This window comes from Coregonus lavaretus (assembly GCF_964263955.1).
Source record: "Coregonus lavaretus genome assembly, chromosome: 13".
Lineage (NCBI taxonomy): Eukaryota > Metazoa > Chordata > Actinopteri > Salmoniformes > Salmonidae > Coregonus > Coregonus lavaretus.
In genome coordinates, this window is record NC_140000.1 from 37311580 (window position 1) to 37455758 (window position 144179).

Here is a 144179-nt window from a genome sequence, read left to right on the forward strand (position 1 = left end):
AATGAGGGAAATAAGTATTTGACCCCTCTGCAAAACATGACTTAGTACTTGGTGGCAAAACCCTTGTTGGCAATCACAGAGGTCAGACGTTTCTTGTAGTTGGCCACCGGGTTTTCACACATCTCAGTAGGGATTTTGTCCCACTCCTCTTTGCAGATCTTCTCCAACTCATTAAGGTTTCGAGGCTGTCGTTTGGCAACTCTAATCTTCAGCTCCCTCCACAGATTTTCTATGGGATTAAGGTCTGGAGACTGGCTAGGCCACTCCAGGACCTTAATGTGCTTCTTCTTGAGCCACTCCTTTGTTGCCTTGGCCGTGTGTTTTGGGTCATTGTCATGCTGGAATACCCATCCACGACCCATTTTCAATGCCCTGGCTGAGGGAAGGATGTTCTCACCCAAGATTTGACGGTACATGGCCCCATCCATTGTCCCTTTGATGTGGTGAAGTTGTCCTGTCCCCTTAGCAGAAAAACACCCCCAAAGCATAATGTTTCCACCTCCATGTTTGACGGTGGGGATGGTGTTCTTGGGGTCACAGGCAGCATTCCTCCTCCTCCAAACATGGCGAGTTGAGTTGATGCCAAAGAGCTCCATTTTGGTCTCATCTGACCACAACACTTTCACCCAGTTCTCCTCTGAATCATTCAGATGTTCATTGGCAAACTTCAGATGGGCCTGTATATGTGCTTTCTTGAGCAGGGGGACCTTGCGGGCACTGCAGGATTTCAGTCCTTCACGGCATAGTGTGTTACCAATTGTTTTCTTGGTGACTATGGTCCCAGCTGCCTTGAGATCATTGACAAGATCCTCCCGTGTAGTTCTGGGCTCACCGTTCTGATGATCATTGCAACTCCACGAGGTGAGATCTTGCATGGAGCCCCAGGCCGAGGGAGATTGACAGTTCTTTTGTGTTTCTTCCATTTGCGAATAATCACACCAACTGTTGTCACCTTCTCACCAAGCTGCTTGGCGATGGTCTTGTAGCCCATTCCAGCCTTGTGTAGGTCTACAATCTTGTCCCTGACATCCTTGGAGAGCTCTTTGGTCTTGGCCATGGTGGAGAGTTTGGAATCTGATTGATTGATTGCTTCTGTGGACAGGTGTCTTTTATACATGTAACAAACTGAGATTAGGAGCACTCCCTTTAAGAGTGTGCTCCTAATCTCAGCTCGTTACCTGTATAAAAGACACCTGGGAGCCAGAAATCTTTCTGATTGAGAGGGGGTCAAATACTTATTTCCCTCATTAAAATGCAAATCAATTTATAACATTTTTGACATGCGTTTTTCTGGATTTTTTTGTTGTTATTCTGTCTCTCACTGTTTCAATAAACCTACCATTACAATTATAGACTGATCATTTCTTTGTCAGTGGGCAAATGTACAAAATCAGCAGGGGATCAAATACTTTTTTCCCTCACTGTATATGTAAAGACAAGATTAAATCAAGAATAGTCTGATGGGTGATAATATTAGCCTATCACTTGTGAATTATATATTTGCCGCCGGGAAATTCGAGGCATTATCAAGTGAGAGACTGATGAAGTGAGTACAGCCTGTGCAAAAAACTAAGCAGAGCTCATGCCCTTCATGCTACTTTTTTCAAATCATCATCATCATGCAGCCTTTGAATGTATTAAAAATCTAAACATATAGCCTAACGTTTGTATCCCAACTAAAGTGGCCAAATAACTTCTTAAAATTAAGCACATTAATCTGCTTTACAACTGGTGTAGAGCCTAGCTGGCATTCATAAGCAGCGCGTGGGTTTCAAGTGTCACGGTTTCGGCCGAGGCTGCCTCTCTCCCTTGTTCGGGCAGGCTTCGGCGTTCGTCGTCTCCGGAATTCTAGCTGCCACCGTTCTATGTTCTGTGTTTCCTGTTTGATTAGTTTTGTCTGTTAGCCACACCTGTTTTGTGTTAGGTCTCATTATGCACCCTATTTAGTTCCCTGTTTGTGTGTATAGTGTTGTGTGTAATTGTCGCTTGTCAGATGGTTGCGTAGCTGTGTTATTTTTCCAGTACGCCAGGATTAGTAGTGTCCTCCTCTGTTTAGGAGAGTTTTGCGCACTGTGTTTTCGTGCGATCGTGTGTTGACGCCTGTGCGCGTCTGTTTGGCATCCTGCCGTTTGTGGATTATTTTGCATAGTAAAGTCTTGTTGGACTGTACCTCTGCTTCTGCGCCTGATTCCCCACCACACCATCACTACATCGTTGACAGAATTACACACCTTAAACATGGAATCAGCGGGAGCCGAAGCAGCGCCGACGAGACTGGAGGTCCAGGTTCGGGAGCAACAGGAACAGATCCTCCAGATGGGAACCGCCCTGCAGGAGGTAATCACCACGCTCCGAGGCTGGGGCGCACCTCCAACACCTTCCTCACCGCCAGCCCAGCCAGCACCATCGGCCAGCCTGCCCATTCCAGCGCCTGAACACCGAGGGATCCGACTCGCTCTCCCGAGGGCCTACGACGGAACCGCGGCTGGGTGTCAGGGATTCCTCCTCCAGGTGGAGTTGTACCTGGCCACCGTACACCCGGCACCCTCGGGGCATGAGAGCGTGTCTGCCCTGATATCCTGCCTGTCCGGGAAGGCGTTGGAATGGGCCAACGCGGAGTGGAGGAAGATCGACGCCGCGAGTATCACCTACGACGAGTTCTCCCGCCGCTTTAGGGCGGTGTTCGACCATCCCCCGGAGGGGAGAGCGGCGGGGGAGCGTCTGGTCTTCCTCCGGCAGGGGAGGAGGAGTGCTCAGGAATTCGCGCTTGAATTCCGTACTCTAGCGGCTGATGCAGGGTGGAATGAGCGGGCCCTCGTCGATATATATCGATGTAGCCTAAGAGAGGACGTCCGTAGGGAGCTGGCCTGTAGGGACACCAGTCTCTCTTTCGACCAGCTGGTCGACATGTCAATCAGGTTAGATAACCTATTGGCCACCCGCGGACGTCCTGAGGGGGGTCCGTCCATTTCACCCTCCAGCGCATCCGAGCCGTGTCCTATGGAGCTCGGGGGCACTGGCGCTAGAGATAGGAGGAGTCGGCAGGTGAGGGGGTCCATCCACTGCACCAACTGTGGTCGGGGAGGACACACCGCGGCTAGGTGCTGGGGATGGCCTCCTCGGGGAGATGACGACAGGTCCCGCACTGGGGATTCCCTCCAGGTGAGTAGGCGCCCCACTCACCCAGAGCTCACTGTTGCCCATTTTTGTAGGCCTGTGCGTTTTCCGCAGGTGGCACCTCATTCCCAGTATAAGGCGCTGGTAGATTCAGGCGCGGCTGGGAATTTTATTGATAAGAAGTTTTGTTTAGAGTTAGGGTTTCCCCTTCTCCCTGTTGATGTTCCTTTTCCCGTTCACGCCCTAGATAGTCGTCCGTTGGGTACGGGCTTAATCAGGGAGGTCACGGCACCACTTAGGATGTGTGCGCAGGGGAGTCATCAGGAGATAATTCAACTGTTTCTGATTGACTCTCCTGCGTATCCGGTGGTGCTGGGCATGCCCTGGTTAAGTACCCATAACCCCGTTATTTCGTGGCAGGAGAGGGCTCTGATGGAGTGGTCTGCTCAGTGTGTGGGTAGATGTTTGGGCGTTTCCATAGGGGCTACCTCGGTGGAGAGTCCAAACCAGGTGCCCGCATTGCACATTCCACCTGAGTATGGGGATTTGGCTATTGCGTTTAGTAAGGCGAGGGCGACGCGGTTGCCACCCCATAGGCAGGGGGATTGTGCGATAGACCTTCAGGCAGGAGCTGCGCTCCCACGGAGTCATGTGTATCCTCTGTCTCAGGAGGAGAAGAAAGCTATGGAGGTTTACATAGACGAATCACTGAGACAAGGATACATACGGCCGTCCACTTCCCCCGCGTCCTCGAGTTTCTTTTTCGTGAAGAAAAAGGATGGGGGTTTGCGTCCGTGCATCGATTACCGTGGTCTCAATCAGATTACGGTGAAGTATAGTTATCCACTCCCGCTGATTGCGACCATGACTGAGTCGTTGCATGGGGCGCGTTTCTTCACGAAATTAGATCTCAGGAGCGCGTACAACTTGGTGCGCATCAGGAAGGATGATGAATGGAAAACAGCCTTTAGTACCACCTCGGGCCATTACGAGTATCTAGTCATGCCATACGGGTTGATGAATGCTCCGTCAGTTTTCCAATCATTCGTGGATGAGATCTTCAGGGACATGCAGGGACAGGGAGTCGTGGTGTACATAGATGACATTCTCGTGTACTCACCTACCCGTGTCGAGCATGTGGCCCTGGTGCGCAGGGTGTTGCGGAGGCTGGTGGAGCACGACCTGTATGTGAAGGCAGAGAAGTGTCTGTTTTTCCAGGAGTCGATTTCCTTTTTGGGGTATCAGTTGTCTGCGTCAGGGGTGAAGATGGAGGTAGACCGAGTGTCAGCCGTGCGTAATTGGCAAACACCAACCACTGTGAAAGAGGTGCAGCAGTTTTTGGGGTTTGCGAATTACTACCGGAGGTTTATCCGGGGTTTTGGGCAAGTGGCAGCTCCCATCACGTCTCTCTTAAAGGGGGGCCCGGTGCGTCTGCAGTGGTCAGTCGAGGCGGACAGGGCGTTTGAGAAGCTGAAGGACCTGTTCACCTCGGCTCCGGTGCTGGCGCATCCGGATCCCTCTTTACCATTTCAGGTAGAGGTGGACGCGTCTGAGGCCGGTATTGGCGCCGTGCTTTCACAACGGTCAGGCGCGCCACCTAAACTCCGCCCCTGTGCCTTCTATTCCAAGAAGCTCAGCCCGGCGGAGCGAAATTATGACGTAGGGGACAGGGAGCTGTTAGCTGTGGTACAGGCCCTTAAGGTGTGGAGGCACTGGCTTGAGGGGGCTCAACACCCTTTCCTCATTTTGACGGACCACCGTAACCTGGAGTACATCCGGGCAGCGAGGAGGCTGAACCCTCGACAGGCTAGATGGAGTATGTTTTTGACCCGTTTCTCTTTTAAGATCACCTACATCCCTGGGTCACAAAACGGTAAGGCAGATGCGCTGTCTCGGCGGTATGACGGGGAGGAGAGGTCCGTGGAGCCCACTCCCATACTGCCGGAGTCGTGTCTAGTGGCACCGGTGGTGTGGGAGCTCGATTCTGAGCTCGAGCGGGCATTACGCATCGACCCTAGTCCACCACAATGCCCGGAGGGTCGGAAGTATGTTCCGCTCGAGTGTCGGGATCGATTGATCTATTGGGCTCACACGTCACCCTCCTCTGGACATCCGGGTATCGGCCGGACAGTGCACTGTCTTAGTGCCAAATATTGGTGGCCCACGTTGGCCAGGGATGTGAGGGTTTATGTTTCCTCCTGCTCGGTGTGCGCCCAGTGTAAGGCGCCTAGACATCTGCCTAGGGGTAAGTTACTGCCCCTGCCCGTTCCACAACGACCATGGTCCCACCTCTCGGTGGATTTTATAACTGACCTTCCCCTCTCTCAAGGGAATACTACACTCCTGGTCGTTGTGGACCGGTTCTCTAAGGCCTGTCGTTTGCTCCCCATGCCGGGTCTTCCTACTGCCCTACAGACCGCCGAAGCACTATTCACTCATGTGTTCCGGCACTACGGGGTGCCCGAGGACATTGTGGCTGACCGGGGTCCCCAATTCACCTCCAGAGTCTGGAGAGCTTTTATGGAGCGGTTGGGGGTCTCGGTGAGCCTCACCTCGGGTTACCACCCGGAGAGTAATGGGCAGGTGGAACGCGTAAACCAGGATGTGGGCAGGTTTCTCAGAACATACTGCCGGGACCGGCCGGAGGAGTGGGCGAGATATGTGCCCTGGGCCGAGATGGCACAGAACTCTCTCCGCCACTCCTCCACCCAACTAACCCCTTTTCAGTGTGTTTTAGGGTACCAGCCGGTTCTGGCACCATGGCATGAGAGCCAGATCGAGGCCCCCGCTGTGGATGAGTGGGTGCGGCGCTCGGAGGAGACGTGGAACGCTGCACACGTCCATCTGCAGCGTGCCATACGTCGACAGAAGACGAGCGCCGACCTACACCGCAGTGAGGGGCCTGTGTACGCACCTGGAGATCGAGTCTGGCTCTCTGCCAGAAACCTGCCCCTCCGCCTGCCCTGTCGGAAACTGGGTCGGCGGTTTGTGGGGCCATTTAAAGTCCTGAGAAGGTTGAACGAGGTATGTTATAGATTACAGTTACCAGTTGAGTATAAGTGTATTAACCCCTCGTTCCATGTGTCCCTTCTCAGGCCGGTGGTAGCAGGCCCACTCCAAGAACATGAGATCTTGGAGACCCCCCCGCCCCCGTTGGACATCGAGGGGGCACCGGCGTACACCGTGAGATCCATCTTGGATTCTAGACGTCGGAGAGGGGGTCTTCAGTATCTAGTGGAGTGGGAGGGGTACGGTCCGGAGGAGCGGTGCTGGGTGCCGAGGAGAGACATCTTGGACCCGTCGCTCCTGACGGAATTCCATCGGGGGTATCCGACGCGCCCTGCGCCGCGGCCTCCGGGTCGTCCCCAAGGCCGGAGTCGGCGCGCGTCTGGAGCCGCGCGTCAAGGGGGGGGTACTGTCACGGTTTCGGCCGAGGCTGCCTCTCTCCCTTGTTCGGGCAGGCTTCGGCGTTCGTCGTCTCCGGAATTCTAGCTGCCACCGTTCTATGTTCTGTGTTTCCTGTTTGATTAGTTTTGTCTGTTAGCCACACCTGTTTTGTGTTAGGTCTCATTATGCACCCTATTTAGTTCCCTGTTTGTGTGTATAGTGTTGTGTGTAATTGTCGCTTGTCAGATGGTTGCGTAGCTGTGTTATTTTTCCAGTACGCCAGGATTAGTAGTGTCCTCCTCTGTTTAGGAGAGTTTTGCGCACTGTGTTTTCGTGCGATCGTGTGTTGACGCCTGTGCGCGTCTGTTTGGCATCCTGCCGTTTGTGGATTATTTTGCATAGTAAAGTCTTGTTGGACTGTACCTCTGCTTCTGCGCCTGATTCCCCACCACACCATCACTACATCGTTGACATCAAGTTTGGGGAAGATAATTTTCACCATAAAAATGCACCTTTATAATAAAAGCTTTACATGCATATTCGCATTTGCAGTCACTTTTGAGAATGGTGTTTTCCTGCTAATGGAACATTCACGCTTATAGCCTACTGGTGTGTGCATTGATGCGCTTATAATGTGAAGAAATAGCCTAATAGTTTATCAACATTTTAAGCTAAACGTTCTGATCTGTTGCGTCAGCCTCATTACTTAAAAAATATTTTTTGATGCGAGTGGTTGTATTAATTTGGGATCTATCGCATCCCACAACTGTCCCAGACTATGTTTTGGAATATTTCTTTCTCGCACAGAATAGGTCAGCTTTTGTATTATGGGGGATAGTAGATTGACATAGGCTAGTGCTTTTGCTGTTCGTTAGGCCTACTCATCTTGTTGGCTAACGAAAAGTAAATGTGGGCAGTTCTTCCAATATCTTCAATATGCGCCTCGGTATTGGATAAGGACTCGCGCAGTTGCGTCCCCGATGTGTCTGTCTTCACTTGTAGCCTGTGAGAAAGACGTGACTGAGAGCCATGTGAGTAAGAGGTGCTTTGGAGCCCACAGCCGTGAGAAGGGAATTATAATTATTATCAAGTGCTATCAAATTGTGAATGAAGTATGTACAGCCTGCGCAAGAAACAAAGCAGAGCTCATGCCTTTCATGATACTTTTTTCTAATCATCATTAGTCTCATCATGCAGCCTTAGAATGTATAAAAAATCTAAACATATAGCCCAACGTTTGTATCACAACTAAAGTTACATAAATAACTCTAAATTAAGCATATAGGAGTACCTGTTTCTTTGTTAACCGCTCAACACAGAATAGCCGCATGTGTGCACTCCCTCAAATCCTTTGGAGAAAATATCCTTTCTATTTTATTCAGCTATGTTCAATTGTATTCTTCATACTATAAAATAATAGAAAATAATGCCACGGAATTCTAAGCAAATCTTGTCTGCTAAATTAACTAGTGTAGCTCACAGCATAGCCAGATCAGGGCCTAACATAAGGACAACTCAGAGTATGCTATTCTGTTCTTCTGAAACAGACTACATTTTCTTCATATCATGTTTCTTTAGACCTGTCTAAAATAAATAATGGATTTATTGTGATGGATTTATTAGACTTTTTTAAATGTAGATGTTCCAAAGGTCTGCATCAGTGGCTTGTAGGCTATGCGTAGAAGCCAGGAGATGCTAAATGTGCTTATGTTAATTAACTGTCAATTACCGTGAGACTGGCAGTTATTTGCTTTACAATCACTGGCTGACAAAATTTCATGACCACCACAGCCCTACACAAGACAGATTGATGGATGATGCAGTGGTAAGATGCCAGGTTTAGGGTGGTCCTCTTTCAAACGTGCAACCAGTCCCCTCCTCCTTCCTATTATGGCTGGAGCTCCATCTGTGGTGATGGAGACCACGGACTTCAGATCTATCCCCCTTTTTGTCAGCATCCCTTTGATGGTCTCATGGATATCCTCTTCCCGCGTGTGTGCTTCTAGATTTGTTAAGCCCAATAGCTCCTCACAGAATTCCTTCTTTGTTTCATTATACAATCTGACAAACACTAGAAGCTATGCATTATCAGTGTTGATTCATCCACAGCTAATGAAATGCATGGTGCATTCTGAATGGCCTCATCAAGTTGTGAAGTCAAATCTTCAGCTAATATTTCAGTTTTCACTGCTGTTGGATATTTTCCCTGATCTCATATTTTTGTTTACCTTCAAGCAAGGTGTCAGCAGCGTCACACATGCTTCTTTTACCATCTCAGCGTCTGACTTTTTTTTGGGGGTGTTTAACCAAAACCCAGGCTATCGTCAGTGCACTATCCATTGCACGTTGTTGTGCTGTCAGATAATTGACAAAAACTTTGGTGGTTAATCTTGTTTGTTCTCACGTCCTTGTCTTGATTGAAATTACTATGTTTGGCGTCATAACGGTGCTTAACATTGGCACTTTTCACGAGGGCTACTGACTCACTGCATATCAGGCACATTGGTTTTGTGCTGGTTGTGGGAAGAATTACTTTTCCGTCTACTCGTCTTTGAATATATGGTTTTCGGCATAACATTATACATTTTTTGAACAAGCCAGTTTAAGAAAGACACTGGTAACTAAGCTCCTATCTGCGGTCAAATCTTTCTGTTTCTTTCTGCCTACCTGTCCGGCGGTTCCGCAGAGGATATTTGCATTGATGTGATTGGGTAAGACATGGCCTCTTGTATTTGCATATAACCGTGCAATTGGATTAGATGGGGCACTAGTAGAGGTGGGCGTTGCTTCGAGAGAGAGAAAGAGAGGTTGCTGAGTTAGAGACCCTTCTCTGGGTCCGGACCCGGACCGCAGTTCGCCAGTTGAGTTTGGCTGTAATAGGAGGATGATGTCTTGCAATATACAGGGCTGGGCTGTAACACTCATACTTCCCTTTTATAGAAGTGGTATTCCTTATTCCACATGACCTATTAGTGGTTAATAATACATGTCCATGCAAAGTACACCCTGCTGCCTGCCTGTACAGTACTTACAGTACTTTATGGGTTATCATTGAATCATTTGGCATCTTGCTGCAGTTTCCAAAACAGTCCCTGATTTGACCTTCACAGACATCAGTGTTACATAATGGGATTATTAAACATGGATAACATTCAAATAAATATTTTCCAACGCCATGGAGAGCAATCTCTCTTCATTTGTGCCGTGCAAGAGACATATGCTCTTCATTATCTTGTTAGCTACTGCTGATATCATACTAATCAGCATACTAAATACGGTGGTCCGTTTAACATTTGCATTAGGCTATACAGGAACGCTATGCCAGTTTGTAATGATGATTCAGAATGTGTTGAATTGGCTTGGGTAAAGTAAGGGCACTTCAGGCCAGAACAACAATCAGCTGATTATTTAGCATATTGTTTCTTGTGTAAACATCACTGAAACATGGAAACTAAAACAAATACTGCTCTTCTAACAGAAATAAGCCCACAAGCCATATCTCACTGACTCACTCCAATAGATGAACAGAAAGAAAGACACAAACATGGAAAGACAGACATCCGGAAGACAGACAGAGAGAAACAGACAGAAACAGATAGGCATTAGGCACATATGCATACTGTACTGTACAGCGGACGGACAGGCAGGGAGGCAGGCAAGCAGACAGACAGCCAGACAGTGGTCCTCCTACCTGATTTACCCACTCCTGCTCTTCCGAAAACGGCCAGCTTTACCTCCGGGCTCTTTGCCATGGCAGCAGGTAGCGACCGGAACCAGAACGGAACAATCACAGAGCTGATAGATCACACAGCGGGTTCTGGGATCAGCGACCCATCCTCAGTTCCAGACACGGGAGCTGGGATGTCTGGGAAAGCAAACCATCAAATACGGGATTATGGCTTTAATATGAAACAGCTTGTCACAAATCAACTTAGATGTATTTCCTGCTGCTATCTGAAGCTATGTGAAATGACAGGCAAGAAGCCTTTGATATAAGATTTCCAAGGCAGTGAGTCGTAAAAATGGAAAAGGCACGCAATTCGAGGTCGTCCGGTTTATGTGGGATGAGGTCTCTGGATCTGAGAAAAGCATTTTGTCTAATGCATTAAATACATGTATAATGGGTGTAAGTGTTGTGTTCTCTGTAGTTTTCTTTGTAATGAGAACCCAGGTGTCATTTATTTTGAGGCTGTCAAATGGCTCTCAATTGTGTGCTAATTAAAAGACCCTCAATGCGCTGGAAGCCATTTTGGCTCAGGGGAACAGGTGGCTGCAGGTCTTTCTGGTTATCCTCATTCTGACAGGCAGTTCATCATTCTGATATTGTCTTATTATATGAAGGAGCTCCATATCACTAGGTAGGGAGAGGCAAAGTGAATATCGCTGTGAATGTGTCAGGGTGCTGTGGCTCCTGTTTATCAACAGCTTAGCCTTGACACACACACACAGGCTCACACCTACTGAAGTGATAGATGAGGCCCATCTGCAGAATCATTACCGTGGGCAACAGCATCACCGCTGATATGAGTCACATACTCCTTTTTTTGCATGGCAGGCTGTTAGCAGGTGCATTAGTATCTGAGCTGGTGTGTGTGTGTGTGTGTGTGTGTGTGTGTGTGTGTGTGTGTGTGTGTGTGTGAATGAGTGAGTGAGAGAGAGAGAGAGAGAGCGCATATGTGGGAGGGCAGTCTTCTGAATTATTCATTCAGAAATAAAGCAAATGATTCTGTGCTCTAAATAACAGTCAATTCTGCACTAATCTGTTTAGCTAGAAACCAGCCGAGCTGTGCTGCTGCTGGCGCTGAAGATAACTCTAAACATCACGCATAGTACATTGCTTCACCTTTTTATGATGAATGACGGGAAACGATTGCACATTTTCTCTTCAACTAGAGAAATAAACACTGTTTAATTAACACATAGTGCAAATGTATGTCTAAGTCCTGGGCTGGCAGCTCCAATTATGTTCTAGCGCTATTTTTTTTCCTCATTTAGAAAATGGGTGCTGCTCAGTTCACCATATATACATTTTATATTTTAGTCATTTAGCAGACGCTCTTATCCAGAGTGACTTACAGTTAGTGAATGCATACATGTTTTTTATTTTTTATTTTTTATTATTATTTTTCATACTAGCCCCCCGTGGGAAACGAACCCACATCCCTGCCGGCCAAACCCTCCCCTACCTTGGACGACGCTGGACCAATTGTGCACCGCCCATGGGTCTCCCGGTCGCGGCCGACAGAGCCTGGACTCGAACCAGGATCTTCAGTGGCACAGCTAGCACTGCGATGCAGTGCCTTAGACCACTGCGCCACTCGGGATACTGAGTGAAATTGGCTGCGTTCCAAATGGCACCCTATTCCATATGTAGCGCACCACTTTTGACTAGAGCGTATGGGCCCTGTACACTATATAGGGAATAGAGTGCCATTTGAGACACAGCCATTGTTTATTTGACACCAGGTTGGCTGAGGTCACGAAGTGCAGTGAATCACTTCCCATTAGCCAATCACAATCTTTCTCAGACCCTGGCACTGGTGCCATCGACAGCCATCCCTCAATACCACTCACTCCCTCACTGTCTTGTTGTGTACAGTCACACAGTACTCTCCTAGCCTTCACTCTCAAATTGAGCCCTTATATGGTATGATTGTGCATTGTCTGTGCCCTGTCCTAGCCTCCCAGAGGGGTTCGAGTGGCAAACGAGTGTCTCAGGAATCCATCACTTAACTCCCTCGCTCTGCTAACGTCAGTGTCACTTCCCTGGCCATTTATTGGCTCAACTACATGTATCACAGGTTCCCCCACGGCCCACACTCGATCTGTAATCCAATAACATCTCCTAAAGGGGAGGCCAGATGAATAGCCTCAATAAGGCCTGTGATGGATTGGGTTAAGTGGCTGCTAAGTGGTCAGGGGGGAACGAGGCCGGGGCAGACTTGGTGACAAATTGAACACATCTGGAGTTTTAAAAGAATAACGAATCCTGCCTTGGGCGATAGTGTGATCTGAGCATACTGAATGGGTGTGTGTGAGAGAAAGAGAGGGGTGGGAAGATATGGGCGATAGTTTTACAATGCAGGCAATGCACCTATGTTCTACACTACTTTAAGATCCATCGCTTAAGAAAACACCATCAAAGCCTGTTAAACGCGAGGGCGAGGAAAATTAAACGTGCTGGCATTTCATCTGAGGGCTGTACACTCGAGACCTTATCTAAACATTCCAAATTAGCAAATGTATTTTTCTTTCCACGTCAAAGCCAGAGCTCTGTGCCCATGCCCAGTCCCCAGTGCCATTTATGTAATTTAACGTTGAGTCAGCAGTGAATGTGGGTGGTGTCGTAGTTACTTCAGTAGACAGATTACAGGCTGCATGCTTCCAAACCCTGGGTGGAGACCTGAGTGAGTGCTTTGAGCATAGTGCACCACACGCTAAAGAAAGACCTCCAAAAACCACAGCTTTTCCAAAAGGGACACTAAAAACCCGTCTGATGTGTGCACTTTTTATAAATGCACTGTTTATCAGAGTCAATGTGGCAAATGACATTAGCAAAGAGATGTAATTCAATGTTCACTTTTCCATTTCTGTTGAAGAAGCTGTTGAAAAGGCTAAACCCTAATTGTGTGTATTTCAGTAGGCTGCACCCTGCCTGGACAATATAATAAAATAACATTCCAATCTTTCCAGACGGTAAACTGAAGAGCACATCATAGGCTACACATTGAAAGATCACACTGAAAATGCCATTATTTCATTCTGTCAAATTGAGCTTATGGTATAAAGCAGTGGCTGGCTCTTGGAAGTCCCCTCACCAATCCTGTGCGAACCCTACTCTGAGGGTGTGTGTGTGTGCTCTGAGAAGATCAGACCTGTTACACAACACTCCACACAGCCAGCTCAAGTCTTAAATGACATGAATGCAAAATGAGCAGCAATGTGATAATTCTCACTGCTTGGCTTGCACAGGCGGTGGGGGTATCTGACATATTAGTCCATCTTGTACATTAAACCCACAGTATGTAACATTTCTAGTTGTTTCAATTAATGATCTACCAATTGTTTTGGAAGAATATGACTTATAAATACCTTATTGGGCTTACTACAACTGTCTTGCCTTATCATAACCACACAAAAAAACTAAGTTTACTCCATTGTTTATGTTTTTATAGTATAAACAAACAATGTATAGCTTCAAGTAATGTTGCTCTAATTAAATGTCTTTCCTTGAGCATTTTAATAGGCCTACAGATATAATAGAAATTCATTTCTATTTGCAAATATAATGGCATGCATTTGTTTCATTGTTTATGTTTTTGGACCTTTCTTTAGTACATAGATGTTTTATTGTCACATACACCGGATAGGTGCAGTGAAATGTGTTTTACAGGTTCTGCCATAGTAGTACGATGCCCCTAGATCAAATTATGGTTAAGTGCCTTGCCAAAAGGCACAGCGACAGATTTTCATTTTTGTCGGCAGGGGTATTCGAACCAGCGACCTTTCAGTTGGTTACTAGTACAACACTCTAACCACTAGGCTGCCGCATGTGACAGTGTGCTTTAATAATTTGTTCCTATCAATATAAACCATAGAAAATATATCATTGTTGGTGGCAAGAGGTAGGTAGGAGATGTGACACATCATTAGTCTACAGTTGACATTGACACGCTATTGACGTGGAACCAACGCGTATGTGGAAATAGAAAGGGAGACTGCATAATTACTTTAGAAAAATAATGAGAAATAGATATGAAATCAAATAAACTAAGCTGACTTACTCTAAGTCGTTTTTACCGTTTTAGCACTAATTGAATGTTGCCCCTATGAACAACCAGGTGACTTCAGTTAGGTTAGTTTTGGAGACCAACGACATTCCATACAGAAACAAGAAATCTCCATCTCATAATAAAAACTCGACTCACCAAACGACTGGCCAATGTAAAACTATCCTTGTTCTGAAAACAGCTGCGATGGAGGAACAAAAGTTCATCAATGTTTCTACAGCTTGTGACAAGGAGAGGCGATGTCTTGACTCGAATCCAACAGATTCGGACCCAGCGTTCCGAAGAGTCTTAGGAGCGCAAGGTGAACACATCTACTTGTCCTCTGATCAAAGCAAACTGAACTGTGGTCAATCACACGCACTGTCAAGGTATCTCCAAACGAGGGTCAGCTGCAAGACACGGAGAGGAGCTGCTGAACTTGAGTTTTTGGTAGCACATTGGCGCGCTGCATACCGTTGCATCTGTTGCAGATGGAAGCGGAGGCCCTCTACCGTCAGTAAAATGAAATAAAACACACCGTATGCTACAGTCAAAGGTGAACAAATATGTAATTAGGTTACAATGTTATTTGAATAATCAATTGATCTATCGTGGTATTGTATTGAAAGTAATGATTGATTACTAATTCAATGGATTTGAACATTTAAAATGTCATAGGCTATACATTGGTATGAGAGGAAATGTCCATCGACCTTTCCTACGATTTCTTTTCAGAATCCTTAGTTAGTTACTTTTGCTAAAATTATTTAGCATAAAGAGTTGATAAAGGCTTTGTAAATAAGGTGGCCTTCATTCCATTTGAGATCTGTTGTGCAGTTTGTGAGAAAAAGAGGGCTATTTGATCTTTTTTTCACATTCCCTGATACACAGTGAGTTAGTTTGGATGAGAGGAACCTTTTCTCCAAAGTCCACCAGACTGACAATACAGAGAGCAACCCTGTTGGTCAGAATTCCAGCTTTATATTGAGATAACTGTGGAACCATATGAGCAGGGCCATGCACAGACCTTTGGAGGGGCAGGTGCTCAAAGTGCCCCCCCCCCCCCCCAAAAAAAGAAAACATAATTGACTTAAATGTTTTACATTCATAGCTAATTATCTAATTCTCATGTAGCCAACAATTAACATATTATTAGCCTTTATTTTCTGCAAAATACTCATCCCACTGAAAGCAAGCAAAGGGGGGTGGGCTATCATCTGATCATAGCAACAACAACAAAAACTTGACTTCAATTTCTTACATTCATAGCTAATTCAGCCAGGTCACCTGTGATACAAGTCAGTATTGAACGTCCATCCATGTCTAAGGACGTCGGGAAATGATGTGGAAACCGGCCACTAGGGGCAACAGTGAGCGCTGTTACCTTCAAGTAGGTTTCGGTTTTGCTAGGGCATTGTGGACAGGGATGGGATGGGCGTAAGCATCTTCGAATCCAGCCATAGAAAGTTGTTTTTGACATTTTTGTTTTAAGCCTATCCCAAACCTTAACCCTTAGCCATTCGGAGTTATGCCTAACCTTAAGAATTCGGAGTTAATGCCTAAACTTAACCCTTACAAAATTTGAGTTAATGACTAAACTTAACCTTAAACACTTCGAAATGTAACATTTGGAACAACTTCGAAATTGTACTTTTGAGAAACATTGACATTCTGACGTGAGACTGTGAGAGCTTGTTGAGCTAGTTAGCTGTGCTGTTGAAACAATATAACTGTAACTAGTCTTTACCTGTGATTGGAGTTTATTTTGCTGCTGACATATGCCTCTTATTGTGTGTTTTTTTTATAATGTGTTTGTCATTCATACGGTCTTGTCTCTGTAATTTATTAATGATACTGAGTGATAGAACAATTTACCAAGTTGGGATCAATGAGTAAGTACTACCTACTCTCAGACCTACTACCAAACAGTCAAAAGAACGTCTGCCTGCTGGACAAGTGCAGTGCACGCACTCGTGTGGGGGCAGAGAAGTGAGGATGACAAAAAAAAAAGTATGTAAATTACCTAGTTTGATGGGCAATTCTTTAAATAAGGCTATCAAAATCAAAATAAAGACAGTCGCGCTATATGTAAGCTCCCAGGAATGTCTTGGGTAAAACACCAATGTTTCATCATCACTGTAGCTTCTTCAGCGTAATGTCATGAATGCTTGAAACAGGTTATGTAGGCCAAGCTGAGGAATGCTATCTATGTTTGTCCAACTGCAGTCCTTCAGCGGGGTGCTAAAATCCATTATTTTAAGAAAAACTTTTAGCGAATACAACCAACTTTTTCCTCAACTGCAGTCCTTCCGCGGGATTCTGAAATTCATACTTTTAATAAAAACTTTGTGAATACAACCACCAACTTTTTCCTCAACTGCAGTTGAATAGGCCTATATTAGGCTATTATTTTCATAATCATATTGCAACATGATCAGATGCTTTACATAGTAATTCATTTTGATGTTAATACTATTTCAATTCATTTCATATATATACACAGCACATGACCAAATGTATTTGGACACCTGCCGTCGAACATCTCATTCCAAAATCATGGGCATTGATATGGAGTTGGTCCCCCCTTTGCTGCTATAACAGCCTCCACTCTTCTGGGAAGGCTTTCCACTAGATGTTGGAACATTACTGCAGGGACTTGCTTCCATTCAGCCACAAGAGCATTAGTGAGGTCGGGCAATGAGGTTGGCCGATTAGGCCTGGCACGCAGTCTGCGTTCGAATTCATCCCAAAGGTGTTAGATGGCGTTGAGGTCAGGGCTCTGTGCAGGCCAGTCAAGTTCTTCCACACCGATCTCAATAAACCATTTCTATATGGACCTCGCTTTGTGCATAGGGGCATTGTCATACTGAAACAGGAAATGGCCTTCCCCAAACTGTTGCCACAAAGTTGGAAGCACAGAATTGTCTAGAATGTCATTGTATGCTGTAGCGTTAATATTTCCCTTCACTGGATCTAAGGGGCCTAGCCCGAACCATGAAAGACTGCCCCAGACTATTATTCCTCCTCCACCAAATTTTACAGTAAGCACTATGATTTGGGGCAAGAAGCTTTCTCCTGGCATCCGCCAAACCCAGATTCGTTCATCGAACTGCCAGATGGTGAAGCGTGAGTCATCACTCCAGAGAACGTGTTTCCACTGCTCCAGAGTCGAATGGCGGCGAGCTTTACACCACTCCAGCCGACGCTTGCCATTACGCATGGTGATCTTAGGCTTGTGTGCGGCTGCTCGGCCATGGAAACCCATTTCATGAAGCTCCCGACGAACATTTATTGTGCTGAATCTGCTTCCAGAGGCAGTTTGGAACTCATTATTGAGTGTTGCAACGATAACAGCACTTACAGTTGACCGACGCAACTCTAGCAGGGCAGAAATTTGACGAACTGACTTGTTGGAAAGGTGGCATCCTATGACGGTGCCACGTTGAAAGTCACTGAGCTCTTCAGTAAGGCCATTCTACTGCCAATGTTTGTCTATGGAGATTGCACGGCTGTGTGCTCGATTTAATACACCTGTCAGCAACGAGTGTGTCAGAAATAGCCGAATCCACTAATTTGAAGGGGTGTTTCCTTTTCATTTCATCTTTGTTACATATTAATATTTTGGTTCAAACGTAATGCATAATAAGCATCATCAACAAAGGGAACATCTTAAGTGCAAGCTGATAAGCTGTGGAAAGGATATGTTCATTTAGCATACTTGTTCATAAAAATGGCTGGAGGTCAAAGGAAAAATTCAGACCACTGGGGGGGTCATTGTTTTTAGATAGGAGATCCTCTATTTTTATAGCCTAGAATTCTACAACAAAAAAGAAAATAGACTATATTCAATCTGTATTGCTGAAATTCAGCGTTACAGCGTGAGTGACATTCAATGTTCCGCGTTCATGGTAAACGCTATGTTGGCTCAATCGGAAACTACCTTTACATTTCTATCGCACAATCTGTAAACGCTTCAGTGATACAGATTGAATAAAGCCCTAAAAGTTAAGTAAAAATGTAATAATAAAACAACGGCACAAATCTGAAAGGACACTTTTCTGATAGGGCAAAAGGCCAGGTGCTCAGGCACCCAGACCTCTATCTGTGCACATGCCTGCATATGCAAGGCATGGACTTATAGACCTGCAACCTCATAGCTGTCAAAAAGTAATAAAGTAACTGCATTGTTGGTTAAGGGCTTGTAAGTAAGCATTTCACTGTAAGGTCTACTACACCTGTTGTATTCGGCGCATGCTAAATGGCATTTATTATGTTATATATACACTGAACAAAAATATAAACGCAACATGTAAAGTGTAGGTCCCATATTTCATGAGCTGAAATAAAAGATCACAGACATTTTCCGTACGCACATAAAGCTTATTTCTCTAAAGTTTTGTGCACAAATTTGTTTGCATCCCTGTTAATGAGCATTTCTTCTTTGGCAAGATAATCCATCCACCTGACAGGTGTGGCATATCAAGAAGCTGATTAAACAGCATGATCATTACAGAGGTGCACCTTGTGCTGGGGACAATAAATGGCCACTTATAATATACAGTTTTGTCACACAACACAATGCCATAGATGGCTCAAGTTTTGAGGGAGCACGCAATTGGCATGCTGACTGCAGAAATGTCCACCAGAGCTGTTGCCAGATAATTGAATGTTCATTTCTCCAATGTCGTTTTACAGAATTTGGCAGTACGTCCAACCGGCCTCACAACCGCAGACAACGTGTATGGCGTCGTGTGGGTGAGCGGTTTGCTGATATCAACGTTGTGAACAGAGTGCCCCATGAAGGCGGTGGGGTTATGGTATGGGCAGGCATAAGCTACAGACAATGAACACAATAGCATTTTATCGATGGTAATTTGAATGCAGACATGTACTGCTGAATCCTCCTCCTCCTCCCCCTCCCTCCTCCCTCTCTGTGGATGACTTCGTCAACCATTTTGAAAAGAAGGTTGACGACATCCGATCCTCATTTATTAAGTCAAATGACACCGCTGGTCCTGCTCACACTGCCCTACCCTATGCTTTGACTTCTTTCTCCCCTCTCTCTCCAGATGAAATCTTGCGACTTGTGACGGCCGGCCGCCCAACAACCTGCCCGCTTGACCTTATCTCCTCCTCTCTTCTCCAGACCATTTCCGGAGACCTTCTCCCTTACCTCACCTCACTCATCAACTCATCCTTGACCACTGGCTATGTCCCTTCCGTCTTCAAGAGAGCGAGAGTTGCACCCCTTCTCAAAAAACCTACACTCGATCCCGCCGATGTCAACAACTACAAACAAGTATCCCTTCTTTCTTTTCTCTCCAAAACTCTTGAGCGTGCCGTCTTTAGCCAACTCTCTTGCTATCTCTCTCAGAATGACCTCCTTGATCCAAACCAGTCAGGTTTCAAGACTGGTCATTCAACTGAGACTGCTCTTCTCTGTGTCACGGAGGCTCTCTGCACTGCTAAAGCTAACTCTCTCTCCTCTGCTCTCATCCTTCTAGACCTATCTGCTGCCTTCGATACTGTGAACCATCAGATCCTCCTCTCCACCCCCTCCGAGTTGGGCATCCCCGGCACGGCTTACTCTTGGATTGCGTCCTACCTCACAGGTCGCTCCTACCAGGTGGCGTGGCGAGAATCTGTCTCCGCACCACGCGCTCTCACCACTGGTGTCCCCCAGGGCTCAGTTCTAGGCCCTCTCCTATTCTCTCTATACACCAAGTCACTTGGCTCTGTCATATCCTCACATGGTCTCTCCTATCATTGCTACGCAGACGACACACAATTCATTGTCTCCTTTCCCCCTTCTGATAACCAGGTGGCGAATCGCATCTCTGCATGTCTGGGAGACATATCAGTGTGGATGACGGATCACCACCTCAAGCTGAACCTCGGCAAGACGGAGCTGCTCTTTCTCCCGGGGAAGGACTGCCCGGTCCATGATCTTGCATTCACGGTTGACAACTCCGTTGTGTCCTCCTCCCAGAGTGCAAAGATCCTTGGCGTGACCCTGGACAACACCCTGTCGTTCTCTGCTAACATCAAAGCGATGACCCGATCCTGTAGGTTCATGCTCTACAACATTCGCAGAGTACGACCCTACCTTACACAGGAAGCGGCACAGGTCCTAATCCAGGCACTTGTCATCTCCCATCTGGATTACTGCAACTCGCTGTTGGCTGGGCTCCCTGCCTGTGCCATTAAACCCCTACAACTCATCCAGAACGCTGCAGCCCGTCTGGTGTTCAATCTTCCCAAGTTCTCACGTCACCCTGCTCCTCCGCACACTCCACTGGCTTCCAGTTGAAGCCCGCATCTGCTACAATACCATGGTGCTTGCCTACGGTGCTGAGGGGAACGGCACCTCCGTACCTTCAGGCTCTGATCAGTCCCTACACCCAACTCTAGCCTGCTGGCCCCCCTACCTCTGCGGAAGTACAGTTCCCGCTCAGCCCAGTCAAAACTGTTCGCTGCTCTGGCACCCCAATGGTGGAACAAGCTCTCTCACGACGCCAGGACAGCGGAGTCACTCACCACCTTCCGGAGACACTTGAAACCCCACCTCTTTAAGGAATACCTGGGATAGGATAAAAGTAATCCTTCTACCCCCCGCAAAATTTTTTTTTTTTTAAATAATAAGAAATAAATAATATATATATATATATTGTAAAGTGGTTGTCCCACTGGCTATCATAAGGTGAATGCACCAATTTGTAAGTCGCTCTGGATAAGAGCGTCTGCTAAATGACAAACATTTAAAATGAAAATGATACCTTGACGAGATCCTGAGGCCCATTGTCGAAAGGATCTGTACACAATTCTGGAAGCTGAAATTTCCCAGTTCTTCCATAGACAGCATACATTTACATTGTAGTCATTTAGCAGACGCTCTTATCCAGAGCGACTTACAGATTTTTTTTGTGAGTGCATACATTTCTCATACTGGCCCCCCATGGAAATCGAACCCACAACCCTAGCGTTGCAAGCGCCATGCTCTACCAACTGAGCTACAGGAGGCATACTCACCAGGCATGTCACCCATTGAGCATGTTTGGGATGCTCTGGATTGACGTGTATGACTGTGTTCCAGTTTCTGCCAATATCCAGCAACTTCACACAGCCATTGAAGAGGAGTGTGACAACATTCCACATGCCACAATCAACAGCCTGATCAACTCTATGCGAAGGAGATGTGTCGCGCTGCACGAGGCAAATGGTCACACCAGATACTGACTGCTTTCTGATCCACTCCCCTATAATTTTTTTAAGGTATCTGTGACCAACAGATACTGTATTCCCAGTCATGTGGAATCCATAGATTAGGGGCTAATACATTTATTTCAATTGAATGATTTCCCTACATGAACAGTAACTCAATAAAATCTTTGAAATTGTTGCATGTTGCTTAATTTTTTTTGTTCAGTCTACATCCATTTTTAACTTAATGATATGTACCCATCGATTCTTGAAGAATATAATCAAATCAAATGTTATTTGCCACATGCGCCGAATACAACAGGTGTAGACATTTACATTACATTTTTGTCATTTAGCAGACGCTCTTATCCAGAGCGACTTACAGTTAGTGAATACATATTTTTATTCTTTTTTTTGTCTTTTTTTATTTATTTTTATGTTTTTATTTATTTGTTATACTGGCCCCCCATGGGAATCGAACCCACAACCCTGGCGTTGCAAACGCCATGCTCTATCAACTGAGCTACATCCCTGCCGGCCATTCCCTCCCCTACCCTGGACGACGCTCGGCCAATTGTGCGCCGCCCATGAGTCTCCCGGTCGCGGCCGGCTGCGACAGAGCCTGGATTCGAACCAGGATCTCTAGTGGCACAGTTAGCACTGCGATGCAGTGCCTTAGACCACTGCGCCACTCAGGAGCTAACCTGATAGTTTGCTAGACCTAGCAGCAGTGTAAAAGGGGGGAGGGGCAATGCAAATAGTCTGGGTAGCCATTTGATTAGATGTTCAGGAGTCTTATGGCTTGGGGGTAGAAGCTGTTAAGAAGCATTTTGGACCTAGACTTGGCGCTCCGGTACCGCTTGCCGTGCGGTAGCAGAGAGAACTGTCTATGACTAGCATGGCTGGAGTCTTTGACAATTTTTAGGGCCTTCCTCTGACACTGCCTGGTATAGAGTTCCTGGATGGCAGAAAGCTTGGCCCCAGTGATGTACTGGGCCGTACGCACTACCCTCTGTAGTGCCTTGCGGTCAGAGGCCCAGCAGTTGCCATGCCAGGCGGTGATGCTCTCGATGGTGCAGCTGTATAACTTTTTGAGGATCTGAGGACCCATGCCAAATCTTCAGTCTACTGAGGGGGAATAGGCTTTGTCGTGGCCTCTTCACAACTGTCTTGGTGTGTTTGAACCATGATAGTTTGTTGGTGATGTGGACACCAAGGAACTTGAAGCTCTCAACCTGTTCCACTACAGCCCCGTCGATGAGAATGGGGGCGTGCCCAGTCCTCTTTTTTTTCCACCTGTAGTCCACAATCATCTCCTTTGTCTTGATCACGTTGAGGGAGAGGTTGTTATCCTGGCACCACACGGCCAGGTCTCATCGTTGTCGGTGATCAGGCCTACCACTGTTGTGTCGTCGGCAAACTTAATGATGGTGTTGGAGTCGTGCCTGGCCATGCAGTCATGGGTGAACAGGGAGTACAGGAGGGGACTGGGCACGCACCACTGAGGGGCCCCCGTGTTGAGGATCAGCGTGGCAGATATGTTGTTACCTACCCTTACCACCTGGGGGTGGCCTGTCAGGAAGTCCAGGATCCAGTTGCAGAGGGAGGTGTTTAGTCCCAGGGTCCTTAGCTTAGTGATGAGCTTTGAGGGCACTATGGTGTTGAACGCTGAGCTGTAGTCAATGAATAGCATTCTCGCGTAGGTGTACCTCTTGTCCAGGTGGGAAAGGGCAGTGTGGAGTGCAATAGAGATCGCATCTGTGGATCTGTTGGGGCGGTATGCACATTTCTGGGATAATGGTGTTGCGGCCTTGTGAATGTTGACCTGCTTAAAAGTCTTACTCACATCGGCTATGGAGAGCGTGCTCACATAGTCATCCAGGACAGCTGATGCTCTCATGCATGCTTCAGTGTTGCTTGCCTCGAAGCGAGCATAAAAGTCACTTAGCTCGTCTGGTAGGCTCGTGTCACTGGCCAGCTCGTGGCTGTGCTTCCCTTTGTAGTATGTAATAGTTTGCAAGCCCTGCCACATCCGACAAGCGTCAGAGCCGGTGTAGTCCGATTCAATCTTAGTCCTGTATTGACACTTTGCCTGTTTGATGGTTCGTCGGAGGGCATAGCGGGATTTCTCATAAGCGTCCGGGTTAGAGTCCCGCTCCTTGAAAGCGGCAGCTCTACCCTTTAGCTCAGTGTGGATGTTGCCTGTAATCCATGGCTTCTGGATGGGGTATGTACGTACGGTCACTGTGGGGTCGACATCATCGACACACTTATTGATGAAGCCAGTGACTGATGTGGTGTACTCCTCAATGCTATCTGAAGAATCCCGGAACATATTCCAGTCTGTGCTAGGAAAACAGTCCTGTAGCTTAGCATCTGTGTCATCTGACCACTTCCTTATTAACCGAGTCACTGGTGCTTCCTGCTTTAGTTTTTGCTTATAAGCAGGAATCAGGAGAATAGAATTATGGTCAGATTTGCCAAATGGAGGCCCAGGGATAGCTTTGTACGTGTCTCTGTGTGTGGAGTAAAGGTGGTCTAGAGTTTTTTTCCCTCTGGTTGCACATTTAACATGCTGGTAGAAATAAGGTAGAACGGATTTAAGTTTCCCTGCATTAAAGTCCCTGGCCCATAGGAGCGCTGCCTCTGAATGAGCGTTTTCCTGTTTGCTTATGGCCTTATACAGCTCATTGAGTGCAATCTTAGTGCCAGTTTGTGGTGGTAAATAGACAGCTATGAAAAATATACAAGAAAACTCTCGGTAAATAGTGTGGTCTTTCGTGCACCAGCTGTTGTTTACAAATATACACAGACCGCCCCCCCCCCCTGTTTTACCGGAGTCAGCTATTCTATCCTGCCGATGTTGCGCATATCCCACCAGCTGTACGTTATCCATGTCGTCGTTCAGCCACGACTCAGTGAAACATACAATATTACAGTTTTTAATGTCCCTTGGTAGGATATCCTTGATCTTAGGTCGTCCATTTAAATTTTCCAATGATTGTACGTTGGCTAATAGGATTGATGGAAGAGGCAGATTACTTGCTCGTCGTCGGATCCTTACAAGGCACCCCGACCTACGTCCATGATATCTCCGTCTCTTTCTCATGTGAATGACAGGGATTTGGGCCTTGTCGGGTGTCATCTCCTCCGGCGCCATTCTTCCCTATAAATGCTTCATGAGCTTAGTTGAAAGGGCAATTCCGCCACTTTTCAACCTTATATTCATCATCTCTAGCACCAAACCAGTGTCTACATACTGTATATGTAAATGGCGTGCTTCTATTATCTGTGTTTAACAAGATAAGGTCCTAAAAAAATGCTTCTCTGTGACATCACTGGGTAGGATTAAAAGTAAAAAATGGATTTTCAAAGTCGAGTTTCTAGCCCAAGGGAGGGTATTTTTGTGCTCCCCATGTCACCGCAAATCTCACTATTTGAAAATCACTGTTTTTAAAATGTGAAAACTACTGAACTTTATTTTTTCAACAAAACTTAGAAATGCACTGTTTCACATATGTTAACACTGGTATTGCGCTGGAAATAATGAAAATTAAGTTGAAAAGTGGTGGAGTTGCCCTTTAACTGTCCTGTCGTACCCCATAAGAACCCAAAATATAAGCTTGCTTTACTCCAATGTAAACACTGTATAGCCTCAAAACTATACATTTGATATCATGGATGGTCCTCACATCCATAGCTCTGTAAATAAATGTGAAAGTGATTCAATGTATCCAATTGGGGAGAAAATGGTCTGGGCTGCCCCTGGCCGGCCCCTAGAGAGCCCTCCCGATAACATCAACGAGATGCTATTCGGGCTCGGGAGAGGAAGAAGAAGAATGCAGGACCTGTACGTTTTGAGCTCTGAGGTCACAGCCTCCTACGCAAAGGACCTGACTACAGAGATCTGAGAGATGAAGAAGAGCCTGCTTGATACTCCGAGGTACATGGGAAGAAGCTCACTCCAGAGACCCTCCTGAAGATTGAGACCCCGGGCGCACAGGCAAAGACATGCCGGTGAAGAAACCTGAGATCTATGAGCAGGTGACATACAGTTGGGCGACCGCTGTCCAGCCCACCTATTGCTGCGGATGCCACTGTTATGTCGCACAGCCCTTGTACTACTGCAACACCTGAATGAGCTACCCCCAGTATGGCTATGTGTACTGGAGAGGAGGTGGAGATCGTCGACGAATACTTCATCTTACTTAGCAACTGATGATTTCCCCTTTAGGAGCTGCCTATAGGAGTGCAGTCAGGTCTCATCATTATAGTTCAACATTTTTGATTCAGTGGCCAGATCATTGGATTCACCAATAATCAATTTTTTTGTACAATTTAAACTTTAATAGATGAATTCAGTCCTTTAGAGAAGTAAAGGCCACATTTGGTAACAATCCAAAAAGAAACAGTTACCTACAAAAAGAAACCTGCATCATCAATAATATAAATAGAATATAGCAATGTTTTTTTCATTATAACATGTTGGTTCCATCCCATCTCCTCCAAGCTGAGCCCACAGCTGCTGTGTTCATCCACATCCTGGTACTGAACCATCACTAACACTGTCAGGAGAACCATTCCAGGTATAGATCTTACAGTCTCTGCATACAGCACTGCAGCATAGAACATTACAAGAGCATAGCTGAAGAGACAGGGGGGCCAGCGATCTTTGGCAAATAACAGTTATGCATCTATCTAGTTTATGTATATCTATATAAACTGTTCATAAATTTCCAAGTTCAACAGTACTAGCCTATGGTTCCATAAGAGCCACATAGTAGGCCTATATGCATTAGTGTAGATAATGCATGCGTTATAGTATATTTATATGGGTTACTTAAGCAGTCATATTCCTACAACCCAGACTTAACAAAGCTAACCAGATAGCACTGCCCATAACATGATACAATTGAAGATAAACCAACTTTCACAGTCTAACAAATCATACAGGAGCTTGTATAAACGTCAAGTTTTAGAAAAACCTGAAATCTTTCATAAAAGCCACTCATATTTCAATAAGAAAATGCCTAATTATGAAACATTGTGTAGAATTATAATAGTGGAAGATCAGCATCTGGTAAAAGGAGAGGAAAGCAAAAGAAAAATCCCTGAATTAAAGGTAAAGTGCCCAGAAGCTTCAGGAGATATTCAACTGGTCTGATAGAAGCTCTGTAGATAGATTTTAACTGGTCTGATTCAAAGCCCTGATGCTGAGATGTGCAGACCTATAACTAGCTAACACAGGGCCAGTGGTATCTGTCAACGTAACACTGTGCTTTGAAATTTAGCAGGGTTTGCAAATAAAATAATGGCTTTAGGATATAAAACGTAATAGAGTATTTTACCATATCTAATTCCATTAACCCAGTGTTTAAACGTAAATTAAGTTCTGGGTGTGTAACCACTTATAATAAACTCTAGCTATAAATGTTCCCTTAATTTTTATGAGGCCTCTAGGAGCTTGCACCAGGCAAAGCCTAAAATAAATCTAAACATTTTATAATATCTTCAGTTATAGAACAGGAAAACAGAAAGCAACAGCACATCATATCACCAACAGGCTTTCGATCAACAGTTTGATGCAGGTGAAGACCGAGAGGACACAGTTACAGCATTTATCCATAAGGTGGGGCTATATAACCACACCACTACTCTTCTATGGAGATACACATGGCAACTAATGCAGTACCATCAGAAAAACGTCATTTGTACTGGCAGATAAACAACAAGGCTTTTAAACATGCCAATTCAACATATATTCTTGCATTTGGTCAGTGTGTTTTGATACTGTGCCGAGGGTTGATGGCCGAAAATGGACTCACTAGTTGCTCTGTCCATTCAATTGATTGTCCATCTATCCCAAAGTACAGTCTCTGTTCAAATGACCTCTCCTGTAACCCCCAGAAGATGGATACAACCCTGGTAGAGATGTAAATACAGTACTGAGAGAGACGTACAGGGAGGGGGAGGCAAAATGTGAGAACTTCTCAGAACAACAGGTTCTAGCCACTCTCTCCAAGTCTAGGAGACTGAACACATTGCCATGTGACTTCACCTCTACAATAACAGACTAGTCTCTTTGGTCTGTTAGCACATCCATTTCCGCATGTCCCATGCAGAGAGCATGACACATGCAGCTTTGCTTCAGGGTTCACACACTGGTGCAATGTAAGGCTGATTTAAAGCATTTATTCTACAAGCCCTACAGCAGATTAGGACAAATGTAGCCATGTTAAATGAATACCAGAGGAACAGGAACAATATAGCCATTGTCCTTTGCTGCTATTCCTAACCATGTTATCATGTTTTTATTTTTATTTTTTATACACAGTCTAAGTTTCTTTTCTACTTCCTCAAACCATTAGTCAACTTCCGAAAATCTTTCCATTCTCACAGCATTAACCCCTTCTACTCTGATATGACTGGTCTCTGTCCAGAGGTCAGAGGTGGGCGGTCAGCTCAAACTCCACTAACTGTCAGTCTGGTCACAAGTTGTCACACTTTCATCCTGACCTCTACACCCCAAACAGCTTGTGACTTTCAGACTCTTCAAACTGCACCAAATAGGCGTCACCTTTCAAGACCATCACAACCTTCAGTTTAAATACACCACTCATATTCTGGTCTGTATCATTTGTCTTTTCTAGTTTCTATTTCATCTTGTCCATCTCTCAGTTACCTTGAATACTGTGTTATTTCCATGATAAACCAGTCTAGCCTATATTTTGTTGATGTGTTTTCTGTGCATTAACCCCTGTGAGAGAAATCAGTGAGCACACGACTCTGTCCCTATTCCCACTGGGGGTTGGATTGTTGCCACGCTTCCATAGAATACAATAAAAACCACTTCAGCAAAAAAACAGAACAAAGCTTCACCCACATAAATTAAAACGACAATACACAATATGTACAAACCATTGCATCCGCCAATTAAATAAAAAGTCAAAATAAATTGATTCAAATATTTTGGGGTTTGAATGATTCACATGTTCAAAAAGGCCATTCTAAAATAATAAAAAATGGAACTAACTACAGAGATCGCATTAACAGAAAGATCGAAAGAGAGAACAGAAGAGTGGATATGGCACACAGGGTGTAGGCCTACTCAGTAAAGACATGGAGCTAGTCTCTTGAGTGCTCCTCAATGCTTAGTGAAGTCCAGGTTGAGTGCAGTGGAACCACAGCTGCCCTCTAGTGTCCATCCAGTGTATTGCACATGGGGTCCACTGATAATTTGGAGTATTTTCCAGCTGTCTGTCTCTCTCCAGTTTCTGAATCAGGTTGGACCAGTTTTCCCCTCAGTGACCCTCAGACTGGCTTCTGGCTCCCAGCCCCCATTGTCCTCTCTCCTTCAGGGACAGTAGTAGCATTACCCCGGCCCCCCTGCTGCTCTCATGGCCTCCTGCAGTTTGAGTCTGTAGTTGTCGTAACGACGCGTCACGGAACACACCCGATCAGTCTCCTCCTTCTCCAGCATCCTCAGGAAGTTACTCAACTCTGGGATGGAGAACGCATCCCACTGGAAGAGGAAAGAGAGGTATGGTTAATACAGAGTGTGTGAATGTGTGTGTTTAGTGTGTGGGAGTTCAGTGTGCGTCTTACCATGACCTCGCCAGTCTGCTGTTCTCTCAGGACGAAGCCGAATGTGTCGGTGTTGGGACCTGCTAGCAGACGCAGGAACAACGGATGCTCTCCCTCTGACAGCTTACACACGTACACTACAGGAGGAAACACGCACACCAGCTAGAACATTAGTATCATAAAATGCTGTGGTTATAATGCATGATCATAGGGCATTCTACAAAAGGGTTCAGTGTTGAGTCAGGGGGAAGATGTGCTGTAAAACACAAATGAGAGCTTGGGAAACTGGGGATAGGCCAAAGTGGTGTGTGTGTGCATGGAAAACAACCCTGGATAAAAGTGTTGGCTCCATGCCATGGGGTAGGCACACACAAAAACGCACACACATACGGGTAAATAACCACAGCAGCCCTGTCAGATCAGAGAGAGAAGTCTTTCATGCGAGTCAGTCAGCAGGCAGCCCTAAACCCTCCCGCATGTTCCTTATCCAGAGACACCAGCACATACCACCACATGGTCTCAGCCTGTCCCTCTACAGTAGAGGTTCCTGCTAGGCCTAACCAGCCTATAGGTTCCCCTATTAAACACAGCTGGTGAAAGAGACTAGCTCTACACAGCTATGTACCAGACGTCATTTAGCCGTCCATCTCAGCAGGACTGGGAGAGATCCGCATTCCATGCCACACCAGATTCTGACATCACCATGGTATTTCTTGCTGCAGGCAGGGGCTTTTAAGTTTCCACCACCATCGGAATGGGTCACAAGTTACATAGACATGCATACACTTACCCTTCCTCATATATCACACAGTAACCACAGATCTAGGGTCAGATTTATGACACTACAAATCCTAACAATTACGAACTGAGTCCGTGCCATACACAGCCCTGCACATACGCCCCCAGTCCTTCGCCTACTCCACCCAGGGGGTGCATCTGTTTGAGGAGGGTTTTTATCAGCTAGTGGAACTAAACTGTGTTTTTTTTTAATTGGACACAGTATAGACTGTCTAGACAAACCATCTCATTAACAGGCTCAGCCCTCCCCTCTTCATTTACCGAGGGGAAAACACCGCAAACACACACTACAACGTCTGAGAGTCACACTCTCCTAGAGGTCGGTGATAGCGTGTGTGCATTTCCCCTGACATAATGAAGAGCTGTCAGATTACACAACATTGTGAGAAGAGATTAGACAGACCTTGACAGACTGCACACAGCACCGCTACTCGGCTGGAAGTCTGACCTATTCACAATCATAAACCATAATCTACCTGCACTCCTATTCCCGACTACTCTATCCCTGCCCCTCTAACCCTGCCCCCACCCAGTCTTCAGTAAGAGGGGCTAATCTCCTGCTCTGTGGTATAGGGACTGATCCAGCTTTGCGCGTCTGCTGGGGTCTGACTCAGAGCCGGGTTAAGGTCCAGGCTGAGCCTCACCAGCGAGCTGCCCTCTCAATCTCATCTAGCAGAGCCCTAACATAGGAAGAACTGTAGTAACAGTAGTGGGGGGGAACAGAAGACCAAGACACAGGCTGCTACTGTAAACTGTCCTGAAACCTGTTGGGGCCTTCTCTCCACAGGCTGGCTGGTTGGTGGGAGAACAGTTGCTGCTGGACACGCTGTGTGTGTGTGTGTTCCGCCCTGGCGGGGTATTCCTGACACAGGGGTGAAACGCAATGTGTGTGGGGACAGCCCTGTGGCATTCAGCAACATGAGAGCGAGGCATCTAGAAATACACACCCTGACCCTACAGATACCCACACACACTCGAAAACTATCATGAATACACCGCACAAACAAATTATGTTCAGACACCAGCCCAGTTCTGGCATGTATGCTATCCAGCCAGCTAACACAGTCTGGAATCTATGGCATGACAAGCCAACTACAGTGTCTCCTCTAGTTAGAAAGACAGACCGCAAACACACGAGACACACTTACCTTGCTCCTCCCTGCGGCAGCGTTTGTACAGGGCATATTTAGCAGGATTGTCAGCTACGGTGAACTTGGTCAACAGGGCCTGGATCACCTGATAAAAACAATGTTAACGATAAAGATCAGCATCAGCGTTTATATATAATTATAGTGCATTTGGAAAGTATTCAGATCCCTTGAATTTTTCCACATTTTGTTAAGTTACAGCCTTATTCTAACATGGATTAAATTGTTTTTTTCACCCTCATCAAGCTACACACAATACCCCATAATAAACAAAGCAAAAACAGGTTTTTGCAAATGTATTAAATATTAAAAACTGAAATATCACATTTACATTAGTATTCAGACCCTTTACTCAGTACTTTGAAGCACCTTTGGCAGCGATTACAGCCTCGAGTCTTCTTGGGTAGGACGCTACAAGCTTGGCACACCTGTATTTGGGGAGTTTCTTCCATTCAAAGTTCTGTCAGGTTGGATTGCAGCACAGCTATTTTCAGGTCTCTCCAGAGATGATCGATCGGGTTCAAGTCCGGGCTCTGGCTGGGCCACTCAAGGACATTCAGAGACTTGTCCCAAAGCCACTCCTGCGTTGTCTTGGCTGTGTGCTTAGGGTCGTTGCCCTGTTGGAAGGTGAACCTTCGCCCCAGTCTGAGGTTGAGCGCTCTGGAGCAGGTTTTCATCAAGGATCGCTCTGTACTTTGCTCCGCTCATCTTTCCCCTCGATCCTGACTAGTTTCCCAGTCCCTGCTGATGAAAAACATCCCCACAGCATGATGCTGCCACCATGTTTCACCGTAGGGATGGTGCCAGGTTTCCTCCAGACGTGACGCTTGGCATTCAGGCCAAAGACTTCAATCTTGGTTTCATCAGGCTAGAGAATCTTGTTTCTCATGGTCTGAAAGTCTTTAGGTGCCCTTTGGCAAACTCCAAGAGGGCTGTCATGTGCCTTTTACTGAGGAGTGGCTTCCGTCTAAGGCATTGCATCGCAGTGCTAGCTGTGCCACTAGAGATCCTGGTTCGAATCCAGGCTCTGTCGTAGCCGGCCGCGACCGGGAGACCCATGGGGCGGCGCACAATTGGCCCAGCATCGTCCAGGGTAGGGGAGGGAATGGCCGGCAGGGATGTAGCTCAATTGGTAGAGCATGGGGTTTGCAACGCCAGGGTTGTGGGTTCGATTCCCACGGGGGGCCAGTATGAAAAAATTAAAATAAATATAACGTATGCACTCACTAACTAAGTCGCTCTGGATAAGAGCGTCTGCTAAATGACTAAAATGTAAATGTAATTGTTGGAGTGCTGCAGAGATGGTTATCCTTCTGGGAGGTTCTCCCATCTCCACAGAGGAACTCTAGAGCTCTGTCAGAGTGACCATTGGGTTCTTGGTCACCTCCCTGACGAAGGCCCTTCTCCCCCGATTGCTCAGTTTGGCCGGGCGGCCAGCTCTAGGAAGAGTCTTGGTGGTTCCAAACTTCTTCCATTTAAGAATGATGGAGGCCACTGTGTTCTTGGGGACCTTCAATGCTGCAGACATTTTTTGGTACCCTTCCCCAGATCTGTGCCTCGACACAATCCTGTCTCGGAGCTCTACGGACAATTCCTTTGACCTCATGGCTTGGTTTTTGCTCTGACATGCACTGTCAACTGTGGGACCTTACATTGACAAGTGTGTGCCTTTCCAAATCATGTCCAATCAATTGAAATTACCACAGGTGGACTCCAATCAAGTTGAAGAAACATCTCAAGGATGATCAATGGAAACGGGATGCACCGGAGCAAATTTTAGAGTCTCATAGCAAAGGGTCTGAATACTTATGTAAATAAGGTATTTCTGTTTTTTAGTTTCCATAAATTTTTCAAAAATCTATAAAAACCTGTTTTCACTGTCATTAATGGGTATAATATTTAATTAATTTTAGAATAAGACTAACATAACAAAATGTGGAAAAAGTCAAGGTGTCTGAATACTTTCCGAAGGCACTGTATAGCGATTTTCTACAAATCACTGCACGCAGGTTGTACGTAACTGTGTGAGACCCACCTGTCGTACGGTGTTGTTCGAGCTGATGTGAAGAGTGTTAGTCACCCCCCGGGGGATGTAGAAAACCTCCTCTCCTCCCCCACCTCCTCGGCCCTCTCGTACTGTGATGGGTCTCATCAGCTCCAACTGCACCTTGATGAACCCTGTATACACACCACTTGGGTTCTACAGGGAGAGAGAGACAGGTCAGGATACGGCAGGGCAACACAGAACATGTACACAAGCACGCATGTTCGCACACCACACACAGTAAGCTCGGTCATGTCTGTGTGAGAGATGAGCAGATGATGGGGTGGGGGGGTTAACAGTTACCAGATGGAGCCCTGATTTGTGGGCCCATTTCTATGCTCATTACTTCACATGCCACCCCCCTGGGCACAGGGGACAGCACCGTGTGTGTGAGAGAGAGAGTGTTTAGAAGGGTAAAAGAGAGAAGAGAGAGAGGGTCATTAAAGGTGATGAGAGCTGAAACTCCTCAATCAGCTGAATGCCACGACGCACCCGCACTGTTACGTAGTTATGTTTCTATAGAGAAAGAGAACAAAGAGTGACTTGTGGTTGCGATAGATGGACAGATTGGGGACACAAAGAGAGGAGAGAGAAGAAAATGGGTGTGGGAGCAAACAAAGACATTCTAAAGAAGACAGAAGACAGCAGTACAGTCATTATGCCTGCCTGACTGCATGTTTTAGATGACAGACTGTCAGGTCAGATAGCATGGATTATATGGACATCAATGTGAATCGAAGAACATTGGTTCGAACTTTGACCCCTCCCCAGAAGGAAATAAGTATGTTACAGTTATTAATCTGGTACACATCTCTCAGGCAGGCTAGTCTGGTGAACATGTGGTGTGCCACCATCATGCCCACAGCCTGGTGAGCACTGAGCAGTCAGTTAGACAGAGTCGGTCTTCTTCTACACAACAGCGGAGGTCAGGACAACAAAAGAGCTTCTGTTCAATCATCATCCTCATCATTAGTAAACAGACGGAGAGATGTGGCGGAAGCATGCAGCGAGCAAATGTGAGTGTGTGTCACGTCTCTGTTGTGGATCAGGAGGGGCTAGAGAACACACACAAAACATGAGCGCTGAATGAGCCTTTACAGTTCAGCTCAGCTCTGAAGGCTGGCAGACCCACGCACACACTCGTGCCAGAGATAACCATCAGAGCCTGACAGTCATACAAGTTAGTTTAGGGATAAGGGGTTGAAGTGGGTAGCTAGGTCACAAGGGATGATAAACTGTGAGGTAGCCTAGTGTCTGATGGAGGAGTTGGGTTAAGGGTTAGTGGACGGGGTCAGGGGTTAGAGGTCACTTACCAGGGTCATTTTGAGGTGGTCCTTGGAGGAGGAGTTGTACAGCTCGACCTTCTGTCTGATCTCCTCTCTGCTGAGATGAGTCCGTAACTCCCTTTCCTGCTCCACATCCTGATAGACAGAAACAGAGACAAACAGAGTTAAGTGGTGTTATTACATGTGCTATGGCCTGAAGAGATTGGTAAGATCAGCTGATACAGATACAAAGAGCATACACACACGCACAGGCCTCCAGCCCTGGGCCTGCCACACAGTGTTTTCCTGACCTTCATTTGGAGGCCCTAGGTTTACATTTTAGTCATTTAGCAGATGCTCTTATCCAGAGTGACTTACAGTTAGTGAGTGCATACATTTTCATACTGGCCCCCCGTGGGAAATGAACCCACAACCCTGGCATTGCAAGCGCCATGCTCTACCAACTGAGCTACAGGGGATATCCCCTAGATCAGGGATATTTAACTGCCGGCCTGCAGGCCAGATCCGGCCCGTTTATTAATTTATACTGGCCCTTTGATCAAATCTTAACATTAATCAAATATCTGCAAAAATAATCTACGCCAATATCGGACTTCAGTGCCAAAATGACAAGCGACAAGGTGGTTGTCTATAGTGTGGTTTCTAGCGGCTTTTAGAGCCTGTGTCGCATGTAGATAATTTTTTCTTCATATGAAGTTGGCTCTAGCATTTGAACGGTTTAAGCTACAAAATATTATGACCCCATTTCTGAAAGCTACGACTAAGTAACACCTACGTGCCTTCTATTTCCCTCTCTGATACTCACAAGGACTCGTTAAAAAGGGACTGACAAAAAACGTGCCTAATGACTGAGGGAAATTCATTCAAAGCATACTTCCTTCAGACTGGAATTTGGCATTACCTGATTTGACATACTGTATCTTTGTGTTATTTATTGAGATGCGTCATTTTCAGATGATTTTAATAATAATAATAATAATAATAATAAAACGATCTAATTACTTTTAGAACCTTTTAATATTTGTTTAAATAAAACAAAATAATAGTGCGCGAGTGTCACAAATGTTTTGGTTGTACCTCGACTAACGTTTGTTGAGCGCCCGCCACATCTTTCCTAATTACTTCTGGCAACATTTCATTTTAAGGAAAGTGCTTTATTGGTGGTTGCTTTTTAATACAATTCTTCCGAAGAATAAATCGGAATTAACCTTTTTAAAATCTGGGCCCCCGTAACAATAGATACTGAACAAAAACCCAACATGTAAAGTGTTGGTCCCATGTTTTATGAGCTGAAATAAAAGATCCCAGAAATGTTCCATACGTACAAAAAGCTTATTTCTCTCAATTGTTTTGCACAAATTTGTTTACATCCCTGTTAGTGAGCATTTCTCCTTTGCCAAGATAATCCATCCACCTGACAAGTGTGGCATATCAAGAAGCTGATTAAACAGCATGATCATTACACAGGTGCACCTTGTGCTGGGGACATTAAAAGACAACTCTAAAATGTGCAGTTTTGTCACACAACACAATGCCACAGATGTCTCAATTTTGAGGGAGCGTGCAATTGGCATGCTGACTGCAGGAATGTCCACCAGAGCTGTTGCCAGATAATTTAATGTTAATTTCTCTGCCAACATTGTTTTAGAGAATTTGGCAGTACGTCCAACCGGCCTCACAACTGCAGACAAGATGTAACCACGCCAGCTCAGGACCTCCTCATCCGGCTTCTTCACCTGCGGGATCATCTGAGACCAGCCACCCGGAGAGCTGATGAGTATTTCTGTCTGTATTAAAGCCTCTTTGTGGGGAAAAACTCATTCTGATTGGCTGGGCCTGGCTCCCAAGTGTGTGGGCCTATGCCCTCCCAGGCCCACCCATGGCTGCGCCCCTGACCAGTCATGTGAAATCCATAGATTAGGGCCTCATTAATGCATTTCAATTGACTGATTTCCTTATATGAACTGTAACTCAGTAAAATCTTAGAAATATTTGCATGTTGCGTTTATATTGTTGCTCAGTAATTGAATTGCCCTGCCCTAGATGTTGATTTTGGCAAATAATCTAGGGGAAACACTGCCATCACACGCATACGACCGTCATACATCTCACACACATACCCGGTGTCTCATTGGGTCTGGGTCTCCCCCTCAAGGCAAGGGTCCACCACAGCACGGACACACACAGACCACTCATCCCACCATAGGACAGAAGTGTGTCAGGCCCAACCCAGGGAGAGAGGAGGTCATAGTTATGTAATGAATGTGCTCCTCAGATCCAGAGAGATGAGTCATACTGCTGAAGGCTGTGACCTTCACACACACACACAAAGTTTAAACTCCTGGAAAGCAGAAGGATTTGATTTTAGTCATATTTCTAAATGGACATGAATGCAGCTTCCTCTCCATATCACTCTGGATCATGCAGTCATAGCAGACACACGTCATCCTCAGTGTGTGTGTGCCTGAGTCCAAAGTCCAGACAGCGCTGTGTGTTCTTACATGGGCATAGTGCTGCTCTGCTCTCTAAGGCTCCTAGCTACTAAAAACAAACCTAAACCTCACTCGGTATCCTGGCAAGACCTAGCAGGCACTGGACACCTTATAAGGCCACACTGTGTGTGAGTGCACGAGAGACCAGGGTGCCAACGTGTACACACCGAAGAGTCCGCCTTAGGCAATAACATTGATAGTGGAGTGGTATGGTTCTAATAGCCTAGTATTTACCTCAGGGAGACCGGGCTGACTGGGGCTATATTCCTGACCTACTAGTAGTGTTCTCTTTAATGTCAACATCAAGGTAGTAAAAGGCATGCTATGAATGCTCTTCTGGAGGTGCTTCTGATTTACTTTTTTATTGCCTACCACAGAGGAAAACAGGCTCATAAAGTAACAGTACAGAGCTCCTTATTGTTACAGTTAGTAATGGATGTGGTCTAATGCTAGGGTTTAGACTCCTGCTGCAGCCAGCTGTCTTCACTGACTGGGGACTGGGCTGGGTTGAGCTGTAGTAGGATGGGCCTGTGAGGAGAACTGTAGGTCAAGTCCACTTAGCTCATGGTGTGACCCAGTAGGTTCATGAGACTATGGGTTGCAGTGTATGAGCCCAAACAGGTGACATTGACCTGTTGCTTGGTCCAGCCCAGTGACTCACTACAGGATTACAGGAATACTAGGTCAACCGCACTGTTAGCATTCAAGTAGGCTATCATGTCTGTGTAGTGCTAACAGAGGCCTTGATATGCATAGGAGAAAGTGGCTCTGCACTGATAACTAAAGGCCTTTGCAGACAGTACGTCAGATTCAGTCTTTTCATGTAAACAGGATTATTAGGGAAATCATTATTCTTGCACAGCATGCAAACGTTTAAATCAAACTATTATATTATTCGGACTATTCCCAATAATCGTATCATTGTGTGCATAATAAATCAGTGCTGGTTGTGTTCCTATTGATCAGTCACCGAGATCGGCTCTTAACACCAGCCACACACTACACGATAAAGGCCAAAAAAATCTGATACTGTCAGAACTTTGTCGGAGCCTACAACCGCACGTAGCGGTACTTAAAATCGTCAGACGTAGACCCTGTCACACTGAACGAGCCAAGACGATTGACAATCGTTTACGACCTACGACTTTGCCCACGACTTCGCAATAGTCAGGGACGGCAAAATCATGGCATAAGATGGCTAAAATCGTACGTCTGTGGGGGGCTTAAGCCTAAAAGTCCACCATGTATTTATACACACACTGTAGCCACGACAGATAGCCTTCTAGAGCTAGTCATCCCTGAAGTACTTTACTGGGTCGTACAGGTCACAGCTGATTAAGGTGGCTCACAGTAAGACCCAGGGGATTATGGGTAGCCACAGAGAAAGAGGTTGGTGAACACTTGCTAGCTACTACTGTGGTAAAAAAATGTATTCTCACCCTCTCCAACCAGCTCCATAGGATTACCTCGGTTTCAAACAGAGCCTCAGAGGTCATGACTACATCAGATGGCTCAGCACCGAACCGGTTCATGAATGCGGTCTTGAACAAACTAACATCATTATCATTACTTTGGGTTACGAGGCAGAGTATGTAAATGGTAGTGTATTTGAGTCCATATAGACAGATCAGGATGGGGCAGACAGGAGAGGGTTAAGAGGAGCACCAGTGATCCGGAGCGTGACAGGCAAAAGGCAAAACAAACAAACGTTCCGATGAGGTAATGGCTAAAAACAACCATATTGCTCTCCCTCCCTCCCTCCCACACAGTGTTTGTTATAGCCACGGGCCACTACACTGCAGCCGGCGAGGAGGAGAGCAGAAAGACAGCAGAACAGACTTTAGGACTGTCCCCGAGAGTTCAACCTGTCGCTCTTTATGTCTCCGCCCTACACTCTTCACTGTAGTTACTGCAGCATCAAGGTTAATGAATGCCAGTTGGCTAGACTCTTTCCTGAGGCAGGCAGGGTTAGCTGGGGTGGCAGAGGTATAAGAGCAGGACTGATAAAGAGGAGAGTTGTTTTTTTTAGGGTGAAGAGTCAGGTGGCGAGCAATGTGGGATAGCTGTGGGCCAGCGTGCGGTAAAGTGGCCCTGGGATTGAGTGCTTAGAGTAAGCCTTAGTAAATGACGTAAATGTAAATGTAGAGTTACAATGAGTTCAGTGCTGGGTTAAGTAGAGGTGTGGCTTAATGTGTGAAGTAATGTGTGTGAAGTAGAGGTGTGGTGTAATGTGTTTGGTGTGTTCAAAGAATAGGCTAAGCTTTGTGTCATCAGACTGTTGTTTTCTCCAGCGCTTTTCTCAGTCAGTCAGTCAAACCTGATTACACACACACACACCTGATGTTATCCATTTACAGATGGACAGATCCAGACAGCCATGCTTCTCAAGCAAAAAATAAAACAAGCTAAGAAAAGCTGGAAATAGACTAAACACCCCTGACTTAACCTACATCTGGATGTGTGGGCGTGGATATTGTTCTACATTTAAAAAAATCAGTATGGGAAGAGCAGTTTGACTATGTGTTACGGTAGTTTGTGAATCCATGACCACAGTCTCATTCAGTGCCATAGTGATGTAGCAACTACCCCCCCCACCCTCTGTGTGTGACTTCCTCTTCAGCTTAGAGGGGAAGTTCACAGCAGCCACACCTTTCCTCTGCATAATGGACATCGACATTCTTCAACTAATGCAGGTTCTGTAGACATAAACCAAGCACTGCAGACACCGCATCCAGTGCAAACCCACTTGGAGAGCTCCTATACCACCACTACACCACAGCCAATTCCCTGACACCACACTAAAAACAGCACAGTATTCATTTTGACCTGGAGGGATTCCAGCAGCTATTTACTGTACTGAGTATGACCTAGTACTGCATGCACAAACACACAGAATAGCATAGGAAAGACTAAACCACTCCATTGACTGCAGCAGGAGAGTGTGATCCATCCCTTAGTGTCCCACTGGGTAGAACAGAGGTGAATTCCTGCTCAGTGGGCTCAGAGTCAGAGGGTGAGAGCGAGAGGGTGACAGGGTCCATCCTGCCTCCTGTGGTGTCGATGGACTCGCATAACTGAAAGTGGCTTTACTGAGGACGAGTAAAGAGGTCAGGAATGAAACACTGCTGTACACACATAAAACTAAAATACTGAGCTGAACACAAACTCTGGGCTGAACAAAAAGAATGAAGAGGAATGGAAACCACCCCAGCAGAACTGCTGACTCTTCCCACAGACCCCTGGGCTGCTGGCCTGGAACACACACACTGCTGATAGAGATCTCCACAGACCCCCTATCTAGCTGAGGTATGAAAACACTGCAGAGATTGGAAAATATTAATCTTGGGGAGTTGGGATCTGCATGTTTCTCCTAGTCTGTGCTCCCTGTGTAGTCTACTGCTCCACACCAAGTCTGAAACAACATATGAGAGAGAGAGGGGTCCGAGGTAGAAGAAGGGTGGCTAAGAAAAAAAAAAGTGATCGTCACATGTCGGGATTTTTTGGGGACGATATGTCGTATAATATCGTTTTGACGATATCGCAATATTATTTTGTGCTAGTTGGCTGTACCTGCAAACTCCAGTATTTTTCCTTCATAGATTGTTCTCCATCTTCTTTTTAAATAGGGAGCCAATTTGTTTTAAGCACTTTTATTTCCATGACTGATCAAAACTCGTTATCATGGCTCTCGCTTGTCCCTCTGCAGCAGACACATGGTGAGCAATATGTTTGGAACAGTGAATCGCAATAAAAATCACAGTATTGAATCGGAATACATATCGTATCACCACCTAAGTATCGTGATAATATCGTATCGTGAGGTCCCTGGCAATTCCAAGCCCTAGTCAGAGTACAGGGAATTAACGATGACTGAGGGACAGACACTAGGCTCGTGTTTTTTTGTGGGCCGTTTCCTGGTGATCTCCCTCTCACGGTTTCTCTCTAGTCTGCATGCATCCATGTGCTCCACAAATCAAAGTCAGGTCCTCCCTGTCAAACTGAGGAGTATTACCATATCCTCCAAATCACACAGTCTAGGACTGTTCCCGAATAAATAAAAAATATTGGTAGACCAAGAGTCGTCTGTTCTTTCGACCAATCGACTGGTAGAAATGTTAAAACGTGTATTTTTCCATATATAGACACTAGGGCTGACCCCATTTAGTCGACTGGTCGATTGTTTGGTCGATAGGCTGTTGGTCGACCGAGATTTCTTTAGTGCACAAGACACCTGTCTGATTCGCTCGTCTCAGTGAACTAATCCATTGTGGAGGCCACGGGATGGCACAGTCCATCACTCTAAGACATGTGATACTGAAGTTGTATGTGGTTATATTATGTAAAAATAATATTTTATAACGCGCACTTTATCCCGGGTTGGGTATGGTAGCGGTCTGTGGTTCTGAAACATAATCCTTAGTGCGCCATTCAATTGGCACCTTTCCCTATGTTGCTAAGTGCATAATAGCAAAATTAACCAGCATATTGGGATTGAGAACAATGCAGTGGAGGCAGCGGAGATGAGGAAACAGCCCTTGCCTTAAGCCCTATTCGGACGGGATTAGTTTTACTGGGGGTGGTCAGGTAATGTAATTATGTGCACAAGCACAAAACACCAGGTCTATAATTTTAGTCTCGTCCGAATCTGCCATGTCAGTAATTTGTACACGGCAGGAGAGTAAACAATTCCAGCCAGAATACCCTACTGTTTTTTGGCTAACTCCAAGGTCCTCTGACAATACTAGTCCCGTGCGAATCGACATCCCTGTGTTTTGAGAGAAATGTCTGAGTTTGACAGATGTTGCTCGCGGTTTGAGCAAGAAAACAATAACTGATTTGATAAATTGAACAAAGTGCTGCGCATAGCCTTATATGAAGGGCCTACATGTATCAACTTCCACAGTGAATGTTTTTGTTCGTGTGATTTGAATATTGCCAAATGGATCAGTAAAAAATATTGTGCCTATTTAATGTTCCCTTGCTGTTAATAGATCGCAAAGCAGCATATAACTGACCAAAACATTTGGAAATGATAAGTTCACTTTCGTATCCAAAGCCTTAAAAACGCATCTCAAGTGCAAGTGCACTGTTTAGCTGACATCTGAAGGCTGGGGGGAATTTAGGACGTCTAATGCGGATCGTTAAAATATCCTAATGATTATGATCACACTTGCTCAATTCAAATATTATGGCGACACTATACCAATGATGGTATCGTTTAGAAACTTGGGAACCAAGCTGGAGTTATCAGTGTAGTCCTGTTATCGCCTGGACCTACAGGGTTCCGTCATAACTGTCAATTAATTGGAAAAAATTAAAAGAATTACGGGGGCAGTTTGGGGAAAAAAAACTAATCCCGTCCGAATCATCCTCTGGAATAACGGACATTCTGGGGTAATAATTACATAACCGACGTTCTCTAGTAATACTAGTCCCGTGCGAATAGGGCTTAGCCTAATTGTTTAAGAAAATTGAGGAGAGAGCAAACCAACTTAATTACGTCTATAATCAATCGCCTAACTGTTAAATATGCCTGGCTTTATAAATCATCCATATACACTACCGGTCAAAAGTTTTAGAACACCTTCTCATTCAAGAGTTTTTCTTTATTTTTTACTATTTTCCACATTGTAGCATAATAGTGAAGACATCAAAACTATGAAATAACACCTATGGAATCATGTAGTAACCAAAAAAGTTTTAAACGAATCAAAATATATTTTCTATTTGAGATTCTTCAAATAGCCACCCTTTGCCTTGATGACAGCTTTGCACTCTCTTGGCATTCTCTCAACCAGCTTCACCTGGAATGCATTTCCAACAGCCTTGAAGGAGTTCCCACATATGCTGAGCACTTGTTGGTTGCTTTTCCTTCACTCTGCGGTCCGGCTCATCCCAAACCATCTCAATTTGGTTGAGGTCGGGGGATTGTGGAGGCCAGGTCATCTGATGCAGCACTCCATCACTCTCCTTCTTGGTAAAATAGCCCTTACACAGCCTGGAGGTGTGTTGGGTCATTGTCCTGCTGAAAAACAAATGATAGTCCCCACTAAGCCCAAACCAGATGGGATGGCGTATCGCTGCAGAATGCTGTGGTAGCCATGCTGGTTAAGTGTGCCTTGAATTCTAAATAAATAACAGACAGTGTAACCAGCAAAGCACCCCCACACCATAACACCTCCATGCTTTACGGCGGGAAATACACATGCGGAGATTATCAGTTCACCCACACCGCTTCTCACAAAGACACGGTGGCTGGAACCAAAAATCTCCAATATGGACTCCAAACCAAAGGACATATTTCCACCGGTCTAATGTCCAATGCTCGTGTTTCTTGGCCCGAGCAAGTCTCTTCTTCTTATTGGTGTCCTTTAGTAGTGGTTTCTTTGCAGCAATTCGACCATGAAGTCCTGATTCACACAGTCTCCTCTGAACAGTTCATGTTACTTGAACTCTGTGAAGCATTTATTTGGGCTGCAATTTCTGAGGCTGGTAACTCTAATGAACTTATCCTCTGCAGCAGAGGTAACTCTGGGTCTTCCTTTCCTGTGGCGGTCCTCAGGAGACCCAGTTTCATCATAGCGCTTGATGTTTTTTAAGACTGCACTTGAAGAAACTTTCAAAGTTCTTGACATTTTCCATATTGACTGACCTTCATGTCTTAAAGTAATGATGGACTGTCGTTTCTCTTTGCTTATTTGAGCTGTTCTTGCCATAATATGTACTTGGTCTTTTACCAAATAGGGCTATCTTCTGTTTACCCCCCTACCTTGTCACAACACAACTGTTTGGCTGAAATGCATTAAGGAAAGAAATTCCACAAATTAACTTTTAAGAAGGCACACCTGTTAATTGAAATGCATTCCAGGTGACTACCTCATGAAGCTGCTTGAGAGAATGCCAAGAGTGTGCAAAGCTGTCATCAAGGCAAAGGGTGGCTATTTGAAGAATTTGAAATATAAAATATATTTTTGATTTGTTTAACACTTTTTTGGTTACTACATAATTCCATGTGTCATTTCATAGTTTTGAGGTCTTCACTATTATTCTACAATGTAGAAAATAGTAAAAATAAAGAAAAACCCTTGAATGAGTAGGTGTTCTAAAACCTTTGACCGGTAGTACACACACACACACACACACACACACACACACACACACACACACACACACACACATACATACATACATACATACATACATACATACATATATATATATATACTCATCAAAAAAAGAAACCTCCCTTTTTCAGGACCCTGTCTTTCAAAGATAATTTGTAAAAATTCAAATAACTTCACAGATCTTCATTGTAAAGGGTTTAAACACTGTTTCCCATGCTTGTTCAATGAACCATAAACAATTAATGAACATGCACCTGTGGAACGGTCGTTAAGACACTAACAGCTTACAGACGGTAGGCAATTAAGGTCACAGTTATGAAAACTTAGGACACTAAAAGAGGCCTTTCTACTGACTGAAAAACCAAAAGAAAGATGCCCAGGGTCCCTGCTCATCTGTGTGAACGTGCCTTAGGCATGCTGCAAGGAGGCATGAGGACTGCAGATGTGGCCAGGGCAATAAATTGCAATGTCTTTACTGTGAGACACCTAAGACAGCGCTACAGGGAGACAGGACGGACAGCTGATTGTCCTCGCAGTGGCAGACCACGTGTAACAACACCTGCACAGGATCGGTACATCCGAACATCACACCTGCGGGACAGGTACAGGATGGCAACAACAACTGCCCGAGTTACACCAGGAATGCACAATCCCTCCATCAGTGCTCAGACTGTCCACAATAGGCTGAGAGAGGCTGGACTGAGGGCTTGTAGGCCTGATGTAAGGCAGGTCCTTACCAGACATCACCGGCAACAACGTCGCCTACGGGCACAAACCCACCGTCGCTGGACCAGACAGGACTGGCAAAAAGTGCTCTTCACTGACGAGTCGCGGTTTTGTCTCACCAGGGGTGATGGTCGGATTCGCGTTTATCGTCGAAGGAATGAGCGTTACACCGAGGCCTGTACTATGGAGCAGGATCGATTTGGAGGTGGAGGGTCCATCATGGTCTGGGGCGGTGTGTCACAGCATCATAGGACTGAGCTTGTTGTCATAGCAGGCATCCTCAACGCTGTGCGTTACAGGGAAGACATCCTCCTCCCTCATGTGGTACCCTTCCTGCAGGCTCATCCTGACATGACCCTCCAGCATGACAATGCCACCAGCCATACTGCTCGTTCTGTGCATGATTTCCTGCAAGAACTTTACACTGCAGAAGGGAGGAGAGCGAGACAAGGTGCGCCAGTCACACAGGCACTCGCTGTCATTTGTTTTTAACACAGTGTGACCATCGGGCTCTTTCTTGAGTCTTCATTATTTAACCTCTACGGGATCGGTGTCCCGTATACGGGACGGTTGAGCTAACGTGCGCTAATGTGATTAGCATGACTGTTGTAAGTAACAGCAAACTTTCCAGGACATAGACATGTCTTATCTGGGCAGAAAACTTAAATTATTGTTAATCTAACTGCACTGTCCAATTTACAGTAGCTATTACAGTGAAAAAATACCATGCTATTGTTTGATGAGTGCACAACAACAAAAAACGTATCACGGCAACTGGTTTGATACATTCACCTCTGAAGGTAAATAATGTACTTACATTCAGTAATCTTGCTCTGATTTGCCATCCTATGGGTCCCAGAGATAAAATGTAGCATAGTTTTGTTTGATCAAATCGATTTTTATAGTCAAAAAAATGTAGGAACTGGGTTCTGCAGTTTGAACCCCTGCAGTCTCTGGCTCCACACCCACCCTGCCCGGCCATCTAGATGTGTGAAAGTTAGTGTATAAGCTAATGATCCATCATGTATGACATTCCTGGGAGTGTGTAAACTTACAAAAATGATATGGTAATACAAAATGTGTTCTCTATAGTTAAGTACTTGAAAATGTATCAATTGACCAATTCAGCACATTTGGGCAGACTTGATACGAAATAGTCCAGTATTGCAATGCTTCAATGGATCAATCTGAAACTTTGCACACACACACTGCTGCCACCTAGTGGCCAAAATCTAAATTACGCCTAAACTGCAATATTATATTGTGGCCTCTCTCTTTTTTTTTGTAATTTAGCAGATGCTCTTATCCAGAGCGACTTACAGGAGCAATTAGGGTTAAGTGCCTTGCTTTAGGGCACAGACAGATTTTTCACCTAGTCGGCTCGGAGATTAGAACCAGCGACCTTTCGGTTACTGGCACAACGCTCTTACACACTAAGCTACCTGCCGCATTTCAAAGATGAAAAATAAATAGAAAACGCTTGTCTTATCTTTTACCAGATCTAATGTGTTATATTCTCCTACAATAATTTCAAATTTTCACAAACTTCAAAGTGTTTCCTTTCAAATGGTATCAAGAATATGCATATCCTTGCTTCAGGTCCTGAGCTACAGGCAATTAGATCCTTAAGAGGTTAATCAAACAGTGTGCTTAAATCATCAGACAAGCTCAGTGCATACAGTGGGGAGAACAAGTATTTGATACACTGCCGATTTTGCAGGTTTTCCTACTTACAAAGCATGTAGAGGTCTGTAATTTATCAACTGTGAGAGACGGAATCTAAAACAAAAATCCAGAAAATCACATTGTATGATTTTTAAGTAATTAATTTGCATTTTATTGCATGACATAAGTATTTGATCACCTACCAACCAGTAAGAATTCCGGCTCTCACAGACCTGTTAGTTTTTCTTTAAGAAGCCCTCCTGTTCTCCGCTCATTACCTGTATTAACTGCACCTGTTTGAACTCGTTACCTGTATAAAAGACACCTGTCCACACACTCAAACAGACTCCAACCTCTCCACAATGGCCAAGACCAGAGAGCTGTGTAAGGACATCAGGGATAGAATTGTAGACCTGCACAAGGCTGGGATGGGCTACAGGACAATAGGCAAGCAGCTTGGTGAGAAGGCAACAACTGTTGGCGCAATTATTAGAAAATGGAAGAAGTTCAAGATGACGGTCAATTACCCACGGTCTGGGGCTCCATGCAAGATCTCACCTCGTGGGGCATCAATGATCATGAGGAAGGTGAGGGATCAGCCCAGAACTACATGGCAGGACCTGGTCAATGACCTGAAGAGAGCTGGGACCACAGTCTCAAAGAAAACCATTAGTAACACACTATGCCGTCATGGATTAAAATCCTGCAGCGCACGCAAGGTCACCCTGCTCAAGCCAGCGCATGTCCAGGCCCATCTGAAGTTTGCCAATGACCATCTGGATGATCCAGAGGAGGAATGGGAGAAGGTCATGTGGTCTGATTAGACAAAAATATAGCTTTTTGGTCTAAAATCCACTCGCCGTGTTTGGAGGAAGAAGAAGGATGAGTACAACCTCAAGAACACCATCCCAACCGTGAAGCATGGAGGTGGAAACATCATTCTTTGGGGATGCTTTTCTGCAAAGGGGACAGGACGACTGCACCGTATTGAGGGGAGGATGGATGGGGCCATGTATCGCGAGATCTTGGCCAACAACCTCCTTCCCTCAGTAAGAGCATTGAAGATGGGTCGTGGCTGGCTCTTCCAGCATGACAACGACCCGAAACACACAGCCAGGGCAACTAAGGAATGGCTCCGTAAGAAGCATCTCAAGGTCCTGGAGTGGCCTAGCCAGTCTCCAGACCTGAACCCAATAGAAAATCTTTGGAGGGAGCTGAAAGTCCGTATTGCCCAGCGACAGCCCCGAAACCTGAAGGATCTGGAGAAGGTCTGTATGGAGGAGTGGGCCAAAATCCCTGCTGCAGTGTGTGCAAACCTGGTCAAGATCTACAGGAAACGTATGATCTCTGTAATTGCAAACAAAGGTTTCTGTACCAAATATTAACTTCTGCTTTTCTGATGTATCAAATACTTATGTCATGCAATAAAATGCAAATTAATTACTTAAAAATCATACAATGTGATTTTCTGGATTGTTGTTTTAGATTCCGTCTCTCACAGTTGAAGTGTACCTATGTTAAAAATTACAGACCTCTACATGCTTTGTAAGTAGGAAAACCTGCAAAATCGGCAGTGTATCAAATACTTGTTCTCCCCACTGTATGTAGTTGGGTTTAATTAAAACAGTGTTTGTCTGTCTATATATGAAAACATTTGTTTAAACATTTCGACCAATCGATTGGTCGAAAGAACAGGACAAGATTATAATTTTTTTGTTGGGGACAGACCTAATTAGACACACCCTATGTGTTTTAATAAAATCTATATGTAGGCTACTGAGCTTGTCTGATGATTTAAGCACACTATGATTAAATAATTAAGACACACAAATTACTCAAGAGTGAGTCAGAAATCAAGATAGCCTAACCAGAAGAAAAAAACCTGTTCCTGAACCACCTCTTCCCGCTGCCGCTGGCCTTCGCAGATTCTGCCATCACGCTCCGAAGTTGCCGGTAATAGGCTACACCAGGGGACGGCAACCTTTTCTATTTGGAGTCCCAATTTATCTTACCATCTATACCCATCTGCCTGCCAGTTATGATTTTCATATGCACATTATTTTATAATAAAGTATTTCTAAATTAAAATTATACTTTTCTAAAAGTAACTTACATATTGTAACTTATAAAAAGTCCCTACATAAAGTCAACAAATAAAAATATTGCAGCCTGCAGTTAGAAAAGATCCTGATAAAAATAATTCACATTGGCTAAACATGGCCTGTCTGCAAGGAACTTGAAACATTGTATCAACTATCAACTTGGTCCAGCAGGAAGCTTGTGCTAACAAACTTGCAGCATTGTATAAAATATTCTGGGCCCTCAGAGTTTCCCCACACCAGTGAGCTCCGGACAGACACAGATGTAGTCTATTTGTGCAAGGGATAAGAAGTAATCAGGTAGGCCTATTTTATGACATATCAGAGCATGACAATATTTTTCCCCTTTCAAGCTGATTGGTTATCTAAACGGAGAAAGCTGGAACAATTTTTCAAACAGGCTACATTGAGGAACTATTGTCATTCTCAATGGATGTAAAAACAGACCTTGTTTACTTGCTGTTTGAGGTGAAGAAAAAATTACTTTGAGAAGCTCCACAGCTCATTAGTGGTGGTGAGTTAAGATAATCATAAATACGATCCCCAAATGGGCACATTTATAAGCCTACATTTGAGCGCAGGCCAGGTAGCCTAGGCCTACTTCTACGCGTAATCAGGTGCACGTCCTTACTCATAGACAGGAGCGCTCCAAATAAAACACAATGAATAAATTGACAACTCGTAAATGGAATGAAACAAACCAAAAAGTGTAGCCTAGGTTGTGCGCTCTGCAAACAACGTGTCCACGCCGACAATGAAAACTGTAAAAAACAAATAATAATAATAATAATAATAATATATTGAATGCATTAACAGAAATTACAGTAACCAAACAAACATTGTAGATTAGAAATTATGGGAATTAACGGTAAATGTACTACTGGTGAGCCATCGGCGCGACCTCTACAATGGATTAGTCCACAGACAGGCGTCAATCAAGACATGTTCCATAAAAACTTTTTTTTGTAACTGCTCAACTAAAAACATTATTGGTCGACCAAAAGCTTATTGCCCAAACAATCGACCAGTCGACAAAATGGGGTCAGCCCTAGTACAGTCCTCCTCCAACTCAGCTCTCCCACTGCTGTATAGCTTCACCACACTAGACAGTGCTGATAACGCAACTCTTTATCCCGCAACCACAAGTGGCTTCTTGCCAGGATGTTCCAGCCCAGTTATTGTTATTCTAAGACTCCTGAAATATAGGCTTAACATCAGTGTGCGGAGTATGACTGACTGGGTAGACAGGTTTCATAACTGCAGCGCGTAGCCTAAGCCTATAATAAATACATTACATCACTGTGGTCCAATAACAAGACTGTTCTACTTCCTCCCACCTCTCAGCTCCTCAGGCCTTTACTTTACCACACCCAGTCCTCCCCCATCACCTCATCTGATCCGCCCCTGTTACCCAACACTGTGTGTGTGTGTGTGTGTGTGTGTGTGTTACAGCAATGGGAAGTAAGAATGGGGTGGTGAGATGTGACATTATGAAAGGCAGACTTCCCTGTTCTTCAGTAGCTATGTTAGTTTGTAAGGCAATAGAACATTTCACAGCACTGAAAGGCACCTATGTGAACAGAAGGCCAGTCCTTTGAGAACCCAGGCCAACAATAACCCAGACTTCCTCTGTTGGGTTTCTGCACTGCAGACCAGACACATTTACATCATTTAGCAGACGCTCTTATCCAGAGCGACTTACAAATTGGACACACACAGACCTGTTACCTAGGGAGACAGGGATGATTGACAGTTCACATTAACTGCCTGGGGAGGATTCATCATGCCTCAAACCACTGTGCTGGGTCAGCATGTTGTCAGCCTAATGTGAGAGAGGCCCATAGGGGGAGAGGTCCACACAATACACACACATTCGCTATAGTATGTAGCTTAGGCCTATGCCATGGCATTGAGCGATAGGAGACACATGGGGAATGCAGTGTAACAAATAGCACTAGGCCCAGCACTGTTCCTCTGTCTTCCTGATCCACTTCTCTCTCTAGTGGATCTCCATCTCAGAGACATAAAACAGGCTTGGCTTCAGACAGGTCTGATTACAGTAACATGGAAAACATTCCTATAGACCAACACAATGAGGATAATAAAGGGAATAAATAGTGGGACGAAAAACAGGTGTGTCTGTGGCAAGAGACAGGAACACAATATAACACACAAACGGGAGAGCAGTATGTGGGACATGGGGACGTCTGAGCAGATGTGATCCTATGTGGTTCACTCAGGGAGGAAGTAGACTTTGTCCGACTAACACTCCTACACAGACCTACAGTATGTATCATCAAAACTGTCACGGAGGTATGAATCGGCAGGGAGCTAGCCTGTAGAGCTAGTCTATGGAAGTAGCATTGACCCAATCTCTCCATCATGTCTAACACTCACTTCGCAAAGACGAGACAGGAACCATACTGCAGAGAGCGTAACAAGGGCAACAACACTCACGGCACCAGGCTAGCCCACTCAGTCAGCACGGCTGCAGGGAATCTGCAGCGGAAAATCAATTCTCAAGGTCCTTGGCTGCACGGTACAGACTGTCACATCAAACACTGAACCTGTGGGAAACTACTGTATTAACTGTTCCAAGCCAATCAAAACAGGCTAATACTCTACAACTGTAGACTAAACTCTGACGATCAGAACTGCACTGCACTACTTTAAATCAACGTTGATGAAAGGCTTTCAACCTGGAGTATGGAGAGTTGAGACAGTGACAAGCCTCTCATTGGGAAACTGAAGGTCTGTTAATAATATTGGCCTAAAGGCAGTTAGTTAATGATGAACGACTGCCGGTTAGCTAACTATAGCCTACTCTCCTGTGACAATCATTAACTCAGCCTGTGTGTGTGTGTGTGTGTGTGTGTGTGTGTGTGAGTGAGAGAGAGATTAGCTTGATAACCGCCAGTAGCCTACTACAACTGTAGCGGTCCTGTTCTGAGAACCAGACAGTATTCAATTTTACCCTGAGCATGTCCAGAACTGAATAATTGCTCAATTCAAAATAGAAATAAGAACACGTGATAGCAGGGATGTGTATCTCAGTAAATGCATGCTTAGACCATACTCAGTCAGGCACTGACCATGTGCAGAAACACAGCACACAGAGGCGCTATAGGTTTACAAGGCCACATATACAAACCTGTCCACACTCTCTGTGAGGGAATGGGACGGGGGTGTGCGGTTGCTTTTCCTACCATGAATAAACCCATACAACTTGGACATGAGAGACAACAGACCCTCGAGACTCATTCACCTCACAACTCTAATAGAAACCTGAACTGAGGCCCATCTCTGGCATGTGTGGTGCAATGGAGTGTGAGATGAATGGTGTGGCTGATGGAATACTGTTCCGACAGGAGTCGTAGACAAAGCATTCTCACTAAACACACAGACACAGCTACAGTACTAGCCAGGGCGGAGACCAGCAGCTATAGCCATAGCAGGGCTGTGACTGTAGCAGCCAGCCATAGCGAAGCTGTGACTAAGACCCAGAGAGGGATAATAAGGCTCAGTGAAGACACCAGTTATTGCACCGTTACCTGTTTTTCAATGTCACAATCACCATCCATAATAATTAGGCATACTTAGTCCCTGTGCCCAAGAACAACAAGGGAACCTGCCTAAATGACTACCATCCCGTAGCATTCACATCTGTAGCCATGAAGTGCTTTGAAAGGCTGGTCATATCTCACACCAACACCATCATCCCGGAAACCCTAGACACACTCCAATTCGCATACCGCCCCAACAGATCAACAATCTCAATTGCACTCCTCACTGCCCTATCCCACCTGGACAAAAGGAACACCTATGTGAGAATGATGTTCATTGACTACAGCTCAGCGTTCAACACCATAGTGCTCATCACGAAGCTAACACCTCCCTCTACAACTGGACCCTGAACTTCCTGACAGGCAGCCCCCAGGTGGTAAGGGTAGGCAACAACACATCTGCCACGCTGATCCTCAACACGGGGCCCCCTCAGGGGTGCATGCTTAGTCCCCTCCTGTACTCCCGGTTCACCCACGACTGCGTGGCCAAGCACGACCCCAACACCATCATTAAGTTTGCTGACGACACAACGGTGGTAGGCCTGATCACTGACAACGATGAGACAGCATATAGGGAGGAGGTCAGAGACCTGGCAGTGTGGTGCCAGGACAACAACCTTTCCCTCAACGTGAGCAAGACAAATGAGCTGATCGCGGACTACAGGAAAAGGAGGCCCGAACACGCCCCCATTCACATCGACAGGGCTGTAGTGGAGTGGGTCAAGAGCTTCAAGTTCCTTGGTGTCCACCTCACCAACAAACTATCATGGTCCAAACACACCAAGACTGTCGTGAAGAGGGCACGACAATGCCTATTCCCTCTCAAGAGACTGAAAAGATTTGGCATAGGTCCCCAGATCCTTAAAAAGTTCTACAGCATCCTGACCGGTTGCATCACAGCCTGGTATGGCAACTGCTTGGCATACGGACGTAAGGCGCTACAGAGGGTAGCGCGTACGGCCCAGTATATCACAGGGGCCAAGCTTCCTGCCATCCAGGACCTCTATACTAGGCAGTGTCAGAGGAAGGCCCAAAAAATTGTCATAGACTCCAGTCATCCAAGTCATAGACTGTACTCTCTGCTACCGCACAGCAAGCGGTACCGGAGCGCCAAGTCTAGGTCCAAAAGGCTCCTTAACAGCTTCTACCCAAAGCCATAAGACTGCTGAACAATTAATCAAATGGCTACCCAGACTATTTGCATGTTTTTTTTCTCACACACTGCTGCTACTTGCTGTTTATTATCTATGCATAGTCACTTTACCCCTACCTACATACAGTTGAAGTCGGAAGTTTACATACACTTTAGGTTGGAGTCATTAAAAATAGTTTTTCAACCACTCCACAAATATTTTCTTAACAAACTATAGTTTGGCAAGTCAGTTAGGACATCTACGTGCATGACACAAGTAATTTTTCCAACAATTGTTTACAGACAGATTATTTCACTTATAATTCACTGTATCACAATTCCAGTGGTTCAGAAGTTTACATACACTGTTGACTGTGCCTTTAAACAGCTTGGAAAATTCCAGAAAATGAGGTCATGGCTTTAGAAGCTTCTGATAGGCTAATTGACATAATTTGAGTCAATTGGAGGTGTACCTGTGGATGTATTTCAAGGCCTACCTTCAAACTCAGTGCCTCTTTGCTTGACATCATGGGAAAATCAAAAGAAAATCAGCCAAGACCTCAGAAAAAAAATTGTAGACCTCCACAAGTCTGGTTCATCCTTGGGAGCAATTCCAAACGCCTGAAGGTACCACGTTCATCTGTACAAACAATTGTACGCAAGTATAAACACCATGGGACCACGCAGCTGTCATACCGCTCAGGAAGGAGACGCGTTCTGTCTCCTAGATATAAACGTACGTTGGGGCGAAAAGTGCAAATCAATCCCAGAACAACAGCAAAGGACCTTGTGAAGATGCTGGAGGAAACAGGTACAAAAGTATATATATCCACAGTAAAACGAGTCCTATATCGACATAACCTGAAAGGCTGCTCAGCAAGGAAGAAGCCACTGCTCCAAAACCGCCATAAAAAAGCCAGACTACGGTTTGCAACTGCACAAATATCATACTTTTTGGAGAAATGTCCTCTGGTCTGATGAAACAAAAATAGAACTGTTTGGCCATAATGACCATCGTTATGTTTGGAGGAAGAAGGGGGCTCTTGCAAGCCGAAGAACACCATCCCAACCGTGAAGCAAGGGGGTGGCAGCATCATGCTGTGGGGGTGCTTTGCTGCAGGAGGGACTGGTGCACTACACAAAATAGATGGCATCATGTTGAAGGAAAATGATGTGGATATATTGAAGCAACATCTCAAGACATCAGTCAGGAAGTTAAAGCTTGGTCACAAATGGGTCTTCCAAATGGACAATGACCCCAAGTATACTTCCAAAGTTGTGGCAAAATGGCTTAAGGACAACAAAGTCAAGGTATTGGAGTGGCCATCACAAAGCCCTGACCTCATTCCTATAGAACATTTGTGGGCAGAACTGAAAAAGCGTGTGCGAGCAAGAAGGCCTACAAACCTGACTCAGTTACACCAGCTCTGTCAGGAGGAATGGGCCAAAATTCACCCAACTTATTGTGGGAAGCTTGTGGAAGGCTACCCGGAACGTTTGACCCATGTTAAACAATTTAAAGGGAATGCTACCAAATACTAACTGAGTGTATCAACTTCTGACCCACTGGGAATGTGATGAAAGAAATAAAAGCTGAATAAATCATTCTGACATTTCACATTCTTAAAATAAAGTGGTGATCCTAACTGACCTAAGACAGGGACTTTTTACTGAGATTAAAATGTCAGGAATTGTGAAAAACTGAGTTTAAATGTATTTGGCTAAGGTGTATGTAAACTTCCGACTTCAACTGTATTACCTCAATTACCTCGACTAACCTGAACCCCCGCATATTGACTCAGTACCGGTACCCCCTGTATATAGCCTCGTTATTGTGTTACTTTTTTACTTAAGAAAATATTTACTAAATTAACTAAAAACTGCATTGTTGGTTAAGGACTTATAAGTAAGCATTTCACCTGTTGTATTCGTTGCATGTGACAAATACAATTTTACTTGAATTAGGCACATGGTGTTCAGTATACTGTGAGGGCTGGAACACCCATGCGAGTGTGTTTTGGGAGTGCTGGCATACCCATCAACAAAGCAATAAACACATTAGGCCCACATTAAAGAATGGGTTTCCACAACACTCTGGCCTGAGCAGCTTCAATCTCATCTCTCCAAGACGTCCTGTTACACTCCCTCTTACATGGACCTACAAGTGACAAGATTGAGCAGCTGATACACTGTATACATTTAAAAGTACACGTCAATGGGTGTAACTAGCTAGTAGCTACTAGACCTAATTCATTCTATGCTGTTGGCATGTCCTCCCTTTCTCGCTCTCCTCTGGTGTGTGTGTGGAGCTTGTGCGTAGTGTGTAGATAACATGCGTAGTGTGTGTGATGGTGGTACAGTAATTACAACCACAGCCAATTTCTCTAACTGCTCCCAGAAACAGCATATGGCAGCCAGGGATCCTCAAGGATAGTGACCCACAACCCTCTGCTCTATGACAGTTGACCTCTGACCCTAGCCAGGGGAGATGAGAGGGTGGTGGCCGACTCCCATCAGTTAAATGACCACCTGGATGCCCTTCCTAGTGTATAATATCCACCTGTAGACCAGGTGTCTTCTGCAACCTATGAGTAAGAACCAGCTCCTATTGGGCCTCAGTAGTTCTACTACAGGGTATTATTCAGGATAATGATAGTTTGTTGTCCAGAGAGGGGGATTTTCTCACAGACAGTGAAGGGTTGTGTGTCTCATAGACCACCTGTTCTGTGGTCTTGCTAGGATGGGACATGACCACAGGTGATACAGTTCAGTAGGTCTGGAAGCTTGATCTAGCATAGAGTGCGTCCGTTCCATGACTGATGTGGTTGTGCATGCACGAGTAGTCGAGCACACACACGGGTCCAGTGTTTAATAAACACCTAATCTGCTCCATGACGCAGGCAGTCTTTGAAAGGTAATCATATTATCAAGGAGCCTGCTCTGCTCTGTGTGTGTGCGCGTGCTGAGATAGCAACAGGGGCCGTTGCAAAAACAATCAAATTGAGTTTCCTCTAGAACAGAACACTAACAGAGCAGCAGACAGTTAAAGTGCTTTATATAACATGCAGGCAGGTCATGCTACATAACAGAGCAAGACTGGCCCCGGATCATAAAGTAGCCTACACCCATACTAACTCCCTGCAGTAAAACCCACCTTTAGAGCACAAGCTGTTTTTTTTCAACATGGCTCTGTTTGGTATGTAGGCTAGATTATTTAGGCCCCGTTTTACATTTCTAAACTAAGAAGCATGTTTCCATATCAGCCTTTTTTTTATCAGTAGCTGCGAGGGCTGGATTGGGGGAGTATGCTGTGTGGGTCTTGCTCTGTTTAGCTGAAGTATGAAAACAGAGAAACAGTTGACATTCTCTCCTTTCTGCAGCAAAGCAAAACTCACAACAGCAGGAAGGAAACAGGTCTGCATGGCACCCATTGACACAAACACTCAGAGCCCACGGACACACACACACAGTGCAAAGGCACACACAGCTGAGTCTAGCTGAGCAGGGTTTAAGGTTGGTTGTGTTCTGAATATAAACAGATGAAAGCCTCAGCGACTCTTCTTCAAACAGTCTGTACCTCAAGTGGTGCCCCGAGCCCGGGGGCAAACTACCCGCCCTCCAAGACACATACAGCACCAGATGTCACAGGAAGGCCAAAAAGATCATCAAGGCCATCAACCACCCGAGCCACTGCCTGTTCACCCCGCTATCATCCAGAAGGCGAAGTCAATACAGGTGCATCAAATCTGGGACTGAGAGAATGAAAAACAGCTTATATCTCAAGGCCATCAGACTGTTAAATAGCCATCACTAGCACATTAGAGGCTGCTGCTGCCTATTGAAATCACTCGCCACTTTAAGAAATATAATATTCTACTGTATCTTAGTCCATGCCACTCTGTCATTGCTTGTCTATTTATGTATATATTCTTAAATCCCATTCCTTACTAGTTTTGTGTGTATTGGGTATATGTTGTGAAATTGTTAGATATTACTTGTTAGATATTACTGCACTGTCGGAGCTAGAAGCACAAGCATTTCGCTATACCCGCTATAACATCTGCTAAACGCATGTATGTGACAAATACATTTTGATTTGAACCCTGTGCCACTGCTTAGGCTTAGTCATGCTATTCTGTCTCCTATCATCAACACGCCATAACGAAACACACACAAAGTACTCTATATATATTTTACTTGTTAATTACACAGATCTATTGGAGCTCTCGCTGGAGCGGATCATACATATTGTCTAGGCTGGGAGTGCCACTTCCAAACTCTCTTCATCTCCAGTTCTGAAGACTCAAGTCGGAGGGGTCATATATCTCTCTCACACACACGCTAAGAGAGTTGTCAGTATGCTGTAAAAAAACGGACACCCCATCCCTGAATAACAGAGACAGAGCGCTCAGGCGTTCTCACTTCTCCTTCTGGAACAGGAGTCTGGAGAGGTCTGGCTGCCATTATGTAAACCCACAGCAGACTGAAGGTTCTAGTGTGAGTGTGAGATTGGCTGGGGCTCCTGGAGTTCTTCTCTTTCGCTCTCTCCACTCAGACCCTTTCCACTCCCCAAAGGCTAGTGCTAAGGGAACGCTAGCACAGTACAGCCCAGGAGGAAGAGCAGGTCTGGAGAACAGGTTTGTTGTATGTACTTTGGAATTCCATGTTTGTTTACGTTTTCTAATTTCCTACAGCAAGATGACAAGCAGGACAAAATGGAGGAACTGTGGTAAATGTGATACTGTAATAATTAGGGCCAGGATGATACAAATATCGCAATATTTTTTCCATGGCAAAAATGAAAAACACGAAGCAGACCAAACTCTTTGGTCCTTTAAAAACCTGCTGTATGTAAAATATTGTGTGCTATAACTTGGGAAACAAATAAATGTGACTCTGGATGACAACATAATGATGTTTGTTTTCAACATTAGGGCTGATTTCCTAAAGAAGTTCAATCCTCTTCATGTTGTGTTTCCTTGCCACAATACTAACATGGCAAGGAAGTTAGTCCCACCTCTAGTAATAATGCACAACTTGGACTGAAAGTGGCAGTAGACAGAGAACCGGATACAAAACTGAGAACATTCAGGAACTGCAACACAATAGCTGAGGAACCAGGGGTGGAAGAGGGGGAGAAGCGTGAGAGAGGGTGTTTTAATGGATTGTGTGGTTGATCAAGGTCCTGACATGCGGTTTGCACACCATGCTGTCAGGTGATGTCATAGACAAGTCAAACCCAGCCTCCCCGAGTGTGTGTGGGGACACTGCTGCTGCCATCAAAGTCCTCTCCTGTACTCTCACGAGAATATAGCCTGCAGGACTGAGATCCAACTAAAAGGGGCCTTTTCCCACCACCAGCAGAGAATGGAAGGGAGGCTAAAGCAGCTTCTGTATCTGTAGCTACCACAGAAAATGTTGGAAACCATGGGTGTGATTCCCTCCCCTTTTATTAATCTGGGACATCCTCTGGTCCGGACAGAGCTGTGTTTCCGATGTCTAAGGTAGACCGATACTAGGCTGTTTCTCTCCCTCCCTCTGTTGGACAGACCCCTCTCCCACCCTCTCCATCTGGAAACAGAGAACTCAAGGAGAGAGACTGAAATACATCTACTGTTGTACAGCAACTAAAAACACACAAACTACAGATAGCCACCACTTGTCCTCCACTCAAACCAACAAACAGCCCTCTCTGTGACCGAGGCAGCCCGTAGTTTGAGTTTTATACAGGAAGACTGTCAGAGGAGATAATGTGTGGTGATTCTCTTATGTAAGCATCTGCCATTGTTGACTTTGGAGCAGAGAAACAAAAAGCAGCCCTCTCCTCCTACACAGCCACCATTTTAAATTGGAACCAATTTAGTATTAGTTATAGTACGTTTTTAGTAGAGCTGGGTTGGAGCCAGCAAGTGAGTCACACTTGCTGGCTCCAACCCAGCTCTACTAAAAACGTACTATAACTAATACTATACACACTCTTATACTAAATACCTACTATTATGATTAATGTACTATACATCAATATAACATGGCTCCACTACAGACCCATTAGAACCCTATCCTTCCGTATACAGAGAGAGAGGGGGCTGTGAGTTACTGAGTAGTCTACAGTATTTGCTAGCTACTCTGGAGACACAGAGACTAGCTGAGGAGGGTTATGAGGCCCTGTCACTCAGAAGCTGTGCCACCGCTGTGTGTGAGTGTGTCTATTGCAGCCGTTTCCCAGCAGCCCAGGCAGGGTCAGAGCCTTTCGAGCCTCCATTTCCCTTAGTGTCCATGGTGCTAAAGGGTAAACAGAAAGACTTGAGGCATGTTGAAGCTTTGACTTGTAAAGACACACACACACCACAATGAACAGGCACTCTTGGTTAAACATGGGCCAAGGCCAACACAGAATATAAATCACCACATGGCATAAACCATTGCTCAAGAGGAGACATTGCAATGGAATGACTTAGGAGAAGCAACTAACTACCCTAACTAGCCCCTCTGAGGTTTATCATTAACTGGTAGCCTAACTGTTGTTGTATGTTGGTGGTGGTGCTATCAGGAGGGAAAGGAAGGAGAGTTATCTAAGCCCATGAAACCTATTGAAAACCAGCAGCAGTGGCATAACCGATGGCACCATGAAGAAGTACAGTACATTTACAAGAATGCATTAAGTCATCCACACGGCGCTTGATGAATAGACCCCTAATCAGTAGGATTTGAGCTGCTGGTGGGTTAACTAGAGGAGCTATTATGAGAGACCCTCTGTGTGACATTTCACCCACAATAACACCATTGTGGGGGAAGACACAGCATTATGCTTACTGGACAAGTCCCTTCATGGCATAGTGTGTGTGAGTCTTACATGGGCCACGCTGTCCGCAGCCTGGCATGGAATATGACTGTGTCAAGGTCATATGGAAATATGAGAGGTCAGGCTGAGCAGAATTGGCAAGCTCAACATACACGTGCGAGAACACACACACTCACCTCTGGTGAATGCAGTTGTGTGTGACAGGACAATAACTGTTACATTATATGCAAAGTCTTGAGTCTGAGACACAGACCAGTACTGATAAGCACAACGGACCTACTTATGAGTTCCAGACCCCATAGTCAGGATGCCATGGGCTTTAACCCAATCAGGGGCTCAAGGTCTCCTCTGGCATGCAAGTTTCCAATTAACCAACTCTTCCACAGTTTAAAATGCAACTATACACTTTAATTGTTTTCTATAGTTTAACATATAAAGTGAGAGGCCCATAAATGGCTATCCTATCAAAGTATGATCCCACGTGGCTCTGAAATATTTAGCTGCACGTGCCACTCAGATTATGGTTATAATTGCCCACCATCAGATTAGCTCCATTCAAATCTAAACCATACAGCCTGGCAAATCAATATGGATTAAGCCTAAACAAATAATTGATAGCCAACGTTAGCTCCTGAAATGTCTAGCCAGCCTGCCTGCCAACATTGGCTACGTTGAAAATACTGTAGAGTAGACTGCATGCGAAACTGGTAACTCGTTAACGTTAGCAATTTAACAACAGTTTTCTAACTTTATGTCAAAACACAGTAGCTACCAGATGAGACGTTGGCATAAATTAAAGTTCATGTACCTTGCACTGGGTTGGTTTCCCAGAAGGCTTCTTGAAGAACGAAGTTCTGGCGGTGAAAAAATACTCTTCGGAGTCCTCCTCTAAACTACTGTAGCCACTACTCATGGTGCTAGTCCACGTCATTTGATGAGAAAACTAATCTCTTCAAATTTGGCCGCATCAAAAAACTAATGGAAAACTAATAGCAGACCACAGCAGCAAAGCAACAACTTGAAAAGAAAGTTGGCTACACCTCCGCAAACTTGTTTTGTGAACCCCAAAAAGCCGAATACTTTCCAACGTTCGACCACACCAATCCTCCGTTCACTCCTCAACCAACAACTAAGAATTCCTCAAACTGTTGCAACCATCGAGCGGCTGGCTGCTCTGCCTGTCAGCCGCTCTGAAGACACGCCTACTATAACTCATTGAAAGTCCTTCTTTTTCTTCTTCTTCCTCCTCTTCTTCTTCAATGAGGTTTAACGGCGGATGGCATCCAATTTGTTGCATTACCGCCACCTACTAGACTGGAGTACAACTCCCTTATCTTTTCATGAAAAATAAAATAAAACTAAGCAAATAAATATCCTACCATCTAACACTACACTCACAACTTCAAAACTACTACTAATAATTAACCCCACCCTTCTCCACTATTTAAATATACTCACTCCTACCTCATGCCCTCAACCTGAAATGATGGGACATCACCAATTAACACTCTCTGCAGCTGCCACCACAACCTCAATTTTCTTCGATTTGCATTCCATCCCTGCAGTACAATTAATAACCATTGCTATAAACGCTAAAAACCCAATCTTACTGAAACATATCACTTGCTTGCCTATCCCACTGTACTGGTATATACAGTGGGGAGAACAAGTATTTGATACACTGCCGATTTTGCAGGTTTTCCTACTTACAAAGCATGTAGAGGTCTGTCATTTTTATCATAGGTACACTTCAGCTGTGAGAGACAGAATCTAAAACAAAAATCCAGAAAATCACATTGTATGATTTTTAAGTAATGAATTTGCATTTTATTGCATGACATAAGTATTTGATACAGTGAGGGAAAAAAGTATTTGATCCCCTGCTGATTTTGTACGTTTGCCCACTGACAAAGACATGATCAGTCTATAATTTTAATGGTAGGTTTATTTGAACAGTGAGAGACAGAATAACAACAAAAAAATCCAGAAAAACGCATGTCAAAAATGTTATTAATTGATTTGCATTTTAATGAGGGAAATAAGTATTTGACCCCTCTGCAAAACATGACTTAGTACTTGGTGGCAAAACCCTTGTTGGCAATCACAGAGGTCAGACGTTTCTTGTAGTTGGCCACCAGGTTTGCACACATCTCAGGAGGGATTTTGTTCCACTTCTCTTTGCAGATCTTCTCCAAGTCATTAAGGTTTCGAGGCTGACGTTTGGCAACTCAAACCTTCAGCTCCCTCCACAGATTTTCTATGGGATTAAGGTCTGGAGACTGGCTAGGCCACTCCAGGACCTTAATGTGCTTCTTCTTGAGCAACTCCTTTGTTGCCTTGGCCGTGTGTTTTGGGTCATTGTCATGCTGCAATATCCATCCACGACCCATGTTCAATGCCCTGGCTGAGGGAAGGAGGTTCTCACCCAAGATTTGACGGTACATGTCCCCGTCCATCATCCCTTTGATGCGGTGAAGTTGTCCTGTCCCCTTAGCAGAAAAACACCCCCAAAGCATAATGTTTCCACCTCCATGTTTGACGGTGGGGATGGTGTTCTTGGGGTCATAGGCAGCATTCCTCCTCCTCCAAACACGGCGAGTTGAGTTGATGCTAAAGAGCTCGATTTTGGTCTCATCTGACCACAACACTTTCACCCAGTTCTCCTCTGAATCATTCAGATGTTCATTGGAAAACTTCAGACGGCCCTGTATATGTGCTTTCTTGAGCAGGGGGACCTTGCGGGCGCTGCAGGATTTCAGTCCTTCACGGCGTCGTGTGTTACCAATTGTTTTCATGGTGACTATGGTCCCAGCTGCCTTGAGATCATTGACAAGATCCTCCCGTGTAGTTCTGGGCTGATTCCTCACCGTTCTCATGATCATTGCAACTCCACGAAGTGAGATCTTGTATGGAGCCCCAGGCCGAGGGAGATTGACAGGTCTTTTGTGTTTCTTCCATTTGCGAATAATCGCACCAACTGTTGTCACCTTCTCACCAAGCTGCTTGGCGATGGTCTTGTAGCCCATTCCTGCCTTGTGTAGGTCTACAATCTTGTCCCTGACATCCTTGGAGAGCTCTTTGGTCTTGGCCATGGTGGAGAGTTTGGAATCTGATTGATTGATTGCTTCTGTGGACAGGTGTCTTTTATACAGGTAACAAAATGAGATTAGGAGCACTCCGTTTAAGAGTGTGCTCCTAATCTCAGTTTGTTACCTGTATAAAAGACACCTGGGAGCCAGAAATCTTTTTGATTGAGAGGGGGTCAAATACTTATTTCCCTCATTAAAATGCAAATCAATTTATAAAATTTTTGACATGCGTTTTTCTGGATTTTGTTGTTGTTATTCTGTCTCTTACTGTTCAAATAAACCTACCATTAAAATTACAGACTGATCATTTCTTTGTCAGTGGGCAAATGTACAAAATCAGCAGGGGATCAAATACTTTTTTCCCTCACTGTACATCAGAAAAGCAGAACTTTTGGTACAGAAACCTTTGTTTGCATTTACATACGTTTCCTGTAGGTCTTGACCAGGTTTGCACACACTGCAGCAGGGATTTTGGCCCACTCCTCCATACAGACCTTCTCCAGATCCTTCAGGTTTCGGGGCTGTCGCTGGGCAATACGGACTTTCAGCTCACTCCAAAGATTTTCTATTGGGTTCAGGTCTGGAGACTGGCTAGGCCACTCCAGGACCTTGAGATGCTTCTTACGGAGCCACTCCTTAGTTGCCCTGGCTGTGTGTTTCGGGTCGTTGTCATGCTGGAAGAGCCAGCCACGACCCATCTTCAATGCTCTTACTGAGGGAAGGAGGTTGTTGGCCAAGATCTCGCGATACATGGCCCCATCCATCCTCCCCTCAATACGGTGCAGTCGTCCTGTCCCCTTTGCAGAAAAGCTTCCCCAAAGAATGATGTTTCCACCTCCATGCTTCACGGTTGGGATGGTGTTCTTGGGGTTGTACTCATCCTTCTTCTTCCTCCAAACACGGCGAGTGGAGTTTAGACCAAAAAGCTCTATTTTTGTCTCTTCAGACCACATGACCCCCGCCCCTTGACCCTTCTTCCTCTACTTTCTTCACTGCCTCCGCATATGACAACGTCTTCTCTACTCTTAACCTGGAAACCTCAACCTGCTTCTCTCGCACTGGACATGTCTGATCCCCAGCTCCAAGGCCATCCGTACAATTAGCACATACCACCACTTTCCCCAGTGCTTCACACTCCTTAATCTCATGCCCTTCTGCACACTTCTCACACCTTGGAATCTCCCTCCTACATACTGCTGCCACATGCCCATAAATTTGACACCTGTAACATGGTAATGTACTCGGCACATAAGCTCGCACAGGATAACTTATATATCCTAACTTCACTTTATCCGACAAAGACTCAACTTCAAAACTCAAAAGACCTTCCCTCTTCTTCTTCTTCTTCTTCTTCTTCTTCTTCTTCTTCTTCTTCTTCTTCTTCTTCTTCTTCTTCTTCTTCTTCTTCTTCTTCTATGAGTTTTAACGGTGGTTGGCATCCAATATGTTGCATTAACGCCACCTACTAGACTGTAGTACAACTCCCTTATATTTTGCTTGAAAAATACAATAAAATAAATACCCTACCATCTAACACTACACTCACAAAATAATTAAATAAACAAAAAACAAAAATAAACAATTAACACCACCCTACTCCATTATTTAAATCTATGTATTCCTACCTCATGCCCTCAACCTGAAAGGATGAGACATCACCACTTAACACACCCTGTAACTCTTCTGATGTTAAGTCTCGCACACCCAAATACAGTACCTCTCTGCAGCTGCCACCACAACCTCAATTTTCTTCGATTTACGTTCCATCCCTGCAGTACAATTAATAACCATTGCTATAAATGCTAAAAATACAATCTTACTGAAACACACACTACCGGTCAAAAGTTTTAGAACATCTACTCATTCAAGGGTTTTTCTTTATTTTTACTATTTTCTACATTGTAGAATAATAGTGAAGACATCAAAACTATGAAATAACACATATGGAATCATGTAGTAACCAAAAAAGTGTTAAACAAATCAAAATATATTTTATGAGATTCTTCAAATATCCACCCTTTGCCATGATGACAGCTTTGCACACTCTTGGCATTCTCTCAACCAGCTTTACCTGGAATGTTTTTCCAACAGTCTTGAAGGAGTTCCCACATATGCTGAGCACTTGTTGGATGCTTTTCCTTCACTCTGTGGTCCGACTCATCCCAAACCATCTCAATTGGGTTGAGGTCAGGGGATTGTGGAGTCCAGGTCATCTGATGCAGCACTCAATCACTCTCATTCTTGGTAAAATAGCCCTTAAACAGCCTGTAGGTGTGTTGGGTCATTGTCCAGCCCAAATAAATGCTTCACAGAGTTCAAGTAACAGACACATCTCAACATCAACTGTTCAGAGGAGACTGTGTGAATCAGGCCTTCATGGTCGAATTGCTGCAAAGAAACCACTACTAAAGGACACCAATAATAAGAAGAGACTTGCTTGGACCAAGAAACATGAGCAACGGACATTAGACCGGTGGAAATTTGTCCTTTGGTCTGGAGTCCAAATTTGAGATTTTTGGTTCCAACCGCTGTGTCTTTGTGAGACGCGGTGTGGGTGAACGGATGATCTCCGCATGTGTATTTCCCACCGTAAAGCATTGTGGAGGAGGTGTTACGGTGTGGGGGTACTTTGCTGGTGACACTGTCTGTTATTTATTTAGAATTCAAGGCACACTTAACCAGCATGGCTACCACAGCATTCTGCAGCGTACACCATTCCGTCTGGTTTGCGCTTACTGGGACTATCATTTGTTTTTCAACAGGACAATGACCCAACACACCTCCATGCTGTGTAAGGGCTATTTTACCAAGAAGGAGAGTGATGGACTGCTGCATCAGATGACCTGGCCTCCACAATCCCCCGACCTCAACCCAATTGAGATGGTTTGGGATGAGTCGGACTGCAGAGTGAAGGAAAAGCAGCCAACAAGTGCCCAGCATATCCTTCAAGACTGTTGGAAAAGCATTCCGGGTGAAGCTGGTTGAGAGAATGCTAAGAGTGTGCAAATCTGTCATCAAGGCAAAGGGTGGCTATTTGAAGAATCTCTAATATAAAATATATTTTGATTTGTTTAACACTTTTTTGGTTACTACATGATTCCATATGTGTTATTTCATAGTTTTGATGTCTTCACTATTATTCTACAATGTAGAAAATAGTAAAAATAAAGAAAAACCCTTGAATGAGTAGGTGTTCTAAAACTTTTGACCGGTAGTGTATATCACTTGTTGGCCTATCCCTCTGTACTGGTACATATCTACTACTCTCACCACTCCTCCCCCTTGACCCATCTTCCTCTACTTTCTTCACTGCCTCAGCATATGACAACTTCTTCACTACTCTTACCCTGGAAACCTCAACCTGCCTCTCTAGCACGGGACATTTCTGATCCCCAGCCCCATGGGCACCCCTACAATTAGCACATACCACTACTTTTCCCAATGCTACACATTCCTTTGTCTCATGCCCTTCTGCACACTTCTCACACCTTGGAACCTCCCTCCTACACACTACTGCCACATGCCCATAAGTTTGACACCTGTAACATCTTAATGTATTCGGCACATAAGCTTATACAGGATAACTTATATATCCTAACTTCACTTTGTCGGGCAAAGACTCAACTTCAAAACTCAAAAGAACGGACAATGACTCTTCTGTTTCCCCACTCTCGCCACCCTGTTTGCGTCGCAAACAACGAGCATCATGAACACCGGGAATCTTCCCCTTCAGTTGGTCAACTTTTACATTTACTGCTAGCCCAGTAATCACTCCTTTCAATGGTGCCCTTTTCTTGAGAGCGAAACAATTCACATTTCTTGCCCCCATTTGTTTAACTCCGAGCGCCTTCTCCCTCTGACCAACAGAAACACAAACAATTATCACTAGACCACTTCTGGTTACCCTCACCGATTCCACTATACCCAATGCTTTTTTCACCCACCCTGAAACCACAAATGGATCAGCCAAAAGGCAAGGGTCCACTTTTTCCAAAAACTTCACTCCTACTGTCACAGACTCATCTTTATCCTGACCCTCGGTGCAAGCCTCAGGCGAGTACTTCACCACACCTACCACCTCCGATACTTCACCCTCATTCACTTCCATTCTCCTTCTGTCTTCAGCTCACTCTACTTAAATTTTCTACCATTCTTCTTTAACAAACCTTCTCCCTTTTTTCCGCCATTTTTAACCGACTCAAGCTCACAATCTTCCTCCCTCTCTCTCTTAGACCTCCTCTGCCTCTCTTTTCCCCTCCATTCCTCCTTTGTAATCCAAGTATATGTCTCCTTATGATAATACTGCACTTCTCCTAACATACATTTTGTTCTTGCTTTCTCAAGGGATGCCATTTACGAGGCTCTCCAACCAAATCTTTGTCTAACGTTACTTCCAACATACTCCTGGTTTGCACCAATGGACTCTGGCATCCCTACGTTTCTCGAGATGTTTTCCCCTTTTGCCTTCTTCTTCTTCTTCTTCTTTTTCTTCTTCTTCTTCTGTGGATTTTATATGGCAGTTGGCAACCAACTTTAAGCTGCATTACCACCACCAACTGGACTGGAGTGTGGACCAGAGTCAGAGACGGTCTAAATCCTACACAATAATCTCGTCTCCCTAAGGAAACGAAATACATAATTAAATACTACATCCCCTGAAGATTTCCCCAGCAGTTCACTTAATCCTGGCTTTTCAACCCCATTACTCCTCAAATCTAATAACAATCGCTCCCTTTCTCTCACATATTTCTGGCACTGAAATAGAACATGTTCCACTGTCTCCATCTCCTCCTGACAATGATCACACCTCCCAGTCAGATGTTTCCCCACCAATTTCAATGTACTATTTAGCCTTGTGTGTCCCAGTCTCAGCCTTGTGACTACACTTTCCTCCCTTCTCTCTCGGCCCAAGGACCTCCCTGCCCCCACCTTTTCCTGGATCTTATACAGGTGTCTTCCCTTACTCTCTGTTCCACAACTGTTGCCACTTATTTTTAACCACTGTTCTTATTAATCCCTTGGCTTTTGCTTTACTGATTGACAATTCCATCTCAACTTTAGGATGTTTAAGAGCCTGCTTGGCAATAATATCCACTTCCTCATTCCCCTCTACTCACACATGAGCTGGTACCCAGAGGAACATAACAAATATCCCCATCTGTTTCACCCTATACAAACACTGCAAAAACTCATACAATACATCCTGTCTGCTCTGAGACACACATTAATTTAAGCTCATCAGTGCTGCACAGGAGTCAGAGCAGATGACTACCCTGTCTGGCCTCACGTCCTCCACCCACTGCAGCCAATAGTATGGCCAACAACTCCATTGTGTAAACAGATAAATTATCCGTTGCTCTTTTCATCACTGCCACCTTAAACTCAGGAACACTAAAAGCTGCTACTGTCCTCCCTGTTTTAGGGTCCTTAGATCCATCTGTGAATATATTCAAGAAAGCATAGTATTGTGTTCTTAAATGTTCACTTACAACTGAATCTACTCCTTCCTCAACATATTTTACCCTCTCAAGCAACCCTAGATATATCACTGGTTGATTGAAAGTTGTTTATCCAATCACCTTTGACTTTATTTTTTTTATTCTTCGTGTGGTTTTCCGGCAGACTAGACGCTGTGTTGCGTATTGCTGCGTTTCGCAGGTCGGACTGTGATTGTCCGTGATTGTGCGGATTGCACATTTTGGTCGCCCCCCAAAAAAGGGAAAAGAGGAATGGGACAAACTTAAATTGCACCACCATCTAACCATGCACCTATATACTATCCCCTAAAACCAAACACCCCATCCCACTACTTTGGCTCTAAACGATCCTACACCAGGCTGTCGGCCTGATGGATGGAACCCCTTCTCTCAAAACTTCCTGTAGATCTTCTGCACTAAAATCTCTCACACACAAATATTTATCTGCTACTGCAACTACCACATCTATCTTCAGTGATGTCCGCTCCATCGGTGCAGTGCAGTTGATCACCATAGCTATAAACGCAAGAAATCCAACCTTACTAAAACTCATCCTCTTCAGGCCTGCTCACAGGGGGGCTCCCAGTCGACTCACTCACCCTTGGGCTATCCTCTACTCTCTTCACTGCCTCAGCATAGGAAACGTTCTGCCCCACTTGAACTCTGGCAATCTCAACCTGTCTCTCTTTCACAGGGCACTTCGTATCCCCACAGTTGACACACTGTGCTTTCTCTATCCCAACTGTACACTCCCTCTGACTATGCCCTCCTGTACATTTCTCACATCGTGGGATCTCCCTTCTAGACACTGCTGCAACATGTCCGAATCCTTGGCACCTAAAGCACCGTAGCGGGTTCGGAAAACATAGGCCCTCACAGAATAGCAAATATAACCTAACCTGACCTTATCAGGTAGAAACTCTGGGTCAAAGCTCAACAAGACAGACCGGGTATTCTCAATCTCACCGTTGCCACCAGGTCTACATTTCACCAAATGGCGGGAGTCACAAACACTAGGAATCTTCATTTTCATTTGATCCACCTCTACATTCAACGCTACCCCACTGATCACCCCTTTTGCTGCGCCCTGCTCCGGAGAGAAAAGCACACCACAGGTTGAGCCCCGAGCCGCGTGACTCGAAGCGCCCGCTTCCTCTGGGAGGCGGATACATAATAAATCCAAACAATTCCTTTTCTTGAAACATTCACAGATGTAACCATTCCCAGTTTGTCCTTTACCCAGCTTGACACAACGTATGGGTCGGCCAAAAAGCAGGAATCCACCCTTTCCAGAAATCTCACTCCTACAGGTCCAAAATCATCTCTGGTAGGATTCTCAGGGCAAACATTGAAAGACTACCACATATGCCACCACAGGTAGGCCCACTACATCCTGGACTGGCTCAACTTCAGAGCGCTCACCACTGCCGACTGACTCCATTTTAAGATCCTCAAGGTTCTCAAGAGAGCATGAAGACCTATAAGTGAGATTACTTGGATTGTAATCAGGAGACGTAGGTATGTACAGTATGTACTCCTCAAACAATGGTGTATACACAGGAGACAAAGCTTTGATCTTAGCAGCGCCATTCTTACGCTTTCGCGTCATCGCATCTCCTTCGCCTCTTCCCAACTTCCACCTTCCACTGGCTTCTCCGTGGTCCACATTTGACTTCTTGCATACATTAGAATAAGTAGAGATAAATCATTACATTCACACCAATGTAGTGAAAGCCATAGTTTTCTTTCTTTCTTTCTTTCTTTCTTTCTTTCTTTCTTTCTTTCTTTCTTTCTTTCTTTCTTTCTTTCTTTCTTTCTTTCTTTCTTTCTTTCTTTCTTTCTTTCTTTCTTTCTTTCTTTCTTTCTTGCTTCTCTCCTCCTGCCTCTCATACTTTTCTTTCCTTAGTCAGTGTGGCACTTAATGACATACTGTAGGACTACATGATCAGCACTTCCACTCATCATCAAATAATCCATATGAATCCTTAAATGCACACATCCGAAAGAGACAACATAACATCTGCTTGCCACTTACCTCAATGAACATGCAGCACAGCGAAGCTAGCTTTCTTATTTTCCTACCGTGCAACATGCTGCTTTACCAGAGCTCCAGAACCAACTAAACTAAAAATACAGATCAAAGGCATTTCATACTTTAGACTGACATACGCCCAGATGAATGGGTGGAACAGCAGGCGTCCGTTCGGACCAACCTTTTAAAATTTCCAGTGGCCCTTGATGGTGGTAGTGTGTGTGTGTGTGTGTGTGTGTGTGTGTGTGTGTGTGTGTGTCTAAGCGTGTGTCGTGTACATGCAAACAACCCCTGCCTATCTATCACAACCACATACAGTGGGAAGTATTTGATACACTGCCAATTTTGCAGGTTTTCCTACTTACAAAGCATGTAGAGGTCTGTAACTTTTATCATAGGTACACTTCAACTGTGAGAGACGGAATATAAAACAAAAATCCAGAAAATCACATTGTATGATTTTTAAGTAATTAATTTGCATTTTATTGCATGACATAAGTATTTGATCACCTACCAACCCGTAACAATTCCGGCTCTCACAGACCTGTTAGTTTTTCTTTAAGAAGCCCTCCTGTTCTCCACTCATTACCTGTATTAACTGCACCTGTTTGAATTCGTTACCTGTATAAAAGACACCTGTCCACACACTCAATCAAACAGACTCCAACCTCTCCACAATGGCCAAGACCAGAGAGCTGTGTAAGGACATCAGGGATAAAATTGTAGACCTGCACAAGGCTGGGATGGGCTACAGGACAATAGGCAAGCAGCTTGGTGAGAAGGCAACAACTGTTGGCGCAATTATTAGAAAATGGAAGAAGTTCAAGATGACGGTCAATTACCCTCGGTCTGGGGCTCCATGCAAGATCTCACCTCGTGGGGCATCAATGATCATGAGGAAGGTGAGGGATCAGCCCAGAACTACATGGCAGGACCTGGTCAATGACCTGAAGAGAGCTGGGACCACAGTCTCAAAGAAAACCATTAGTAACACACTACGCCGTCATGGATTAAAATCCTGCAGCGCACGCAAGGTCCCCCTGCTCAAGCCAGCGCATGTCCAGGCCCGTCTGAAGTTTGCCAATGACCATCTGGATGATCCAGAGGAGGAATGGGAGAAGGTCATGTGGTCTGAAGAGACAAAAATAGAGCTTTTTGGTCTAAACTCCACTCGCCGTGTTTGGAGGAAGAAGAAGGATGAGTACAACCCCAAGAACACCATCCCAACCGTGAAGCATGGAGGTGGAAACATCATTCTTTGGGGAAGCTTTTCTGCAAAGGGGACAGGACGACTGCACCGTATTGAGGGGAGGATGGATGGGGCCATGTATCGCGAGATCTTGGCCAACAACCTCCTTCCCTCAGTAAGAGCATTGAAGATGGGTCGTGGCTGGCTCTTCCAGCATGACAACGACCCGAAACACACAGCCAGGGCAACTAAGGAGTGGCTCCGTAAGAAGCATCTCAAGGTCCTGGAGTGGCCTAGCCAGTCTCCAGACCTGAACCCAATAGAAAATCTTTGGAGGGAGCTGAAAGTCCGTATTGCCCAGCGACAGCCCCGAAACCTGAAGGATCTGGAGAAGGTCTGTATGGAGGAGTGGGCCAAAATCCCTGCTGCAGTGTGTGCAAACCTGGTCAAGACCTACAGGAAACGTATGATCTCTGTAATTGCAAACAAAGGTTTCTGTACCAAATATTAACTTCTGCTTTTCTGATGTATCAAATACTTATGTCATGCAATAAAATGCAAATTAATTACTTAAAATCATACAATGTGATTTTCTGGATTTTTGTCTCTCACAGTTGAAGTGTACCTATGATAAAAATTACAGACCTGTACATGCTTTGTAAGTAGGAAAACCTGCAAAATCGGCAGTGTATTCTCCCCACTGTATAACCTATATATCAAATCAAAATGTCACAACCAATTTCTTTTTTTGTCTTGCCCCTTTCTAAACTCTGCATAGGCCTATGTGAGCCACCCTCACACGGCTCAAGGTGCTTGGACGGGATTCTGTAGCCAGGGGTGACATGACATCATCAGTAACCAGGAAATAGGATGCGAGACCCCTACGTGAGAACTCCAGTTCAACTGCATTCTCACCTTTCAATCCAAACTGGTCAAGGCATTGGTTATAGTGACCTGGGGTCCATCTCTGGTCCATCTCTACCATATGAGGAAAGACTGGGTTATGTAAACATTTGGCCTGGACGAGGAAAAGCTGAATAAAAAACACCCAAATTAAAGCTTTGTTCCATCTGGAGGCCCTCAGTTAGACATGAGGCTGGGTTGGGTTCTAGCCAGGGTACTGACTCTCATTCACTGGTGTGGGTTGGCATTCTCTCCTACTGGCGCTGATCACAGCGAGTCAATAAAGTTATTTGAATGGAATTGAATGTCACGTTCGTTCATCGACGGGTCAGACCAAGGCGCAGCGTGATATGCATACATGTTTATTATACCGAATAAACACAACGACGACAAAACAACAAACTAAACGAAACGTGAAGTCCAAGGTACACAAACAACATACCTCACACGGAACAAGATCCCACCACCCACTAGTGCCAATAGGCTGCCTAAGTATGGTCCCCAATCAGAGACAACGAGCGACAGCTGCCTCTGATTGGGAACCACACCGGCCAACATAGAAATACACATACTAGAATATCAACATAGATATACACCAACATAGAACATACACACCCTGACTCAACATATACGAGTCCCCTGAGTCAGGGCGTGACATTTAATCATTTCAGCAACAGCTTCCCATGCTGTTGTTCTGACAACCACCCATGCAGTGTCACATAATCTGTTGTATAAGTATCAATAAACATTCTGAAAACACATTTGGTGTTTGACTGTGGGGAGGCTAGCTGGCTCCTGGGTTTATTTGGTCATAAATGTGTAATATGGTTTAATTCATGTTTTAACTCAGTGGTGGCATTTTTGCCTCTGATAAAGTTGTCTTGCATCAGCTAACAAATGGAACCCATTACTGCGATTTTCAGAGAGCAGCGCTATAATGCTTTAACAACCACAATGAAAAGTGCATGCAGTTAATTTCTAATATGATTTTAGTTGCCTGAGGCTTTTTTCTTAGTACATTTCTACATGACTCCTCCTGTGTGGCTTGTTCTTTTACACACTAATATCATACAACTAACTAGCCCACCCAGTCACTAGAAAGGCTGATACAACGTCAGCTACTGGGTCAAATGTATGTAACATCTGTAATGAATAAGGCGTACAACTCTTATCCTGACCACACCCAACACATACTGTAGCAGGCTTTTTCAGGGTTTATGGAGGGACAGGCCTAATTTAAACCCAGAGTGCAGAGGCGACCTAAAAATAACCTAGGAGCACCGGAACAGCCAAACCCTCCAACCACAACACAGCCTGGCCAGAGAAGATTCATACAGCTGGCCTCTCTGTCCAGTTCTCTTGCAGTCTCAGAGCCAACTGCCTGTTAAGGAGAAACTATACTGTCCACTAGAACCCTGTCTAACCAACAGCTTCTGGTCAGGTGGAGTGAAGGGCACTAGTTGTTGCGGCTTCCTTGGCTTGTATTTCTGTAGTACTGTACTGACTTTGGAAGGAACAGATCGGCTCCTGTAGGTGAGCGTGAAAACAGCACAGAGAATGTCTCAGACACAATTGGAAACTCATTCTCAGTCCCAACCCCCTCGCACTCCCTCTCCCTTCCCTGGTGTGAAACAATGGACACTCAGCTTGAACCTCGCCCCCCTTCCCGGTCTCCACAGAGAGAGAGAGCGGTCAGGCAGGCCAAGCTAGAGAGAGAGGTGAACGGTCACTGGGCCTGTAGTCTCTCTGGCTGAGAGCCACAGCCCTTAGCAGACATTACCCACATTCCTCTGCAGGCAGGGGCTTAAGGTTCTCAGCACACTGCTTGTTTACACGCTGCAGGTTTAGTTAGTTATATGTGAAGAGGTGAGAGTGAGAGAGGGTGAGGTGGTGAGGTGAAAGGGGTAGGGGCGTAAGGAGGTGAGTGGGTGAGGTTGGGGAGGTCGGGGAGGTGTAAGGAATGTCCCATAAATGACTCCATAAATGAGACTTCCACCACAAAGGCTAGTCTGTGGAGAGAGCGTTGTGAGAAAACTGACAATTTAATCACTGCCAGAGGTGCTTCAACAAAGTACTGAGTAAAGGGTCTGAATACTTATGTAAATGTGATATTTCAGTTGTATATTTTTTATAAATTTGCAAAAATGTCTAAAAGCCTGTTTTTGCTTTGTTGTTATGGGGTATTGTGTGTAGATTGATGAGGGGAAAAAACTATTTAATCAATTTTAGAATAAGGCTGTAACGTAACAAAATGTGGAAAAAGTCAAGGGGTCTGAATACTTTCCGAATGCACTGTATATGGATTACACCCTGGCCCCTTCTCTGTGGATCAACTTTAAACCCCTTTGGCCATATATGAGGTTAGATTACACCACAATAGTAGTGGATACCTGTCCCTACCACCTTGACTGAGCCAAGTACGGCCTGAGTGACTCAGCTTTGACTTCTCCTGTGTTTCTCCTGAGGCACTGAGTCTACTGGAGGGAGTGTGTGTGTGCGAGTGTGCATGTTGTAATGGATCTGCTGCCTCTCTTCCTCTGAGGCACAGTAACTCACAAAACTCTCTGACAGCCAAGACGCTCCACTCATTCCTGATCAAACACCATAGGAATGCATGGATACAGATACTATGCTAGTGTAATATATTCCATCTTTGCTACGGTAGTTACCTAATTTTCACAAGTTCACAACTTTATTAACAACAACAACAAAAAAGTTCTTAGTTATGTGCAGACTACTGTATCTCACTTAACTGGTTTCTGAGCTACACAAACCACCCTCATTTTGCACTTCAAACGGTAAAGAACCTGGCACGCAACATTGACCCTGGAGAGATCAAAGGGACTATTATACTGGGTAACACATTTACTCTTTGGGGAGTTGAGCTGCTGCCCATAATTCTGTACTCTTTGTTGCCAAAACAGAGGCAGATCAACACTATTCACTTCACACGCTCTCTGGTTTTCTCAAATCAAGTTGAATCTCAAGTCTTTCAATGTTCATTTTGTACATGTTTTGTACCCTTTTCTCCTGAACCTTTGTCAATGATGAATGTGTGCCATTTACAGTGGAAGCTTATCGGAGTGGAGCAGAGGCGGAGATTATATGGGTAGATACGGTGGGCAGAGTTCAAGACAGCATTGTAAACATAAACACACACACACACACAATTCATACCACACCATAGGCTACCCTACGATCAGCCCATAGGCACAGATCTAAGTTCAGCTCCCCCACCCTAAATGAGGAAACACAAAATTTAGCCTGGATAAATGTATAGGGGCAACTTTATCCTACTCATAACTGCAGACAACACAGGAACAGCTGCTGCTCACAGGTATAATACTATAGGCAGGTCAGGACTCGCTTAAAGAGGATAGAGTCACAATAGACCTGCTCTCTCCCCACCTTATGTCCCATATACAGTAACTAACTGTGGCCCCTTTGTCTGGCCTTTAGATGGACACAGGGCTTAGAATCATCAGGGCCCCACTCTGTACATTAAGGGGGAAGCGCACACACTACCTACAGCCACTGAGGGGGAAGCACGCAGTCACTACAGGCAACATAAACATCAGGTGAGATTATTCCTCAACACATTTGGATTAGATGCAGGCTCTGATTAGATGTTGGCTCTGTCAACAACATGGCCGTCTCTCCTCCTCAGGTAACAACACAATGACTCACTGATTACACTACAGACCGGCAGGAGAGAGAGGAGACGATGGGACAACAGAGGAAAGGAGGTGCAGATAACAAACAATGATACATCATGTATTTACAGGCTGACCTGGAAGTCATCAGGCTGTGATGGGTTGATGCGACTGTGATTGTGGCACAGAAGTCACTCTGTCTTGTGGTTCGACATAAGGTTTTATTTTATAGACATGACTTCTCAGGGCTGTGAATGATAGGGGAACTAAGTTGGAACCATAAGGGACTGGGATGACCACTGATGTATCGCAGAACAAATGAATATTGACTAGTAGGGATAGACATTCTAGCTAAGTAGAGTTCACCGTAGAGTCCCAGAAGATTCCTCGATCCAGACATGTCTGCTATGTCTGCTGATAGGAAACACTGTCTGTCAGAGGTAGCTGGGGTATTTGGAAAGCCTGGGGATTTCTGGTGGTTTTAAAATGTTATCGTTTTTATTTATCAGCCCAGTTTGACACAGTGAGGGAACATTGAGACAGCCGGAACACCCTGTCTGTAAAACAGTAACATGCTGAACCAATCTGGGGTGAACTCTGACCCCGTTCCCTGACAACAACCACGTAACAATAAAACCCAGAGTTCCGACATCAACATCTACAGTAAACCAGGACCGGGTGTGACCTGGTTAACCAAGTCCTCTTTAACAGTGTGTTTCACAACATCCCTGCAGTTGAGGTTAGGTCACTAAAAAGTAAACTATCTGAAGTTACAGCCCACTAATCATATAGAACAGAGCTGTTATGCAATATATGATTTTGTGGATTTTGTTCCGAGTTATAAGTTCTGGGTTGGAGAATGGTTCCAGAACCAGGCACACTGCTGAGAGGTTGGGTTCTGTTACCAGAGGAGTGTAGGCCTATATCTTATAACGAGAGCCGTGTGAGTGTGGCAGAGCAGCCTGTTAGTGATTAACATAGTGAAAGTGAAAAACAGTCGTAACAGAGTTCAGGGGTATTTACACTCAACATAATTTTATATAACATGTGGGGTCACTAAGGAAAGGGTTGGCTATTTCTGTTGGCTGCACAGTGTGCTGTTGAGGAATCTTCATTCAGCATGAGGTCTAAAGCTTTGTTCGATCTATGTAGAGCATTTTTTGCCCTCTTGTTGTAATGATCATACACAGGTAGGCAAACAGGCAGGTGAAACAAAATTAGGACTGAAGGCTAAAACTGGTTCTCACAAACGAGCTAGGAAAAGGCTTAGTAGAGTCAAAACGAACAATACCTCACAAGGCACAAACAGAAAGAACTTAACTAAATAAGGAGCTGAGACCAGGTGAGTAACTAACACAGGTGAAATCAATGAACAAAAATGAAAGACAGGGCTACGTTCAAGAACACAAAGAAACAGGGCTACGTACAAGAACACAAGGTGAATTAAGAAAACAAATACAGAACTTTACAGTACCCCCCCCCCCCCCCCCCAAGGGAGGCTCCTGACGACCCAACGGCACCGGAGGGTGGAGTGGGTGGGAGGGGGAGCAGAGTCGTCCGACAGGCTGGTTCGACACGGTCGTGGACTGACCCGACCCAGTGGGTCTGTTCGGGGGTCGACCCTGAGGTCGGGGAGCGGGACGATCCGAAAGGTTATGGTGGAATCCCTGAATCATCTCTGGATGTCCTGGTCGGGGACCCAGGACCGGTCTTCAGGCCCATAACCTTCCCAGTCCACTAGATAGTGGATGCGACCTCTCAGGCGTTTGGAATCAAGGATGGCCTGAATGGCGTTGGCAGGTTTCCCTCCGACATCCAACGGTGGGGGCGCACTGCGGGTTGAGACTGGAGGATGAAGAGGACTGTAGGTGACCGGTTTTAAATGAGACACACGGAAGGACGAGGAGATCTTATACTGACGGGGTAACTGGAGGCGGTACGTGACAGGGTTGATGCGATGGGTTATCTTGAAGGGACCAATGACACACACGCGGTCCGGTGTGAAAGTGTGTCGTAGGTCGGCGGCGTCTGTCAGCAAAGCGTTTCTGGGTATTAGAGGCTTCCTGCAGATGCCGGTGAGCGGTCTCCCATACCCGCTAACTATGCCGAAACCAGTCGTCAACAGCTGGGACAGTACCAGGCTCCGCCTCCCAGGGAAACATGGGGGGTTGGTAACCAAGGACACACTGAAACGGAGTAAGGCGGAGGGATGAATGCATGAGTGAGTTCTGAGCGTATTCGGCCCAGGCCATTACATTTTTTACATTTACATTTACATTTACATCATTTAGCAGACGCTCTTATCCAGAGCGACTTACAAATAGGTGCATTCACCTTATAGCCAGTGGGATAACCACTTTACAATATTATTATTATTACTATTATTATTTTTTTATATTATTTTTTGGGGGGGGGGGGTAGAAGGATTACTTTATCCTATCCCAGGTATTCCTTAAAGAGGTGGGGTTTCAAATGTTGTCACGATCGTTGAACGGAGTAGACCAAGGCGCAGCGTGATGAGCGAACATACTTTATTATCTTTAGTGATAATAAGAACAAAACAGTAAACGAACAGCGTGACGTCCTAGGTAAACAACCAACACGGAACAAACCAAACGGAACAAGATCACACAACTATTGTGGGAAAACAGCCTGTATAAATATGGCTCCCAATCAGAGACAACCAGCGACAGCTGACACTCGTTGCCTCTGATTGGGAACCACTCTGGCCAACATAGACATACAATACTAGACTGTGAACAAAGAACAACAACACATAGAATCTACACACCCTGGCTCAACGTATAGAGTCCCCAGAGCCAGGGTGTGACAGTACCCCCCCCCTAAAGGCGCGGACTGCGACCGCGCCTCAACATAAACCAAACAGGGGAGGGCTGGGTGGGCATTCCTCCTCGGAGGCGGTTCCGACTCCGGGCTTGCCCACCACCCTCCAATAATCCCCCCGTAGCGCCCCTGGTCCGGTCTGGCCCCGCTGGCTGGAGCTGGACTGGACATCGTAGGAGCAGATTGCTTAAGCTCCGGTGTGGAGCAGCTGACCGGTACCTGACCAGGCACCGGTGACCCAGTCACGGGTTGTGCCGGACTGACGACGCACACCCCTGGCTTGGTGCGTGGAGCAGGAACGGGCCGGACCGGGCTGACGATGCGCACCCCTGGCTTGGTGCGTGGAGCAGCAACGGGCCGGACCGGCTGACGATGCGCACCCCTGGCTTGGTGCGTGGAGCAGGAACGGGCCGGACCGGGCTGACGATACGCACCCCTGGCTTGGTGCGTGGAGCAGGAACGGGCCGGACCGGGCTGACGATGCGCACCCCTGGCTTGGTGCGTGGAGCAGGAACGGGCCGGACCGGGCTGACGAAGCGCACCCCTGGCTTGGTGCGTGGAGCAGCAACGGGCCGGACCGGACTGACGATGCGCACCCCTGGCTTGGTGCGTGGAGCCGGAACGGGCCGTACCGGGCTGACGATGCACACCCCTGGCTTGGTGCGAGTGGCAGGAACAGGCCGGGCCGGGCTGGCGACGAACACCGTAGGCTTGGTGCGAGTGGCAGGAACAGGCCGGGCCGGGCTGGCGACGCGCACCGTAGGCTTGGTGCGAGTGGCAGGAACAGGCCGGGCCGGGCTGGCGACGCGCACCGTAGGCTTGGTGCGAGTGGCAGGAACAGGCCGGGCCGGGCTGGCGACGCGCATCGTAGGCTTGGTGCGAGTGGCAGGAACAGGCCGGGCCGGGCTGGCGACGCGCACCGTAGGCTTGGTGCGGGGAGCAGGAACAGGCCGGGCCGAGCTGGCGACGCGCACCATCAACTTAGTGCGTTGAGCAGGAACGGGCCGGACCGGACTGGTGACGCACACCACTTGCTTGGTGTGAGGAGCGGGACTGGGTTTCTTCATCACCCTCCGCTCCCTCAGCTGCCTACACAGTTCCTCTCGCCGTGCCTCTATTCTCACCTTCTCCCTTATCGCCTCCAGTAGCTCCACCCTCTGCACCACTAACTCCTGCTCCCTCTGGGCCAATAGCCCCCTTAACCTGGTGGCCTCATCACCTAACCTCCTAATACACCCTGTAGCTGCCTCCTGCTGCCCCGTCGCCCATGCCGTGTGCCCCCCCCTAAAAATATTTTGGGGTTGCCTCTCGTCCGACCGACGACGACACTGTTTACGCCGTTACTCCTCTCTCCGTCGTGCCTCTACCGTCTCCTTCCATGGACGGCGATCCATCCCGGCCTGGATTTCCTCCCAGGTCCAGGACCCCTGCCCGTCCACTATCTGCTCCAACGTCCAGGCTGCCTGCTCCTGGACACGCTGCTTGGTCCTGGTATGGTGGGATCTTCTGTCACGATCGTTGAACGGAGTAGACCAAGGCGCAGCGTGATGAGCGAACATACTTTATTATCTTTAGTGATAATAAGAACAAAACAATAAACGAACAGCGTGACGTCCTAGGTAAACAAGCAACACGGAACAAACCAAACGGAACAAGATCCCACAACTATTGTGGGAAAACAGCCTGTATAAATATGGCTCCCAATCAGAGACAACCAGCAACAGCTGACACTCGTTGCCTCTGATATTGGGAACCACTCTGGCCAACATAGACATACAATACTAGACTGTGAACAAAGAACAACAACACATAGAATCTACACACCCTGGCTCAACATATAGAGTCCCCAGAGCCAGGGTGTGACAAATGTCTCCGGAAGATGGTGAGTGACTCCGCTGTCCTGGCGTCATGAGGGAGCTTGTTCCACCATTGGGGTGCCAGAGCAGCGAACAGTTTTGACTGGGCTGAGCGGGAACTATGCTTCCGCAGAGGTAGGGGAGCCAGCAGGCCAGAGGTGGATGAACGCAATGCCCTCGTTTGGGTGTAGGGACTGATCAGAGCCTGAAGGTACGGAGGTGCCGTTCCCCTCACAGCTCCGTAGGCAAGCACCATGGTCTTGTAGCAGATGCGAGCTTCAACTGGCCATATACCGACTCCAGTCGTGTAGAGAGGCAGAACATTGTTGGCGGAGGTACTTCCCTATTTCTTGGTTCAGGCGTTCCGTCCGGGATGGTACCCGGAGGAGAGGCTGAGGGCAACCCCCAGTCGGTCACAGAAGGCTCGCCACACCCAGGAGACAAACTGGGTCCCGCGGTCAGAGACAATGTCCTCCGGAATTCCATACAGACGGAACACCTGTTGGAACATACACTCAGCCAATTCCATGGAGTTAGGTAAACGAGGAAGAGGAACCAGACGACACATTTTTGAAAAACGGTCTACTATGACAAGGATGGTGGTTTTACCAGAGGATTCAGGAAAGTCTGTGATGAAGTCAACAGCTATATGGGACCAGGGTCTGTGAGGGATTGGCAAAGGTTGAAGCTTACCGGAAGGGAGATGACAAGGGCTTTTGGTTTGGGCGCAGACTGGACAGGAGAGTATGTAATCCCTGACGTCGGATGCCAGTGAGGACCACCAGAACTTTCGGGCTAGAAGTTGGTGGTTCGTGGTCCTCTGTAGCTCAGCTGGTAGAGCACGGCGCTTGTAACGCCAAGGTAGTGGGTTCGATCTCCGGGACCACCCATACACAAAAAAATGTATGCACGCATGACTGTAAGTCGCTTTGGATAAAAGCGTCTGCTAAATGGCATATTAATTAATTAATTAATATTAATGTAATACCCGGATGTCCTGACCCCAAGGACGTGTGACACCATTGCATCAGTTGGGGTCTAACAGCTGCTGGTACGTAACTCTTCCCAACTGGTGTCTCAGGAGTAGCGGGGTCTGAGGTTAGGGCTTCTTGTATGGCAGAGTGAACCTCCCACTGTACCGGTCCCATAATGCAAGAGGAAGGAAGAATGGGTGTAGGGTCTGAGTTACTGGTCGGAAGGTCAAACTGGAAGGAGAGAGCATCAGCTTTTACGTTTTTTCATTCCAGGGATGTAAGTAACATGAAAATGGAAGCATGTGAAGAAGAGAGCCCAGCGGGCTTGTCTGGAGTTTTACCTCTTGGCCCCCTGATATATTCCAGATTACGATGATCTGTTAGGATGAGAAAGGGATGTTGTGCGCCCTCCAACCAGTGGCACCACTCCTCGAGGGCCAGCTTGATGGCGAGGAGTTCTCTGCTCCCCACATTGTAATTCCTCTCAGCGGGGGATAACTTCCTGGAGAAGAAGGCACAAGGATGTGATTTTGGAGGTGTTCCCACCCGCTGAGAGAGTATGGCTCCTACTCCTACTTCGGAGGCATCCACCTCCAGGGTGAAAGGAAGGGTCGGATCAGGTTGGCGAATGACAGGAGCTGAGGTGAAGAGGCGTTTCAAGGTGTTGAAAGCAGTCAGTGCGGTATCAGTCCATTGAAGGGTCCGGGTCTTTGGCTGGTAAGGGCAGTGAGGGGAGCGGCAGATGAACTGAAGTTCCGAATGAACCGGCGATAGAAGTTGGAGAACCCAATGAAACGTTGGAGTTCCTTAACGGTGGTGGGTTTGGGCCAGTTACTGACGGCGGTGACTTTGTTCTCATGTTCCGTGTGAGGTATGTTATTTGTCTACCTTGGACTTCACGTTTCGTTTGTTGTTTTGTGGTGTGTTCAGTACGTAAATAAATATGAATGCATATCACGCTGCGCCTTGGTCCTTCTCGTCCGTAAACGATCGTGACACACATTAAGGTCCTGGAGTGGCCTAGCAAGGCTCCAGACCTTAATCCCATAGAAAATCTGTGGAGGGAGCTGAAGGTCTGAGTTGCCAAACGTCAGCCTCGAAACCTTAATGACTTGGAGAAGATCTGCAAAGAGTGTTTTGCCACCAAGTACTAAGTCATGATTTGCAGAGGGGTCAAATACTTATTTCCCTCATTAAAATGCAAATCAATTTATAACATTTTTGACATGCGTTTTTCTGGATTTTTGTTGTTGTTATTCTGTCTCTCACTGTTCAAATAAACCTACCATTAAAATTATAGACTGATCATTTCTTTGTCAGTGGACAAAATCAGCAGGGGATCAAATACTTTTTCCCCCTCATTGTATGTTCCTTCAGGGAGTGGGAGTAAATCAGGATGTCATCAATGTAGACACTGAGAAAGCGGTTGATCATATTCTGGAAAACCTCGTTCCTAAAGGATTGGAAGACGGCGGGGGCGTTAGTAAGGCCGTAGGGCATGACCAGGTATTCATAGAGCCCTCGTGCGGTGATAAAGGCTGTCTTCCATTCGTCGCCTTCACGTATACGGACAAGGTTATAAGCACTCCGCAGGTCGTGTTTTGTATAGATGTTGGCGTGACCCACTTGTTCAAGGGTCGCTGGGATCAGAGGAAGTGGGAAACGGTTCTTGACCGTAACGTCATTCAGGGAACGGTAATCAATACATGGATGAAGACCACCATCCTTTTTTCCAACGAAGAAGAAGCTGGACGCAGCCGGGGAAGAAGAAGGACGAACGAAACCGTTTGATAGATTGGGGGTAAACACGGCCATTCGGTGGGGACACTCCAGGGAGTAAGTCAATAGCACAGTCCCCTGGGCGATGTGGTGGCAGAGTGGAGGCCTTGATTTTGCTGAAGACATTGCTGTACTGGGCGCATTCATATGGTATGGTAGGTGGCACTGCAGAGGCAGAGTCCTCAATGGTGGTGGCTTTGCAGGGTAGGCTGAGACAACTGGTGAAGCAGGTAGAAGACCAGGACAGTAGTTCACCTTGTCGCCACGAGATGGCATGGTCGTGACGACAAAGCCAGGGGTGTCCGAGGATGAGTGGCTGTTTGGAGATGAAAGTTCCATGAGTTGAATGGTTTCAGTGTGGAAGACTCCAATCTGGAGGGTAACGCTCTGTGTCAGGTTCATAATGAAGCCCGTGCCCAATGGCTGCCCATCCAGAGTGTTAATCCTTAAGGGAGGGGTGACAGGTGTAAGATCAATGTCAAGCTCTTGTACTAGCTGGTGATCGATAAAACTACCTGCTGCTCCCAAATCTATCAAGCCCTCTACGTACTTCGTAACCCCCTTCACTGTTATCAATACTGGGATGGAGAATGTCATTAGCATCTGCTAAATGACTAAAATGTAAATGTAAAATGAGAATGGCATAGCAGCGGAGGGACCCTTCTCATCTCACTGTGGGGGGCGAACAGGGCAATGGCTGAGTAGATGATTTTTCCCTCCACAGTATAGGCAGAGCCCTTCTTGGATCCGCCTTTGACGTTCGATACATGGGAGAGGAGCATGAGCCAACTGCATGGGCTCTGGAAGAATCGGACGGGATGACGGAATCATGGAAAGAAAAGGTTTTGAGTAACTGGGTGGCAGAGTTCTTCGGCTGTCGGCGATGAGGTGGTCGATGGAGATGGACATACGAATGTATTGATTTAAATCCTGAAGGTCACCTCTACAGGCCAAATCCGCCTGAAGTTCCCTGTTGAGCCCTCTTCGGTAGACGGTAAGTAAAGCAGCCTCACTCCATCCACTCCCTGCAGCCATGGTGCGGAACTCGAGGGCATACTCGGCAGCTGAATTGCGTCCTTGTTCATGGTCTATGAGGAGGTCCCCTATAGGACGACCGGAAGGAGAGTGATCGAATACCTCTTTGAAGAGGGTGTGGAAATGGGTCTCGGATCCGAGTTCTGTGCTGTTGGCAGTCCATATGGCGGTGGCCCAATACAGGGCTTTGCCTGTGAGTAGAGACACAACAAAATCCACCCTGCTCTTGTCGGTGGTGAAGTTAGTGGGGTTGTGCTCAATGTATTTGCTGCATTGCATCAGAAATCCCTGACATTTCCCAGGTGAACCGTCATATTTTCCAGGCATGGATATGAATGAAGGAGGGCTATGGGTTACGATACCTGGCATCTGAGGAGTAGGGATAGGCTGGCGGAGAAGATGGCCGATTACCTCCATACGCTCCTCTTGCCGGGTTAAGCGCCACTGTAGCTCCGCTGAATCCATTTCGTTTTTGGTGAGGTATTCTGTAATGAATACTCAGGGAGAAAAAGGTGTAGATTCACGTGCAGGGCGCGGCAGGTGTTTATTACGCCTTCGCAGAGGGCAGGAATCGTGGTCACAGGCAGGCAATGGTCATACACAGGTAGGCAAACAGGCAGGTGGAACAAAACTAGGACTGAAGGCTAAAACTGGTATCACAAACGAGCTAGGAAAAGGCTTAGTAGAGTCAAAATGAACAATACCTCACAAGGCACAAACAGAAAGAACTGAACTAAATAAAGAGCTGAAGAGACCAGGTGAGTAACTAACACAGGTGAAATCAATGAACAAAAATGAAAGACTGGGCCATGTTCAAGAACACAAAGAAACAGGGCTACGTACAAGAACACAAGGTGAACTAAGAAAACAAATACAGAACCTTACACTTGTATGTATCCTTTCATTTTGGGCCATAGCTTAACCTTAGTAATAAGTTGGTCTTCAGATCAGAGTGGATGTTTTTAAGAGGAGTTTTTAAGAGGAGTGATAAGATAAGGTAACCCTGCTAAGAAGGAAGAAAAACTGACTGAAGCAGGTAAGATAGCATACCTATGGCATGACGCAAGCAACCCTATAGGACATACTAAATTACTCCATGCATGGTGAGGAGGAGAAGAGGGAAAGGAATCAGGAAGACTCCCTTTAGTCTGAGATCTCAGAGAGGTGTAGAGTCCCTGATCATTCCTCCACAGATAAAGAGGTATGTGAATGTTTGTGAAGAATGCACATATTAACAGAGGTGACATCAGAAAGGTCAAAGGTTAAAGATCAACAATTTATGCAGGTGTTCCTAACCTAACATTTGGGGTTAACAAGCAGCAATGAAGCCCAGAGGGAATACATTAACATTCTTCTCCTCCTAACGACGGTTTTCCCCCAGGTCCCTGTGTTTGACTTTCCCATCGTACAGGAACAGGAAATGGCCCTATTATTTACCACCTGTCTGGCTAGATAGCCTATCAGAGGGCATGGCTCAGCCTATAAGAGTGCGGTAGGGGACATGGGCATAGAGTTCAGAGGTCACTCTCAGCACTCACTCAGAACCCCCCCCCCCCCCCCCTCAGTCAGCACAACTGTCTCTACAGCTAAATGTACTATACATTAACTAACTAAATCACACATTAACTAATTACACATTAACTAACTGAGTACAAATTATGTACCCAGGTGTCTTTGTGCGTAATGTTTTGCATTAGTGTGTTCATTTTTGAGTTAGTGAGATCTTGTGTATAGAACTTCAGTTAGCGCTGACAGAGATGTAGATTGCATGTGAATCATGTCTCTATGGTGAAAAATCTACAGTGACACTGACATGCCATTTCCAATAACTTTGTTTCAGGCCCAGTAACAGAGTTAGCCCATGACAGCGCAAGAGCTCTGGGTCAGACTGATGTCAATCTCTGTATTACTCTGTTATAGTCAACTCAGTGACAAACTCCAGACCAGAACAATCACTGCTTAATGCAATCACTGATCTATTCAATCAGCTAATCACTTTACCCTCCTGCACGTCATGACTGAGTGCTGCCCAAGATCTTGTCTCACTCAGAGGGTGTGTTACAGTGTGTAGGATTGCACCGCGTTGAATTGACTCCTAGCTATAAACGTCACCATGTGTTGGCTGGCATCCATATTGGGTCAGTGTCATTCCTTCATTCCTGTGAACTTCATCCCCTAACCAGCTGTCTGTGATTCATCTGCTAGTACAGGTACAGACAGACAGACAGACCACTAGGTGTTAATCTATTAATCATGATAGTTACTGAGTAATATTATAGAGGCCCTCTCTATTCCTAGTTTATTACAGACTCTTCTAAACTGGGATAAGGCACTCATTGTCTTCCTGTGTCTGTGTCCTCTGGGTATAGCAGAGGCTGAGAAGATCCATCTATCCATCTAGCCTCTCTCGGATTCCATTTCCTTCTCTGAGACACATCGTTTATTTACTGTCTCATGGCTTCATATCATTATCTGCCAGAGTCCATTTCAGGAGAGTTTGAACCACAGACCACAGAGCAGAGACAGAGAGTTGGACAGAGATAGAGCTACAGTCTACTGGGAGGTTCAGAGTACTTGTTATATAAGGATAATAAAGGATCTTAAAAATATATGAGTCTGGTTCTGGTTCTGGGCAGTCACATGGGAGAGTTTGGTCAAAACCCAACAATACCTCCCGCTGTCTAACCTGGCCGCACACACACACACACACACACACACACACACACACACACACACACACACACACACACACACACACACACACACACACAGACACACAGACACACAGACACACACACACACACAGACACAGACACAGACACAGACACAGACACACAGACACACACACACACACACACACACACACACACACACACACACACACACACACACAGACACCCATCCTCAGATTAACACAGAAACAGAACACTGTGAAACAACAACATGACAGACATCTACATGTCTAAGCAGCACTGTTCAGTACTATTCAGCATTAGGTCCATGTTTCTGCTGAGCTAACATCTCACCACTAAACTGTTTCACTGCAGTATTGAAGCCAGACTGTTTTGACAGAGTTGAAGATCTCTGACATGCTGAATATGATCCACAGAGGGGTGTCTATATGGCGTAATGCCCTCACTCATTCCATCCATCCATCACACACGAGAGTAGTGTGTGTGTGTGTGCGCATGCTTGCGTATGTGAAGTTGACCAAGGCTCAGGGACTTAGGGACAGGGCCCCCCCACACACACACACCCTTGGACTTCCCTGGGACCACAGAGGACAGAAATGTGTGTGAGGTCACCCAACACGACCCCCGCTATATGTGGCAGCCGGTTCATGTTGCTGTTGTACAGGGCCAGGTAGTTTTGAATGCACACACACACGCACGCGCACACACACACACACACGTTGACTCCAGAGCTATTATATAGAGAATGACATGGACAGCTGGTCTCAAAGCATTGGCCCCACCTAGCTAATCCCAAACACACACCCTTCTGTATGATACCATCAGAGTATTCAGAGCCATTTATCCCCAAAAACCTTAAGAGCAACACATCCCCCAAACACTCACTCACTCCCACCAAGAGCTCTATGACAAGATATACAGTATAGAGACAGAGAGAGCGTCATCAGGCGGTACATAAGTGAACTACGTCTCAGTCCCTCACTGTAATCACGAGCAGGGTGAATACTCATTCTATGCACTCCAACGCCCCCTTGTGGTGAAATATAGACATCGCAGCCCACTCCCTCCGCAGCTCTGTAAATGCAGCTAATGGTGAACTGAGCCTGACGTTGCAAAACGGTAGTGAGTAACAACAATACACTGAATACAGTCATAATGTGACCATCACAGAATATAATATCAGCACTCATCTCAAGGAACAAAGTATTGACCCTTTAATTAGACCACACACACACACAGATACAGAGGGAGTGAGAGAGAAGGTGGGTACTCACGACGGGCGGTGTGTTGTTGTTGAGGTGGTCCTGGCTGAAGGGGCTGAGGGGGGTGTCAACGGCAACAGGACCACTGGGGTGACAGTCCAACGACACTCGCTCTCGACACTCTGGGTGACATGTATACTTACACCCTGGAGCAGGAGGAGAGGAGCTTGTTAAACAATTGTGAAGAGCACACTCTGATCTAACCTTGCAGACTCATAGAGCCTGCATTCTCTCTCGGTGTGTGTCAACGGAGCGGGCCAAGGCTACTGCTGACAGTGTTTAACACTGCACCAAATACCCTCATTTCGTACTCCTAGCTATTCTTACACCTCTTAAAGACTCTTGCCACTTCCTTGCCAGGAGGATCTAAAGTATTTTATCTGTGTTGCCTCAATAGCAGCGTGATCATTAACAGAGACCCGTGGATACACTCAGGTCACAAGTACTATGTTAATTACGCAGCCAACCCCTAACAAGTTTAATCCATAACCAAATCACTAACATATAACCCAGCCACTAACATATTTAATCTATAACGCAACCCCAAACGGCTAAGCAAATATTCCCTGGGTCTCCAGGCTCAGGTCTCTAGTAGCAGCAATATTCAGGTCATCTTGTGTTGTGTCTGAAGAGAGGACAGGATGGAAATTAGGTTGTCCACAGTATGCAAACAATCATACTGACCCCATTCATAGTCACAATTAAAACAATATTTCATCTGAGCTATTAACATTCAGCTCAGTCAAGTGAAACAAAGTTACTATTCTAACTATTCCAAGTCCAACAAAAAGTAAACATTATATGACAACGAACAAGAAGAACTGTTCAGCTGACATTCAATCAGATCTGTCTGACAGGCTGGGAAAAGTCTACAGTGACACAGAAACGTCCTCTTATGCATACTGTAACTCCGCCACGGCAGAAGAAAAGGTTGAAGGAATCTCTAATATCTCTTTCTTTCTCTTTCTCCTCTCATTCTCTGCGCTGGCTGGCCAGCATCCAGCAGCCCACTTAGAAATAACTCAGTATGGAGGAGAGACAGGGAGAGACCGCTAATAACACAGAATACATTACACATCACTGTGACACTCCCTCTGCAGAGTACAGAACATCCAGCAAGTCCTCACTGTTAGCAGTGATGTACAGGAACAGAGTGTGTGTGTGTGTATGTCTCATCTCTTACCTGAGGACCTCCTCTTCACCTGCTGACTGAGCTTCACCGACAGTTTACAGATGGCTGCTCCCATCCCCGACCAGCACACCATCTCCCTCCTGCCTCACACACTCTTCTCTCTGAAGCTCTCCTTCAATGCTCTGTCCGCTAACCAATTCTCCTTGACCACTGCCTACACTGTACCACCACTTGCCAGTAGCAACAGGCCCAGCCTTGACGCACTCACTCTCTTACACACAGGCACAACAAGCATCAGGAACAATAGCCTGTGTGGATTGGGAACCCCCACCTCCCTCGCCAGCCCAGACCTACACAGAGACTCATTTGCCTAGCTGCTACCACTCTCTCTCTCTCTTTCTCTCCCACATTCACTCACTCCTTCTCTGTCTCCCCCTCCCACTCTCTCTGTATGGTAGTGCTGAGTGGGTGATTTGCCTGTCAAATGGAGGCTCATTGGGTCACAGTGATGGACACACAGAGAGTAGGAGAGAAAAGAGAGGGAGAGATAGAGGGAGAGAGAGAGTGTGTTAGTCCGTGCGTGTGAGAGAGTGTGTGTGCGTCCATGTGTGTGTGGGCCAGGGATGCCCCTCTCTGAACTCACCAGCACACAAAGAGGGTGGCCAGCTCTTGTCTGCTAGGCTTCCTGCCCTAACCTTCTCTAACCCTCTGTAGCTCTCGATACAATGAGGCAAAGCCTGAGCATTGTCCCAGCTAGGCCCTGGCGCTGTGACAAAACCAGAGAGGAAATGTTACACAGTCCGTCCACTACGCCATTAAATAATAACAAACACCATCATAGGCTATGTCATCAGCCATAAGATACTATGCCTATGATGCATGAACTTTGAGGAGATTTGTCTCACCCCAGTGAGGAGAAATAAATACGCTAAAAAACTGCAAAATACAGACAGACAGAAATCTGATGATGATGATTTTTACTGTCTGTCTGATGAGTTAAGCACTTTTTTCCCCTGGGAGTCTCCTGGGCCTGTGGGGAGTGCTGTGTGTGTGTGTGTGTGTGTGTGTGTGTGTGTGTGTGTGTGTGTGTGTGTGTGTGTGTGTGTGTGTGTGGTATAGCTGTGCTGTCTCATTGATAATTGCCCTTCCTGTAATCAGCCAGGCAAAACCAATCGATCAGACTTAATCAGTGGAGCTGAGAGGAGAACAGAGCGCAACTCAGCATCTTCCCACACTCCCACACCCACACCCACACAAAGAACACCAACACACTCCACAAACAGATGCATACCAACACCACTCGCCCCTGAGCCTAGCCAGTGTCAGCTGTGTGTAGTATTTAGAGCTGGCTGTCTAACCATGTCTCTGTGTGCTGGGAGGAAAGATGAGGAACCTGTGGCTACCTTCTCACTGACGTGTTAAGAGCCAATTCAGCCAAACTCCCCCTCACTACAACACACGCCCCCAGCCGGTCCCCCCCCCCCCACCCTCCGCCCTGTAAACACCATTCTCCCTGACGCAAAGACTGTTTACCAGAGTAAAATACTTGGATCTTGCAGTACCACTCCCAACATGTAAAGACCACAGCCTTGGTTTTAAAAGAGAGGGTTTGCAGAGTGTGTGTAAACAGGGCAGAGCCAGACCTTCACCCAGAGGACACACTGGGTGGTTGCAGAAGACATAGCAGTACTCAAGACTACACTTCTTGGAGTCCCGCTGTGACCAGGTAGACCTGTGTGCGTGTTTGGGGATGGAGTGTGTGTGTGTGTGTGTGTGTGTGTGTGTGTGTGTGTGTGTGTGTGTGTGTGTGTGTGTGTGTGTGTGTGTGTGTGAGAGAGAGGTGTGTGAGAGAGAGAGAGAGAGAGAGAGAGAGAGAGAGAGAGAGAGAGAGAGAGAGAGAGAGAGAGAGAGAGAGAGAGAGAGAGAGAGAGAGAGAGAGAGAGAGAGAGAGAGAGAGAGAGAGAGAGAGAGAGAGTTATCTTATCCTGTAATCAAAGCTGAGTGAAACCTTGTGTTTCAGTTGGTACAATAGCTGTATCTGGGCTATGGGTCGACGTGATCAATTTACTAAAGCAGTTGGTATGACACTAAGGCTCTGGATGCTGCAACACAATACCTGTCATAGAACAACACTGTTTAGTATTGGACTGTAATAGGAATAGCGTGGTCTGGGGCTGAAGAGCTGTGTATTTGTGTGGCTAGTCCAGAAAGGTGGTGTGTTGTATTTGTTCCTGCGTTGTCTTTAGACAATAGAAAATAGATCTCCTTTTTGAAGCAGCATTGCACATACTTAACGACATTCTTAATTCCACATTCTACATTCAGAGACTTCAATTCTAAATTCCAAGTCTCTCATTCTTATCTGGCTCCACTAACAACACACACTGCCCTAAAACACACACTGCCAGGACAGCAGGTGGTCTCAGACCGTGCAGACTGTCAGTGGAGGAGAAGGAAGGGTTGTCATTCCACTGTGGTAGTGTTGTTTTCCTCAGTAAACAGTAAACAGTTTCCCATAGAACCAGCAACGGGACTAAACCCATTCACTCAACACTTATGAGCCTTTTAACACATGGCTGCTAAACACCTAACTGAAATGCACACACACTTAATTATGGAACGCGCATATCTTTCTTCCACTCTCCCTCTCACCGGTATCCCATCTTTCGGTCTCTCTGCAGAGTCTGTCTGTCTGCCAGCCTTTTACACAAAGTGTTTGTGCTGAGTCTAGCGTGTTTCATGACAGGTCAGGGATGACATTGAGTGATCTGTCTGTCTGTGGACACAACACTGCATCTGTGGCTGGTCTCTACGAAACATGAACACTGAAGGACCTGAACTGTAGGTCCCTAAACAATGTGTTTATAAGGAACAGTATATAGAGTACATACACTTGTTTTATCTCTCAGGTCATGGCCTCTTAGTGACACCAAACCCTCTGTCTGCCTTAACACCATGCTCTGGGGTTGGCTAAACACAGGCCCACACACACACGCACAGACACACACTCACACACTCACCAGAGTTCCTCCAAAGGAGGCTTAGTTCCAGGCGTCCAGAGCGGCGGACCAGTTTGGGAACACGGAAGAAGAAACCAGATAACCTCCGCAGAGTCCTCCCAAATCCTTTAGCCAGCCCCATTGCTCATTCATTCACTCACACACATACGCTCACACAACCATTCATACGCTCACACAACCAGGTTCCAACTCATACACACTGGGCATATCCAACATAAGGTCGCCCCGGTCCTGCAAATCCCAGCTCTGGACTGTCTTTCACTCTGGCCCCTCTCTACCCTCTTTCTCCCCCTCTCTTTCTCTCTCTCTCTATCCTGCCCCATCTGGCTTTTCTGTGTCATGTCTGGCCTGGGCTAGTCCCTCCCCTTAGTGTAGTCCCCCATTCCCCCCTCTGTGTGTGTGTGTGTATTACTATCCTCGTGGGTACTGGAAATCCCCACAAGGATAGTAAAACAAGGACAATTCTCCCTTGTGGGGACATTTCCCAGGACCCCACAAGGACAAAGGCTATTTTAGGCTTATGGGTTAGGTTAGAGGTTATGGTTACAATTAGGGTTAGGGGTTAGACGTTAGGTTAAGGAGTTAGGGTTAGGGTTAAGGTTAGGGTGAGGGTTAGGGTTAGGTTTAGGGTAAATAGGATTTTGAATTGAAATTAATTTTAGGTCCCACAAGGATAGTAATAAATAAAGTGTGTGTGTGGTCATTGTGTTGGGTCATTAACCTGTCACAGAGGGCAGTGTCTTCTGGAGCCACACTGTCCCTGCTCCTGCACAAACAGCAGCTGGGCACTAGGGCAAACACACACGCAGACATGCACGCACGCACACACACACACGCAGGCAGGCACGCGTAGGTACACACACACACACAAACACACACAGCCTTCGGTGGAGAATGAAAGCTGATCTATTCATGAGAATTACAACAAATTATTTCCTCATCCAGGAGCACAACAGGTCTCTAACATTTCCCTGTAGTGAATGAAAGGTTGTGTTAATCCACCATCTCCTCTGTGTCTAATCTGATTTAACCAACTTCTCACCTCTCCATGTAAATGGATTTGGACCAGGCCATTCAGGCTGAGCTGACCATTTGGGCCTATAAGGCAAATGGTTCTGGCCAGCTAAGTGTGAGTGACAGGGATAAATACCGCCCCAATAGATCCATGGATGATACAATCGCCATCGCACTGCACACTGCCCTATCCATCTGGACAAGAGGAATACCTATTTAAGAATGCTGTTAATTGACTACAGCTCAGCCTTCAACACCATAGTACCCTCCAAGCTCGGGGCCCTGAGTCTGAACCCCGCCCTGTGCAACTGGATTCTGTACTTCCTGACGGGCCGTCCCCAAGTGGTGAAGGTAGGCAACAACACCTCCACTTCGCTGATCCTCAACACAGGGGCCCCACAAGGGTGTGTGCTCAGCCCCCACCTGTACTCCCTGTTCACCCATGACTGCGTGGCCACGCACGCCTCCAACTCAATCATCAAGTTTGCAGACGACACAACAGTGGTAGGCCTGATTACCAACAAAGACGCAACAGCCAACAGGGAGGAGGTGAGGGCCCTGGCAGAGTGGTGCCGGGAAAATAACCTCTCCCTCAACGTCAACAAAATGAAGGAGCTGATCGTGGACTTCAGGAGACAGCAGAGGGAGCACACCCCCATCCGCATCTACAGGGCGACAATCTGAAATGGTCCACCCACACAGACAGTGTGGTGAAGAAGGCGCCACATTCAGGTGCACAATTGAGAGCATCCTGTCGGTCTGTATCAACACCTGGTACGGCAACTGCACCGTCCGCAACCGCAGGGCTCTCCAGAGGATGGTGCGGTCTGCCCAACGCATCACCGGGGGCACACTGCCTACCCTCCAGGACATCTACAGCACCCGGTGTCACAGGAAGGCCAACAAGATCATCAAGGCCACCCGAGCCCCACTATCATCCAGAAGGTGAGGTCAGTACAGGTGCATCAAAGCTGGGACCGAGAGACTGAAAAACAGTGTCTATCTCAAGGTCATCAGACTGATAAATAGCCATCACTAGCCGGCCTCCACCCAGTACCCTGCCCTGAACTTAGTCACTGTCACTAACGGCTACCACCTGGTTACTCAACCCTGCACCTTAGAGGCTGCTGCCCTATGTACATAGACATGGAACACTGGTCACTTTAATAAATGTTTACATACTGTTTTACCAATTTCATATGTATATACTGTATTCTAGTCAGGTCCATCCTATTCAACTATTGCTGTACATATATTTTTCTGTCCTACGTATTCTTCAGATAGAGTACATATTTTATCCACATACTGTCCATAATGTCTATACATCCCATCACATATACATACATATACATACATACACAGTGCATTCGGAAAGTATTCAGTCCCCTTCCCTTGCTGTGGGGATATTTCATCATGCTGTGGGGATGGTTTTTTTCAGCGGCAGGGACTGGTAGACTAGTCAGGATCGAAGGAAAGATGAACGGAGCAAAGTACATAGAGATCCTTGATGAAAACCTGCTCCAGAGCGCTCAGGACCTCAGACTGGGGCGAAGGTTCACCTTCCAACAGGACAACGACCCTAAGCACACAGTCAAGACAATGCAGGAGTGGCTTCGTGACAAGTCTCTGAATGTCCTTGAGTGGCCCAGCCAGAGCCCGGACTTGAACACGATCGAACATCTCTGGAGAGACCTGAAAATAGCTGTGCAGCGACGATCCCTATCCAACCTGACAGAGCTTGAGAGGATCTGCAGAGAAGAATGGGAGAAACCCAAATACAGGTGTGTCAAGCTTGTAGCGTCATACCCAAGAAGACTCAAGGTTGTAATCGCTGCCAAAGGTGCTTCAACAAAGTACTGAGTAAAGGGTCTGAATACTTATGTAAATGTGATATTTCAGTTGTTTCTTTTTTATAAATTTGCAAAAAAAATCTAAAAACCTGTTTTTGCTTTGTCATTATGGGGTATTGTGTGTAGATGGATGAGGGGGAAAAAAACAATTTAATCAATTTTAGAATAAGGCTGTAACGTAACAAAATTTGGAAAAAGTCAAGGGGTCCGAATACTTTCCGAATGCACTGTATATATACATAGGACATTGCTCGTCCTAAAATGTATATATTTCTTAATTCCATTATTTTACTTTTAGATTTGTGTGCATTGTTGTGTATTGTTAGATATTACTGTACTGTTGGAGCTAGGAACACAAGCATTTCGCTACACCCGCAATAACATCTGCTAAATATGTGTATGCGACCAATAAAATTGTATTTGATATTTTTTGATAACAGAATAGCTCCTCCCCCCGACAAAAGAACCCCACAGGGAGGGAGTCAACTAAGTGCGAGAGCAGAAAACTTCACAACACCATTAAACATTCACTGAGTGGTCAGAACATACTGCTGGTTCTTTTTCCCTCCCACACCGGATCACCTGCTGCAACCTGAGTCCAGTCTCACTGTGGGGACGAGGGGGACACAGTAAACACAGCTGTGAAAGTCAGCTTTGGCCGTACAGCCCGATGTCACATTTGGGTTAACAGAAGGAATTCAGCTGGTTATCCTATGATAAAGGACTGCCAGAGCTGCTACATAGGGCAGGGGACAGCAGTGCAGAACCTGTGAGGGTTCTAAAGACCAGATTAGGGTTCTATTGCACTTAGAATTAGGAATAAGAATACTAATAGTAATTTAATATGATCTCTATGCTATTGAATAGCTAACAAAATGGCTACACGGACTATCTGAGTTGACCTTTGTATTTTATTCTTATTTTTGCACTGTCTCTATGCACACTCACAGGGCCCTACACACTACGCACACTGATACTCCAACACACATAGAAACACTCACTCCATCATTTGCTCACACACTTAATATTCACATACATTTATACTGACTCTACACACACTCACTCACATACAATCATCATATACATTGCTGCTACAATGTTTATAATATATCCTGATGCTTAGTCACCTTACCCCTATACATATCTACCTCTATCGATCCAGTATCCCTGCACATTGTAAATATGGTACTGGAACTGACCCTGTATATAGTATGCTTACTTACTTTATCATGTTCTTATTTCTTATTTTTATAGCTTGTGTGTTTTTGTTCTACCTTGTTATTTGTAGTATTACATTGTTACTGATTACGGCATTGTTGGGGTTAGAGCTAGCAAGAACAGCATTTCACTGTACTTGTGCATGTGACATTAAAACTTGAAATAGGTTATGGTTGTATTGACCAGGTTAGGGATGAATTGACCTGGTTAGGGTTCTTATAGCCAGGTTAGGGTTCTAATGACCAGGTTTTTAATGGCCAATTTATGGTTCTAATGGCCAAGGTATGGTTCTAATCATGATTGGGTTATGACCCATTCTATGCCAGATGTGTAGAGGAGGAAATATTTTACAGCATTTGCATTTACCCACTCTCAGTGTCTAGTTAAGACACAACTGGACATTGGATCATCATATTGCATATGTCAACAAGTTAATGTAACATAGGCCAACAGTAGAGGCTGCAACTGTATCAGACCACTGCAGAATGACATGACAATATGGAGAGGTGCTTTAAAACCATCAACGTACAAGCAATGCTTTTACACGTATGATGACTGATGGTCCACTGGGCACAGACGTCAGTTCAAGGTCTAGTTTTGATTTACATTTGGTTGAGTTGTCAATTAATGTGAATTCAACGTGAAATCAACAAAAAATGTCACCATGTCATTGGATTTAGGTTAAAAGAAATGCCCTTAAGTTGATGACTTTTTGCAAATCCAATCAGTTTTCCACATTGATTCAACGTCATCACATAGATTTTGGGGGTTGAAATGATGTGGAAACAACATCGATTCTACCAGTTTTTGCCCAGCGGGGAGTAATGCAGAAATGATAGGAGTAACAACAAGATTATACTGTATCAATCATCAGTAAACAGGTTCCTATGACATTAGCTTGAGGAAGTGAGTGAGTGAGTGAGTGAGTGACTGTCAGTGGAAGAATGCAGAGAGAGCTGAGCCGAGAGGAAAGCATGTGTATGAGCGTACAGGAATGGCAGTGTTTTCCCTTCAAACCAGTTTATCAGCATGGTGTGTGTGAGTGTGAGTGTGTGAGTGTGTGTGTGTGTAGAGCCTGGCCCTGTGTGGAAGTAGTCTGTATGTAGCCATGCCTTTCTGAACATGTACAGCCTACATAAAGTATTCCCACCCCTTGACTTTTTCCATGGAGGTCTAGCAATGATCAACAACCAATTTGACAAAGCTTGAATAATGTTTTAAAGAATAATGGGCAAATGTTGCACAATCCAGGTGTGGAAAGCTCTTAGAGACTTAAACCAGAAAACACTCACCACTTTAATCGCTGCCAAAGGTGCTTCTAAAAAGTATTGACTCAGGGGTGTGAATACTTATGTATTTGAGATATTTCTGCATTTCATTTTTAAACATTTGCTAAAATTTCTAAAAACATGTTTTCACTTTGTCATTATGGGGTATTGTGTGTAGATGGGTGATAAACATAATCTATTTAATCCATTTTGAATTCTGGTTTAACACAACAAAATGTGGAATAAGCCAAGGGGTATGAATGAATACTTTCTGAAGGCACTGTATGTGTTTATATCCAGATTGTATGGAGCCTGTAAGAAAGTCTAGATTCATAAGGCAGTTTAGGTATCCAGTTAATAAGTCATTATATTGATAGGCTTTATACCTTGAGGCTATCTGTTAACCAGTATGTTGTCTGCTGTAGCAGAGGATATTGGAGTTAAGACAGTCAAACTATCTCACCTGAACCATCATACAGTAGTAGAACTCACCTGAACACATTAGGGAGAAGTGGAGGATGTATTCACAGCACACATCGCACCATGCGCCCGAAATACCAAGGTAGAAGGTGTGTCCCTCCCCCCTCTCATCCCTCATCCGGGAGTCTCTCTCAATGGGGGAGAATATGGTCCTCACATCCGGGGGCTTGAATCCCCTTTTCCTACTGCCGCGGCAGTCGTTCTCCGCGGGGTTCATCACCTTCACCGGGTACGGTCTCCTCTCCGGCTCCGGTCTTCTCTCTACAAGGTTTGGTAACGAGTCCGCTCTTCCCTCGCTCCAGACCGCCTCGATGCTCTCCAGACTGCGGCTTGGAGGAGAGGTATGCCTCCGGACGGCTCTGACTCCCTTGACTTTCGAATGGTGCATCCTGGGCGGGTTGAACAATTCCCCTCGACTGTAGTCCACCGTCTTCGTCCTCAGTGTCAGTGCTGATTTATTAACGATGATACGACGCGGATGTAGCGCGTCGGTGAATACTTCCTACTTTGGTGCATCGTCTTACATTCCCACGCACTCTTTCGAGCACACAGCCGACAGCAATGATGACAGTCTTCCTCGCGCGCATCACAGGTGAGACACAGAACAAGGTGTTCAGTAGGCGACACGTCATTTTATCTGCATGTTGAAATCCACATTGTGTGAATAGATGACACTGCGTCCTCTCTCTGGCCTGTTTGTGTGTGTTCCTGTTGTCTGTAAGCAGGTTGAGCAGGTACAGGAAACGGGTTGGGTTCATTTCAGTACAGACCCCAAGAAATCCCCCCTCCCTCCATGAGTGACGTTCTGTACACAATACCTGTACATGAGTGACATACCTGTACAGGTATGCTGTGCATGACGATCTTGAGATTGCATTTCAATATAATTACCAGTTGGTCCTAAATCATTTTACACAATGTTAGGAGTCTTTTCAGTAGACCAATTTTTTTATTAAATAAATTAATATTTAAACAAAAATCAAACAGTCACAAAGCTGTCTAAATCATTGAACACTATAATCATAACATGGAATGTGTTTCATTATTCTTATTAAACAAATAACGCAGACATTCTGATGAATAGACACACAGAGAATGACAGTGTGACCATATAGCAGTCAGAATAGAAGCACTTCCATACAGTATACATAGGCTACAGTAGCTGCCCCAGTGTTTGGTCCAGTCATGGTTTAAAAATATAGTTATTCCACCTTTATATAATAATATAATATGCCATTTAGCAGACGCTTTTATCCAAAGCGACTTACAGTCATGTGTGCATACATTTTTACGTATGGGTGGTCCCGGGGATCGAACCCACTACCCTGGCGTTACAAGCGCCATGCTCTACCAATTGAGCTACAGAGGACCACCTCTGGATCAACTGAGGACAAAAGTTCTGGAGGTCTGGAATGTTGACATCTTTGGCAATGTTGCTTTATGTAAACATTACTTGGATCAGACAGTATAGGCTACATCAAGAGTAGACCGTCTCATCATCATTATTCTTACAATAAAAAATAAAGTAAATAATGTTTAATTCAACTGATTTTTCTATTTTTTACATTCCTATAAACACCCAAATACTGTACTTTCATATGCATTCTTATATCATATCAATGTATAATTCAAAAGAAGGAATGGGGCTTGAGATTAACAGTTTCCCTCATATCCTATGGCTCTGGAAGATAGTCATCTATATTTCTATGTACATGTTTCTTTGTGCAAAATCAACGTTTCATTGGGCATGCAATAATAGCAATACATTGCCCTGAGTTGAAACTTCTCTAGGGGTTAGAGGTTAGGGTTAGAGGAGGGCTACATCCCAATTATCCACCCTTTCCCACCCCTTACCGTTATGGATTTAACAATGGTGGAAACTCCCTTTAGCCAATAATTACACCAATCAAATTCTGATCCATGACAGAAAGTGCATACTTTGGGAAAAGAGTGGATAATCGGGAAGAAGCCAATGGGGGTATAGAATGGGGAAAATCCCTCTGGCTCAGTCGACTTCCTCCTCATCATCATTCACAAAAGCTTCCTCCTGTTGAGAGAAATTAAAACTGTATTGATCATTGCTCAACATCTCACAAAATACCACTTATATTTTTGTCAGCTGTAGATAGGAGCAAGAAGGTGGACCTCCAGTACTATAGGCGATATATCTTTGTATGTACGTACATATCCACCCTGCTGTCTGGCCCAGGAAGAGAAGTAATCCTGCAGGTATTTGGCTCCAAAGCCTAGCACCCGGCTAATAGGGAGGTTGTTCACTGCTGACAGGCGACTGGTCACCTGGTGGAGCAGAGAGGGTTGAGACTTTTGACACAAAATGGCTGCTATGCGCCAATGGGTAAACATGCTTGTAGTACTCCAATGGGTGATTTAGCCACATACAATGTAAAGCACTTACAGGGACAGTTTCCAAGACCCAGATTAAGCGTATTCCAGTAGTAAAAAACACTTTCAATCAGGATTCTTGAGCATGCTTTTTAGTCCAGGACTAGGTTTAAATATATGTCCGGGAAACTGGCCATTAGTGTTTGAAAAGTTATACAGTGGCTTGCAAAAGTATTCACCCCCCTTGGCATTTTTCCTATTTTGTTGCCTTACAACCTGGAACTAAAATTGATTTTTGGGGGGTTTGTATCATTTGATTTACACAATATGCCTACCACTTTGAAGATGCAAAATATTTTTTTTTGTGAAACAAACAAGAAATAAGACAAATAAACAGAAAACTTGAGTGTGCATAACTATTCACCCCCCCCCCCACCTTTTGCAGCTGCAAGTCTCTTGGGGTATGTCTCCATAAGCTTGGCACATCTAGCCACTGGGATTTTTACCCATTCTTCAAGGCAAAACTGCTCCAGCTCCTTCAAGTTGGATGGGTTCCGCTGGTGTACAGCAATCTTTAAGTCATACCACAGATTCTCAATTGGATTGCGGTCTGGGCTTTTTTGACTAGGCCATTCCAAGATATTTAAATGTTTCCCCTTAAACCACTCAAGTGTTGCTTTAGCAGTATGCTTAGGGTCATTGTCCTGCTGGAAGATGAACCTCCGTCCCAGTCTCAAATCTCTGGAAGACTGAAATAGGTTTCCCTCAAGAATTTCCCTTTATTTAGCGCCATCCATCATTCCTTCAGTTCTGACCAGTTTCTCAGTCCCTGCCGATGAAAACAGCCCCACAGCATGATGCTGCCACCACCATGCTTCACTGTGGGAATGGTGTTCTCGGGGTGATGAGAGGTGTTGGGTTTGCGCCAGACATAGCGTTTTCCTTGATGGCCAAAAAGCTAAATTTTAGTCCCATCTGACCAGAGTACCTTCTTCCATATGTTTGGGGAGTCTCCCACATTACTTTTGGTGAACACCAAACATGTTTGCTTATTTTTTTCTTTAAGCAATGGCTTTTTTCTGGCCAGTCTTCCGTAAAGCCCAGCTCTGTGGAGTGTACGGCTTAAAGTGGTCCTATGAACAGATACTCCAATCTCCGCTGTGGAACTTTGCAGCTCCTTCAGGGTTATCTTTGGTGTCTTTGTTGCCTCTCTGATTAATGCCTCCTTGCCTGGTCCGTGAGTTTTGGTGGGCGGCCCTCTCTTGGCAGGTTTGTTGTGGTGCCATATTCTTTCCATTTTTTAATAATGGATTTAATGGTGCTCCGTGGGATGTTCAAAGTTTCTGATATTTTTTTATAACCCAACCCTGATCTGTACTTCTCCACAACTTTGTCCCTGACTTGTTTGGAGAGCTCCTTGGTCTTCATTGTGCCGCTTGCTTGGTGGTGCCCCTTGCTTAGTGGTGTTGCAGACTCTGGGGCCTTTCAGAATAGGTGTATATATACTGAGATCATGTGACAGATCATGTGACACTTAGATTGCACACAGCTAGACTTTATTTAACTAATTATGTGACTTCTGAAGGTAATTGGTTGCACCAGATCTTATTTAGGGGCTTCTTAGCAAAGGGGGTGAATACATATGCACGCACCACTTTTCCGTTATTTATTATTTTGAATTTTTTGAAACAAGTGATTTTTTTCATTCCACTTCACCAATTTGGACTATTTTGTGTATGTCCATTACATGAAATCCAAATAAGAATCAATTTAAATTACAGGTTGTAATGCAACAAAATAGGAAAAACGCCAAGAGGGATGAATACTTTTGCAAGGCACTGTATGTAAATGTATTTCTGTCATGATTACCTCACAAGTCAGGGCGATTTGGGCCTTGGGTGACCCCTGAGTGCTGGGGTCAGAGGTCAGGCCCAGTCTCCTGAGGAAGGTAGAGATGGTCCACTCGTAGAAGCTGTAGGAGCCAAAGAGCTCTGAGGACAAAGAGGCGTCATTCAGGACCTGACAGGGACAGGTTCGAGGACAGTAAAGTTTAAACCACAATCCCAAAAAGTATTTTATGGGTGAAAGCCTGTGTCATGAAAAATGAATGATGAATGATAAGTAAATGCACCACCATCTCTTCCCTGTTTCTCTTTGTGAGGGGAGGACTGGGCAACAACCGTATAAACATGCCATCACTAAAACCCAGTCTTGCAGATAGACTAATATTATCTGTGTGTAGTGACACCAAGTGGACAGAGACAGAATTACACAATCACACTGGTTCTACCTACAGAAACGGATATTTCCTGCCATCCTTTACCTCCTCATTGAGTTTGTCTCCCGCTCCTCTCAGCAGAAGCCCCACCAGAGTCTCTATAGCATCTGAAAGGCAGAGATAGAAGAGGGTAAGGGGTTAGAGGTCAGAGGTATTCTTATTGGACAAGTTCATGTAGCCCCTCCCAGTTTGTCCCTTTTTTTCCATTTGGTGCCTAATGAATACAACCCAGATATGGCGGCTGAGTCAGTCTTATACCTTCCTCTCCATCAGTCTCCAGATCCCAAGGACTGAAGCTCACTCCGTCAGCAATCTGAGTCAACCGGTCAACTACCTCGTTCAGCTCATCTCCCACTGAACCTGAAACACACACACACAGCTTTAGTATGCTTGGTATGAAGTCAAACCAGCTGACTAAAGAAGAAACATACAATGTACCTTACATTTTAAAGTATTACACCAACACATGCAATCAAACAACCCTCCTGTCTCTCCTTCCCCTGATACAAACTCACCATTGCCAAAGGATCTGAAGCAGGACCTTTGGGTGCCCGTTGGTGATGCTGGTGGTGGTGTTCTTGGTGGTCCTGATGCAACAGCTGAACTGTCTCTGCAGCCTCATTCTCATCCCCTTCTTCTTCTTCTTCTTCTTCGTCTTCTTTATAAATGTGTCCGCATGGCCCTCTAGTGTCTCTGTGCCACCCGGCTGGGTGACTGTGCCTTGAGGTAGCGGGCACAACACCTCCCTAGGTCTCCTCCTCTGGGCGTACGCCATCATCAGTCTGAACTCCACACTGTCCTCCGTGCCATCCATATCCCCTGGCAGCCCAGCTTTGGCACTCCCATTCACATTACTGTTGGTACTTCCATTGGCATTTCTGTTCGCCATCTCTCTAAACAAAAATAAACAAACAAACCACAACAGGAAGTGAGTGTATAGCTGCAACATCCTCCATTACACAAATCCGGCAATATTGATGTGTAAGTTCTCCTATGCGGTTTAAAAACAGTTTATGAACGTATACTTTCCTGGAAGAGTGCAATGCACAGTCAGCCCTAACAGCACATTGGGAATGGAGAATGAGAATTTTCATTGCAAAAACATAAAAATACACCTCTAGAGAGCAGTAACACTCACTTGATGGTAAAGGGCATAACTTTGATACCAAAAAATGGGAAGACAACATGCCAAGGCATGCCCTTTTGTCCTGTGACTGAGTTTTCTCAGTTTGACAAATGACATCAATAGGCGGCAGGTAGCTTAGTGGTTAGGGCTTTGGGCCAGTAACTGAAAGGTTGCTAGTTTGAATCCCCAAGGGTAAAAATCTGTAAATGTGCCCTTGAGCAAAGCACTTGGAGTTGGGATATGCAAAAAAAAACATATTTCCAATTCACATACGGGTATATTACACACTTGTAGCCTAAATATGGGAAATAGGACAAATATAAGCACCCACCAAATTATAATTACTTTAGATAAAAAATGTTTTGTCTGAATGTCATAAATAGTAGGGTGTCCAATCAAAAACGCAATTTTGACCAATGGGTCAAATACAATATGTTAATTGTGTAGATCATACTCCTCTAAGAAAACCAATGGCCCAAACCTCATGTCTCTAACATAATCTGTTCAAAAGTTATTGGAGTGGATAATTCATTGGAGGCCAGAGGGAAAAAAGTGGCAAAAAATCTGGTAAATAGCATCGCGTCAGTTAGGCTGGATGCTGTGCGAGAATTAATGCAAACTGACAGTCTCACCGTTGAACTCATCACCTTTCTTCTCGAATCCGGAGGACATAAAACAATATCGAGGTAAGATATATTTCGACTTTGAGACATGACGTAGTGTTTTCATATTTTAGTATACGCTTTTCATATTAATGTGAAATGTCATCAATGTCCACTACCAGGCGCGTACTGGCAAACAAACTATGGACAGTAAAATTTTCACGGTGACAAAGTTTTAAAAAACGTTTACGTTATTAAATCGGCACTTAACGTTACTTTTTATCAAATAAAAGCTAGCTATATTACGTCTGGGCCAGTTGCCGAAGTTTTATGTTATAAATTCGCGGGTGAATGAGCGAGCGTTCTTCTGATTCTTAGAACTCTCGTTCTGCCTGTTCGACTGACTCCCTGTGGTTATTTATAACCTGTCTCCAGTCAAAGTCAGAGCCGTGGTCGAAATTGAAACAAAGTCGGGCTGTTGACATGACAGTTTTTTTTATTTTTTTACCTACGTGTGACACATCAACCCCGTGATACTTCTTCTTCTTCAGTGGGTTGATCGGCGGTTGGCATCCAACATTTATGGTGCATTAAACCCCGTGATAACAGTTAGTTAGCTTATTTAGAGAAACAAAGCAATGACACTGCTATTGTATCTATTCTTCTAAATTGATAGTTATTCAGATATTAGGACAATTGTACAATCTGGTGGGGTTGGAATATTCCTAATGTCTATCAAATGTATCCCCTTCCAAAAAGAATACATAATATAACAGCTTGCCAGTCTGTTCCCTGTCTGTACAGGCCATATCAACCTGCTGGCTGTACTGGGTAAAGGTTGTGACTATATTGCAGGCATAGTCTATGACTGATAAAAGTCTCTGAGACTGGATAGATCGATTCAGTTAGCCACCTTCAAAATGGACAACAATAATATTCTATTCCCTAATGAAATCCCCATTGTTAGTTTTAGCAGGCACCCGTGATATTCAACCACACTGCTATGTGTCTTCTAACCCACTCTGAAGGTTGGGAGTCATTCACAGGCTTGTGTACCTGTGACCCAGAGGCGGTCAGTGCCGTTTCAGATGAGGGAGGATTTGTTTGTTTTTCATGAGTGTGGCCTTATTTCTATTACAGCATATTGGATGACTGTCATTCATATTCCATTCACCCAGTTAAATGTAACAGCGATTGGTTTAGGCTATTACATGATTCTCACATTTTCCCTATACCCATCATGAGGCTGCTATAACCTAGCCTATGAATTAAAGTTTACAACGTAGGTGCACACAGGTCGAGAGACAAATTTGATGTGACAGACAGTGACACATGGACAGACAGTGACATTCAATACCACCTTGCACACTCTTGCCTGCATCTAGCTGATATTCGGTGTAATCATTAGTCCAACAGTTGCAAACAAGAGTTTCTATTGGACAAATTCAGGTATGTTTATCCCCGTTTTGTTCAGTTTGCTTCAGGTTTAAGAAACGTTTTACAACAGAATCGGCGGAATGAATACACCCCTGATCACACGTAAACACAGTTCACAGTTTCATAGCAGCCACGTTGTATTCCTTCTTGCATCTACGTTATGCGCTCTCCTCCTTTCAGCTCTTCCCTTCGCTTGTGGACTTCAATGCACAACACATCAGCTGTACAGTGAGGGGAAAAAGTATTTGATCCCCTGCTGATTTTGTACATTTGCCCACTGACAAAGAAATTATCAGTCTATAATTTTAATGGTAGATTTATTTGAACAGTGGGCAGAATAACAACAAAAAAATCCAGAAAAACGCATGTCAAAAATGTTATAAATTGATTTGCATTTTAATGAGGGAAATAAGTATTTGACCCCCTCTCAATCAGAAAGATTTCTGGCTCCCAGGAGTCTTTCATACAGGTAACGAGCTGAGATTAGGAGCACACTCTTAAAGGGAGTGCTCCTAATCTCAGTTTGTTACCTGTATAAAAGACACCTGTCCACAGAAGCAATCAATCAATCAGATTCCAAACTCTCCACCATGGCCAAGACCAAAGAGCTCTCCAAGGATGTCAGGGACAAGATTGTAGACCTACACAAGGCTGGAATGGGCTACAAGACCATCGGCAAGCAGCTTGGTGAGAAGGTGACAACAGTTGGTGCGATTATTCGCAAATGGAAGAAACACAAAAGACCTTAATGACTTGGAGAAGATCTGCAAAGAGGAGTGGGACAAAATCCCTCCTGAGATGTGTGCAAACCTGGTGGCCAACTACAAGAAACGTCTGACCTCTGTGATTGCCAACAAGGGTTTTGCCAGCAAGTACTAAGTCATGTTTTGCAGAGGGGTCAAATACTTATTTCCCTCATTAAAATGCATTGACATGCGTTTTTCTGGATTTTTTTGTTGTTATTCTGTCTCTCACTGTTCAAATAAACCTACCATTAAAATTATAGACTGATCATGTCTTTGTCAGTGGGAAAACGTACAAAATCAGCAGGGGATCAAATACTTTTTTCCCTCACTGTATGTGACCAGGCAAAAAAAAACGTTCCAAGCCAAACCGCTACACACAGCCTACATCATTGTCACCATATTAGCTAAAGTAATGTCATAGTCAACATAGCTAATAGAACTAATGCGTTAGTAAACCCGCTACAATCATGCAGTAACGTTACAGTGTACAGTAGCTACCATTTACATTTACATTTTTAGGCATTTAGCAGACGCTCTTATCCAGAGCGACTTACAGTTAGTGAGTGCATACATTATCTTTTTATTTTTTTATTTTTTTCATACTGGCCCCCCGTGGGAATCGAACCCACAACCCTGGCGTTGCAAACGCCATGCTCTACCAACTGAGCTACATCCCTGCCGGCCATTCCCTCCCCTACCCTGGACGACGCTGGGCCAATTGTGCGCCGCCCCATGGGTCTCCCGGTCGCGGCCGGCTACCACAGCCAGGTCAGCTCTAGCCTCTAGTTATCTGTCAGATAGCGGTATGAAGGGGCTATTATTACTATCTAACAGCTGTTGTTTGTACAGAAATGTTTTGTAGCCTTTGTTTTGTCCTGTTTCAGAAGTAAATTAACTTGGCTAGCTTTCGCCAGTTGATGTACCATTCGAGAGAGAGCTGGCCCAAAGTTGGCTAACGTTAGCTATTCTTTTTGCCTCAATCACACTAGACCTGAATGAAATGATGAAACCATCGGCCAAATGATTGAAGATTGAATTTCTGACGTTTTTTCAGTGCAATATTAGTTTTATTAGTCAGTATGGCAATGTAACGTTATTGATCTGTCAGTTTCCCTAGCTAATTCCCTACTTTTCACACTGACACAGTAATAAACAGCTCTAACGTTACAGGCTTCACTGTCGTGCACAGTAGAGGTCTACGCTGGATCGATTTCTTTATCCCGCTCCTGCCAGCACCCACTGGCTTTCTGTCCGACTCCCATCCGCTACTGCAAGAACTGGTCCCAAACCCAACCACAAGAACTGGTCCCAAACCCAAACCCAGTCCAGCAATGTTATTTTAGGCGTATGTGATGCAGCTCACTTGCCGGCCATGGTCCCAGCAATTTTGCGCCCTACAGGCAATATCAAATGCGCAAAATAACTTAAGAAATAGGTTAAATTACCAGAGATTCTCACATGGCCCTTATATTGTATTACTGGGCTATATCAGCCAATATGCTAGATGTAGTTTGAAGAGAACAGACAGAGTTGGAGAGACTTGCACATTCTCTTGAGCTATTTTTATAGCCTAACTTTTAGGAGTGGGAAGATTTTCAGACGGAGAAATATGGGTGATCAATATTTAGGCCTATTTCTAGGCAATGTAGTAAACTATAGCCTAATAAGAGGCCTATTTAGGAAGAACATTTCCTTTGAGAGATAACTTCTCGTGCTTCTCCACCCATGCATAGGCTATAGCCTACTCTATTTTGAGATCACACGCACACCTGATCTCGCAGGTATGGCTACTGAACTGGAAGCAGCAAGAATGATGACAGCGCCACTTGCTACGTTTTGCAAAGGCCTATAGGTTATAGCCTACCTTTTAGGAGGACGATTTGCAGGCAGAGACAAATAAATGGGTAATCAATATTTATTGAAAATGAAAAGGCTCGCTGACCATAGTAACCTAACCTATGTGCGAGTTGTGCCTTTTTCCTTTTCAATTATGATTATATTTTTTGATTGCACTTCGACTCACGTTAGTTCAGCGCCCTCCACTTCTTTCCATTATCAATATTTATTTACAGACACTGTAGTAAACTACAGTCTAATCATATGTAAGTTCATTTCATATTTAAGTTAACTACCACTTGATTCTCCGCCCATGTAGGCAGCCTACTCTATTTCAATGAGACCACACATACTAGGCGCACTTGAACTCTCACACCCAACTAGGAAAAGTAGGCTACTGAAGATGAAGCAGAAAGAGGACCGATTCCAAATAATCTGTGGGACAACAACAATATTTTCATCCCAAAGTAGTCTGTCTGACCGCCTGCTCCCGCCGCAGCATGAAAAATACGACCACGCGCAATGATCTCTGTCGGGACCCGCAGGCCCCGCAGGTATCCGGTGGGAATGCAGCCATCTAGTGCAGTCAGTACACAACACAATGCTAATGTCTTAGCAGGATCAGATGGTGACAGGGGTCCCAGCAGGGTCAGACAGCCAGGGAAGACCAGTCTACGGAGCTCAAGTGAATTTTGCAGTAGGCCTATATTAAAAATATCAGTGAATGATACAAAGTTCCATCTTGAATTGATGGGTAGACCTACAGTAGCTACAGGACAGCAGTTTAAGCTTAAAGCTACAGTCTGGGATCTGGGAATAATGGTCATTTCAATTATTGAACCATTGATTCTATTCTTGGATAATATAATGTAGGTCATTCTTTGTCATGCCTCATTTTAGGAGGATCAGATGGTGACAGGGGTCTCAGCAGGGTCAGGCAGCCAGGGAAGACCAGTCTGTGATGGAGGTGAGGTGAATTTTTGCAGATACAACACTTTATTCTCTCTGTGCAGCAAACACTGGACAAGTCAGATGCTATTTTAAGGCAGTCTGACAAACCTCCAAAGTTGATTTCCAAACTGTATCAAGGGTTGATAGAGACTTTTCCCGATGACACAAAACATGTAAAACAAAAATGGGAGGAAGACCTGGTAGAAGCTATTGATGATGATGAATGGATACAGATATGTTTGAATGCACAGTCATGTTTATATAATCTCAGACATAAATTACTGCAGTTTAAGGCCATCCATAGAACAAACCATATGCCAGTGAAACTGAATTACTCAAAAATGTAATTCCTCTGCTGGAGGTGTAAAACACAAAAGGGGACATATTTGCATATGTTATGGTCTTGTGAAGGCTGGCTGAATTCTGGCAAAGAGTATGTTCTTTTATCTCAGCATGTCTACAGATTCCCCCTTCTCCCTGTTTTTGTTTGCTTGGAAATGTTGATACTGGAGACTGTTATCTGAAGAAACTGTGTAACCAAGCATTTATAGTGGCTAAGAAATGCATTGCCTTTAATTGGATGGTTGGTCATCCTCCCAAAATGTCAAGTTATGTATCACTAGATTTGATTTATTACCAGATTAAGGGTATACTGGGCAACTTTCATAAGGCCTGGATGCCTTATATGCAATACAGTACGACTAAAGGAGTCTGTCTTGAAAATATGCCCACGTCAGGGGAGATGCCTATTAGGCAACTCCTAGCTGCTGGGGTGCTCAGTCCTGGCCCTGGTGGTCTGCCGTCCTGTAGGTTGTCACTCTGGCGTTGGCCTAACACACCCGAAACCAATAATGAATGTTACATTAACATCCTAAAGCCGAGTGGGGTGTGTTGGGTTGGGGCGCTGCAGGGTGGTGGACCCCTAGGGACAGGGTGATCCAGCTATATTGTTTGCAAGTAAAAGGAGTACTATTAGTCCTATGAGATTATTTACATGGAGGATTTGCTGTTTCTGTGTGTTAATGTATATTTGAGGTGTATGTGGGTGTTTTTGTTTTGTTTTTTGTTTCCAAACCTTTCCCTTGGGAATAAAAAAAAGGTATAAACTGGGAAGGAAATTGTGCTGGGAGAGAGTTTAGTTATTGACTAGACAGGTGGGAGTCGGGCATGCAGGCGGCTCGGGCTGGCTGGTCGTTCTGGCTGAAATGTAATATAGAGGATGTCTTAATGAAGACAATCAAAAGTCTTTGTATTTTTTCAAGAGTTGTTCATTTGTTAGGCATTTGGTTAAAGGTGCAACACAATATTTATTATTGAATTACCTTTGATCTAGTTCAGTCTTATTAATCACTTAAACATATTTAATAATGATCTCTTACATTTACATTTACATTTTACATTTTAGTCACCTAGCTTGATGAACGTGGGCATTTTTGCTTACTTTTTGTTCTAAATGGAAAAGGCATATTGGATTTTGTAAAAATGCAGGAAATTAGCTTTAGATGCCAAAATAAATTCTGGGGGAGGACCCCCTGACCCCCCGCCAGGTTATGTCCCCCCCACTTCTAAAACCAAAGTGGCGCCCCTGCTCTAGTGTATGTAGCGTGGGTTGTGGGCGATTGAAGTACTACTTATCTTCAACCAGTGACACAGTCAGAGATCCACGGTGAAGAAGACAACTGGCTGGTAAGTGCAATCAACCCGTCCCCCCCACATTCTGAAATTGCATTTTTGTCCCCCCCCCCCCAGTTTTATCATTGGAATGTGATACAAAACGAGGCAACTGTGTGCTTTAGGACCATGGGATTGCCTCCGAGCGGTCGGTTAGGCTGTTTGGAGTGTTTATCAGACTGGATAAAAAAATATACAGTGGGGGAAAAAAGTATTTAGTCAGCCACCAATTGTGCAAGTTCTCCCACTTAAAAAGATGAGAGAGGCCTGTAATTTTCATCATAGGTACACGTCAACTATGACAGACAAATTGAGAATTTTTTTCTCCAGAAAATCACATTGTAGGATTTTTAATGAATTTATTTGCAAATTATGGTGGAAAATAAGTATTTGGTCACCTACAAACAAGCAAGATTTCTGGCTCTCACAGACCTGTAACTTATTCTTTAAGAGGCTCCTCTGTCCTCCACTCGTTACCTGTATTAATGGCACCTGTTTGAACTTGTTATCAGTATAAAAGACACCTGTCCACAACCTCAAACAGTCACACTCCAAACTCCACTATGGCCAAGACCAAAGAGCTGTCAAAGGACACCAGAAACAAAATTGTAGACCTGCACCAGGCTGGGAAGACTGAATCTGCAATAGGTAAGCAGCTTGGTTTGAAGAAATCAACTGTGGGAGCAATTATTAGGAAATGGAAGACATACAAGACCACTGATAATCTCCCTCGATCTGGGGCTCCACGCAAGATTTCACCCCGTGGGGTCAAAATGATCACAAGAACGGTGAGCAAAAATCCCAGAACCACACGGGGGGACCTAGTGAATGACCTGCAGAGAGCTGGGACCAAAGTAACAAAGCCTACCATCAGTAACACACTACGCCGCCAGGGACTCAAATCCTGCAGTGCCAGACGTGTCCCCCTGCTTAAGCCAGTACATGTCCAGGCCCATCTGAAGTTTGCTAGAGTGCATTTGGATGATCCAGAAGAGGATTGGGAGAATGTCATATGGTCAGATGAAACCAAAATATAACTTTTTGGTAAAAACTCAACTTGTCGTGTTTGGAGGACAAAGAATGCTGAGTTGCATCCAAAGAACACCATACCTACTGTGAAGCATGGGGGTGGAAACATCATGCTTTGGGGCTGTTTTTCTGCAAAGGGAACAGGACGACTGATCCGTGTAAAGGAAAGAATGAATGGGGCCATGTATCGTGAGATTTTGAGTGAAAACCTCCTTCCATCAGCAAGGGCATTGAAGATGAAACGTGGCTGGGTCTTTCAGCATGACAATGATCCCAAACACACCGCCCGGGCAACGAAGGAGTGGCTTCGTAAGAAGCATTTCAAGGTCCTGGAGTGGCCTAGCCAGTCTCCAGATCTCAACCCCATAGAAAATCTTTGGAGGGAGTTGAAAGTCCGTGTTGCCCAGCGACAGCCCCAAAACATCACTGCTCTAGAGGAGATCTGCATGGAGGAATGGGCCAAAATACCAGCAACAGTGTGTGAAAACCTTGTGAAGACTTACAGAAAACGTTTGACCTGTGTCATTGCCAACAAAGGGTATATAACAAAGTATTGAGAAACTTTTGTTATTGACCAAATACTTATTTTCCACCATAATTTGCAAATAAATTCATTAAAAATCCTACAATGTGATTTTCTGGAAAAATAATTCTCATTTTGTCTGTCATAGTTGACGTGTACCTATGATGAAAATTACAGGCCTCTCTCATCTTTTTAAGTGGGAGAACTTGCACAATTGGTGGCTGACTAAATACTTTTTTTCCCCACTGTATATATATATATATATATATATATATATATATATATATATATATATATATATACAGTGAGGGAAAAAAGTATTTGATCCCCTGCTGATTTTGTACGTTTGCCCACTGACAAAGACATGATCAGTCTATAATTTTAATGGTAGATTTATTTGAACAGTGAGAGACAGAATAACAAAAAAAAAATCCAGAAAAACGCATGTCAAAAATGTTATAAATTGATTTGCATTTTAATGAGGGAAATAAGTATTTGACCCCTCTGCAAAACATGACTTAGTACTTGGTGGCAAAACCCTTGTTGGCAATCACAGAGGTCAGACGTTTCTTGTAGTTGGCCACCAGGTTAGCACACATCTCAGAAGGGATTTTGTCCCACTTCTCTTTGCAGATCTTCTCCAAGTCATTAAGGTTTCGAGCCTGACGTTTGGCAACTCGAACCTTCAGCTCCCTCCATAGATTTTCTATGGGATTAAGGTCTGGAGACTGGCTAGGCCACTCCAGGACCTTAATGTGCTTCTTCTTGAGCCACTCCTTTGTTGCCTTGGCCGTGTGTTTTGGGTCATTGTCATGCTGGAATACCCGTCCACGACCCATTTTCAATGCCCTGGCTGAGGGAAGGAGGTTCTCACCCAAGATTTGACAGTACATGGCCCCGTCCATCGTCTCTTTGATGCGGTGAAGTTGTCCTGTCCCCTTAGCAGAAAAACACCCCCAAAGCATAATGTTTCCACCTCCATGTTTGACGGTGGGGATGGTGTTCTTGGCAGCATTCCTCCTCCTCCAAACACGGCGAGTTGAGTTGATGCCAAAGAGCTCGATTTTGGTCTCATCTGACCACAACACTTTCACCCAGTTCTCCTCTGAATCATTCAGATGTTCATTGGCAAACTTCAGACGGCCCTGTATATGTGCTTTCTTGAGCAGGGGGACCTTGCGGGCGCTGCAGGATTTCAGTCCTTCACGGCGTAGTGTGTTACCAATTGTTTTCTTGGTGACTATGGTCCCAGCTGCCTTGAGATCATTGACAAGATCCTCCCGTGTAGTTCTGGGCTGATTCCTGACCGTTCTCATGATCATTGCAACTCCACGAGGTGAGATCTTGCATGGAGCCCCAGGCCGAGGGAGACTGACAGTTATTTTGTGTTTCTTCCATTTGCGAATAATCACACCAACTGTTGTCACCTTCTCACCAAGCTTTGGCTATGGTCTTGTAGCCCATTCCAGCCTTGTGTAGGTCTACAATCTTGTCCCGGACATCCTTGGAGAGCTCTTTGGTCTTGGCCATGGTGGAGAGTTTGGAATCTGATTGATTGATTGCTTCTGTGGACAGGTGTCTTTTATACAGGTAACAAACTTAGATTAGGAGCACTCCCTTTAAGAGTGGGCTCCTAATCTCAGCTCGTTACCTGTATAAAATACACCTGGGAGCCAGAAATCTTTCTGATTGAGAGGGGGTGTCACGATCGTCAGGGAGAGACCAATGCGCAGCGTGATGAACAAACATACTTTAATTAGTTAAAGTTTAAACAATACAAAACAAGAAATGACTCGTGAAGTCCACGGTATCAAATTACCGAAACACGGAACAAAAACCCACAAACACAAAGGGAAAACATACAGTTTAAATATGGCTCCCAATCAGAGACAACCAGCCAAACAGCTGACACTCGTTGCCTCTGATTGGGAGTCACTCAGGCAAACATAGAATACACAACCTAGAAGACCCAACATAGAAACAGAACACATAGAATGAACACACCCTGGCTCAACATATAGAGTCCCAGAGCCAGGGTGTGACTGCGACCGCGCCTCAATAAGAGCAAAACAGGGGAGGGCTGGGTGGGCATACCTCCTCGGCGGCGGTTCTGGCTCCGGCCTTGCCCACCACCCTCCAATAAACCCCCCATAGCGCCCCTGGTCCGGTCTGGCCCCGCTGGCTGGAGCTGACCTGGACGTAGCAGGAGCGGCTAGCTTCAGCTCCGTTGTGGAGCAGTTGAGCGGTACCTGATTTGGCACCGATGACCCAGGCACGGGTTGTGCCGGACTGACGACGCGCACCCCTGGCTTGGTGCGTGAGGCAGGAACTGACCGGACCGGGCTGACGATGCGCACCCCTGGCTTGGTGCGTGGAGCAGCAACGGGCCGGACCGGGCTGATGATGCGCAACCCTGGCTTGGTGCGTGGAGCAGCAACGGGCCGGACCGGGCTGACGATGCGCACCCCTAGCTTGGTGCGTGGAGCCGGAACGGGCCTCACCGGACTGACGACTCGCACCCCTGGCTTGGTGCGTGGAGCCGGAACGGGCCTCACCGGACTGACGACTCGCACTCCTGGCTTGGTGCGAGTAGCAGGAACGGGCTGGACCAGGCTGACGACTCGCACCCCTGGCTTGGTGCGAGTAGCAGGAACGGGCTGGACCAGGCTGACGACTCGCACCCCTGGCTTGGTGCGAGTAGCAGGAACGTTCTGGACCAGGCTGACGACTCACACCCCTGGCTTGGTGCGAGTAGCAGGAACGGGCTGGACCAGGCTGACGACTCGCACCCCTGGCTTGGTGCGAGTAGCAGGAACGGGCTGGACCAGGCTGACGACTCGCACCCCTGGCTTGGTGCGAGTAGCAGGAACGTTCTGGACCCGGCTGACGACTCGCACCCCTGGCTTGGTGCGAGTGGCAGGAACAGGCCGGGCCGGGCTGGCGACTCGCACCCCTGGCTTGGTGCGAGTGGCAGGAACAGGCCGGGCCGGGCTGGCGACGCGCACCGTAGGCTTGGTGCGAGTGGCAGGAACAGGCCGGGCCGGGCTGGCGACGCGCACCGTATACTTGGTGCGAGTGGCAGGAACAGGCCGGGCCGGGCTGGCGACTCGCACCCCATACTTGGTGCGAGTGGCAGGAACAGGCCGGGCCGGGCTGGCGACGCGCACCGTATACTTGGTGCGAGTGGCAGGAACAGGCCGGACCGTAGACTTGGTGCGTGGAGCAGGGACAGGCCGGACTGGGCTGGCGACGCACACCGTAGGCTTGGTGCGTGGAGCAGGGACAGGCCGGACCGGGCTGGCGACGCACACCGTAGGCTTGGTGCGTGGAGCAGGGACAGGCCGGGCTGGGCTGTCGACGCACACCGTAGGCTTGGTGCGTGGAGCAGGGACTGGCCGGGCTGGGCTGTCGACGCACACCGTAGGCTTGGTGCGTGGAGCAGGGACTGGCCGGACTGGGCTGGCGACGCACACCGTAGGCTTGGTGCGTGGAGCAGGGACAGGCCGGACCGGGCTGGCGACGCACACCGTAGGCTTGGTGCGTGGAGCAGGGACAGGCCGAACCGGGCTGTGGAGACGGATAGGAGCCCTGGAGTGAAGAGCGGCCACCACCCGTCCTGGCTGAATGCCTACCCTCACACACTCTGTGTGAGGCATCCGCACAGGACGTACAGGGCGGTGTATCCGTAACCTGGTGGCCTCCAGAATCCGCCCCTCTTTTGCCTCCGTCAGCCCCGTCGTCCATGCAGTGTGCCCCCCCCCTAAAAATTTTCTGGGGTTGTCTCTCGACCGCCCGACGACGACCCTGATCACGCCGTTGCTCCTCTCTACGGCGCGCCTCCACCGTCTCTTCTCCCATGTCCAGCCCAAGAGCTGCCCCTGGACACGCTGCTTGGTCGTTGCATGGTGGGTTTTTCTGTCACGATCGTCAGGGAGAGACCAATGCGCAGCGTGATGAACAAACATACTTTAATTAGTTAAAGTTTAAACAATACAAAACAAGAAACGACTCGTGAAGTCCACGGTATCAAATGACCGAAACACGGAACAAAAACCCACAAACACAAAGGGAAAACATACAGTTTAAATATGGCTCCCAATCAGAGACAACCAGCCAAACAGCTGACACTCGTTGCCTCTGATTGGGAGTCACTCAGGCAAACATAGAATACACAACCTAGAAGACCCAACATAGAAACAGAACACATAGAATGAACACACCCTGGCTCAACATATAGAGTCCCAGAGCCAGGGTGTGGCAGGGGATCAAATACTTATTTCCCTCATTAAAATGCAAATCAATTTATAACATTTTTGACATGCGTTTTTCTGGATTTTTTTGTTGTTATTCTGTCTCTCACTGTTCAAATAAACCTACCATTAAAATTATAGACTGATCAGTTCTTTGTCAGTGGGCAAACGTACAAAATCAGCAAACGTACTATTAATCCCAGGGTTTTTCTTTATTTTGTTTTATTTTTTTCTACATTGTAGAATAATAGTGAAGACATCAAAACTATGAAATAACACATATGGAATCATATAGTAACCAAAAAAGTGTTAAACAAATCAAAATATATTTTATATTTGAAATTCTTTATATTTGGCATTCCCTAAACCAGCTTCATGAGGTAGTCACCAGGAATGCATTTCAAAACAGGTGTGACTTGTTAAAAGTTAATTTGTGGAATTTCTTTCCTTCTTAATGCGTTTGAGCCAATCAGTTGTGTTGTGACAAGGTAGGGGGGTATACAGAAGATAGCCCTATTTGGTAAAAGACGAAGTAAATGCATCTCAACATCAACTGTTCAGAGGAGACTGCGTGAATCAGGCCTTCATGGTCGAATTGCTGCAAAGAAACTACAACTAAAGGACACCAATAAGAAAAAGAGACTTGCTTGGGCCAAGAAACACGAGCAATGGACATTAGACCGGTGGAAATCTGTCCTTTGGTCTGATGTTCCAACCGCTGTGTCTTTGTGAAATGCAGAGTAGGTGAACGGATGATCTCCGCATGTGTGGTTCCCACCGTGAAGCATGTAGGAGGAGGTATGATTGTGTGGGGGTGCTTTGCTGGTGACGCTGTGTGTGATTTATTTAGAATTCAAGGCACACTTAATCAGCATGGCTTCCACAGCATTCTGCAGTGATACGCCATCCCATCTGGTTTGCACTTAGTGGGACTATCATTTGTTTTTCAAAAGGACAAAGACCCAAAAAACACCTCCAGGCTGTGTAAGGGCTATTTGACCAAGGAGAGTGATGGAGTGCTGCATCAGATGACCTGGCCTCCACAATAACCCGACCTCAACCCAATTGAGATGGTTTGGGATGAGTTGGACCACAGAGTGAAGGAAAAGCAGCATATGTGGGAACTCCTTCAAGACTGTTGGAAAAGCATTCCTCATGAAGCTGGTTGAGAGAATGCCAAGAGTGTGCAAAGCTGTCATCAAGGCAAAGGGTTGCTACTTTGAAAATATTTTGATTTGTTTAACACATCTACAGTACCAGTCAAAGGTTTGGACACACCTACTCATTCCAGGGTTTTTCTTTATTTTTACTATTTTCTACATTGTAGAATAATAGTGAAGACATCAAAACTATGAGATAACACATATGGAATCATGTAGTAACCAAAAAAGTGTGAAACAAATCAAAATAGATTTTAGATTCTTCAACGTAGCCACCCTTTGCCTTGATGACAGCTTTGCACACTCTTGGCATTCTCTCAACCAGCTTCATGAGGTAGTCACCTGGAATGCATTTCAATTAATAGGTGTGCCTGGGCTGCCCCTGCCCCTAGAGAGCCCTGCCGATAACATCAACAAGATGTTGTTCAGGCTTCTTGGGGAATGTCGTGAAGAACAAGATGGGGAAGAAGAAGAGCGCTGGACCTGCAGGTTTGAGCTCCGAGGTCACAGCCGCCTGCACTGGATCCAGCGCATCTCCAGAGACCCGCACAAAGGACCTGAATACAGAAATCTGCGCGATTATGAAGAGCCTGCTGGACTCCCGCATGGCCACTGCCTCCACTGGCAATCAGGCACTGGCGCAGCCTCCAAGGTCCACGGGAAGATGCTCACTCCAGAGACCCTCCTGAAGATTGAGACCCCAGCTGCATGGGCAAAGACATGTTGGTGAAGAAACCTGAGATCTTTGAGCTGATGACCACAGGAGGTTGGTGGCACCTTAATTTGGGAGGACGGGCTTGTGGTATTGGCTGGAGTGGAATAAGTGGAATGGTAACAAATACATCAAACACATGGTTTCCATGTGTTTGATGCCATTCCAATCGCTCCATTCCAGACATTATTATGAGCTGTCCTCCCCTCAGCAGCCTCCACTGCAAATGACATACACCTGGGCGACTGCTGTCCAGCCCACCTATTGCTGTGGCTACTCCTGCTATGCTGCGCAGCCCGTGTACTACAACACATGTAGTTCACCAAAGTTCAATCAGGAAGGCTGGTCTGTATGCTCTTTTAATTTCATCCCGTAAGCATTGCATAATTCACTCAGTTTCCTATTATACGGGCATAGTGGGAATGAATACAAACGTATCATCATCAGCATAGCGTCTTGTTTCTTCTCCTCTTTCCTATTAGCCATGTGCGGAATGTCATTCACCTATTTACCTTATAAGCACGGCACAATAATGCACATTCCTCATGCTTGCTGTTCAACCTATGGGCTCATTCTTGCAATTATCACCTTCCTTTCTCTCAACCAATGGGCGTAATTTTGGGTATGTATTTATATGTCAACTTAACCATGTTCTCACACTTGCTGTTTTTCAGCAACAGTTTTCGACAACCATCCACCTCCCCACCATCACCACTAGCTATTATAACCTTAAGGCCTGTCATAGGAACTCCTTTCCACCAGTGGGAGATTTCGATACCAGCAGCCCCGCATAGGGCTACCTGCCATCACATCATCTGGCTCGGAGGATCTTCCCTCGGAGAGGAGGTAATTCCCCAAACTATTTAACTATTTCATTGCATTCCGTCTTTGTTGTTCTTTCAGTTAAGCCTGTACTCGATTTAACTGGATGAGCTACCCCCAGTACGGCTATGTGTACTGAGGAGAGGAAGAGGAGGAGAGGAGAGAAGAGGGGGAGTACCCTGAATGAATACTTCATCATCAAGTCCATCATCAGGGCAGAAGCTTTGTCTTACATGAAAAAATGTATAAAGCTCTAAAGGAGTACAAAAACATCTCCAAAGGCCCTATTTCTTTCTGACAGCTATGAGGTTGCAGGTCTATAAGTCCATGCCGTGCACATACAGTGGGGTTTTAATGACTCCAACCTAAGTGTATGTAAACTTCCAACTTCAACTGTAGAATTGTAGGTTAACGATTTCTTAACAGATCATTTGGGCCTGACATTTAAAGCATGCTAAATGGGGTTTAGTGTAGGACTAACAATCAAATGTAAAGACACATATGCAATTTGGTTGTATTATCCCTGTAGCATTGTTGAGAACATAGTATTAATTTATTCATGTAATCGGCAGATTGTTAACTCTTCTGCAAGCTGCTCCGTGGATGGTTCCTCAGACTCTGATGTCACTGTTACCCTGACACAAAGTACTAACAGAAAAAGGGAAGCAGAGGAAGATTGTGCAGCCAAAGTAAGCCTTTCATTATTTGCTATGATTGTCTTTTTTATAATTAAAAACTGTATTGATCTTCCTGAGGTTCCATCTTTGTGATGTTGGGTTGGCCTACTCCCGGAGAGTTACTTAGTATGTAGGCTTTTTCCAGTCCTGCTCTTATTGACTTCAATCATCTTGGAAGATCCTAATGTACAGCTTAGTGATATACAGTGGGGGGAAAAAAGTATTTAGTCAGCCACCAATTGTGCAAGTTCTCCCACTTAAAAAGATGAGAGAGGCCTGTACTTTTCATCATAGGTACATGTCAACTATGACAGACAAATTGAGATTTTTATTCTCCAGAAAATCACATTGTAGGATTTTTAATGAATTTATTTGCAAATTATGGTGGAAAATAAGTATTTGGTCACCTACAAATAAGCAAGATTTCTGGCTCTCACAGACCTGTGACTTCTTCTTTAAGAGGCTCCTCTGTCCTCCACTCGTTACCTGTATTAATGGCACCTGTTTGAACTTGTTATCAGTATAAAAGACACCTATCCACAACCTCAAACAGTCACACTCCAAACTCCACTATGGCAAAGACCAAAGAGCTGTCAAAGGACACCAGAAACAAAATTGTAGACCTGCACCAGGCTGGGAAGACTGAATCTGCAATAGTTAAGCAGCTTGGTTTTAAGAAATCAACTGTGGGAGCAATTATTAGGAAATGGAAGACATACAAGACCACTGATAATCTCCCTCGATCTGGGGCTCCACGCAAGATCTCACCCCGTGGGGTCAAAATGATCACAAGAACGGTGAGCAAAAATCCCAGAACCACACGGGGGGACCTAGTGAATGACCTGCAGAGAGCTGGGACCAAAGTAACAAAGCCTACCATCAGTAACACACTACGCCGCCAGGGACTCAAATCCTGCAGTGCCAGACGTGTCCCCATGCTTAAGCCAGTACATGTCCAGGCCCGTCTGAAGTTTGCTAGAGTGCATTTGGATGATCCAGAAGAGGATTGGGAGAATGTCATATGGTCAGATGAAACCAAAATAGAACTTTTTGGTAAAAACTCAACTCGTCGTGTTTGGAGGACAAAGAATGCTGAGTTGCATCCAAAGAACACCATACCTACTGTGAAGCATGGGGGTGGAAACCTCATGCTTTGGGGCTGTTTTTCTGCAAAGGGACCAGGACGACTGATCCGTGTAAAGGAAAGAATGAATGGGGCCATGTATCGTGAGATTTTGAGTGAAAACCTCCTTCCATCAGGAAGGGCATTGAAGATGAAACGTGGCTGGGTCTTTCAGCATGACAATGATCCCAAACACACCGCCCGGGCAACGAAGGAGTGGCTTCGTAAGAAGCATTTCAAGGTCCTGGAGTGGCCTAGCCAGTCTCCAGATCTCAACCCCATAGAAAATCTTTGGAGGGAGTTGAAAGTCCGTGTTGCCCAGCGACAGCCCCAAAACATCACTGCTCTAGAGGAGATCTGCATAGAGGAATGGGCCAAAATACCAGCAACAGTGTTTGAAAACCTTGTGAAGACTTACAGAAAACGTTTGACCTGTGTCTTTGCCAACAAAGGGTATATAACAAAGTATTGAGAAACTTTTGTTATTGACCAAATACTTATTTTCCAACATAATTTGCAAATAAATTCATAAAAAATCCTACAATGTGATTTTCTGGATTTTTTTTCCTCATTTTGTCTGTCATAGTTGACGTGTACCTATGATGAAAATTACAGGCCTCTATCATCTTTTTAAGTGGGAGAACTTGCACAATTGGTGGCTGACTAAATACTTTTTTCCCCCACTGTAATTGTTCCACAGTTATTGTAGGCCTATCTGAATATACAACTGGAATTCTGACCATGCGTAATTATGGCTAAGACTGGCCTATCCTACTTTAATGTATAGATGATATACGCAATTTAACATCGGTTACACTGTACTAAAGACGAGGAGAGAGGACCCTAGATTAACACTTTTCTTCAAAACTGAAACATAATCTTACATTTGTTTTTCAGTTACATTATTTTTGCTATTTCAATTCAGCAAGGCAGAAGCCTTGTCTTAGTTTTCCCCCAATTACATTGTTTTATTCAATTACAATATTTTATTTTTTCCAATTACATTTGCATTTTCAAATTCATCAAGGCATTAACATTGCCTTACATTACTTTCATTCATCAAAGCAGAAGCCTTATCTTGCATGCAAAACTATAAAAATAAAACTCTGAAAAGAATTTCAAAAATCTCTCTTTCTTTTTTTTATAAGGTTGTTATCCTATATTATAAGTTATGGTATCATCTGAATGTAAAAGCTGAAATTCTGACCAGCATCAATAGTGTTAAAAAGGTTCACGCAAATAATTAAATATTTGACCTTAGCCTAATCTAATGATTGATATGGATGTTTGTTTGCTAAGATGTAGCCAACCAAACCTACATTAAAAGACTGGGCCAAAGCTGTGTCAAATAGAAGACGAGTGCGTGCCACTACCAATTATGTGTTTCATCGTTTATATAGGCTACTCATTTATATGCATCTTTGTGCGTATATATATATATCATTGGGTTTATATACATCATTGTCCACCCAGTCAGAAGACTTCACCACTGAGGATTTTAGGCCAGGGATACAGCAGGGTTAGTGCTATCCGGGATCCTTGGGCCATCACTACACTACACTTAACCCTTACCCTAACCTTACCTCTGACGTCACCCTATCGAAGTTGAAAATGGTAGGTTAGCCATTACCATTTTCAACTTCGATAGGGTGACGTCAGAGTTGGACGTACAAAGGAATCCGAATAGCAAGGACCGAGCCAGCAGGGCTTTTATGGACAGGGTAGCAGCACCCTCATGTGGCTGAAAAAATTACCACAGAGAACATGACGACAGACAGCAAAGAGATGCCAATCACATTACGTCATACACTTATGCAACATGATTGGTCGGCGGTGTAGGGATAAACCCATGCCTGATCATGTGACGTCAGTCGTATAAATACTTAACACCTCGCGCCATTAACGCAGCCCTAGTTTTTTGTTGAGGGAAAATGTATCGTCTTCGCCCACAGTCTTTCTCCAGGATAGCTTTTAATTCCTTTCTCTCTACCGTGCCACGGGAAGATTGTCAATTTATGAGACAGTTTAATAAAAACTGGTCGTGTATCGGCTGATTTTTGGTCATATTTTCATACTTATCTGCACGAAAATGCCAAGGTCCAAGAAGAGGAGTTCTAGGGGTAAGCAAGTCGCTACAGACCGGTTGTTTTGGCCTACTCTCGTCGTTTGAGTTTTATGCGTTGTAGGAGTTGTAGTTCTATGCATTCTTACAGCGTGTTGAGATCATAGACAAGTAATGTCTGAGAGGACTACAAAACAGTGTGGCATCATTAAATATGTTTATCGTTGACATCAGGCCAAGATCTTTCAGACAAAGAACTCTCGCTATCTGACAAAGAACTCTCAATATCATATTGTTTGCCGACATTATTGTATGAGTATTGTGATTTATAGAAATGACATCCGACACAGTATTTTTAAATTGACGTTTGAAACGAATTTGTTACCTAGCAACTAACGTCAGCTGGCCAGTGTTGCTCATATTTGTTAGTTTTTAGCGAGTTCACTTTGGCTCCCTTCCTGTAAAAGGATGGGTGTTTGAGTACACGAAGTTTAGTTGGAAGGACGCCACAACATTTGAGTGAGGTCGACAGCCGATGAAGTCAAATACTGGGCGGATTCGATTATGCTGAGCCGCGGGGAATCGGTCTATGGCCAGTGACGTCAACGGGCAAAAACGGTGAGGGAGAAGCGCCTATCTAAAATGGAACAGTTATCTGCGCCGCTCGGTCATGTTGTGCATCGGGCAGCATGGTGCATCGTCCAGAAACGTACAACATCGCTTTTCCATAAAATACGTTTGAATTTTTTAACTGGTTTTCATTGGGCAGGCAGACATTGCGTTTTTAACAAAGAAAACACGTTTGCATGTGAGAACACCGAATCCTACTCATTACTGCACTTGCTTGATTACGTAACTTTAGTTTTGAGCCGTCTTCGCCGTGGAGTTTGAACGGGACTCCTGGCTCACGCCCGGGAGGCAGCCCGGTTCCAAAACTAATGCAATCAACGTTCACCCGGTGTAAAACACGCCTGACCGGGACAGATTAATCGAATCCCCTCATGGTTATATAACACGCTGGACTAGCTACCTAGATAGCCATGCTAGCTAGCTAACCAGTTATTCACATTACAGCAAGCTAGCTACATAACTTGCACACGTTATAGTGCCAGCTATGCTATAAAGCAGGATCGTGGTAGGCGACTAGCTACTTGGGTGGCGTCTGCCGCTTTTTCAGAATCAGTTGTTCAGTGCTGTGGTCTGAGAAGGAAGCAATGGATTGCCACGTGAACATGGTCACATTTACACACTGCAGAGCAGACAGTGTGGCCCTCCCTCTCAGATAAGACTGTTCCTATCATAATAAGCTGCACCAGCTGGGTTTAGATTGTCACTGCCTGGCCAGCTACCTACCCAAGGAGCTGTGCTGTTTGCACAGTCGGCAGAAGACTAGGGAGCCATTGACGGAAGGGAGAGAAGATCAAGTGCATGTCCCATAATAGTAGCTATCTGGCTTTTTGTTCTGTCAAACACAAGCACATGTCAAATAATTGCATTTAACGTTCTGCAGTGTGCTTGCATGGAAGTGTACTAGTTAAACCCCCAGAGTAAAATGCACATATTGTACCATTACTTAATGTATGATTTTTTTGGTGGGGATATCATGTAATTGTGTTTCAGGGGGGCAGCATGGAGCTGTGCAACCTTTCAGCGATGAGGATGCCTCCATCGAGACCCTCAGCCACTGCAGCAGCTTCAGTGACGCCATGAGTGTGGCAGACGAAGGTGTGTGATTGTGTGTGTACACATGCTTGCCTGTGTGTCCCAGTCATAAAGCAACAAAGGGCAAGTCAACAAAAATAAGTAAAGTACTGTAACAATTCAGTTGTGATAAATACCATACAGCCTTTTACGTTATGCTTTTGTCTTAAATGGTTCAAAGAATACGATCTACAAATGGAATAGCCTAGTACAAGTCTGTATTTCTCATGGTGTATTGTATTCGTCTTCCTATGTGTAGGGGGGGAGGCAGGCGAGGAGGCAGCCCAGGAGGATTTCCAGTACAAGCTGAAGGTTTTCATTGACAGCACCGTGGATAAGAGGCAAGTCTAAACCACTGTGGGGAAACTGATCTACCTGCTATTTCTCTGTTAGCTGTATTGCTTTCAGAAGACATGGAACCAGATCACATCATAGGCCTAGAACTGGGTCGATGGAACCTGAGATGTTAAATCTGTTATATAACGAACACAATGCAACAAGACGTCATCCTTTCCGTTCACAGATCGCTGCTGATAATTGAATTGAATCGTGAAGCTGTTACATAAGCTACTGCAGACACTAGGCCTAAATCTTTATTGTTATCTTACCTCGTTGACAGTGCCAAGACCAGACAAGGAGCCCTGGATGGGCTGAAGGCTGCCATGGCAACCAGGATCCTGTACGAGTTTATTTCAGACAGGAGGATGACCATCACCGACAGCATTGAGCGCTGTCTCAAGAAAGGTGAGCTACTACCACTACTACAGGCTTTGTCTTTCACCAATTCATGCTTCATATTCACCGAATACCAATACAGACCCACATTGTATTATTTATGTGTTTGAATCTAGAGTTCTGGTTCAGCAGTTACTGTAATCCCTCTCTCAAAGCTACTGAGGATGGTAGGAGTGGCTATAGAGTCAGCTATCTGTCATGTCTTTAATCTGAGCCTAGAGGAAAGTCTTTGTCCTCAGGTCTGGAGAGAAGCCAAAGTCAGTACGCTACCCAAGAGTGGTAAAGCAGACCTATCAGCTTGCTGCCAGCGCTTAGCAAACTGTTGAAAATAAATTGTTTGACCAAATACAATGCTACTTCTCTGTAAACAAATTAACAAGACTATCAGCCTGCTTATAGAGAAGGGCATTCAACATGTACTGCACTGACACAAATGACTGATTGGTTGAAATAAATGTATATTAAGAAGATTGTGGGAGCTGTACTGTTAGATTTCAGTGCAGCCTTTGATGTTATTGACCATAACCTGTTGAGAACTTGTGTAATTGCTTTTCAGCCTCTGCCATATCGTCGCTTGAGAGCTATCCATCTAATAGAACTGAGGGTTTTCTTTAATGGAAGCGTCTCTAATGTCCAACATGTCAAGTGTGGTGTACCGCAGGGCAGCTCTCAAGGCCCTCCACTCTTTTCTATTTTTACCAATGACCTGCCACTGGCTTTAAACAAAGCATGTGTCCATTTGTGCTGATGATTCAACCATATACGCATCAGCAACCACAGCTAATGAAGTCACTGAAACCCTTAACAAAGAATTGCAGTCTGTTTTGGAATGGGTGGCCAGTAATAAACTGGTCCTGAACATCTCTAAAACTGAGCATTATATTTGGTACAAATCATTCCCTAAGTTCTAGACCTCAGCTGAATCTGGTAATGAATGGTGTGGCTGTTGAACAAGTTGAGGAGACTAAATTACTTGGCGTTACCTTAGATTGTAAACTGTCATGGTCAAAACGTATAGATTCAATGGTTGTAAAGATGGGGAGAGGTATGTCTGTAATAAAGAGATGCTCTGCTTTTTAGACACCACACTCCACAAAGCAAGTCCTGCAGGCTGTAGTTTTATCTTATCTTGATTATTGTCCATTCATGTGGTCAAGTGCTGCAAAGAAAGACCTAGTTAAGCTGCAGCTGGTCCAGAACCGGGCATCACGTCTTGCTCTTCATTGTAATCAGAGGGCTAAAATTAATACTATGCATGCCAGTCTCTCTTGGCTACGAGTTGAGGAAAGACTGACTGCGTCACTTGTTTTTATAAGAAACATTCATGTTGGAACTCCCTTCCATCTTATATAGCGCAAGTCAACAGCAAACCTGGTTTAAAAAAAAAACAAATAACACAATGCCTCTCCCCCATGTGACCTACTTGTTGTGTGTATGTACTGGCGTATGTGTAACTGATAGATGCGCACACACGCTACATGTTAATGTATGTAAATTGTAAAGTATTTTGTCTGTAATGTATTTTTTGTTATACGTCAGACCCCAGTAAGACTAGCTGTTGCTAATGGGCATCCTAATAAATCAAATCCCTCTATCTCAGGTAAAGGACAGGAGCAGCGTGCGGCAGCCTCCCTGGCCTGTCTGCTGTGTATTCAGCTGGGCTCAGGCATCGAGAGCGAGGAGGTGTTCAAGACTCTCAAACCCATCTTCAAGAACATTCTTCTGGATGGAACAGCCAACATCCAAGCCAGACAAGCTGTGAGTATCTGCCTGGACCCTGTCATTAAAATAAGGTTGGTTTGCTATAAATTGCCTTTTATTGTTGTACTGAAAGCCTTTGTTATTTCGTTATAGTGTGCAACAAGTTTGGGCCTGTGCACTCTCGTGGTGGAAGATGACATCCTGGTATGTGGCTATGTTTGATGTTCCAATGTGATGTTATCTCTATGCTTGAGTGTATGTGGAAATACTTTTGTCTTTTGTGCTGCTGAAGCATTTGGCATTCTGTGTAACATTTATTCTGTTCAGCATTTGGAACAAGCTACGAAACCAAGACTACTCTCCAAATGACTGCATAGTCCAATCTCACACCCTGGTTTAACATAAAAGATTAACCCCTTTCTCTCTGTTGGGTCTCCAGGATGTGTATGCCACCATGGAGAGCTTTGAGATTTTGTTCATGCGTTCTTATGTGAAGGAGGATGGGAGTCGCCCCTCTCTCAACCCCCAGACCACCCTGCTCCACACCAATGCCCTCCTCTCCTGGGCCCTGCTACTCACAATCTGCACAGCCAGCCAGGTCAAAGCAGTCACACATAAGTATGTACTTAACGCGAACCTCTAAGTCTCTCTGGGACACAACTTTCAGTCCGTTTCAGCCTATAGGTCCTTGGCTGCATCTGATCAAAACAATATGGTGAATGTGCGTGCCTGAGATGTCCTTACCTCTCCAGTTGTCGTACCAGTGTAATGAAGGAAATATCATGGTGACGGGAAGCCTTAAATTGAAAGTCTACTTGTTTTTGTCTTTCAGGCACCTGCCCAAACTACCCCGGTTGTTGGAGAACGATGACGTCAACATGAGGATAGCAGCGGGAGAGACCATCGCTCTGCTGTTTGAGCTGGCTAGGGACAAGGACCCTGTAAGTGCTCACCTGTTCTTTGGTCTATGTTTCAATTCAGGAGATTCATTGAGATTTCATTTAGAAAGTGCTGTTCAAAGCTCGCATTGGATTTTCAATCCCCTTGTACTAGGGATGGGGGGTTGAAATTTTCCTATTCGAATAGTATCATGAATTTGTCAGATAGCTGGACATTCGAAAGAATGTGTATTTTTTTAATGTACGTTTTTAACCTGAGCATTGCTGCAGCTGCAGAGGTGCCGGTTATATAGGAGCGAGCAGACGGCGGCAGAGAGAGGGAAGCTACAGCCAAGACTAGCTAACTTGTAGCAGCCACAATGTTATTTATCCCATATAACCGAGCCTGTTTTGTCTGGAGTAGCCTTGAAAAGCTAGCTAGCTAGGCTAATTGAGGACACATTTTGCGATTTCTCCCCAACACCCATTCAGATGAAATGGCCTACCTGTTAGTTGCTCGTTGTAGCCTATTCCTTCTCATTTCGGTAACTTTTTTTAAATTCTGTAAATTTATTTAATCTTTCATTGCATTAGTGAACTCTCACTACATATGCTAAACATTGACACTCTTTGCTTGGCTAACATAAACAACAAGCTACACATGAAGGCCACAGTTATTTTTAAATATTTGTTTTATGGGGAGCACTGTTTTATAAAATGTATAATTTGTAATGTCATGCATGGTATATCCTTGTATGTAACATGGATATTTCAATTTAGAAAAAGCCTTTTCAGTTAAAATATGAGTATAGTTTTTGCTCAAAAATGAATACTAACATCTGTTTTGGATTTTCGTATAGCCGTACACATCCCCATCCTGTACTGAACTAAAATTGAATTTGACAGAAATACAGTGCCAGCATAGCATGTTAATCTGTAAACTCTTCTTTAGTGATGACTGACCAGTGCTCTGTTGTGATGTTCTCAGGAGTTTGAGTATGATGACTGGGAGCCCCTGTGTGACAAGCTGAACTCTCTGGCCACCGACTGCAACAAACACCGTGCCAAGACTGACAAGAGGAAGCAGAGGTCGGTGTTCAGGGACGTGCTCAAGGCTGTGGAGGTGAGTGGGCAGATTATACAATAGTAGATGAGCACTGTCTGGGGAATATAATTTAAATGTGATGACTCATTGCCGATTCATGGCGTGAGTTCTGTGCGCTTGTGTCGTCAGCTGGTTGCCATTGCCAACCTAATCTACCCCTCTAGTTATCAATGTTTACCCATTTGTTTGTCTTGTGAGAATCTAGAACAGTGTAGCCTTGCCTCAGCTGACCTGTGTGTGTGTTAGGAAGGGGACTTTCAGATTGAGACAATCCGCTTCAGCACTGAGCGTATGACCATCGACAGCTGGGTGAGGAAGAGGACTTACGACGCCTTCAGGGAGTTTGTGGGCTCTGGCATGAACTACCACCTACAGGCTAATGAGTTTATCCGTGATGTGTTTGAACTGGGACCACCCATGCTGGTTGACGCGGCCACACTAAAGTCCATGAAAATCTCCCGCTTCGAAAGGGTAAGTAACCTTACTAGACTGCATACTTTTCTTTCTTTGATGGCTAATTTAACTTTGATGGCTAATTTAACTATTTTCATTTATCTGACTTTATCTCCAGCCTTTATATTTAGCCTCGCAATTAAGTGTTTTACCATTTTATTTTCAGGACAACCAGGTCTACAAGTACATCACAAAACAATTTGACATAAACAGTTGCATTCTGTCAATTTTGTAGCTCAAACCATTTGGACTCTACAGATGTTTTTGTAAAAAGACCCAGCCCCTTCGGGATCCGCCCATGTCTCTAACACCGCTCTAGCGCACCCCACACACACCAATGAATGCTGAAGAAATAGATGAATCCAATGGTACAACCCAGCAGTCTATAGCTGAAACGCACAATATTGAAAAGTGGCTAGAAGTCCAAATCACACCTCCGTTGTGGTTGGACTCATTGGGTTAATTATTTATGTATTTACATTTCAAATGTGTAATTGGCGTGACATTCACATGGATATACTTCCAACGCAAAAAATAACCTGTATTTTATTGTGTTAACACTGCGGTCTTCTTTTCCAGCATCTCTACAACGCAGCTGCATTCAAGGCTCGGACAAAGGCCAGGAACAAGTTCAGAGACAAGAGGATTGACGTTGGGGAGTTTTGATGTGATTTAATGGTCCAACCTGCTCTTTTATAAACCATCAATTTAACCATCTTGAATATCACGGTTGTTACTATCCTTCATTTATCCAACAAGTGGTTGGTATTTGTAAATATTATTATTTATTTTGTCATTTAGCAGATGCTCTTATCCAGATAATAAAATGTCTCAAGTGATGCCCTATTCCCCATATAGGCTTGCCAGTGCACAAATTTTAGCCAGTGTGTGTATGTAGGGAATAAAGTGTCATGTGAGATGCAGACTTTGTTGCTCTGTTTTAATGTTTGTGTTCATTAATATTGAGATATATTATTTGAAAATGCACTAATTGGATAACACTTCCAATGGACTTTCCCCACTGAATCCTGGTGTATTTTGTTATATACAGAGTATACCAAACATTAGGAACTCCTTCCTAATATGGAGTCACCCCCCATTTCCCTCAGAACAGCCTCAATTCGTTGGGGGTTTCAAGTGTTCCACAGGGATGCTGGCTCATGTTTACTCCAATGCTTACCACAGTTGGATGTCCTTTGGCTGGATGTCCTTTGGGTGGTGGACCATTCCTGACGCACATGGGAAACTGAGTGTGTAAAACCCAGCAGTGTTGCAATTCTAAACACAAACCGGTGCACCTGGCAGCTACTGCCATACCCCATTCAAATGAATTTGAAAATTGTTTGTCTTGCCCGTTCATCCTCTGAAGGGCACACATACACAATCCATGTCTCAAGGCTTAAAAATCATTATTTAACCCATCTCCTCCCCTTCATCTACACTGATTGAAGGGGATTTAACAAGTGACATCAATAAGGGATCATAGCTTTCACCTGGTCAGTCTGTCATGTAAAGAGCGGGTGTTAATGTTTTGTACACAGTGTAGTTTAGTAGGTCTGTTGGGGAAGTGAGAAACTCAAATAAATACTTACTGAACAAGTCTCAATGTGCATTTCTTGATCTTCAGTACATATCACTAGGTCAATCATTGTTTATGACAAGTCCTCAAGCAGACCAGTCATAGGATAAGAAGCATGTTGAGCTGAAGTGTGTCATATTATGTAATGGTTTTCTGACTCACACAAGATCAGTATAATAATATGCCATTTAGCAGACGCTTTTAACCAAAGCGTGCATACATTTTTGTGTATGGTTGGTCCCGGGGATCGAACCCACTACCCTGGCGTTACAAGCGCCGTGCTCTACCAGCTGAGCTACAGAGGACCACAATGGCAGACTAATTTGGGGTCAGCTTTTCCAGGAAGCCGATTTCACATTTGATGAAGAGGAACTGCTTTACAGTTTCCTAGGCAACGGTCACGTTGACATTTCAGAGAATGTTGCCGTTTGTACAATGGGTCCTCCAGAGCGGCGTGCGCACTTTAGTCCTTGTGTAAGCTGACATGAGGAAAGGACTGGGGAAGAAGATATGCAGCATTACAGTACTTGTATGACTGTTTCGTAATAGAACACTAATGCTACACTGCAGAGATGCATGCTGCATGATTAAGTAACTTGTCAAACAACCAAGAACGTCCCTGCTTCTCTGGAGTTTGGATCCTAAACACTGCCAAATACCTGCTATCGATTATTAAAAAAACATTTATAGAGTCCTTAATTGAAACCATAAAGTGGTCATCCGCATCTTTTTTGGTAAGCTGAGGGATGGGCCTGGAGAAATGGGTCACGCTTTATTTGGATAGTCCATCATTTGGGTTAGTATTGTTAGAAATTGCGTAATTCAAATCTGGTATTGGGAACAAAAGAGGTCAATACACGTCTTCTAAATAGACTAGTATTTTAATTAATGCAAAACCTTCAATGGTAAATATGATGTTCGTATATACGGGTCCACTGAAATACCACGCAGGGCACTCAGAGAACTAATCCATTGTTCTGAGTTCTTCTTCAAATACTCTGACAGAGATATTTCCCACTCCCTGCTGGCCAATCAGAGTAGAGACTGAGCGTGGTTTAGACTTACTCAGCCAATCCGTTGGCGCACCGGCTGGTCCCAGCCTCTCGTCTGTAGCGCATCTACAGATGGACTATCCAAATAAAGTGTTATCGAGAAATGTAACCACTCTCAAATTCAGACAGAGCTATCGATGCAAGGACTGATATCAGAAGTATAGTTTTAACCATGTTTTGAGGCTATACAGTGTTTATGTTACCGGCCTCAGTCTGTAGCTGAGGTGGCCTATAATAGTAAAAAGAACGGACACAAGTTTACGTCTGCAAAGTTCTGGCGCTTTCTTTATTCGGAAGAATGGTGCACGCGCTTGGCCAGAACTTGCTGTTTCTCCTACTACCACAGTGCAACAGCGCCATCTATTGGCGTGATGGACTACTTATGCTAAAGCATGTAGAATATACAATTTAGATTAAGACAAATACATAAACAAATTGGTTTAAAAATAATAATAAAGGGGTGTCTGTTTTTAGTGACTTTGTTTTCAACCCATTACATTCTCCCCTCCTCTTTTTGATGACTCCTGGCATCTATTTGTTTGTCTGTCTATAGTCAAGTCAATTTCTAGTCAGTGTCTAGCATGTCCAGACAAGTGGTGTTCCTTCATGCCAGTAACCTCCTTGTAAAACTGGATAAGTCATCATGTTTCCAGGCACCATGTAAGAATTGAGCACAACTGCGTTTGCTCCTTGTCTCCATGACTGGTATGACGGGTGTCCCAAATATCTCATAGCTAAACATTTCTCTGGGCCTTCCAGTGTGCCAGGACCTTCTCACAGGTAAGTATTCCTTTCCATTGACCTCTTGCCACTGTACTAGCACAACATCTTGGAGTTCCTCCTGCACTTCATCCTCCATTATGTGCTGTTCAGGTCCTTCAGACTGTTGCTGGATCTGTTCTATTTCCTGTGCCACTGTAGGTCTGAACTCCTGAGCAGTAGCTTGCAGTCTGGTACGCCACTCTGGTAAACTTGGTCGCTCTGATGGACCCGAGGACTGTGCTGGTAAGTAGCTTTCATCTGAACTGTCCGATTCTTGGTCAATCATGTTACTGTTTGTTGTCTGTTTTTGTCTTGGTATTGTTCTTTTCGCAGGTTTGGTTGGAGTGTCTTGATGCACTGGCAAGTCATTTCCAGGCAACAGGAAGTTCCAGCGCAGCACACAAAGAGCTTTGTCTCCAGACTCTGACTGGATCTTATACACTGGAAGTCTCTAATTCTCTCCACAACTCGGTGTACTTTTTTACCCCAGTAAGCACGGAGTTTCCCGGGGCCACCTCTTTCTGATAGGTTCCTCACAAGGACTCAATCACGTGGCTGTAGAGTTGCACCTTTGACACCTTTGTCGTAGTACTTCTTCCCTTTCACAGAGGACTTTTGACTGTTCTCAGAAGTGATTTTGTATGTGTCTTGCATCTTTGTTGCCCACTTCTCTGCGAATGTTTGTTGGGTTCTTGTCACTGTTTCTGGTTTGAGGTTGAACAGTAGGTCGATAGGAAGGCGTGGGGCTCTGCCATACAGGAGGAAAAATTGTGAGTATCCCGTTGCCTCGTGCCTTGTACTGTTATAGGCATGGACGATGTTTGTTAGATGGTCTTTCCACTCTGTAGGAGTGTTCTATTCATCCTTTCCACAGGGTTCCCTTGTAGTTTGAGAGTGTGAGATCCCTGCAAGCTGCTGGAGTCTCTGGAACAGGTTGTTCTCAAACTCTCGCACTTGGTCGTGATGAAGCTTATTAGGATAGCCAAACCGAGGAATTAACTCTTAGAATATCTTCTCGGTTGCAGTTCTTCCTGACTTGTTCTTCGTTGGGTAGGCCTGTGCAAAGCGTGTGAAATGATCGACCAGTACAATAATATATTCATAGCCTCCTTTGCTTGGCTCAAGGTGCATATAGTCGACGGAGAGAAGCAATTGGTGCTTTCTCTGGAACACAGGGATGTTTCTGCTTGATACATGCACATTGTCAGATCACATAGTCTTCTACTTCACGCTGCATGAATGGCCAGTAAAATCTTTCCCTGACTAGATGGATCACTTTGTCTGCTCCGACGTGGCCCATGTCGTCATCTAAGTTCTTCAGCACCACTGATTTCAGTTTGCTGGGTAGTACAAGTTGCTTTCGTTGTCCAGCCTGTCTGCACAGGATTCCATTTTCCATGACCAGCTTGTTCCACTCATGGACTAGTCTCGTTATTTCTGGTCCCATGAGCTTTTTCTCTTTCTCATTTGGATTCCATCTTTTGTTTTTCAGCGAGATGATTTCTCTGATTGCAGCATCCTCATGCTGGGCAGCCTTGATATTCTCTGGTGTGATGGCAGGCACTCCTTCAGGTGATACACCACCCTCTCCAGAGTTGACTTGCAGCGCAGCCACCCATGGAACATCCTCATTTTTCACTGCTCTGCTTCCTTGCCATACCGCTGAGATTACTTCTGGTGGCATAGATTCTGTGTATTTACCCACGTGGTTGTGGAGAACGACAGGACAACGAGACAGTGTGTTAGCGTCTGCATTCATTTTCCCAGGTCTGTATTTCAGGTCGAAGTGAAAGTCGGCCAACTCCCGACCCAGCGGTGACCTACGTCGTTGAGTCTAGCTGTGCTCAGAAGATAGGTCAAAGGGTTGTTGTCTGTGTATACGGTAAAGGTGGGTGCATAGTATAGATAGTCTCTAAATTTGTCACAGATCACCCATTTAAGTGCTAAAAACTCAAGTTTGCCAGAGTGGAGGTGGTAGTATTTCTCTGCTGGAGTTAGCGTTCTGGACCCATACCCGATTACACGTAGTCTCCCGTTCTGATGTTGGTAAAGGACAGCCCCTAGACCCTCATTGGAAGCGTCAGTGTGTAGCACAAATGGTAAGTCACAGTCTGGGTATGCTAGTATGGGTGGATTGGTTAGCATGTCCACCAACTTGGCTACGATGGCTCTGTGTACAGCCGTTCATTGGACTGGTGTCTTGGGATGCCATTGTCCATTGCTAACCTTTTTGGCCTGGGTTTTTCTTCTGGTTGATTTGGGCATGGCAGTTTTCCCCTTTTCTTCTGATGGACTTTGTAGCAGCTCAAATAGGGGTTTGGCCATCCTGGAGAAATCTTGGATGAACGACCTGTAGTAGCCGAAGAATCCCAGCAGTGTTCTGACCTCTCCAACTGTCTGTGGCTCCCTCTCCTTTAGCCGCAACACAGCCTCCAAGTCTTTTGGGTCGATTTGTACTCCCTTGCTGGATACGATCCGAGGGAAAATGGTATTTGATCCCCTGCTGATTTTGTACGTTTGCCCACTGACAAAGAAATGATCGGTCTATAATTTTAATGGTAGGTTTATTTGAGAGACAGAATAACAACAAAAAAATCCAGAAAAACGCATGTCAAAAATGTTATAAATTGATTTGCATTTTAATGAGGGAAATAAGTATTTGACCCCTCTGCAAAACATGACTTAGTACTTGGTGGCAAAACCCTTGTTGGCAATCACAGAGGTCAGACGTTTCTTGTAGTTGGCCACCAGGTTTGCACACATCTCAGGAGGGATTTTGTCCCACTCCTCTTTGCAGATCTTCTCCAAGTCATTAAGGTTTCGAGGCTGACGTTTGGCAACTCGAACCTTCAGCACCCTCCACAGATTTTCTATGGGATTAAGGTCTGGAGACTGGCTAGGCCACTCCAGGACCTTAATGTGCTTCTTCTTGAGCCACTCCTTTGTTGCCTTGGCCGTGTGTTTTGGGTCATTGTCATGCTGGAATACCCATCCACAACCCATTTTCAATGCCCTGGCTGAGGGAAGGAGGTTCTCACCCAAGACTTGATGGTACATGGCCCGGTCCATCGTCCCTTTGATGCCGTTAAGTTGTCCTGTCCCCTTAGCAGAAAAACACCCCCAAAGCATAATGTTTCCACCTCCATGTTTGACAGTGGGGATGGTGTTCTTGGGGTCATAGGCAGCATTCCTCCTCCTCCAAACACGGCGAGCTGAGTTGATGCCAAAGAGCTCGATTTTGGTCTCATCTGACCACAACACTTTCACCCAGTTCTCCTCTGAATCATTCAGATGTTCATTGGCAAACTTCAGACGGGCATGTATATGTGCTTTCTTGAGCAGGGGAACCTTGTGGGCGCTGCAGGATTTCAGTCCTTCACGGCGTAGTGTGTTACCAATTGTTTTCTTGGTGACTATGGTCCCAGCTGCCTTGAGATCATTGACAAGATCCTCCTGTGTAGTTCTGGGCTGATTCCTCACCGTTCTCATGATCATTGCATCTCCACAAGGTGAGATCTTGCATGGAGACCCAGGCCGAGGGAGATTGACAGGTATTTTGTGTTTCTTCCATTTGCGAATAATCGCACCAACTGTGCTCACCTTCTCACCAAGCTGCTTGGCGATGGTCTTGTAGCCCATTCCAGCCTTGTGTAGGTCTACAATCTTGTCCCTGACATCCTTGGAGAGCTCTTTGGTCTTGGCCATGGTGGAGAGTTTGGAATCTGATTGATTGATTGCTTCTGTGGACAGGTGTCTTTTATACAGGTAACAAGCTGAGATTAGGAGCACTCCCTTTAAGAGTGTGCTCCTAATCGCAGCTCGTTACCTGTAGTGGCGCAGTGGTCTAAGGCACTGCATCGCAGTGCTAGCTGTGCCACTAGAGATCCTGGTTCGAATCCAGGCTCTGTCGTAGCCGGCCGCGACCGGGAGACCCATGCGGTGGCGCACAATTGGCCCAGGGTAGGGGAGGGAATGGCCGGCAGTGATGTAGCTCAGTTGGTAGAGCATGGTGTTTGCAATGCCAGGGTTGTGGGTTTGATTCCCATGGGGGGCCAGTATAAAACAATTATATATGCACTCACTAAATGTAAGTCGCTCTGGATAAGAGCGTCTGCTAAATGACTAAAATGTAAATGTAAAAAAAAATGTATAAAAGACACCTGGGAGCCAGAAATCTTTCTGATTGAGAGGGGGTCAAATACTTATTTCCCTCATTGAAATGCAAATCAGTTTATAACATTTTTGACATGCGTTTTTCTGGATTTTTTTGTTGTTATTCTGTCTCCCACTGTTCAAATAAACCTACCATTAACATTATAGACGGATCATTTCTTTGTCAGTGGGCAAACGTACAAAATCAGCAGGGGATCAAATACTTTTTTCCCTCACTGTACCTCACCTGGCGTCTGAAGACTTCACACTTTTTCGGTCGCAGTTTGTTACCGTGCTTCCTCATCCGACTAAACACTCTTCTCAGGTCTTCCACATGTTCACTGAACGTCTTGGAATAGCAGAGAACATCATCCAGATATGGAGAACAGCAGTCGTCTCTCATGCCCTCTAGAACTCCTTCCATATACCTCTGGAAAGCGGATGGGGCGTTGGCCAAACCAAAGGGGATGCGGACCCACACATATAGCCCCCAGGGGGCGCTGAACGCGGTGGCTTGTCTTGAGCTTTCATCCACAAAGCCTTGATGGTAAGCGCTGCCTTGGTCGAGTATCGAGAACCATGTGTATCCCCCTAGGTTATCCAGCAGGTCTTGTATCCGTGGCAACGGATGACAATCAGGGATGGTCTTGCGATTCAGCTCCCTGAAGTCGACACATAACCGCAGGCTGCTGTCCTTCTTGCGCACGCAGACCACCGGGGATTAATATGGAGATGTGGATTTCTTGATCCAGCCTCTCTCCAGTAGGTTTTGGACATATTCCTTCACCTCTTTGTATAGAGGATTCGAAATGGAGTTGTAACTTTTCTGGACAGGCGTGTGATCCTTCAAGTTGAGTTTCAGCTTAAGGTTCGGAATGCAGCTCATATCTCCATCTTCCTGTGCGAACACATCAGATTCTTCATACAGCATTCTTCTGACTATTTTCTGTTCCTCTTCCTGTAGATGTTCTAAGTCAATAGGTGGGTGCCATTTTTCTCTGGACCCAACTGGTGTGTGACTCTCTTTTCTCTGCTCACCATGGCGAAGCTGAGTGGAGCATAGGAAAGCATTACTAGACTGACTCACATGCTTCTTCTGACAGTCAGGTGCTGTGATGACATGTCTGATGTAATCCATCAGCTCTACCCAACCCAGCACTGTTCTCTGAGAGAGGTAAATGTCATGTTGTGTGGATTTCTGAATTGGAATCTTTACCACCTTCGAGGCTCCACAGGGCAAATCCACGAGGCATGGAAACAGCTCTAAACCCTCTGGGCAATGGCTGTCCATGGCTGGCTCGAACATCATTGTTCCTCCCTCTGGCCAAGCTCTGATTCTACATTTCACCTCAGCTATTTAACCTGTGGGAATGGTAAGTCCTTTCTTTCCCGCTTTTACCAAACAGTTCAGTCAAATTTCTTCATGGGTCATCACTTTAATGGCAGAGACCATGGTTTCATTTTTTTTCAACAGCTTTTTCTTTTACATTCATCACCTCACTCAGCAGTGCACTGAGATTGACACCATCAGTCTGTTTACAGTTTTCTCTGATGAGTTCCTCTATGACATTAAAGCCTAGTAGTGGACAGTCTACACAGTTCTGACTAACTAGCATAGGCACATGTATGGCCATTTTCCCATGTTTACTACTCAGAAGCTACAGGGACACTATCCATCCATTCAAGGGGACAGTAGTGTTGTTTGCTGCAGTCACGTGGAGCTGGCCTTCAGTTAACAGTCTCAAGGGGTTGGATCTCAACGCTTGGCAAAGCGTTCTCTACCCAGGCCCTCCGTACAATGCTAACCTGTGCCCCAATGTCTAACAACATCTCAACTTTGACTCCATTACATATGCATGAGACCATACATCTATTGCCAATAAGCTGTGCAACGCGTTTCACCTTGGGTGTCTTAGGCCGAGTGTGTGTTGATGTTCCTGTGTGTGGACGTGTAGCTGGTTTCTCTGTCTTCACACAGCTGATTTGGAGTAGGGACGTTTTGTTTGCAGCGGTCAGTCTGTCCCTCGCCAGCGACCTGGACCCGTTTCACGACGTCTGTCTCGTTAGGCAGCCGACAGCTCTGTGTCCTTCTTGTCCACAATGGAAGCAGTGAGGGCAGCTTTCAATTCCCTGCTGGACACAGTCTTGACATTTACCCTTAGTGTGGGCCCTGTCTGTCGTCGTTGCTCTGTATGGTGGTGAAGAGGCATATCTCGGTTCCTATTTTGTCGGTGCTCTGGAGGATAGATGATGGGCATATCCCTGGGCCTCAACTCTTGTCTGACCTCCGGAGGGTGGGGGATGTGTGTACCCCTGGGCCTCACCTGCAGCAGGTTTTATAATTTTCTCCAGGTTTTTAGCCAGTGCAGACACTGTTGCGGTCAGCTCCTGGATGGCTGTGCGATTGGCCTTCACTTCACCATCAACCTGAGTGGGGGAAGACTGGTCACAATATTCACTGTCCCCTTGTTGCTGTGCTGAGTTGACATTTAATGGTCTGTGTCTAGCACTGCGACCTAGACGCTTCTGTCTATCTGCTTCCTCACTGGCTGATTGTGTTATCTGCTCGAGGATTAAGTCATCAGTCACGCTACAATCAGAGGTATATTTCTTGAGTTCATCTCTGATTTTAGTGTATTTTTCACTGAGCCCTTGGTAAAGTGTGTGAAGCAACACACCCTGTACCAGCTTCTTGTCATAGTCAAACTCATCACCACTCTGCTGTGATGCAAACAGTACATGTTGTTTGAGCCCCATTAACCTGTATGCAAACTGTTGAGGCGTTTCCCTGTCCTGCAGTATAGCGTTACTCAGCTCCTGAAAGAGCTCTGTGCTACTTTTATCTCTGAGGTGAGACCTAAAGAAGCGTTTCAGCTCCACTACAGTAAAATCCTCTTTGTTTGTCAACATGTCCCTGAAAGTACCTGGCTTGATTACTCTTAGAACATTTCTGACTACCTCTGACTCAGGGTATTTCTCTTGGAGACCCTCATCAATTTGTTTACATATACTACTGTAAGTAAAATCAGAAACAGAATCAGAGATTTGGCCACCATGGAACTTAAATTCTCTACGGGGGAAACAGTGCTGCTACATCAATAACCCTTATCAACCCAGATACCTGTTCTGCAACCAGGGGTGCTGCATGTGCTGACCAATTACTCACAGTGTCTTTGGTTGTTGAGGTGTTGTTGGTCTCGCTCGGTGTAGTGTCATTGTCTGTGACAGTTCTTGTAGTTGGCCACCAGGTTTGCACACATCTCAGGAGGGATTTTGTCCCACTCCTCTTTGCAGATCTTCTCCAAGTCATTAAGGTTTCGAGGCTGACGTTTGGCAACTTGAACCTTCAGCTCCCTCCACAGATTTTCTATGGGATTAAGGTCTGGAGACTGGCTAGGCCACTCCAGGACCTTAATGTGCTTCTTCTTGAGCCACTCCTCAATCCGCTCTCTGGTGACTCTCGAAGTCGTCCCTGTAGCCTCAGCTCTCTGGATAACTCTCGCAGCCTTCTCCGCAGCTCTGACGTCCGTATCACCCAGTTGTAGAATCAGCAATTTACCAGATAGTGGCGCTATCCCGGACGAGCCCCCAAAAAGTTTACGTCTGCAAAGTTCTGGCGCTTTCTTTATTCGGAAGAATGATGTGCGCGCTTGGCCAGAACTTGCTGTTTCTCTTACTACCACAGTGCAACAGCGCCATCTATTGGCCTGATGGACTACTAAGAAGATACAATTTAGATTAATTAAGACAAATACACTACCGGTCAAAAGTTTTATAACACCTACTCATTCAAGGATTTGTATTTATTTTTACTATTTTGTAGAATAATAGTGAAGACATCAAAACTATGAAATAACACATATGGAATCATGTAGTAACCAAAAAAGTGTTAAACAAACCAAAATATATTTTATATTTGAGATTCTTGAAATAGCCACCCTTTGCCTTGATGACAGCTTTGCACACTCTTGGCATTCTCTCAACCAGCTTCATAAGGTAGTCACCTGGAATGCATTTCAATTAACAGGTGTGCCTTCTTAAAAGTTAATTTGTGGAATTTCTTTCCTTCTTAATGCGTTTGAGGCAATCAGTTGTGTTGTGACAAGGTGTGTGTGTGTGGGGGGGGGGGGGGGGGTATACAGAAGATAGCCCTATTTGGTAAAAGACCAAGTCCATATTATGGCAAGAACAGCTCAAAGCAAAGAGAAACGACAGTCCATCATTACTTTAAGACATGAAGGTCAGTAAATCCGGAAAACTTCAAGAATTTAAAAAGTTTTTTCAAGTGCAGTCGCAAAAACCATCTATGATGAAACTGTCTCTCATGAGGACCGCCACAGGAATGGAGGACCAAGAGTTACCTCTGCTGAGGATAAGTTCATTAGAGTTACCAGCCTCATAAATTTCCAATAAGAAGAAGAGACTTGCTTGGGCCAAGAAACACAAGCAATGGACATTAGACTGGTGGAAATGTGTATTTTGGTCTGGAGATTTTTGGTTCCAACCGCCGTGTCTTTGTGAGACGCGGTGTGGGTGAATGGATTATCTCTGCATGTGTATTTCCCACCGTAAAGCATGGAGGAAGAGGTGTTATGGTGTGGGGGTGCTTTGCTGGTGACACTGTCTGTGATTTATTTAGAATTCAAGGCACACTTAACCAGCATGGCTACCACAGCATTCTGCAGCGATACACCATCCCATCTGGTTTGGCTTAGTGGGACTATCATTTCTTTTCAACAGAACAATGACCCAACACACCTCCAGGCTGTGGAAGGGCTATTTTACCAAGGAGAGTGATGGAGTGCTGCATCAGATGACCTGGCCTCCACAATCCCCCGACCTCAACCAAATTGAGATGGTTTGGGATGAGTCGGACCGCAGAGTGAAGGAAAAGCTGCCAACAAGTGCTCTGCATATGTGGGAACTCCTTCAAGACTGTTGGAAAAGCATTCAAGGTGAAGCTGGTTGAGAGAATGCCAAGAGTGTGCAAAGCTGTCATCAAGGCAATGGGTGGCTATTTCAAGAATCTCAAATATAATAAATTTGTTTAACACTTTTTTGGTTACTACATGATTCCATATGTGTTATTTCATAGTTTTGATGTCTTCACTATTATTCTACAATGTAGAAAATAGTAAAAAATAAAGAAAACCCTTGAATGAGTAGGTGTTCTAAAACTTTTGACCGGTAGTGTACATAAACAAATTGGTTTAAAAATAATAATAATAAAGGGGTGTCTGTTTTTAGTGACTTTGTTTTCAACCCATTACATTTATGTTGTTTACAAACGCTGGAGTAAAACAAGCTTATATGTTGGGTTCTGATGCAGTACGCCAGTTGAACTAAGCTCATGAGACATTACGTTTTATTTTTCAAGAATCAATGGGTATATATCACTAATTTATAAGTCCCAAAATGGATGTAGCAACTTAGGATTCTAGCTTTAAGGGATAGTTCAACCAAATTGCAAAATGACATATTGCACCAATGCAAGTCAATGGTACCTATGTATGCATTTTTGTGCAAATGTCCAAATCAACCTAAAATATAAAAATCTTTGTGACTCAAGTTATTTATAGATTATTTGGATGTGAAATGTGTTCATACTAACATAGGTACCATACAGTAGTTACACTACATGACCAAAAGTATGTGGACACCAGCTCATTCCAAAATCATGGGCATTAATATGGAGTTGGTCCCGCCTTTGCTACTATAACAGCCTCCACTCTTCTGGGAAGGCTTTCCACTAGATGTTGGAACATTGCTGCGGGGACTTGCTTCCATTCAGCCTCAAGAGCATTTGTGAGGTCGGGCACTGATGTTGGGTGATTAGGCCTGGCTTGCAGTCGGTGTTCCAATTCATCCCAAGGGTGTTTGATGGGGTTGAGGTCAGGGCTCTGTGCAGGCCAGTCAAGTTTTCCACACCGATCTCGACAAACCATTTCTGTATGGACCTCGCTTTGTGCACGGGGGAATTGTCATGCTGAAACAGGAAAGGGCTTCCCC

At 45.2% G+C, this 144179-nt stretch overlaps 3 protein-coding genes and 1 pseudogene across 5 annotated transcripts in view; 1 reads left to right on the forward strand and 3 right to left on the reverse strand.

Annotated features, from left to right (window-relative positions):
* LOC311140431 (ras-related and estrogen-regulated growth inhibitor-like) overlaps positions 1-14639 on the reverse strand; it is a 53492-nt gene extending 38853 nt beyond the window's left edge. Inside the window, exons 1-2 of the mRNA XM_084175487.1 lie at positions 14433-14639; positions 10196-10369 (exon numbers count right to left, since the gene is read on the reverse strand). Coding sequence (XP_084031613.1) covers positions 10196-10256 — 61 coding nt within the window. The 5' untranslated portion in view covers positions 10257-10369; positions 14433-14639. The remainder of the gene's footprint in view (positions 1-10195; positions 10370-14432) is intronic.
* A 13006-nt stretch (positions 14640-27645) lies between these two features.
* On the reverse strand, positions 27646-99110 carry LOC311140828 (ras association domain-containing protein 3-like). Of its 2 annotated transcripts, XM_084176077.1 has the most exons (7): positions 98717-99110; positions 88735-88868; positions 34361-34468; positions 33039-33203; positions 31004-31091; positions 29079-29194; positions 27646-28995 (listed from the first exon to the last, which is right to left on the reverse strand). In XM_084176077.1, the coding sequence occupies exons 1-7, from the start codon at positions 99090-99092 to the stop codon at positions 28846-28848; spliced, it is 1137 nt and encodes a 378-aa protein (XP_084032203.1). In that variant the 5' UTR covers positions 99093-99110; the 3' UTR covers positions 27646-28845. The 2 variants fall into 2 exon arrangements, with proteins under 2 accessions (XP_084032203.1, XP_084032204.1); XM_084176078.1 differs by lacking the exons at positions 88735-88868; positions 98717-99110 and adding an exon at positions 60745-61128.
* A 1553-nt stretch (positions 99111-100663) lies between these two features.
* On the reverse strand, positions 100664-104214 carry LOC311139116 (apoptosis facilitator Bcl-2-like protein 14; annotated as a pseudogene). The gene is made up of 6 exons: positions 103841-104214; positions 103584-103679; positions 103371-103432; positions 102917-103066; positions 100889-101002; positions 100664-100751 (listed from the first exon to the last, which is right to left on the reverse strand). The product of its transcript is annotated as an apoptosis facilitator Bcl-2-like protein 14 (transcript).
* A 19680-nt stretch (positions 104215-123894) lies between these two features.
* On the forward strand, positions 123895-132226 carry ifrd1 (interferon-related developmental regulator 1). The gene is made up of 11 exons (XM_084174688.1): positions 123895-124110; positions 125673-125777; positions 126013-126094; positions 126373-126497; positions 128089-128246; positions 128343-128393; positions 128629-128807; positions 129022-129130; positions 130056-130190; positions 130419-130643; positions 131205-132226. The coding sequence occupies exons 1-11, from the start codon at positions 124080-124082 to the stop codon at positions 131289-131291; spliced, it is 1287 nt and encodes a 428-aa protein (XP_084030814.1). The 5' UTR covers positions 123895-124079; the 3' UTR covers positions 131292-132226.
* Positions 132227-144179: the final 11953 nt, after the last annotated feature.

Bases quoted from the DNA above. Each gene is read 5' to 3' on its own strand.
- LOC311140828 (XM_084176077.1), bottom strand. From the start codon at position 99,092: ATGCACCATTCGAAAGTCAAGGGAGTCAGAGCCGTCCGGAGGCATACC. The intron at 34,469-88,734 runs GTGAGTACCCAC...TCTGTCTATCAG, and splicing joins ACAACAACACACCGCCCGTC to GATGTGGAGCAGGAAAGGGA. The intron at 31,092-33,038 runs GTGGGTCTCACA...TGTTTTTATCAG, and splicing joins CGAACAACACCGTACGACAG to GTGATCCAGGCCCTGTTGAC.
- ifrd1 (XM_084174688.1), top strand. From the start codon at position 124,080: ATGCCAAGGTCCAAGAAGAGGAGTTCTAGGG. The intron at 125,778-126,012 runs GTGTGTGATTGT...TCCTATGTGTAG, and splicing joins CATGAGTGTGGCAGACGAAG to GGGGGGAGGCAGGCGAGGAG. The intron at 130,191-130,418 runs GTGAGTGGGCAG...TGTGTGTGTTAG, and splicing joins ACGTGCTCAAGGCTGTGGAG to GAAGGGGACTTTCAGATTGA.